Here is a 144,179-nt window from a genome sequence, read left to right on the forward strand (position 1 = left end):
AGAAGCAAGTGAGGGAGAGTCATGTGAGGTTACTTACCCTTACAATGGGGAACTTCTTATGATGAGAAGGGTCCTCAATAACCAACCTAGTGATACACAATCCCAAAGAGAGAACATCTTTCATACAAGATGTAACATTTCAAACAAGGCTTGTTCTCTCATAATGGATAGTGGATCTTGGTACAATTGTTGTAGCACTAGGATGGTTGAAAAGTTGGGCTTGACTACTACACCTCATCCCAAACCTTATCAACTTCATTGGCTTAATGATGATGGGGATATGGTAATCAACCAACAAGTGGAAGTAGAGTTTTCTATTGGGAATTATCAAGATAAAGTTAAATGTGATGTAGTTCCCATGGAAGCTTGTCATATTTTATTAGGGAGACCATGGCAATTTGACAAACAAACTCATCATGATGGTTTAACTAATAAAATAACTTTCACACATGAGGGTAAAAAGTTTGTGCTTCATCCTTTATCACCTTCACAAGTGAAGGAGGATCAAGTACAAATGAAGGCCAAACGTGATAAAGAAAAAGGAAAACAAAAAAAAGTTGAAAAAAAAAAGCTTCTAAAAATTGATGAAAAAGAGGATTCTAGAGAGACTAGTGTTCCTTCTCTAGAGATAGTTCAAGAAGAGAGTTTTAAAGCAAAACCTTTACACAAAATTTCTCTCTTTATTGAACCATCTTCTCATATCCTCATGTGTAGAGGAACACTAACTTGCACTGCCACATCTTCTTTGGAAACTTTTCTACCTCTTGAGGTAAAAAATCTTTTAAAAGAATTTGGTGATGTATTCCCTAGTGAAGGACCCATTGGACTTCCACCTTTTAGGGGAATAGAGCATCAAATAGATCTTGTGCCTGGGGCTAGTCTTCCAAATAGGCCAGCCTATAGGACTAACCCACAAGAAACCAAAGAGATAGAGAAGCAAGTACATGAGTTGTTGGAGAAGGGTTGGATTCAAAAGAGTCTAAGTCCTTGTGCTGTACCAGTAATTTTGGTGCCAAAAAAAGATGGAAAATGGAGGATGTGTTGTGATTGTAGAGCCATCAACAACATCACCATAAAATATAGGCACCCAATTCCTAGGCTTGATGACATGCTTGATGAATTGCATGGGTCATCCATATTTTCCAAAATAGATCTTAAAAGTGGATATCACCAAATTAGAATTAAGGAAGGTGATGAGTGGAAAACTGCTTTTAAGACTAAGTTTGGTCTATATGAATGGTTGGTTATGCCTTTTGGGCTTACCAATGCACCTAGCACATTCATGAGGCTAATGAATCATACCCTTAGGGATTGCATTGGTAGGTTTGTAGTTGTTTATTTTGATGATATTTTAATATATAGCAAGAGTCTAAGTGATCATGTGGATCACCTAAGACAAGTTTTACTTGTTCTTAGAGACAATCACTTGTTTGCCAATGTAGACAAGTGCACTTTTTGTGTGGATAATGTTATTTTCTTAGGGTTTGTGGTAAGCAAAAATGGAGTTCATGTGGACCCCGCGAAAATCAAAGCCATCCAAGAATGGCCTATTCCTACTAATGTTAGTGAAGTTAGGAGCTTCCATGGTTTGTGATGGAATCATGCCTAGGAAGGCAAGAGGTGACATATTGAAGGAGCCAAGAGGAGTTGGCTAGACATGAAGGTTTGGGCCAGTCAGGGCCCAATGGGCCTGATGGGCCTGGGAAGGCCCAAGTTGAACTTTTCATGGGCCATATTTTGTTATAGCTATTTTCATATGTTTTGTTTACATCATGTTAGTATAGGTATCATATATTTTGGTCTTGTATTTTGGACCACATAGAGTAGCATTTTAGGTTTTAGGCTTGTTGGGCCTAGTTTTGGGCATCATGGGCCTTTGGGCTTTTGGTACCCAATATTGGGCTCATTTTCATTCTTGTAATTTTTCCTTTCCATTGTAATTGTTTGACCAATGTAATTAGGTCATTAGAATAGGAAAATACAAGGAATACTAAAGTATGCTAATTAGGTTAAACTAGGTTTAATTTGGAAGCCATTTAAGTTACATTTGAGTCACATGTTTTGCACCATTGGTGGCTGAACATGTGTGATGAGGTTCCACTTGGAAATCCTCAAGAATTCCCTCAATGCTCCTCGGTTCCTTGGAAGATTGACAAGGAATGGAAGCTCCAAGAAGCACCAATGTGACTCTAGCTTCCGTCTAGCTAAGTCCGGAAGAAGGAAGAATTTCCTAGCTCTACAAGGAGAAGATCTCAAGTAGGGTAGAGTTAGGGAGAGTGACTTTCGGATAGGCAATTTCTATGGAAAGAAATCTCATCAATATATCATCCAAAAGTGTCTACACAATCCGGCCATAAAGGAATTTATAGTAGAAATTAGGTTAAGGGTTTAAGTTGGGTTCACCTAGAGTTAAGTAAAACCATGGTATGGTTAACTTAACTCTAGGCGCCAAAATTTGAATTCTAAATTCAAATTTTGGTGCCAACCGGCCACCCACTCCATGTGCTCTCATTTGGCATGTAATTAGGAGGCCATTTGAGTTGCATTTCGGATCACACCATGTGCATGTGTTGCACATGGCCGAAATGCACACCAAATGTGCTTCTAATTACATGCTAATGTAGATTAACATGTAACCTAATTAACTCTAAATTCACATGACCTCTAATGAAAATCCTACACTACAAGGCCGAAAATACAAGGCCCAAAAGAAATACAAGGCACTAAGGCCCAATCCTATTCTAACCCTAATCTAATGGGCTTGGGCTAAAGCCCAACAAAATAAAGTGATGGGCCTTTCTTGGGCTTGGGCCCACTCTTCATGCATCCTTCTTGCCATTGCTCTAGTAGTTGGGCCCTTAGCCCATGGGCCTCCTCCATCATCCCCTCCCTCTTGAAGAGGATTTGACCTCAAATCCAGAGTGTCCGCCTCTTGGGTAGCTAGTCCTGTAAACAAAGAAAGATCAGAAACATTGAAACTAGAACTAACACCATACTCAGAAGGGAGATCTAGAACATAGGCATTATTATTGATTTTCCTAAGGATTTGGAAGGGTCCATCTCCTCTAGGACTAAGCTTTGACTTTCTTTTGGAAGGAAACCTATCCTTCCTAAGGTGTAGCCAAACCCAGTCACCTTCCTTGAAGATAACTTCCTTCCTACCCTTATTATTGTATATTTGGTATTTTTCTGTTTAGGATTGAATATGATCTCTAACCCTCTCATGTAATTTCTTGACAAACTCAGCCCTAGATGTGCCTTCTTTATGAATAAAGGAAGCAACATCCGGAAGAGGTAATAAATCCAATGGAGTAAGAGGATTAAAGCCATAAACAATCTCAAATGGAGACATGTTAGTGGTCTTGTGAACCACCCTATTGTAGGCAAACTCCACATGAGGAAGATAGTCATCCCATGACTTCTTATTGCCTTTGAGGATTGCCCTCAACATAGTCCCTAGAGACCTATTTACTACCTCAGTTTGCCCATCAGTTTGGGGATGACATGTGGTAGAAAATAGCAGTTTAGTTCCAAGCCTTGCCCAAAGAGTTTTCCAAAAATGGCTTAAGAACTTAACATCTCTATCAGAGACTATAGTTTTGGGTAACCCATGGAGTCTCACAATCTCTTGAAAGAATAACTTAGCAATGTTACTTGCATCATCCACTTTGTGGCATGGAATAAAGTGTGCCATTTTGCTAAAACGGTCCACAACCACAAATATGGAATCCTTTCCTCTTTGGGTTCGCGGCAAACCAAGGATAAAATCCATGGAAATGTCTACCCAAGGAGAAGAGGATATAGGCAAGGGTGTGTATAGCCCATGAGGTTTAGTGGTAGACTTTGCTTGTAAACAAGCAATGCAACTACTACAAAACCGTTGGACATCTCTTTTCATATGAGGCCAAAAGAATTTCTCTCTCAAAAGAGAAAGAGTCTTCTCAATTCCAAAATGCCCCATGAGCCCACCCTCATGGCTCTCCCTAACCAAAAGTTTTCTAATAGATCCTTGGGGTATACAAAGTTTGTTTTCTTTAAAAAGAAACCCCTCAGAAATATAGTAACCTTGGTAAGGTTTTTGAATACATACAGAATAAAAGTTAGCAAAATCAAGGTCTTTCTCATACAACTCCTTGATGTCATCAAACCCTAGTATTTGAGAACCTAGGGTGTTCAATAAAACATGTCTTCTTGACAAAGCATCAGCTACTACATTAGTAGAGCCCTTTTTGTATTTGATGACATAAGGGAACTGTTCTAAATACTCAACCCATTTTGCATGCCTTTTATTTAATTTATGTTGTCCCTTCAAATATTTAAGTGATTCGTGATCACTATGTATGACAAATTCCTTGGTCACAAGATAATGTTCCCAAGTTTGAAGGGCACGAACTAAAGCATATAACTCCTTGTCATAGGTAGGGTAGTTCAAGGTAGCCCCATGAAGTTTTTCACTGAAATAAGCTATTGGGTGGCCACCTTGTAACAACACAGCTCCTATGCCAAGTCCTGAAGCATCACATTCTAGCTCAAAAGTTTTAGAAAAATCAGGCAGAGCTAGAACAGGTGCTTGAGTGAGCTTATGCTTTAGATCTTGGAAAGCTAAGTTATGTTTTTCCTTCCATTCAAAGACCACATCCTTCTTCACCAACTCATTGAGAGGTGAAGCTAATGTAGAGAAGTTAGGAACAAATCTCCTATAAAAGCTTGCCAATCCATGGAAACTCCTAACTTCACTTACATTAGTAGGAATAGGCCATTCTTGGATGGCTTTGATTTTTTCGGGGTCCACATGAACCCCATTTTTACTCACCACAAAACCTAAAAAAATAACATTATCTACACAAAAAGTGCACTTGTCTACATTGGCAAACAAGTGATTGTCTCTAAGAACAAGAAATACTTGTCTTAGGTGATCCACATGATCACTTAGACTTTGGCTATAGATGAGAATATCATCAAAATAAACAACTACAAACTTACCAATGCAATCCCTAAGGGCATGATTCATCAACCTCATGAATGTGCTAGGTGCATTAGTAAGCCCAAAAGGCATTACTAACCATTCATATAATCCAAACTTAGTCTTAAAAGCGGTTTTCCACTCATCACCTTCTTTGATTCTAATTTGGTGATATCCACTCTTAAGATCTACCTTGGAAAATATGGATGACCCATGCAATTCATCAAGCATGTCATCAAGCCTAGGAATTGGGTGCCTATATTTTATGGTGATATTGTTGATGGCTCTACAGTCACAACACATCCTCCATTTTCCATCTTTTTTTGGCACCAAAATGACAGGTACAGCACAAGGACTTAGACTCTTTTGAATCCAGCCCTTCTCCAACAACTCTTGTACTTGCTTCTCTATCTCTTTGGTTTCTTGTGGATTAGTCCTATAAGCTGGTCTATTTGGAAGACTAGCCCCAGGCACAAGATCTATTTGATGCTCTATTCCCCTAAAAGGTGGAAGTCCAACGGGACCTTCTTTGGGAAATATATCATCAAATTTATCTAAAAGATTTTTCACCTCAAGAGGTAGAGTAGTTTCCAAAGAAGATGTGGCAGTGCAAGTTAATGTTCCTCTACACATGAGGATATGAGATGATGATTCAAGAAAGAGAGAAGTTTTGTGTAAAGGTTTTGATTGAAAACTCTCCTCTTGAACTATCTCTAGAGAGGGAACATTAATCTCTTTAGAATCCTCTTTTTCATCAATCTTTAGAAGTTTTTTTTTTTCAACTTTTTTTGGTTTTCCTTTTTCTTGCTCACGTTTGGCCTTCATTTGTACTTGATCTTCTATCACTTGTGAAGGTGATAAAGGATGAAGCACAAACTTTTTACCCTTATGTGTGAAAGTTATTTTATTAGTTAGGCCATCATGATGAGTTTGTTTATCAAATTGCCATGGCCTACCTAATAAAATATGACAAGCCTCCATAGGAACTACATCACATTTAACTTTATCTTGATAGTTCCCTATAGAAAACTCTACTTCCACTTGTTGGTTGACCACCATATCCCCATCATCATTAAGCCAATGAAGTTGATAAGGTTTTGGGTGGGGTGTGGTAGTCAAACCCAACTTTTCAACCATCCTAGTGCTACAACAATTGCACCAAGACCCACTATCCACTATGAGAGAACAAGCCTTGTTTGAAATGTTACATCTTGTATGAAAGATGTTCTCTCTTTGGGATTGTGTATCACTAGGTTGGTTGTTGAGGACCCTTCTCATCATAAGAAGTTCCCCATTATAAGGATAAGTGACCTCACAGGTTTCTCCTTCACTTGCCTCTTCTTCATCCTCACTTGAAGATGAAGAAGTAGTAGCTTCATCTTGGCTACTATAAATGTCTTGGCCCCTTAAAATCATAACCTTCTTAGTAGGGCATTGAGAAGCAATATGGCCTCTCCCAAGACACTTAAAGCATTTTATGTCACTAGTCTTAGTGCTAGTGTGTGAAGTGTTTGTGTTTTTCTCTTTTGCCTTTTCCTTGCCCTTGTCTAGGTTTTTGGAGGGAAAAGTGTTTTTCTTTTCAAAATCATTTTTCTTGTCTTCCCTCTTGTAGTCAACCTTAGAATAAGATGATGAGTATGAGCTTTTAAATCCTTTTCTCAAATTTTGCTGTTCAACCTTGATGCAAAGTTGAACCAAATCATTTAAATCCCTATAAGGGAGAAGCTCCACTTTATCTCTTATTTCAAAAGTTAATCCACTTAAAAACCGAGCAATGGTAATGTTTTCTTCTTCCCTAATGCCAGCCCTCATTAAGTATAACTCCATCGTTTGTCTATACTCTTCCACATTCATATTTTTTTGATGGAGTCTTTGGAGCTTATTGATAAGCTCCCTAGTATAGTAAGAGGGAATATGTCTCCTCCTCAAGGCACTCCTTAATTCATTCCAATATTGAATTGGAGGGTCATTATGGAGACGCCTATCTCTTACTAAAGAAGTCCACCAATACATGGCGTGACCTTGAAAACTTAGGGTGGCTAAGGAGACTTTTCTTTCTTCATTCACTTGATGACAAGTGAAAATTTGTTCCACCTTCATTTCCCAATCTAGGTACCCCTCAACATCATCTTTTCCATGAAAATAAGGGAGATCTACCCTAGATTCCCTTGGCTTGGGGGTCCTATGCACTCTTCTAGGAGGTGGTTGATAATGATCTCCTAAAGCAAGACTATCATCATTCATTGACTCTCCTAGAGTTGAACTATGGTGGGAGCTATGTCTACTTCGGTGCTTGTGGTGTAATTTTTCTTCTTTCTCCTTTAATATTCGAATCTCTTCCTCTAAAGTAGCAAGTTGAGCCTCTCTTTCAAGTTTTTCTTTAAGTTTTTGCTTGGCTTCTTGCTTCTTCCAAAGCTTAAGTGATCTTAATTCATGTGTTACTTTTGACAAGTCATTGTAATCACTTGAATTACTATCACTTTGAGGAGTAGAAAACTCTTCCATTATAGGAGAAAGTGGCTTTTTGAGAAATGATTTTTGAAAATCAATTGTTTTTATGCAAGGTTAAGACTAAGTACTTAGAGGATTATGTATACAAATTGAACTTTGGAGGGAGGTGAGCTACTAAGAGCCACTTAAAAACCAAGCCTCTTCAAGTAAAAATTACTAATCCCCTTTGTAGTTAATCTCTACCAAATTCTTTTCAATGAAAATGATTTTTTTTTTGATGTTTTTGTGAACTATGATAAGCTAGACGTATGAAAACAAGTAAAACAAGGATTAAGCAACAAAAATTAAACTACCTAAACGTGTCCTAAGGTGAGAGCTTGAGAGATACCAAAGATCAATCAAGGACCACTCCCACCAAGTACTAACGAAAATTGTAAACTTAAGGAGAGATGGTTGTGTACCAAAGACACTCCCAAGACACTCCTTGTAAAGGCCAAATACAAAGTACTAACAACAAAGAACAAGTGGCTGAAATGAAGTATTAAAAACAGCCACAAAGAATTAGTGATGGATTAGTGACCAAATTTTGCAACAAAAAAAAATTCAAATTAGTAAGGTAAAATCGGTCACTAAAATCCGTCACTAATGCTTATACATTTTTTTTTTTTAAAATTCAAATACAATCTTCAATTGAATCTCCAAGAATTCTTCACGGAAATGCTAGTCCAGCCACTTCAAATTTCCAGCCACAAGTGTTTGGTGTTTGATAGCCAAATCCGAAAGCCTCCTTTTCCCTTTCCTCCTCCTTTTCTTAGTCCTCTTTTGATGACCCTTGTAGAACTAGCTTCTAAGGAGATAAACTAGGTCAAGCATAGGTCACATTTGAGTTCCATGATGAATACAAACAACACAAGTATGGAAGAGTTATAGGAAAGAAGATTAGAGTAGAAGAAGTGAATATAGATGACAAAAGACAAGATTAAACTAGGTCAAGGAAGGACAAACCTAAGAAAGGTTCTAGAGTAGATGCACAAAACCAAACACTCAAAAATAGGTGAGCTGAAAATTTCTTTTAATGAATCCAAAACAAGTAGAAACCGAGAAGAACAAATTGAGAAATTAAACTCCTTAATTTGGCTTTTGCTTTTCAAATTAGGTTTAACATTTTCTTTTTTTTTTTTTTTTAAATTCACTTTTGATTTTGAATTTTTCCTTTTTTTTTTTAAATCTTAGGAGTTGCCTTTTTCTTTTAATTCAAAAGAACCTCACAAATTCTCGGTCACACCTTAAATGAAGCACCAAAATCGGATTCAAATTGAAATTCAAATGCCACACAAATTAGGTCAAAATGTAATGAACATGTGACATGCTTTTGATGCTTGGTTGGTTTATGTAGCACATGCACGGTTTTGGCTCCAATTTTCAAATTCAAATTGCAATCCAAACACAATTTTCCAGCACACACCAATGAAACAAAATCAAACCTCACGGAATTAAAATTTTTGTGTAAGACATTTTCAAAAAATTTTGGAAGCCTAAAATTCTAAGAAAACTACTAATGATCTAGTAGTAGTTTATGAACTCAAAAATGAAACAAAATTCATGAGCTTATACCAAAGAAAAGAAATGGATCTCGGCCAAATCCAGAAAATTGTTTCAAGATGCAAATCAAAAATTAACAAGGATCAACAAGCATAGCTAAGATAGATGAACATATAAGAACTACACAAACCTACTAAACATGGATTTAAAAATAAAAGACTCAAGCATTTAATTGACCGAATAAGATGCAAAGAAGACTCAAACAAAATCAAAGGCTAATAGGCAGAAAATTCCTAATTAAACACAAGAAGAAATTAGCATGATTCATGAAAGCATATAACATAGGCGCATATGAATCATTCAAGCAATACAAACTAGATCCATCAAATTTTGAAACAAAAACTAGATCTAGGAAGGAATCAACTCAATAGTGACATGAACTCAAAAATTGAACAAGATGAACTCAAGATGAACACAAGAACAATTTGGAACCACGGATCAAAATTCAAGAAGATGAACTTATCTCTTGAAGACCGAAGCTCTTGATACCACTTGATGAGGTTCCACTTGGAAATCCTCAAGAATTCCCTCAATGCTCCTCGGTTCCTTGGAAGATTGACAAGGAATGGAAGCTCCAAGAAGCACCAATGTGACTCTAGCTTGCGTCTAGCTAAGTCCGGAAGAAGGAAGAATTTCCTAGCTCTACAAGGAGAAGATCTCAAGTAGGGTAGAGTTAGGGAGAGTGACTTTCGGATAGGCAATTTCTATGGAAAGAAATCTCATCAATATATCATCCAAAAGTGTCTACACAATCCGGCCATAAAGGAATTTATAGTAGAAATTAGGTTAAGGGTTTAAGTTGGGTTCACCTAGAGTTAAGTAAAACCATGGTATGGTTAACTTAACTCTAGGCGCCAAAATTTGAATTCTAAATTCAAATTTTGGTGCCAACCGGCCACCCACTCCATGTGCTCTCATTTGGCATGTAATTAGGAGGCCATTTGAGTTGCATTTCGGATCACACCATGTGCATGTGTTGCACATGGCCGAAATGCACACCAAATGTGCTTCTAATTACATGCTAATGTAGATTAACATGTAACCTAATTAACTCTAAATTCACATGACCTCTAATGAAAATCCTACACTACAAGGCCGAAAATACAAGGCCCAAAAGAAATACAAGGCACTAAGGCCCAATCCTATTCTAACCCTAATCTAATGGGCTTGGGCTAAAGCCCAACAAAATAAAGTGATGGGCCTTTCTTGGGCTTGGGCCCACTCTTCATGCATCCTTCTTGCCATTGCTCTAGTATTTGGGCCCTTAGCCCATGGGCCTCCTCCATCAATGTGACACTCAAATTAACCCTAAATGACTCTCAAATCAGACCTAAATGCACCTTGGTACCTAAATTTTCGGACTTACACATGTGCACCAAAGTTTGAATTCAAATTTCAAATTTGAATTCAAACTTTAGGCGCCAATTTGTGTAGCTTTGGTTTAGGTGCCTATGTGCTTCATTTCCGTGCATACTTAAGTCCTCCCTTCACTTTTTTGTATTCACTTTTGAGAATAATGAAATTTGAGAGCTTATTCAGCCAAATTTCTTCAAGAGTCACCGAATTTAGAGAGCTACACTTTTAGGAACCCTTTTAGGTTTCCTCCTCTTTGAAGTGAGCTTTCCCTTGAACCTTAAGCTTGGATGCTTCCATCCAAGGCTTAAGCCTTCTTCCAATCCATGAATCATCCTCCATCTAGTGTTCATCACGTTGGTTTCTATTTCCTTGAAGAAGATCCGTGCATAAGGAGAGCTAAGGAGAAGAACATTCATCACTCCTCCTTACCATTTCCATCATTTTGGCAAGCTTTTATAGAAGATTTGTTCCTAACTTCTCTACATTAGCTTCACCTCTCAATGAGTTGGTGAAGAAGGATGTGGCCTTTGAATGGACGGAAAAACATAATTTAGCTTTTCAAGAACTTAAACATAAACTTACTCAAGCACCCGTTCTAGCTTTGCCTGATTTTTCTAAAACTTTTGAGCTAGAATGTGATGCTTCAGGTCTTGGCATAGGAGCTGTGTTGTTACAAGGTGGTCACCCCATAGCTTATTTCAGTGAAAAACTTCATGGGGCTGCCTTGAACTACCCTACCTATGACAAGGAGTTATATGCTTTAGTTCGTGCCCTTCAAACTTGGGAACATTACCTTGTGACCAAGGAATTTGTTATCCATAGTGATCATGAATCACTTAAATACTTGAAGGGTCAACATAAATTAAATAAAAGGCATGCAAAATGGGTTGAGTACCTTGAGCAATTTCCTTATGTCATCAAATATAAAAAGGGCTCTACAAATGTAGTTGTTGATGCTTTGTCAAGAAGACATATTTTATTGAACACCCTAGGTTCTCAAATATTAGGGTTTGATGACATCAAGGAGTTGTATGAAAAAGACCTTGATTTTGCTAACTTTTATTCTTTATGTATTCAAAAACCTTATCAAGGGTACTATATTTCTGAGGGGTATCTTTTTAAAGAAAACAAACTTTGTATACCTCAAGGATCTATTAGGAAACTCTTGGTTAAGGAGAGCCATCAGGGTGGGCTCATGGGGCATTTTGGAATTGAGAAAACTCTTTCACTTTTGAGAGAGAAATTCTTTTGGCCTCATATGAAACGAGATGTCCAAAGGTTTTGTAGTAGTTGCATTACTTGTTTATGTAACGACCCACCCTAGGTCGTCACATTAATAACCAGCCAAAATAAAATAATATAAAATAAAGAAAATAGAGCAAAAGCCAGCTACGATAGAGTGAAAAAAAATTATTTCATAATATCAAACATAATTATATCAGAGTCATTCTTGGTAAAATTATACAGTAATCCAATAGTAACATCATGAAATATAAGTTAGACACCCTAGGTGCTGGTCAAGCTCTACGTCTAGCCACTTCTCAAAGCAGCTACCCCAAAAGACTCCTTGCTATCCCAAGGCCTCACACCTGATCTGCTCCCCCACATAGTGAGATCATCACAGTCCAAACCACATGGAAACACAAGGGTTAGCACATATAAAACCAACCATAGTATATCATAATAAAATATCATTAAACAAATATTTATCCACAGTATTTATCCAGACCAACAAGTCATTTTCCATTCTAAATATAGACCAACCCAAAATATAATGTATACACGTCCATGCCAATATATACATATTTTATGATAATAAAATAATCCATAACCAATGTATACAATCCATACCATATGTATACAGATTCCATATCCAAAACAAAGTCACACCACTGTATAATCCATGATGTAACCAACACATCCAAACCAAATGTTGGCCTCAACACCATCCAAACCAAGTGTTGATACGGTGAAACATGTCAGCAACCCATGTCCCACGCCTAACCTCTCATGGAAAATATACAGTTGGATTGCGTCGTCACGTAACCCTGGTGATCATGGCCACTTCATCCATCGGTATGACTCGGCCTTGCCCCCATACCGGTAGCAAATAGAATACTTAGAGGAGTACTTCAGAATCCACCTAACATCTGAAGTGGTTTATCATATAACCTTTGGAAAAGTTCCACATTGGAATCCTCACCATGGGATTCCCAAATTTCATATTTTTCCAAAGATTATATCCTGATCTCACCAAGAGATCTAATCCATACCATAACCTTACTCCTTTAAGTCCTATTTACTTTTCCAAACCACATACATAGCATATTCCATAATTAAACATAACCATAACCATGCCAATTTGTCAATATAATAATAATATAAATATCCAAAACAACCATCAATTGATCCAAATTATACTATATGAAATGAAAATCTCCACATAAAATAGCATATTAAAATTATACTATTCCTATCATGCTCATATATACTAGATTAATTTTATAAGCACTACCCTTACTTGGATAAACCTGAACTGAAACTCGGGCAGAACCTCCACCTCTCTCCTTAAGCAAGGGCCGAAACTCGGGCAGAATCTCCTCTTCTCTCCTCTTTTCTCTCCCCTAGCAGAACCTCCTCTACTGGATTCCTCTTTCTCTCTCCTCTTTTCTTTTCTCCTCCCCTCTTTTTCTTTCTCTCTCTCTCCTCTTTCTCTCTCTAGGATTCTCTTTTCTCAGTATATATTTTTTTTCACCCCCCTGGCCCCTATTTATAGGCAACCAGAGTCACCCGGAACGGCCCGTATTGAATTCGGAACGGCCCGTTCCGAATCTTTCAAATGTACGCAAATTTTTAAACTGGAACGGCCCGTTCCAAAATCGGAACGGCCGTTCCCAAAAAGCAGAACGGCCCGTTCTAAAATCAGAACGGCCCGTTCCGAGACTCATCCAGAACGGCCCGTTCTCCTTCCGGAACGACCCGTTCTCCCTCCAGAATGGCCCGTTCCAAAGTCAGAACGGCCCGTTCTCCTAGTTGGAACGGCCCGTTCTGGGCCCATTCTCACTAAAAAAATTTAGTATAATTTTTAAGCTTGGAACGGCCCGTTTTGCTTTTGGAACGGCCCGTTCCAAGTTACCAAAACACCCCTTAAATTTTTTTAAAATTGCGAAAATGCCATCAGTAATAAAATTACAAGAATACCCCTATACCTTTATAAAATTTACGAAAATGCCATTGATAATTAATAATAATAAAAAAAATGGGTATTACAATTCTCTCCAACAACAAAAATTTTCGTCCTCGAAAATTCACTTACTCTAAAAGAGATATGGGTATTGATCCTTCATCCTTTCCTCCAACTCCCAAGTAGCTTCATTAGTAATCTCATCCCAAATAACTTTCACCAAATTGATAGATTTACCTCGCAACTGTTTAACTTTCTTATCTGCCACTGAAACTGGCTGTTTCTCAAAAGTTAAATTCTCCTTAACTTGTACTGCCTCTGATTCCAATACATGATTTGGATCGTGAATATATTTCCTCAGTTGTGAAACATGGAACACATCATGCAGATTAGAAAGGAATGGAGGTAATGCAATCTGATATGCCACTGGTCCAATCCTCTTGAGAATTTGATACGGCCCAATAAACTTAGGATTCAACTTCTTAGCTTTGATAGCTCTTCCCACACCTGTGGTAGGAGTTACTTTCAAAAACACATGTTCTCCTTCTGAAAACTCCAAAAGTTTCCTCCTTTTTGTCTGCATAAGACTTTTGCCGACTCTGAGCAGCTCTCATTCTTTCCTGAATTTGTTTCACCTTTTCAGTAGTCTGTAAGATGATCTCTGGCCCCACCATCACTGATTCTCCCTCTTTAAACCAACACAAAGGTGTTCGACATTTCCTCCCATACAGAGCCTCAAATGGTGCCATTCCTATACTTGCATGAAAACTGTTATTATAAGTGAACTCGACCAAAGGCAACATCTCTTCCCAATTCCCTAGATGATCCAAAATACAAGCTCTCAACAAGTCCTCCAAAGATTGGATAGTCCTCTCAGACTGCCCATCAGTTTATGGGTGATAAGCAGAACTGAGCCTCAACTTAGTCCCTAACGCTTGATGCAAACTTTGCCAAAATCGGGATGTAAAACGAGGATCCCTATCAGAGATGATACTGGAGGGTACACCATGTAATCTAACAATCTCCTTAATATACAATTGAGTTAACTTTTCCAAGGACCACTTTATATTCATTGGAAGGAAATGAGCACACTTAGTTAATCTATCCACGATCACCCAAATAGAATCACAATTCTTAGCAGATCTTGGTAATCCAACAACAAAATCCATGGTTATACTATCCCATTTCCATTCTGGCACTTCCATCATTTGTAACAAACCTCCTGGTTTTTGATGTTCTACTTTAGCTTTTTGACACACAATGCAAGATGCAACATACTCAGCTATCTCCCTCTTCATACCATTCCACCAGAACATTTTCTTCAAATCTTGATACATTTTTGTCATACCCGGATGTACACTCAATTTACTTTTATGACCTTCCTCAAGTATCAACTTCTTCAACTCTTTATCTTGTGGAATACAAATTCTACCCTTGTACCTCAAGATTCCATCCATATCTTGTTCAAATCCTTCAGCTTTCTCAGAACCCAACAACTCTCTAACCTTATTCAATCTCATATCCTGAACTTGTTTTTGTTTCACCATCTCCAAGAAATCACTAGTAATGGTAGTCATACCACAACTAATAAAATCTGAGGCAATCACAACATTAAGATTCATATCCCTGAATTTCTCTACTAACTCCATCTCTTTAACCATCAGGTAAGACATATGAAGAGATTTTCTACTCAAAGCATCTGCCACCACATTTGCTTTACCTGGATGGTACATTAACTGAAAGTCATAATCTTTCAAAAACTCAATCCACCTCCTTTGCCTCATATTTAACTCTTTCTGATCAAACAAATATTTCAAACTCTTATGATCACTAAACACATCAAACTTTGCTCCATAGAGATAATGTCTCCAAATCTTCAAAGCAAAAACCACCGCAGCCAACTCTAGATCATGCGTAGGATAATTTCGTTCATGAGTCTTTAACTGCCTAGATGCATAAGCCACAACCTGTCTATCTTGCATAAGAACACATCCTAAACCTTGATGAGATGCATCACAATAAACCTCAAAAGATTTATTAGGATCTGGCAGAATCAACACTGGAGACGAAGTCAACTTTTCCTTTAACTCTTGAAAACTCCTTTCACACTCCTCCGTCCATATAAAAGAATGATCCTTCCTGGTCAGCTGTGTCAAAGGCATAACTATTTTAGAAAATCCTTCTATGAATCTTCTATAATAGCCAGCCAATCCCACAAAACCTCTAATTTCAGTAACTGATTTTGGACGCTCCCACCTCAAAATCGCTTCCACCTTAGTAGGATCAACTGCAATTCCTTGTGCAGAAATCACATGACCCAAGAACTTAACTTCAGATAACCAAAACTCACATTTTGACAACTTTGCAAATAATTGTTTCTCCTTCAATACCTGCAAAACTATCCTCAGATGTTCTCTATGTTCTTCCATAGATTTAGAATAAACCAGAATATCATCAATGAACACCACCACAAACTTATCCAGAAAGGGTCTGAAAATCCTGTTCATATAATCCATGAAAATAGCTGGAGCATTCGTCACTCCAAAAGGCATGACAACATACTCATAATGGCCATACCGAGTCCTGAAAGCAGTCTTTGGTATGTCCTCTTCCTTTACCCGAATTTGGTGATATCCAGATCTCAAATCAATCTTGGAGAAAATAGTAGCTCCCCTTAACTGATCCATCAAATCATCTATTCTTGGCAATGGATATTTATTCTTGATTGTCAATTTATTTAACTGCCTGTAATCCACACATAACCTCACACCACCATCCTTCTTTTTTACCAATAACACTGGTGCTCCCCACGGAGATACACTAGGTCTGATCATCTGCTTCTCCAAAAGTTCTTCAACCTGCTTCTTCATTTCAGATAACTCCGCTGGTGCCATTCTATAAGGAGAAATGGACACTGGTCCCGCCCCTGGTATAAGATCAATACTAAACTCTAACTCTCGCTTTGGTGGTAATCCCGGAACATCATCCGGAAAAACCTCTGGAAATTCTCTAACAACATCAATACTATTCAACAACTTTTCATTCTCTACACTAATAAAAGATAAGATCATAAACCCAAGAGCTCCATCCTTCAACAATCCATCTACCTGTCTATTAGAAATAAATCTCTCCTGTTCATCAGTAGGAAAGATTAATTTCTTCTCTGAACAATCTATCAAAATCCTATTGGCAGAAAGCCAATCCATCCCTAAAATCACATCCAAATCGGATAGAGGTAAACAAAATAAATTCACTTTATAACAACGCCCTTCCACCTCCACTGGACATCTCAAACAAACCTCAGAAGTCAAAACAGACCCTGAAGCTGGGGTAGAAACAACTAGATCCACACACAAAGAACTCACAACTAAATTTAACCTTGCCACGCATTCATAAGAAATAAAAGAATGTGAAGCACCAGAATCAAATAAAATAGAAATATCATTACCATCAGCTTTGCCCTTTCCTTTTACCAGCTCAGATGTCGTTTCAGCTTCAGCACCTGTTAAAGCAAAGACACGACCTGCTGCAGTAGGCTGATCCACTTTCTGGTTCTCTCTAGCTGGAATATTTTTGACAATGCAATCTTTAGCCATGTGACCCACCTTGCCACATTTAAAACACGTATAGTTCTTTGTAGAACAGTCCTTCATCATATGTGGGCCTCCACAGATATAACATCTAATACTCTGAACATCTCTTGTGGTAGTAGTCCCCATCGGTTTCTTATTAGCATTTCCAATTTGAAACTGAGATGGTCTCTTTTGAGGATGTTTCCCCCTCCCAAATCCAGATGATCCCTCTAGACCCTTTGCCACTCTATTTCCTCCTTCAAATCTCTCAACTGTTTTTGCCTTTTCAACTAGAACTGGGAATTCCACAATCCCCATAGGGACAATAGTCTTTTTCAGCTCAAATCTTAGACCCTCACTAAACTTCCTGCATCTCCAGGCTTCAGTGATAGCTTGAGAATAATACCTAGCCAAGTGTTCAAACTTGACCACATACTCTTGTACTGACATATTTCCTTGTTGCAATCTCAAAAATTCAGCTTCCTTAGCATATCTGGCGCTATCTGGAAAATATTTCTCTAGGAATACCTTTTTGAAATTTTCCCAATTTATCACCTCCCCTCTAGCTTCCATCATAGCTTGAGCACCTTTCCACCAGAAACTAGCCTCACCCACCAACATATAAACAGCATAAACTAGCTTCCTTTCCTCAGGACAATGCATCACCATAAAGATTTTCTCCATCTCTTCAATCCATTGATCAGCAATTTCAGGTCCATTAACACCTGTAAATTGAGGAGGATTCCCTTTTCTGAACTTTGACAAGCCCCTATATTCATCAGATACTTCAGTCCTAGCTGCTTCAGCTGCAGCCCGGTTGGTCTTCATCTGAGCCAACAAAGTATTCTGTTGTCCAATAGCAGCAGCAATTAGCTCCATAGCCTGAGCAATCTGCCGCTCATCTACACCTGAAGAAGGATGAGAATGGTTTCCCCTACCAACCATCCTAATAAAGATAAAAGATCAAGGAACCCATGAGTTTACACTAAAACACATAAGAAATTCCTTTCAAAAAAAAAATCTATTTCCACTCAACAGAAACATAATAAGACCATTTCCCACAAACCCTAAAGAGACTCGACCAGCTCTGATACCAAAATTGTAACGACCCACCCTAGGTCGTCACATTAATAACCAGCCAAAATAAAATAATATAAAATAAAGAAAATAGAGCAAAAGCCAGCTACGATAGAGTGAAAAAAAATTATTTCATAATATCAAACATAATTATATCAGAGTCATTCTTGGTAAAATTATACAGTAATCCAATAGTAACATCATGAAATATAAGTTAGACACCCTAGGTGCTGGTCAAGCTCTACGTCTAGCCACTTCTCAAAGCAGCTACCCCAAAAGACTCCTTGCTATCTCAAGGCCTCACACCTGATCTGCTCCCCCACATAGTGAGATCATCACAGTCCAAACCACATGGAAACACAAGGGTTAGCACATATAAAACCAACCATAGTATATCATAATAAAATATCATTAAACAAATATTTATCCACAGTATTTATCCAGACCAACAAGTCATTTTCCATTCTAAATATAGACCAACCCAAAATATAATGTATACACGTCCATGCCAATATATACATATTTTATGATAATAAAATAATCCATAACCAATGTATACAATCCATACCATATGTATACAGATTCCATATCCAAAACAAAGTCACACCACTGTATAATCCATGATGTAACCAACACATCCAAACCAAATGTTGGCCTCAACACCATCCAAACCAAGTGTTGATATGGTGAAACATGTCAGCAACCCATGTCCCACGCCTAACCTCTCATGGAAAATATACAGTTGGATTGCGTCGTCACGTAACCCTGGTGATCATGGCCACTTCATCCATCGGTATGACTCGGCCTTGCCCCCATACCGGTAGCAAATAGAATACTTAGAGGAGTACTTCAGAATCCACCTAACATCTGAAGTGGTTTATCATATAACCTTTGGAAAAGTTCCACATTGGAATCCTCACCATGGGATTCCCAAATTTCATATTTTTCCAAAGATTATATCCTGATCTCACCAAGAGATCTAATCCATACCATAACCTTACTCCTTTAAGTCCTATTTACTTTTCCAAACCACATACATAGCATATTCCATAATTAAACATAACCATAACCATGCCAATTTGTCAATATAATAATAATATAAATATCCAAAACAACCATCAATTGATCCAAATTATACTATATGAAATGAAAATCTCCACATAAAATAGCATATTAAAATTATACTATTCCTATCATGCTCATATATACTAGATTAATTTTATAAGCACTACCCTTACTTGGATAAACCTGAACTGAAACTCGGGCAGAACCTCCACCTCTCTCCTTAAGCAAGGGCCGAAACTCGGGCAGAATCTCCTCTTCTCTCCTCTTTTCTCTCCCCTAGCAGAACCTCCTCTACTGGATTCCTCTTTCTCTCTCCTCTTTTCTTTTCTCCTCCCCTCTTTTTCTTTCTCTCTCTCTCCTCTTTCTCTCTCTAGGATTCTCTTTTCTCAGTATATATTTTTTTTCACCCCCTGGCCCCTATTTATAGGCAACCAGAGTCACCCGGAACGGCCCGTATTGAATTCGGAACGGCCCGTTCCGAATCTTTCAAATGTACGCAAATTTTTAAACTGGAACGGCCCGTTCCAAAATCGGAACGGCCGTTCCCAAAAAGCAGAACGGCCCGTTCTAAAATCAGAACGGCCCGTTCCGAGACTCATCCAGAACGGCCCGTTCTCCTTCCGGAACGACCCGTTCTCCCTCCAGAATGGCCCGTTCCAAAGTCAGAACGGCCCGTTCTCCTAGTTGGAACGGCCCGTTCTGGGCCCGTTCTCACTAAAAAAATTTAGTATAATTTTTAAGCTTGGAACGGCCCGTTTTGCTTTTGGAACGGCCCGTTCCAAGTTACCAAAACACCCCTTAAATTTTTTTAAAATTGCGAAAATGCCATCAGTAATAAAATTACAAGAATACCCCTATACCTTTATAAAATTTACGAAAATGCCATTGATAATTAATAATAATAAAAAAATGGGTATTACAGTTTACAAGCAAAGTCTACCACCAAACCTCATGGGCTATACACCCCCTTGCCCATATCCTCTTCTCCTTGGGTAGACATTTCCATGGATTTTATCCTTGGATTGCCTAGAACCCAAAGAGGAAAGGATTCTATCTTTGTGGTTGTGGACCGTTTTAGCAAAATGGCACACTTTATTCCATGCCACAAGGTGGATGATGCAAGTCACATTGCTAAGTTATTCCTTCAAGAAATTGTGAGACTACATGGGTTACCCAAAACTATAGTCTTCGATAGAGATGTTAAGTTCCTTAGCCATTTTTGGAAAACCCTTTGGGCAAGATTAGGAACTAAACTTCTATTTTCTACCACATGTCATCCCCAAACTGATGGGCAAACTGAGGTAGTAAATAGGTCTCTAGGGACTATGTTGAGGGCCATTCTCAAAGGCAATAAAAAGTCATGGGATGACTATCTCCCTCATGTGGAGTTTGCCTATAATAGAGTGGTTCACAAGACCACTAACATGTCTCCTTTTGAGATTGTTTATGGCTTTAATTCTCTTACTCCTTTGGATTTATTACCCTTACCAGATGTTGTTTCCTTTATTCATAAAGAAGGCACGTCTAGGGATGAGTTTGTCAAGAAATTACATGAGAGGGTTAGAGATCATATTCAATCCCAAACAGAAAAATACCAAAAATATAATAATAAGGGTAGGAAAGAAGTTATCTTCAAGGAAGGTGACTTGGTTTGGCTACACCTTAGGAAGGATAGGTTTCCTTCCAAAAGAAAGTCAAAGCTTAGTCCTAGAGGGGATGGCCCTTTCCAAATCCTTAATAAAATCAATAATAATGCCTATGTCCTAGATCTCCCTTCTGAGTATGGTGTTAGTTCAAGTTTCAATGTTTCTGATCTATCTCTTTTTACAGGACTAGTTACCCAAGAGGAGGATGCTTTGGATTTGAGGACAAATCCTCTTCAAGAGGGAGGGGATGATGGAGGAGGCCCATGGGCTAAGGACCCAACTACTAGGGCTATGGCAAGGATGATGCATGAAGAGTGTGCCCAAGCCCAAGGAAGGCCCACCACTTTATTTTGTTGGGCTTTATCTCAAGCCCATTAGATTAGGGATGGTATAGGTTTGGGCCTTAGTGCCTTGTATTTTCTTTTGGGCCTTGTATTTCCGGCCTTGTAGCTTAGGATTTACATTTAGAGGTCATTGGAATTTAGGGTTAATTATGGTTGCATGTGAATTATCATTAGCATGTAATTATCTTTGCATTTGATAAGCATTTTCGGCCATGTGCACACATGCACATGGTGTGACCTAAATGTAACTCAAATGAGAAGCTAATCACATGCCAAATGATAAGCACATGGGAGGTTCCGGGTTTGGCTCCCAAAATTTGAATTTTGAATTCAAATTTTGGGCGCCTAAGGTTAAGTAACCATACCATGGTTTCACTTAACCTTAGGCTAACCCATGGAACACTTAAACCTAATTTTTTCCTATATATTCTATATGGCCGAGTCTTGTAGTCACTTTTGGATTAATTGAATGAGTTTTAACCATTTGAAACCTCTCCCTCCAAAAGTCTCTCAACCTACCTTTACCCTCCTTGAGCTCCTCTCTTTGTAGAGCTAGGTTGCTAATCTTCTTCCGGACTTAGCTTGTTCAAGTCTAGGTCACATTGATTCTTCTTGGAGTCTCCTTCCTTGTCATACTTCCAAGGAACCAAGAAGAATTTGAAGGTGTTCTTGAGGATTCACCAAGTGGAACCTCATCAGAACATCAAATAGATCTCATATCGGGGGCTAGTCTTCCTAATAGGCCCGCCTATAGAACTAACCCTCAAGAAACCAAAGAGATAGAATCTCAAGTTGATGACTTGTTGAAGAAGGGTTGGGTTCAAAAGAGCCTTAGCCCTTGTGTCGTCCCCGTTCTTTTGGTGCCAAAGAAAGATGGAAAATGGAGGATGTGCATAGATTGTAGAGCCATCAATAACATCACAATAAAGTATAGGCACCCAATCCCTAGGTTAGATGATATGTTGGACGAATTACATGGTGCCATCATATTTTCCAAGATTGACCTTAAAAGTGGTTATCACCAAATTCGAATCAAAGAGGGTGATGAGTGGAAAACCGCTTTTAAGACCAAATTTGGTTTATATGAGTGGTTAGTGATGCCATTTGGCCTCACTAATGCTCCTAGTACCTTCATGCGTCTAATGAATCATGTTCTTAGGGATTGCATAGGGAAATTTGTTATCGTCTACTTTGATGAAATTCTTGTATATAGCAAAACCTTAGATGAGCATCTTAGACATCTAAGGAAAGTTCTAATAATTCTTAGAGAAAACCACCTCTATGCCAACCTTGAAAAATTCACTTTTTGTCAAGAACAAGTAAATTTTTTGGGTTTCATAGTTGGCAAAGAAGGAGTACAAGTTGACTCTGAGAAAATAAAGGTTATCCAAGATTAGCCCACCCCAAAGAGTTTTGGAGAAGTTAGAAGTTTTCATGGCTTAGCTAGCTGCTATAGAAGGTTTGTAAAAGACTTCTCCACACTTGCATCCCCTTTTAATGAGCTTGTTAAGAAGGATTTACCATTCTTTTGAGGTGAAGCCCAAGAAAAAGCTTTCAAAACCCTAAAAGAGAAACTCACCAATGCACCCATCCTAGCTTTCCCAAACTTTGATCAAACCTTTGAGCTAGAATGTGATGCATCCGGTCTTGGAATAGGTGTTGTGTTACTTCAAGGGGCCACCCAATTGCTTACTTTAGTGAAAAACTCCATGGGGCCACCTTGAATTATCCCACCTATGACAAGGAACTCTATTCCCTTATAAGAGCTCTCCAAGTATGGGAGCACTACTTAGTGACTAAAGAATCTTTCATACACACCTATCATGAGTAACTCAAGTATCTTAGAGGGCAAGGGAAGTTGAATAAAAGGCATACAAAGTGGGTGGAATATCTTGAACAATTCCCCTACATCATCAAATATAAAAAGGGAAAAAGCAATGTGGTAGCCGACGCTCTTTCAAGGAGGCATACCTTGCTCTCCACCTTGGGAACACAAATACTTGGCTTTGATGATGTAAAGGAATTGTATGAACTTGATTTGGACTTCCAAGCCACTTATTCCAAATGTCTCCAAAATCCTTTTGATGGATTCTATCTCCTTGAGGGGTATCTTTTTAGAATAGGCAAACTTTGCATCCCTCAAGGATCCATTAGAAAACTTTTGGTCAAAGAAAGTCATGAAGGGGGTCTCATGGGTCATTTTATGGTTGATAAAACCCTAAGTTTCTTAAAAGAAAAATTTTATTGGCCACATTTGAGAATAGATGTCCAAAGGCATTGCTCCAAATGCATTACTTGTCTAAAAGCTAAGTGAAGAGTAATGCCTCGTGGACTCTATACCCCTTTTCCCATAGCTAGCTCCCCTTGGGTAGATATTAGTATGGACTTTGTGCTTGGGCTTCCAAGAACTCAAAGGGGATTTGACTTCATCTTTGTGGTAGCGGACCGTTTTAGCAAAATGGCTCATTTCATACCATGCCACAAAGTGGATGATGCTAGCTATATAGCTAAGTTGTTCTTTAGGGAAGTGATTCGCTTGCATGGTCTACCCAAGACAATTATGTCCGATAGGGATGCTAGGTTCCTTAGTCATTTTTGGAAAGTACTATGGGAAAACTAGGAATAAAGCTCCTCTATTCTACTACTTGTCATCCCCAAACCGATGGCCAAACCGAAGTAGTAAATAGGTCCCTATCCACTTTGTTAAGGGTACTCCTAAAGGGAAATAAAAAACTTGGGATGATTTTCTTCCCCACCTAGAATTTGCCTACAATAGAGTAGTCCATAAGACTACAAATATTTCACCTTTTGAGTTTGTATATGGCTTTAACCCCATAACTCCTCTTGATCTACTACCCCTTCCTAATACTCCTTTCTTGTTCCACAAAGAAGGCGTATCTAGGGCAGATTTTATTAAAAAATATCATGAAAAGATCAAGAGACAAATTGAAAAATGATGGAGTAGGCAAGTGAAGTGAAGATCTATGCTTTCTTTTTCCTTCTCCAATTGTTCACGGATCTTGCTTCTTGAGATGATTCCGAAATAAAGATGAATTAGAAAGTGAAAGAAGAATGTTTCCTAGACTAGGATGGAAACATCCAAGCAAGAGAAACAAAGAGGAAAGCTCACGGCCAAGCTAGGAGAGTAGATTTTCCTAATGCTAAGGCTAGAGCTTGGTGACTTTGGGAGAGAACTTTGGCTGAAGTGAATTCAGAAAATTCTCATATATATTCAAAGTGAATACAATAATGAAGGATTCAAACTTATATAGGCTCGGTTAGCAAGCAAAATGGCGCCAAGGTTAAAGCATCACATTTGGCGCCTGGATTTGAATTCTCCACTCTCATGTGCTTGGCCTTGAACCTAGGTGCTCTAATGCATCTAAATTTAATTTAGGAAGAATTTAGGGTTTATTTGAAGGTGCACATGTTCAGCCACAAGTGGCGCCAACCATGTGACTCAAATGCAACTTAAATGCCTTCCAAATTAAATCTAGTTTAGCCTAATTAACCTATTTAAGTAATCCTCCAATATTCCTATTCTAATTTCCTAAATACAATGGCCAAGCAAATACAATGGAAAGGAAAAATTACAAGAATGAAAATGAGCCCAATATTGGGTATCAAAAGCCCAAAGGCCCATGAAGCCCAAAAAGTCCTATACTAAGGTCCATAATACAAGACCAAACAAAATAAAATCCTACACTACTCAATATGCAATAAATGTGGTCAATCATGTAAAGACCAAGTGAAGAGAACCCTAGGCCCACCAAGCCCATTGGGCCCACTAGGCTCTGAAATAGACAGTCAAATCCTCAATTAGTTGCCTTGCCATAGCTCTAGTGGTTAGACCTTTGGTCCATGCTCTTCAATCATCCCATCCCTCTTGAAAAGGATTCGTCCTTGAATCTAAGGAGTCATCCTCATCATCACTAGCCCTTACAAAAGGTAGTAAATCACTAACATTAAAAGTTGGACTCACACCATAATCAGAGGGTAAATCAAGCCTAAAAGCGTTATCATTGATACGTTGTAGGACTTGAAAGGGTCCATCTCCTCGGGGACTAAGTTTAGACTTCCTTTGGTTTGGAAAACGTTCTTTTCGAAGATGAAGCCAAACCCAATCACCTTCCTCGAAGATCATTAGTCTCTTGCCTTTGTTATTTGACTTAACATATTTCTCAGTTTGCATTTGTATATAAGTCTTAATCCTTTCATGCAATTTTTTAATAAAATCAGCCCTTGAAGCACCTTCCTTGTGTATAAAGTGATTAACATTATGAAGAGGTATCAAGTCCATTGGGGTTAAAGGATTAAACCCATAAATAGCCTCAAAAGGAGAAATATTGGTAGTTTTATGGACTACCCTATTATAGGCAAACTCAATGTGGGGTAAATACTCATCCCAAGATTTGTGATTTCCCTATAAGACAGCCCTAAGCATAGTAGATAGAGACCTATTAACTACCTCAGTTTGTCCATCAGTTTGAGGATGGCAAGTAGTAAAAAAAAGGAGTTTAGTTCCTAATCTTGACCATAAGACACGCCAAAAGTGACTTAGGAACTTAGTATCTCTATCAGATACTATGAACTTAGTATCATCTATTTTGTGGCATGGAATAAAATGGGCCATTTTGCTAAAGCGGTCCACTACCACAAAAATAGAATTCATGCCCCTTTGGGTTCTAGGCAAACCTAGCACAAAATCCATGCTAATATCTACCCAAGGGGATGAAGCAACAAGCAAAGGTGTATATGTTCCATGAGGCATAACTTTAGACTTGGCTTGTAAACAAGCCAAACATCTAAGGCAATGCTTTTGAACATCTTTTCGCATATAGGGCCAAGAAAATTTTTCTTTAAGCAACTTAAGAGTTTTATCAACTCCAAAGTTCCTCATAAGTCCACCTTCATGACTCTCTTTTATCAATAGTTTCCTTATGGAACCTCGGGGTATGCACAATTTTCCCTCTTTATGTAAATACCCCTCAACCATATAAAAACTATTGAAAGCTTTTTGTTGGCATTTTGCATAAATATCACCAAAATCAAGATCTTTCTCATACAATTCCGTAATATTATTAAATCCAAGAATCTGAGTTCCCAAAGACACAAGCAAAGTATGCCTTCATGACAAAGCATCAGCCACAACATTAGCTTTGCCCTTCTTGAATTTAATAATATATAGAAATTGCTCAAGAAATTCTAACCATTTGGCACGCCTCTTATTTAACTTACCTTGACCTCTTAAATACTTGAGTGACTCATGGTCACTATGGATCACAAACTCTTTGAACACTAGATAGTGTTCCCAAGTTTGCAAAGCCCTAACCAATGCATACAACTTTTTGTCATAGGTTGGGTAATTGAGAGAGGCACCTTTTAGTTTTTCACTAAAATATGCAATGGGGTGTCCTCCTTGCAATAACACAACTCCTATACCAATTCCAGATGCATCACATTCTAGCTCAAAAGTCTTTTCAAAAGTTGAAATGCATGGTCATGTTTATTGGTCCATTCAAAAGGTACATCTTTTTTTACAAGTTCATTCAAGGGTGACGCAATAGTAGAGAAGTTAGGCACAAATCTTCTATAAAAGCTTGCAAGCCCATGAAAACTCCTAACTTCACTAACATTACTTGGTTTTGGCCACTCTTATATAGCCTTGATTTTCTCAGGATCCACTCGAACCCCTTCTTTACTAACAATGAATCCTAAGAAAACTACATGGTCCACACAAAAAGTACATTTTTCAACATTTTCAAACAAGTGGTTTTTCCTAGGAATCATCAAAACTTCTCTAATATGTCCTACATGATCATCTTGAGATCTACTATAGATTAAGATGTCATCAAAATAAACAACCACAAATTTTCCTATACATTCTCTCGACATGATTATAAGCCTCATGAATGTACTTGGTGCATTGGTTAAGCCAAAAGGCATAACAAGCCACTCATATAATCCAAATTTAGTCTTAAAAGCAGTTTTCCATTCATCACCCTCTTTGATCCTTATTTGGTGATACCCACTTTTAAGATCTATTTTGGAAAATATATTAGCACCATGTAATTCATCAAGCATATCATCAAGTCTAGGGATTGGGTGCTTTTACTTGATTGTGATGTTGTTAATAGCCCTACAATCACAACACATTCTCCATTTTTCATCTTTCTTAGGGACTAACAACACAGGTACAGCACAGGGACTCAAAATTTGTTGTACCCAACCCTTATCCAATAATTCTTGGACTTGGTTCTCTTTTTCCTTGGTTTCTTGTGGATTTTTCCTATAAGCATGCCTATTGGGTAGGCTTGCTCCAAGCACAAAATCAATTTGATGTTCTATACCCCTAAAAGGTGGAAGGCCTTTTGGACCTTCACTAGGGAATACATCATCAAATTCCTTTAGTAATTGTGAGACACCAAGTGGTAGAGAACTAGGTTCAAGATTTAAATTATGACATTTAAGCATACTCCTACAAAGAAGAATATAAGAAGGTTTTTCAACAAGAAGTGTTTGTTTCAAATTATTTTCTTGTTGAATTCTTTCTAATGGAAGAGGAATTTCTTCTTTCTTCTTCTTTGATGACTTATGCTTCTTTTATTTTTTCTTCAACTTTTTTTTTTCTTCTTTTCTTTTTAATTTCATTTGAACTTGATCCTATATCACTTGTGAAGGAGATAAAGAATGAAGTACAAATTTCTTTTCTTTATGAGTGAAAGTTATTTCATTGGTGAAGCCATTATGCATGGTTTTCTTGTCAAATTGCCATGGCCTTCCCAACAAAATATGGCAAGCCTCTATTGAAACTATGTCACATACCACATGCTTTTCATAGTTACCAATGGAAAACTTGACTTTCACTTGTTTATCCACAATAATATCCTTATCTTCATTTAACCAATGAAGTTTATAAGGTTTGGGATGGGGAATTGGAGTTAAATCTAGCTTCTCAACCAACCGTATGCTACAACAATTGCAACATGATCCACTATCCACAATGAGAGAACAAGCTTTATCTGAAATTTTACACCTTGTTTGAAAAATGTTCTCTCTTTGTGAGATATGGGATTCATTAGGTTGACTTCCTAGAAGCTTTCTAATCATTAACAATTGACCATTATAAGGATAAGCTCTTTCAACTTGATGGTCCTCATCACTAGATTCACTTTCACTTGTAGTAGTAGAACTAGATTCATCATGACTACTATAAATGTCTTGCCCTCTTAAAATCATAATTTTCTTGTTGGGGCATTGAGAAGCTATGTGACCTCTTCCAAGACATTTAAAGCATTTGATATCACTAGACTTACTACTAGAGGTGATATTATTTTTATTTTTCTCTTTTTTTTTTCTTGACCTTTGCAAATATTTTTAGAAGAGTCATATTTAGAAAATTGACCCTCCCTCTTGTAATCTTTCTTGACATAAGAACTAGAGTGAGTTTTATCTTTCTTAAAAGAATTTTTTCTCAAATGTTGTTGTTCCACCCTTATACAAAGTTGGACCAAATCATCAAGGTCCCTATAAGGGAGTAACTCAACTCTATCCCTTATGTCAAAATTAAGACCACTTAAAAATCTTGCAATGGGTGGGTTCCTTCTTCTCATAGCACTCCTTAAATCATTCCAATACTTAATGGGTGGGTCATTATGGAGTCGTCTCTCTCTAACCAAGGTTGTCCACCAATACATAGCTTGTCCTTGGAAAGATAAGGTGGCCGAGGGAACCTTTCTTTCTTCCCCTACTTGGTGACAAGTGAAGATTTGCTCCACTTTCATTTCTCAATCCAAGTAGGCATCCACATCCTCTTTGCCATGGAAGGAAGGGAGATCAATTCGTGATTCCCTAACCTTTGGCTCTCTAATGATTCTCCTAGGAATAGGTTGATAATATTCATCTACATTCAAACTTCCTACTTCCTCATGGCTTGTGGAACTATTAGAACCCTTTTGACTCTTCTTTTTTTGTTTTATTTTTCTAAAAGTTTATCCTCTTGTTACTTAACCTTTTTTATTTCTTCTTCAAGGACCGCAAGTTGTACTTCTCTTTCAATTCTTTCCTTTTCTTTTGTAAGTAATTCTTGATTCCTCCAAAGTTTTAGTGATTCTACCTTCTTAACAATTTGGGAAAAACTTTTTTGGACATTCCAAATCACTACCACTTTGAGAAGGATTACTCATGGTTAAGTAATAAGAGTTTTATATGCTATGCAAAAGAAAAATGTTTTTGGAATTTTCTAGGAACAAGAATAGCACTTGAAGGTCTAAGTGTACAAATTGCACTATCAAGGGAGGTGAGTGTAGACCCCTAAAATTGTCCGGGTCGGAAATAAAGCTCAAAGACTCTCAAAGACCGAAGGAAAGTCAGCCGGAAGGACTCCTGGAAGACCCTAGGATGACTCTTTGTAGGTCTAGAAGTCTTAGAATAGCTTAAAATAAGGGTGTGCAAGGATTGGAGCTCAATACACCCTCCGAGAGGTTCAGTACGGCCGTACTGAGCCATTTGAACTGCAATACGGCCGTACTGAACTCAACACGGCCGTACTGAAGTTTTTGAACTTCAGTACGGCCGTACCAAATTCAATACGGCCGTACTGTAGTTCAAAAACCCAGTACGGGCCGTATTGACCCCCCAGGCCGTATTGCGCCTCAATCCTATAATTAGGACGTCATTGGCACGTCCTTCCACACTTTTTACTGATTCCTCAACCCTCCTGCTGAGTATTCTTGGGTTTTTGAGCTCTTCTCTGCCCTAGATATCTCTCCGAGAGTCGATCCGACGAAGTTCTTGAGTCACGAGCCATTAGCTTGAGATTCGAACAAGTCAAAGGGAAATCTCTTTGATTTCCATAGTGAAAATTTTGTCTTTAGGGGAAAGGAGCGAGCGGACGTGTAGTGGGAAGGAGCGCCAAAAAGCCTCCTAACGTTGTTCATATATATATAAAAGCCCGCTTCGGAGGTTTCTTTCTAAATCCTTTCTTTTACTGCCTTTATTGATTTTTGATTGTTGCATTACATGTTTAGAGCTTTCATCATGTAAATATTTTATCTATAATCGTTTCTAATAAAAAGGGGTAATTTAGTAACTTTATACTATTATTTATGAAATAATTCGTCATAGGGAACCCAAAAGGGGCGTTGTGGGGTGCTAACACCTTCCTCGCACGTAACCGACTCCCTTACCCGACTCTGGTTGTAATGGCCAAAGTTGATTTACGAAAATCAATTGCCTTATATCTTTTTCCAATGTTTTGAGTAAAATATTGGTGGCGACTCCAAGAACCCTTCTTTTTACGAAAATCGCTAATCCATGGAGGGTCCCGTTTGGGATTAACATAGATTGGTGAGAATCATTTAATAAGTATTGTTAGTCCGATGAGGTCTCAGTTTGAGAATAAGTTGCCCTAACAATCCAACATTTTCCAAAACTTTAAAAAGAGTCCAACCATCATCGCGAATGCCAACGTCCGTTTCGGCGGGTGGCGACAGATGGCGACTCCGCTGGGGAAGCCTCGAGAGTCAGTCCCATTTAGTGATGGATTGTTTCTAAAATAATAGTTTAAAATTACTTTATTACCCCTCACTTGTATGATAACATGTTTTACATAGTTGGCTTTAATAAATGTTGGATGTTTAAATTTACGCAATTGTTTGAAATACAAACTGCACACGAACCTTTGCACACAACAGTTCCCTCTATACCCGGGGGCATGAGTGGAAAGCCATAGGGAGTGGATGTTAGTACGGACGGTTGTCGAATGGGTCTATAGGTGCCCGTAGACCGTTGTCGGAAAGCATCACTCAAGGTGATAACCATGAACTCAAGTCCGACAGTGCGTTGGAACTTTCCATCGACTTACGACGAGAGGGATTGGGTCCCTATAATGGGGGCACCTTGGGGGCCTCAGACCAGTGAGAACAGTTAGAACCTCCTTGAATATGCACTTTTCTGCAGGATACCCCTACCTCGTGATTCGCTCGTGACTGTTCGTGGATGAGTGAATTGTTTATGTATAGGTCTATGTGACATTGTTTGTGCATTAATAATAAACCTCGTGATAAGGTCTAAGAATAAACTCCATGCAAAAAAAAAAAAAAAAAAAGTCATGACATGAGAGGAAAGACCATGTGTGAAAATATAATAAAAGTAAGGAGCATGTGCATCATTACCAAAAAGACATCATGCATCCTCATAATCATTCATTTTGGGCTCACCAATACCCCCTTTGACGTAAGCGAAAGAGACCCATGACTATTGAGATTCTCCGTTGGGGAGAAATCATAAGTCAAGGAGGGTGGTAAACCTCCGTCTTAAAAAGGCAGCGCCTTAAAGATGGAAGATTATCAAGCTCACGTCAAGAGTGTATTCATTCCATAAATAAACTAATTAGGTTAAGCATTCATTTTAGAAAGTGGCTGGTCATCTCTCTGTCCTCACGCGCGCGCAGAAACGCAAGAAAATGGAAGCGTTGGAGGAACAAAATAGGAAGCTTACAGCCGAGCTCTCGCAGCTCAAGGAGCAAATGGCGCAAATGATGGAACTCATGCGTCACCGAAACGAACACGGGGCTCAACACAGTGACCATGAATCCCATCATGAGGAGGAACAAGAGCAAGAGCCTCCGCAAGCTGTACCCCCTAGGGCGGGGATTACAATTAAAGAGCCCGAGATTTCAAAGGAGCAATTCCACGCTCTCGAGTACCGGCTGAGGGCTATGGAAGGGCATGACTTCGATATCAAAGATGCCACCGACATGTGCTTAGTAAGGGACATCCAATTCCCTCCCAAATTCAAAGTGCCCGATTTCCCAAAGTATGTGGGATCGACTTGCCCCAAAAGTCATCTCACTATGTATTGTCGAAAGATGGCTGCATATGCCACTAATGAAAAGCTCTTAATCCATTGCTTCCAAGAGAGCTTAGCTGACATCGCACTCAACTGGTATATGCAGCTGGATGGGAATCAGGTGCGTACATGGAAACAGTTGGCTGACGCGTTTCTCAAGCGCTACAAGTATAACATCGACCTAACACCCGATAGGTCCGATCTTCAAGCCTTGAGTAAGAAAAATGATGAATCCTTTAAGGTGTACGCCCAACGATGGAGGGAGTTGGCGGCACAAATAGAGCCCCCGCTGTCGGATAAGGAGACGGTGTCCCTATTTATAAACTCGTTGACCGGTCCCTATTATGACAAGATGATAGGGAACACGACAACGCTCTTCTCGGACGTCATCACCATTGGAGAAAGAGTGGAACAAGGGCTGAAAAGTGGGAAGCTAGCTGGGCCTTCCCAATCATTTGAAGCTAAGAAGACTTATGGGAAGAAGAAAGAAGGAGGAGTCAACGCCATAACTATTTCTTCATCTTCCTCCGCTTCGAAGTCAGGAAAGTCGCAGTACAACCCTGTGAAGAAGTTTGATAAACTTCCGACCACATATAGCGACCTCCTGCCGAAGCTAGTACAAGCTCATCTTCTAGCTTACATTCCACCAAGGAAAATTGATCCACCTTACCCCGATTGGTACAATCCGCAAGACAAATGTCTATACCATTCGGGGGCACTGGGGCATTCAACGGAGAACTGTAGAGCTCTCAAATATAAGGTCCAAGACCTTATCGATGCTAGGTGGGTCACTTTTGATTCGACAGGACCCGACGTGAGCAAGAATCCTCTGCCGAAGCAGGAATAGAGAGAAGAGCAAGCCACGATAGGGCCCCTCCACATTTTTCTTTTCTTTTAGGGACTCATGATCAGTACCCGAGATCATGAGATCCTTTTCATATGAATAAGGGTTTTTTGTACAGTTTTTTACATATCAATAAAGAGGCATTTTTCACATATCATTCTCTCATTTGTTCTTTTCTCTCTTTCTCTCATTAACATTAATAATTCTAAACCAAAAACAGAACCGATAAAATAATTATGTCTGTGATTGTTCGCTCCGACCGGGATCCGAAAGTCGAGGATGAATGGGTTGAGTTGGACAGTGATGAGGAGACCATCTCTCCGGATCTACAAAGACTGCTAGATCAAGAAGCTCGCCTACTCCAACCGTATCAAGAGAAGTTGGAGACCGTGAATTTGGGGCAGGGCCAAGAGATAAAAGAGGTCAACATCGGGACCCATATCAGTGATGAAATAAGGGAGCAGTTGATCCAATTGCTAAGGGAATATAAGGACGTATTTGCATGGTCGTATCATGATATGCCCGGTTTGGACTCTAATATCGTCGAGCACAAGTTACCGTTGAAAGAAGGGTTTCGACCCGTCAAACAAAAGCTCCGACGAATCAAGCCCGAGTGGTCTTTAAAGATCAAGGAGGAGAATCAGTTTGTCGACGCTCTTGCCACACTCTCGTCGATGTTCGCCTTGGATAAGGAGCATGAAATGCCCATCATCAATATCCGGCGGCACGATAAGCAAGCATTCTGCCTTTTGATAGATGAAGCTGTTGATAATTGTCCATGGTTCCATGATATCAAGCAATATTTAACAAAAGGGGAATATCCTGATGCGGCCAACGACAATGACAAGAAGCATATCCGAAGAAGGGCCATGGGATTTCTGCTAGTCGGTGAAACCCTCTACAAGAAAAATTATGACTCGGTCTTGTTGAGATGTATAGACCAAGTCGAAGCTCAAAATATGATTAAAGAAGTACATGAGGGGGTTTTCGGTACCCATATCCCCGGGCCTGCAATGGCTAAAAAGATCCTCAGGGCGGGATACTATTGGTCGACCATGGAAAGGGATTGTTACCAGTACGTGCGAAAATGCCATAAATGTCAAGCATACGCCGACAACATTCATGTCCCACCGACTCCACTCAATGTATTGGCTTCACCTTGGCCATTCGCAACGTGGGGCATGGATGTTATTGGGCCCATCGAGCCGAAAGCATCCAATGGACATAGATTCATCCTTGTGGCCATCGACTACTTCACCAAATGGGTAGAAGCGGCATCGTATGCTCATGTGACCCGAAAGGTGGTAACATCCTTCATCAGGAAGAACATTATATGCAGATACGGTATTCCCGATAAAATCATCACTGATAATGGGTCTAATTTGAATAACAAAATGGTGGAAGAACTGTGTCAAGAATTCAAGATCCAACACCACAACTCTTCCCCATATCGGCCAAAGATGAATGGGGCAGTCGAGGCAGCCAATAAAAACATCAAGAAAATAGTACAAAAGATGGTTGTCTCATTTAAAGACTGGCATGAGATGTTACCCTTCGCTCTTCATGGTTATAGGACTTCAGTACGTACATCTACAGGAGCTACTCCATTCTCCCTCGTCTATGGAATGGAGGCAGTTCTGCCTGTCGAAGTCGAGATACCTGCTCTAAGGGTAATCATGGAAGCGAAACTTTCCGAAGCAGAATGGGTTCAAAGCCGATACGACCAGTTGAATCTTATCGAAGAGAAACGGCTGAACGCCATATGCCATGGTCAAGCTTATCAGAGGAAGATCAAAAGAGCTTTTGACAAGAAAGTCCACCCTCAAGTCTACCATGAGGGAGAGTTGGTGATGAAGAAGTTGCTACCGGCTTAAAAGGACAAAATCGAAAAGTGGGCCCCGAATTACGAAGGGCCATACGTGGTGAAGCGAGCCTTCTCAGGAGGAGCATTGATCCTCACGGACATGGATAGAGAAGAACTTCGATACCCAGTCAACGCTGACGTGGTAAAGAAGTACTATGCTTGAAGACATTGCTTGCATAGGCCCGCTAGGATGAAAACCCGAAAAGGGCGTCCTAGGCAAAAGTTAGGGCAAAATAAAAAGCCCGCCAGTACAAGGGTACTAGGCAAAACAAAGGCGAATTTATCCCCGCTAGGATACGTCCTAGGCAAAAATTAGGGGCAAAAGAATAATACACAAAAACAAAGCAAGCAACGATTACTTGAACCGAAAACCGAGAGGCGGTTCAAGTGATTATCTTCTAGAAGCAAGCGTCTTGCAGTGTCTACACTCCTGGCTCAGGCATCTCACCCGAAGCAATTAGGGGAACGTAAGAGCGACAATTACAGATATAATTGTTAAGCCCAATGTATATAGCCTACCCTGACCAGCCATTCTTCAGAAATTCCCTCTGTATATCTTTCTGTAAAAACATTTGTGAATATCAATAAAATATCTATTCATTTCTCTTCTCTCTTGACCATGTGATTATGCCTCTAAATTGGTGTTTCTTTAAAATTGTACGAAATCCCTTTAATAATCGGTCAATAAAGAAAGTTGGAGGGGTTCCTATAAAATCCGTAATCTCCTGCGTAAGAGGCTCACAGAAATCCTCCCTCACGTCGATGACAGAAATTCCTCCAAAAAGAGGAGGATAGAGAGAGTCATTCATTTTTCTAAAAACATTAACAAAATAATTAAACTTGCATTTTGCGCATCACACACATTAGTTGCACATTCAAAGACCTTATCATGAGGCAGTCGCATAAAATAGAAAAATAGGAAAAATTTCTTGTGTATGACAGCGGCCAACAGAAAAAACCAAAAATCGACAAAAAAAGGCAAAATTCAGAAAATCAAACAGTCATAAAGAATAACTGAGCCTGGAGAGGCTTGCCGAAATAATACTCCCCAGAGACATCTTAGCTTGCACTCTTGGGCTGAATTCCCAGTGAAAGCTATCAGAGCAAGATCAGCAAGATTCCTCAACGGAAGCATGATCGTCCAAAACAAAGCATCCGAGTCGAAGGACTCAGACTTCCTCAGTGGAAGATGGCTTTCCAACTCAAGCGACGAGTGAAGCTAAGCCTGCAGAGGCTTTCTAAATAATACTCTGGGATACATAAGATCTTCAATCCCCATTCGCCTACTCAGAGGCACTCCTTCAGAAAGGGAAAATCAGAAAAAATGACAGAATCCCCCAGCGGATAACGGCCTACGCAGAGGCAACAAAACCAGAAAATCAAAAAAGAGTCATCCGAACAAGGATAACCGGGATACTCCACAAACGTCGAAAGGACGTCAGCCAATCATAAGGCACTGCTCACCTCAGAAAGAGCATCTTTGTGTCTACATCCCCAAGGAATTAGAAATTCCCCAGTGGGCACCGACTACGCAATGGAAAGTTGGGACACAAGAACCTATGAGTAACTGCACATCCCCTAGACGGATCCCTGCGTTATCCAGCCCTCAGCGGCACCAAAATCGAAAACAACTGTCGAAGCAGCATCGTGGACTGTGCAGACAAAATCATCACAAATCCCTGGAGAGGGCAAACTCACGCTACCAAAGTGACCAGAAGCACGGAGGTGTGCAACCCTGGAGAGGGCAAACTCACGCTACTGAGGTTGTCAGAAACACCGAAGTATGCACGAGCCTGGAGAGGCGACGACTAATACTCAGCTACCCCGTCGTTAGAAACACGGAGGTATGCAGCTGCCGAGGTTGTCAGAAACACCAAGGTATGCAACGAGCCTGGAGAGGCGACGACTAATACTCAGCTACCGACGTCGTCAGAAACACGGAGGTATGCAGCTAACGAGGTTGTCAGAAACACCAAGGTATGCACGAGCCTGGAGAGGCGACGACTAATACTCAGCTACCCCGTCGTCAGAAACACGGAGGTACGCAGCTGCCAACATCGTCAGAAACATGGAGGCATGCACACCCTGGAGAGGGCAAACTCACGCTACCGAGGTTGTCAGAAACACCAAGGTATGCACGAGCCTGGAGAGGCGACGACTAATACTCAGCTACCCCGTTGTCAGAAACACGGAGGTATGCAGCTGCCAACATCGTCAGAAACATGGAGGCATGCAGATCCCTGGAGAGGGCAAACTCACGCTACCAAAGTGACCAGAAGCACGGAGGTATGCCACCCTGGGGAGGGCAAACCGCAGACCCTGGAGAGGGCAAACTCACGCTATTGAGGTTGTCAGAAACACCGAAGTATGCAACGAGCCTGGAGAGGCGACGACTAATACTCAGCTACCGACGTCGTCAGAAACACGGAGGTATGCAGCTACCGAGGTTGTCAGAAACACCAAGGTATGCAACGAGCCTGGAGAGGCGACGACTAATAGTCAGCTACCCCGTCGTTAGAAACACGGAGGTATGCAGCTGCCAACGTCGTCAGAAACACAGAGGCATGCAGACCCTGGAGAGGGCAAACTCACGCTACCGAGGTTGTCAGAAACACCAAAGTACGCACGAGCCTGGAGAGGCGACGACTAATACTCAACCTGGAGAGGCTACTCGACAGTTTTCCCACCTGAAGACACTACAAGTTGGAAGGGTGGCTTACTCCCCGGACAATTGGGTCAACTCCTTTACTTGTCAACCGGTACACCAAAAAGTCGTTCGACTAAGTAAAGGGGGGGCAGCTGTAGACCCCTAAAATTGTCCGGGTCGGAAATAAAGCTCAAAGACTCTCAAAGACCGTAGGAAAGTCAGCCGGAAGGACTCCTGGAAGACCCTAGGATGATTCTTTGTAGGTCTAGAAGTCTTAGAATAGCTTAAAATAAGGGTGTGCAAGGATTGGAGCTCAATACACCCTCCCAGAGGTTCAGTACGGCCGTACTGAGCCATTTGAACTGCAATACGGCCGTACTGAACTCAATACGGCCGTACTGAAGTTTTTGAACTTCAGTACGGCCGTACCAAATTCAATACGGCCGTACTGTAGTTCAAAAACCCAGTACGGGCCGTATTGACCCCCCAAGCCGTATTGCGCCTCAATCCTATAAATAGGACGTCATTGGCACGTCCTTCCACACTTTTTACTGATTCCTCAACCCTCTTGCTGAGTATTCTTGGGTTTTTGAGCTCTTCTCTGCCCTAGATATCTCTCCGGGAGTCGATCCGACGAAGTTCTTGAGTCACGAGCCATTAGCTTGAGATTCGAACAAGTCGAAGGGAAATCTCTTTGATTTCCATAGTGAAAATTTTGTCTTTAGGGGAAAGGAGCGAGCGGACGTGTAGTGGGAAGGAGCGCCAAAAAGCCTCCTAACGTTGTTCATATATATATAAAAGCCCGCTTCGGAGGTTTCTTTCTAAATCCTTTCTTTTACTGCCTTTATTGATTTTTGATTGTTGCATTACATGTTTAGAGCTTTCATCATGTAAATATTTTATCTATAATCGTTTCTAATAAAAAGGGGTAATTTAGTAACTTTATACTATTATTTATGAAATAATTCGTCATAGGGAACCCAAAAGGGGCGTTGTGGGGTGCTAACACCTTCCTCGCACGTAACTGACTCCCTTACCCGACTCTGGTTGTAATGGCCAAAGTTGATTTACGAAAATCAATTGCCTTATATCTTTTTCCAATGTTTTGAGTAAAATATTGGTGGCGACTCCAAGAACCCTTGTTTTTACGAAAACCGCTAATCCATGGAGGGTCCCGTTTGGGATTAACATAGATTGGTGAGAATCATTTAATAAGTATTGTTAGTCCGATGAGGTCTCAGTTTGAGAATAAGTCGCCCTAACAATCCAACATTTTCCAAAACTTTAAAAAGAGTCCAACCATCGTCGCGAATGCCAACGTCCGTTTCGGCGGGGTGGCGACAGTGAGCTACTAAGATCCACTTATTAACCAAGCCTTTTCAAGTGGAAATCACTAAACCTCCTTATGGTAATCTCAATTCCACAAAACTTTTCACAACTTTTGATGCTTTATGATTTTCACAATTTTTTTTTTGAATTTAATCTAAACGTGAACAATTAAAAGCTACACAAACTATTTGAAAGCGATTAGTACAACAATCAAAACAATTATACAGTAGCTAAGAACAAAGATTAACAAGCTAGTCGGATTCCTAAGTGGAAGCTTGAAATCATATGAAATTTTCAAGCCACTTCCACTATATCTAAATGTGAGTGGTTTATAGAGATTTAGATATACCTGACTAGCTTCTTAATACTCCCTCCAAGCTATTACAATTTGAATGAAACCAAAGAAAATTGCAAAGAAAATTAAACTAGACTAGAAAGAATTTAGTGACGGAATTGGCAACAGTTTTAGTGACGGATTTTTCCAACAACAATTTTGTACTCTAATCCATCACTCCTCTTGAAGTCCTCTCTCCTCCTTGCAACCTGCACAATGTTAAACACAAAATGGAAGAAACAATGGATGCTCACAATGATTAGGAAAGTTCACTCTTGTGAATGGAGATTTAGAAGTTTTAGGTCACAAATTTGGTCCAATTTTGAGTCCTTAGGTCTTAGAATTAGCAATACTCCTCTCCTAATCTTGTTGAGTCAATGTTTGGTTCTCTTGCAAGGATTTGAGGCCACTTCCAGCACGGATCAGTTTTGAAAGAAAACTTGAACAAGCAACAAAAACACAATTAGAACAAGCTTATACCAAAAAAATCAAAGAATATGGTGTATTTAGACAAGGCTCAAAGATATCCAAAAATTCAAATATGAAAATTAAGACTCTCAAGAAAGGCTAGCACTCAAAAAGAATGTCTTAGAAAGGCACTAGAATGGATTAAGAAAGCCAAAAGAAATTTAGAAGACAACACAAAGAGAACTAGTAGTTGCTTGATTTCAAACAAGTGCCTTTCTAAGACATTCAAGTTAAAAATCAATATATTGAGAGGGTGCCATCAAAGAACTAGTGTGATCCAAAAGTGACTAAGTCAGCTTGGAACGACTGTTCTGGCCCATAAACTTACACATAAAATGGCCCCTTGGAATGGGTCATTCCCAATTAGGGTTATAGGCCAATTTTATGGCTTGGAATGACCCATTCTGGTTTGGGAACGATTGTTCCACGTGTAAGTCAGCTTTTGAGTTTCTAAGCTTTTTTTGGAGTCGTTCCGATCTGTTTCGGTGCCCTATTAGGCCCTCAAGGGCTCTTCATGTTGTCCTAGTAGCCTTTTTCCCTTAGTAATGGTAGTCTGGACGAAATCTGGTGTCTACAAACTTGTTGATCACTCATAATTTTCATTAATTATAAAAAATTACTTTTTAATTTACAATAGAGTCAATTATTAACACATGATTTTCAATGGTTTTGTACCAAAATATTTGGTGCTATTTAGAACTACTATTTTTAAAATACGACACATTATCAAGTGAATTATTTTGAAAAAGTGCTAAAAACAATTTTTAATAGTCTCTTATATAAACATGAAAAGTGACTAAGGTAGACAAAAGTATGAAAGCTTTTCAAGAGGAGGTAAAAGAGCATCAAGAAAAGGTTGGTGTAGAGGTATTTCTAGTTGTAGACACCTACTTTCATTTGGGTCGTGTAAACAAGGAAATGGGTCTTTAATACACAATCGGATTAAGAATTCCAACCATTGAAGTTAAAAATCAATATATTGAGAGGGTGCCATCAAAGAACTAGTGTGATCCAATAGTTAACGAGTTCTATGGGATCTTTGGGTTTGGTTAAGCTATATCTAGGTGCATGGTAAGACCATGCAACCTAGGTGCCCTCCACTTGGGCCTAAGCCTTGCCAAGTCCAAAAATAAATCCAATGCCACCAGAAAAACATGTCTAGGCCTAGTTTCCAACCTTAATAAAGTACCCTAGCTATAAAATAGAATCTTATAATCTAAGACACCCCATAATACAAGGTAAAATGGGCAATACAAGTAAAAATAAATCCTATGACTAAGATACCCTATAATACAAGGGTAAAATGGGAAATACAAGTAAAAATAAATCCTATGACTAAGACACCCCAAAACACAAGGGTAAAATAGGAAATACAAGAAAAATAAATCTTGTCTAAGGCACCAAAAATGCAAGGGTAAAAATGGAAAAACAACTTCAAGTAAAATAATCCCTATACTATTGAGGCTTAGGAGAGTAATTAGTACTCTATGATCATGAGGAGAGTGTCTCTTGGTGTGTGGTGTGTGAGCTCCCTCCTTGTCTTCTACCCTCCTAGCCATGGACCTAGTGATGGGGCCCACATATGTCTTCAAGGATGGTCCTCCATCAAAATTTTTCTTAAAAAAAGGCTTGCTTCGGAGGTTCTAATTTCTTCTCTTCTATTTATTGTTTTATTTATTCTTTTTTAAATCTTTTATTTATTATTTTGTTTATTATTTTGTTTATTTTTCTTATATGCAATAAATAAATAAATAATCATGTAGATAATAGGTGTTTTTATCTTGTAAATAACATACAATATAAATTATAGTTTGCATAATAAAAGGGGTAAATATTTAATTATGTTTATTATTATTTTAAATTTATCATAGGTACCGAATTAAGACGTGTGGGGTGCCTAATACCTTCCACATGTGTAACCGACCCCCCAAACTAATTTTGGTTATGAGGTCATTATTAATTTTTGAAAATCCTTTTCTTTTTTCCAATGTTTTGTGTAAAATATTAGTGACAAATCCTTCGAACATTTTCAAAAATCATTGGTGAAGGATTACTCCAATTCTTGAGCATTCAAAAACTAATGAGATTTTCAAAATGAAGTCCAAAACATTTGTAAACAAGATTGGAAATTTTCGGATTCCGACAAGTTTTATATAATATTCCTGCAATACAATTTTCTACCCAAAAGTTAGGACTATCATCATTACGGAGATTTATATCAAAATTTTACCTGCACATAACTAACACTAAGATCTTTTCTTGAGTACCTCGATCTAAGTTTCGTAGCATATATTGATTTTAATCTTTTACAATCCTCATGATCATTTATGATGTAGAAATATCTTTGATCTATTACATTTCCTTAAATTTCTCAACAACCTTAACTTGTGTAAAAAATCATAGGAATTATATATGTGAAAGATGAAAGTTGTAACATAATTAAAATTAAAAGCATCGATAATGAAATAAGTTTCTATACATACAAATTCATAAACATCATTTGCAACAACACTTGTGTCGGTCTATCTGTCAACAAATCATTAACAACCTAAAGCACCAATATTAGGTACTTAAATGCTTCAATAAAAGCTATGATCAACACAAGCCCATAAAAAATAGAACTAGTAATTATAAATTCAATAATACCAAGGAATTAAGTGAAAGGGAGTCACCGTAATACCTTGTAAATACAATAAGGTGTGTTGAAACACATTTATCTATTGTTGTTTCAAAATAATTGTTTTGCGTATTGATACAGTTTTTATGACATAGGACCGTCTTGAAAACAGGTAAAGAAAAATAAAGGAACTTGACCCTAGCCGCGACCTGCTGGTAGAACCAAAGTTATCAAAATAAAGAAGTGTGACCCTAAGCGCGACCTGCTGGTAGAACCAATACTATCAAGTTCTTATCTAAGAACAAAGGAAAAATCTCTCACAGTGAGAAACTCAAAATATAATTAATATTCAAATCTGATTTGGATGCTTACAATATGCTCTTATTTATAGGCTAGATAAACAACCTATCACTTACATGTAGTAATTTTCCACTAAGCTCCATTGGACGTTAAAATCCCACTAGTTCCCACTAACATTTATTTTCCACTAGAAAGCCTAATGATACTCAAAACTGACCTAGACAATATAAAAAGTCATATGAACTTATTTAATAAAAATAAAATACAAAAATTACAATAAAAATAACAAAAGAGACTTAAATAACTTTTAAGCCCAAAAACTAAGTAAACCATCTAAATAAAATCTAGCTCACTGTAACATCTCTAGTAATTGATATTGGGTTAATTGGGCTCTTAAATTTATTATTTATAACTCTTTTTGATCCTCTTCTAGTTATTGGATCTTCCATCAATTAAAAATCTTATTTTAAAATATTAGACCTTGGTAGGTTCCTATCACATATTTATCAAAAATAACTACTTTTCAATAATTATTTTGCAACTCATGTTAAATTTTCTTTTTCTATCTTATCCACTAGACTTGATGACTAATTAATTAAGAAGACAAAAATAAAATCATTTTTTTAAAGAAAGAGATAAATAGTATAATATAAAAAATAATTTCATGTTAAATAAAAAATTATATTTATTATTATGTCATAAAGGCTAAGTCATTTGTCTCATGAGAAATTTCTTGAAATACAAAAGTGAAATCTATCTATTGTCGTACTTAATCTAAGAAACATTATGAAATGCCTTTTAACTTAAAAAAATATTATTATTTGTATAAGTGTTACTCTCACCATTCGAAATATTGATAAAAATTTTAATTTCTTTAATCATATTATATTAAACAAGAAGTTAAAATGTCTTATGTTAAATATTGGTCTAGAGTTTAATCTTGCCAATTTCTTTAAATCAAGAGCCATTGTCCATCATATATCATGTTGAAACTCCACAATAAAAAGGTGTTGTGCAAAAATTATTAGTGTATTTTAGTTGTAAATAAAGTTCTTATTTCCCAATTTCATGAAAACTTTTCCTTATGTTGAGCCAAATAGCTCCAACCAGCAAACAACTTCCTCCACTGCTACTTATGTACCTAATTAATGATTTGACTTCTTTACTGGTTTAATTTCCACTAGTACAAAAGAGGTATTTCACTTCGGTTATTTTGAGCTTTTTACGTCAGAAAAAATATCGACGTAAATGCGGGAGACATAAAACTACGTGGGGATCATAAAATTGACGTAAATTTACGTCAGATATTACCAAGGTCCAACGTAAAAAAGTAGTAAAAAATAAATAAAATAAAATAACAAGTGCAAGCACATGGCCCATTCTACTTGCAGAACGTCCCGTTCTCCAAGCAGAACGGCCCGTTCTCATTCAAAACGGCTCGTTCTCCATGCAGAACGGGCCATTTTGAATGAGTACGGACCATTTTGCTTGGAGAACAGGCCGTTCTGCTTCATAGAACAACCCAAAAGAAAAGGCCAACGGCCGATACAAATAGAACAACCAAAAAATTGAATAGAACAGATAGCCACAATAGCAATGCGAAGCAAAAAGGTGTTAATGAAACCCTGATTCATACCTGATGAGCTGCAATAGTGTGCGAATGATTTAGTAAGAAAGGAGAGGGAGAGGGTTTACAGAGAAAAAAAATGAAAAGTGATGAACAGTGAATGCGCGCGGTGTGCCTCGCACTCTCTTATTCAATTTCGCGTCTTTTTTTTTACGTCAGACCTGGTAGGGTCCGACGTAAAATGTCAAATCTACGTCAGACACAACATACATCCGACATAGATTTGACATTTTACGTCAGACCCTACCAGGTCCGACGTAAAAAAGTTCAAAAAAATTATAAAAATGCCACCGCATTTTTTTACGTCGAATTTCAGTATTTCTGACGTAAAAGGGGTGACGTAGTAACCTTATTTTGCACTAGTGTTCTAAAGGTATTGTTGTTTACTAGTGCAAATTTACAATTGAGCTCTTTTAAAACACATATTTCTTGTTGCAAGACCTTGTTGCACACCTATGAATTGTAAGGCTAAATTTCACAAAAGCTTAGGAGAACCATAAGTTAACCCCGTGATTCATAGTAGATTCATATCTAACTCGCACAACAACATAAATTCTATGTAGTCAATTATATAAATTCCTAGTATTACCCACATTTCACTATTAGCTAGGTAATTGTTCAAATGCTAAGATACATAAAAGTGCCCCACCCACAACATCCCACTATGAGACAGTTTGGTCTATTATGACTGCACCAAACACTTTAGAAATATATTACCATTCAATCTAACATCTTGCATCTTTTCATTTTCAATAAGGTTTTAAATTGTGTATTACGTCACAATATTTTTGTTGAAGTAATACTGTAATATCGATAACTAATTACATCACATTACAATTGCAAAGTGATTTAACTTCTACCAGAACAGAGCTAAGAAAAATCTGAATTCAGCAAAATCATCATATCCCACATGAAGGTAAAAATGGGCTTAAATACCCTTACAGTCTATGAGACCTTGGAGGAACAAACTGAAAAAAACATGGCCCAGTGCTGGATCAATACTTCAAACATTAATTAATAATCCATTAAATAATCTTTGACCCAAGGTATCATTCTAGGCCTGGGTGTCGTATTCCTATCAATGGCCCCCAGTTGACTCAGCACCTTCTCCTCAAGGTTGCTACGTGGCATGAGTTGGTTGGCTCCTTGAGAGAAGTCACGGATGGTGGATGACTTTGTGTTTCTTTGAATGCCATCCAAAGGTGAATCATGAACAAGAGTTGGAATGGGCATGCCAGCCGTGTGCACTAAATCTGCACGTATCTCGGGATTCCTCGAATCAATGCCTAATGTTGTGTCAGCCGTTGATGAGTGCACACGCTCAGGTTTCATAATTAAAGTGGATGGGAATGCCTTGGGAGAATGAAAGGGCATTCTTGAGAGTTCTTGTGAGCGCCTCTGGTTCGTGGAAAATGGAACGGTGTCAAGTGTTGTTTCCTCCGCATCCGAGCACGCTGAGAGGGGATCACGGATCGTGTTGATCAAAGATGATGGCGGTGGTCAGAATTGAGAGATCGGGTCTTCTCCGATGAAAGGCCGTAATTTAGACACATGGAAGACCAGATGAACGCGGGAGCCTTCTGGTAATTCCAAGGTGTACACAACCATACCGACACGGTTGTGGATCCTGTACGGCCCATAGAATAGCTTCGACAATTTCTGGCTAGAACGACGATGGACTGACGTTTGACAATATGTTTGAAGGCGCACCCAAACCCAGTCGTCGTCTACAAAATGGGTGTATTTTCGATGTTTAACTGCCTCTATTTTCATCTGTTGTCGTGCACGGTGAAGATGGTATTTCACCACTAATAAAATGGTTTTGTGATCTTGCAGGATGGAGGACACTGAAGAAACATTGGTAGCGCGGCCAGTGAGTAAATCAATGGTAATAGGTGGGGTGTGACCATAGAGGACGTGAAAAGGAGATGTGTCTAAGCTGGAATGCTTACTGGTGTTGTACCAGAATTCCGCAATGTGAATGAACCGAAACCATGAGCGAGGAGTATCACTCACAAAGCAACGTAGGAATCATTCCAGGGTGCGATTCAAGACCTCAGTTTGACCGTCCGTTTGTGGGTGGTAAGACGAGCTATACTTAAGTGTTGTTCCTTGTGCTTTAAATATCTCGCGCCAAAACTGACTCAAAAATATTGGGTCTCTGTCTGAGATGATGACTTTAGGTGGACCATGCAATCTGAAGATCTCCTGCATAAAATGTTGAGCTAGTTGCTGTAGACCCCTAAAATTGTCCGGGTCGGAAATAAGACTCGAAGACTCTCGAAGACCAAAGGAAAGTCAGCCGGAAGGACTCCTGGAAGACCCTGGAAGACCCTAGGATGATTATTCGTAGGTTTAGAAGTCTTAGAGTAGCTTAAAATAAAGATGTGGAAGGATTGAAGCCCAATACGGCCTCCCAGAAGTTCAGTACGGCCGTACTGGGCAATTTGAACTACAATACGACCGTACTGAAGCCAATACGGCCATACTGTAGTTTTTGAACTTCAATACGGCCGTACTGAGACCAATACGGCCGTACTGAAGTTTTTGAACTTCAGTACGGCCGTACTGAATTCAATACGGCCGTACTGTAGTTCAAAACTTCAGTACGGGCCGTATTGATGTCAGAGGCCGTACTGCGCCTCACCCCTATATATAGGATGTCATTTGGACGCCATTCCACACTTTTCCACACTTCTTGGACTCTCTTCTTGAGTATTCTGGGGTTTTTGAGCAGTGTTCTGCCCTAGAATTCTCTCCGAGAGCCGATCTGACGAAGTTCTTGAGTTCTGAGCATTTAGCTTGAGAATTCGAACTAGTCGAAGGGAAATCTTTTTGATTTCCATAGTAAAGATTAATTTTTAGGGAAGGAGCGAGCGAGCGCGTAGTGGGAGGGAGTGCCAAAAAGCCTCCTAACATTTCAATATATAAAAGCACGCTTCAAAGGTTTCTTTTCCAAATCCATTCTTTTACCGCTTTCTGATTGTTGCATTGCATATTTAGAATTTTCATCATGTAAATATTCCGCTTATAATCGTTTCTAATAAATAGGGGTAATTTAGTAATTTTACACTGTTATTTATGAAATAATCCGTCATAGGGAACCCGAAAGGGGCATTGTGGGGTGCTAACACCTTCCCCGCACGTAACCGACTCCCTTACCCAACTCTGGTTGTAATGGCCAAGGTTGATTTGCGAAAATCAATTGTCTTATCCCTTTTTCCAATGTTTTGAGTAAAACATTGGTGGCGACTCCAAGAACCCTTCTTTTTGCGAAAACCACTAATCCATGGAGGGTCCCGCTTGGGATTAACATGGATTGGTGAATCATTTAATAAAATTGTTATTTCAACGAGGTCTCAGTTTGAGAATAAGTCGTTCTAACAATCCATCATTTTCCAAACTATAAAAAATGAGTCCAACCATCGTCGCGAATGCCAAGGTCCGTTTCGGCGGGTGGCGACAGATGGCGACTCCACTGGGGAAGCCTCGAGAGTCAGTCTCATTTAGTGATGGATTATTTCTAAAATAATAGTTTAAAATCACTTCGTTACCCCTCACTTGTATGATAACATGCTTTATCTATTTGGCTTTAATAACTGTTGTATGTTTAAATTTTCGCAATTGTTTGAAATAAAAACTGCACACAAACCTTTGCACAGAACAGTTCCCTCTATACCCGGGGGCATGAGTGGAAAGCCATAGGAAGTGGATGTTAGTACGGCTGGTTGTCGAATGGGTCTATAGGTGCCCGTAGACCGTTGTCGGAAAGCATCACTCAAGGTGAAAACCATGAACTCGAGTCCGACAGTGCGTTGGAGCTTTCCATCGACTTACGACGAGAGGAATTGGGTCCCTATAATGGGGGCACCTTGGGGGCCTCAGACCAGTGAGAACAGTTAGAACCTCCTTGAATATGCACTTTTCTGCAGGATACCCCTACCTCGTGATTCGCTCGTGACTGTTCGTGGATGAGTGAATTGTTTGTGCATTGTTTATGTGACATTGTTTGAGCATACATTGCATTATTTAAACATACAATATTCCCTTTTAAAATAAGAATAAATAGGAATAAGAATCTTCCATTACATGGTGTTAACATCTACCTTCATCACATTCATATAGGTAGTTTCCCTTTTCACCCAAAAAATACAAAAAACAAAATACTCAAAGAAAAATAAAGAAAAAATATATTTATCCAAACCAAGCAATATCATGCATCATCTTAGGGACATCCTGAAAACATGATAATGCTTAGTTGAATAAACACAATGCATGCATATTCAACGTCATCATCTCATATCATGCATTCTTATCAAAGATCATGGAAGGATCTAGGTTTGCATTTCATACATCCCTCCTAGTAATTCATTAATAAACATTAATAAAAAAGAAAGAATTAATCAATGCGTATGTTCAGAATGGATCGCACGCCATTTGTTATTAAGTGTAAGCCAACAACCGCGCCAAGCGAACGCACATCAACTTCGTTGTTGGTAATCAAGACGAATAAAGGGGAAGGTCCGACACCGTTAAGGATCACTGCTCCAAGACCTTTTCCCTACGAATCGAATAAGGCTGTGCCATGGATATACGACATCCATTCTTCTGCCGACAGCGATATCTCTAACATCGCTGGACTTGGGGGCATGACTAGGAGTGGCAGGATCTACACTCCCGAAGATCTTCATGATAAAGCTCCCAAGAATAAAGGAAAAGAAAAAGAAAAAGAAAAAAACCAAGGAAAATAAAGAATCCGAGGAGGAGACTAACGAGCTGTTAAAATATATTCGACAGAGCGAGTACTCCATCGTGGATCAACTTCATAAGACGCCATCAAAGATTACTCTGTTGTCGTTGATCCTATGCTCCGAACCGCATCGACAAGCTCTGTTGAAAGTCTTGAACGAGGCATATGTGTCGCACACTATCTCCCAAGACAAATTTGAGGGGATTGTTAGTCACATCACGACTAATGATCACCTCACTTTCACCGATGAAGAAATCCCCACTGAGGGACCGAACCACAACAAGCCCTTGCACATCTCTGTAAAGTGCAAGGAATATCACATCGCTAAAGTCTTGGTGGATAATGGATCTTCCTTGAATGTGATGCCAAAAAGAACGTTCGATCAAATGGCAATCAAGGGAGTCCAAATGCGCCCGAGCAACATGATCGTCCGAGCTTTCGACGGTTCTAAAAGAGAAGTGGTGGGAGAAGTCAATCTTCCAATCCAAATTGGACCCACCATCTTCAACGTCGAATTTCAAGTGATGGACATTACTCCCGCGTACAGCTGTCTCCTCGGCCGACCTTGGATTCATGATGCGAAAGCTGTTCCCTCTACGCTCCACCAGAAAGTCAAATTCATAGTAGGTGACAAGTTGGTGACCGTACAAGCTGAAGATGACATACTCATCAGCAAGCCATCTTCCATACCTTATGTGGATGCAGCAGAGGAAGCTCTAGAGACCGCCTTCCAAGCATTGGAGATTGCCAATGTTGAAACGTTTCCTCGAGAAATGAAGAAGGTAGCCCATATGCTCACCAAGAATGGATACTTGCCCGGACAAGGACTTGGCAAGGATTCCCAAGGGATTCCCGAGCTACCCATCATCAAAGATAATCCGGGGAAACAAGGGTTAGGATACAACCCTAATAAAGATCAAAGGACGAAGAGGAACCAAGATCCTTCTCGACGTTCTTTAAGCCAGATCTTTAGGAAGGCCGGTTCACAAGCGTCAAGGCCGGTCGTCGTCATCAAGTGCTCTTCTCCTTCCGATAGGGATGTATAGACCTGATGACTATTAGAGATTACTCCTCGGGGACAACCCGACCCCCGAGCCTCGATAGGGCACATGTTTCCACTATAATTATAATAAAATCATTCTTCATTAATTCTTACTGCTTCTTTTCTTGCTTATAATAAAATTCTAAACCAGATTACTTTAACCCTGTTTGAATAAGCATGAATGAGGTTAAAATTGTCTTAATAACAATAAACCCGCATCATTTTTATGTGGAAGTGTGTGTGACAACTTGGAGCACCATTCCTTGGCCTCGACAAGTGCCATCATGGATAAAAAAAAGAAATCCTTTAAAAACAAAAATCATAAAAACAAAAAAAGCTCGGCAGGAAACCCAAAAAGGGGGCTGCGCAAAAATAAGAGCAAAAGACCCGCTAGGAATCCCACGAAAGGGTGACCTAGGCAAAAGTTAGGGTTGCAAAAAAAGAACAAAAACAAAGGTCCGCTGAGACGCCACAAAAGGGTGTTTTAGGCAAAAAATAAGGACAATCAAAAAACAAAAGAAATCCATGATGGTACCATGAGCTGAATTCAAAAAGAAAGGTTCAAGGGAAGCTATCTAAGTTGTCAAATCACAACATCAATAAACAAGACTTTCTTAACTTCATAAGTGTTTAATCAAACAAGCCTAAACACATGAGCCTACCTTGGCCAGCCATTCTTACAAAAACCATTTTCAAAATAATAATAATCCCCTCTAAAACACAAACTTTTGAACAAAAAATATCTTTCCTTTCTTTTCTCTCTTGTCCCAAACGATTTTAGAATAATCTAGTGGAAACATGGAGATATAGTGGTCAATAGGAGGGTTGACACGTTTTCTAAAGGAAGGAAAGGATCACTTGGTTGATGACACCAATCTCGATATAACACGCATCATTCCTCGGTTACATAAATCGGCAGCGCACAGCCCGTCTAGAGGAATGGCAAAATCCAAGCAAAGAAACGCATCGGTTAATTCTTTTGAAAAAATAAATCAAATAGAATTAGGTGCATCATACCGCATACATGCATACAGATGATAGGTGTACTGGAAGATCACTTATTCTCTGTTTATTGAAAAAACAAACAAAAAAAAAATAAAAAAACAAAAAAACAAAAAAACAAAAAATATAAACTTCAGAAATAACAATGCGCCCGTACCATGTTCAGTACACCCGTACTAAAATCAGGGTTATGAACAAATTTTCAACTCAATACGGGCGTACCGAAATGAATACGGCAGCATTGGCCATAACGTCCACACCAATACGGGCGTATTGAATTCAATACGGCCCGTATTGGCCCATTCTCATTCATCGCAACATCTTCATTCCTCTGCATACTTCATCTGTGAGTGTGTTTGAGATCCCTCCAACAGAAAAAGCCGAAATCAACGAAAAAAGGCAAAATTCAGAAAATCCAACAAATATACAGAATAACTGAGCCTGGAGAGGCTTGCCGAAATAATACTCCTTCATCATACAGAATAATTGAGCCTGGAGAGGCTTGCCGAAATAATACTCCCCAATCATACAGAATAACTGAGCCTGGAGAGGCTTGCCGAAATAATACTCCCTCATCATACAGAATAATTGAGCCTGGAGAGGCTTGCCGAAATAATACTCCCCAATCATACAGAATAACTGAGCCTGGAGAGGCTTGCCGAAATAATACTCCCCAATCGTACAGAATAACTGAGCCTGGGGAGGCTTGCCGAAATAATACTCCCCAGAGACATCTCAGCTTGCACTCTTGGGCCGAACCCCCAGTAAGAGCTATCAAAGCAAGATCAGCAAAATTCCCCAATGGAAGCATGATCATCCAAACAGAATATCCGAGTCAAAGGACTCTGACTTCCTCAGTGGAAGATAACTTTCCAACTCAAGCGAAGAGTGAAGCTAAGCCTGCAGAGGCTTTCTAAATAATACTCTGGGATACATAAAATCCTCAATTCACATTCGCCTACTCAGAGGCATTCTTTCAGAGAAAATCCAAAAAGATCAATACCCATTCCCCAAGCGAAATTTGGTATTCTACCACATACCGAACGTCAAGATAATCCGCCTAACAGAAGAGGCCAGTCAAAACCAATACGACAGAATCCCCCAGTGGATAACAGCCTACACAGAGGCAATAAAACCAGAAAATCAAAAAGAGTCACCCGAATAAGGATAACCGGGATACTCCACCAACGTCGAAAGGACGTCAGCCAATCATAAGGCATCGCTCACCTCAGGAAGAGCATCTTTGTGTCTGCATCCCCACGGAAACAGAATTTCCCAATGGGCACCAACTACACAATGAAAAGTTGGGACACAAGAACCTATGAGTAACTGCACATCCCCTAGACGGATCCCTGCGTTATCCAGCCCTCAGCGGCATCAAAATAAAAAACAACCGTCGAAGCAGCATCGTGGACTGTGGAGACAAAATCATACGACAGAATCCCCTAGTGGATAACAGCCTACGCAGAGGCAATAAAACCAGAAAATCAAAAAGAGTCACCCGAATAAGGATAACCGAGATACTCCACCACCGTCGAAAGGACGTCAGCCAACCATAAGGCACCGCTCACATCAGAAAGAGCATCTTTGTGTCTGCAGCCCCAAGGAATCAGAAATTCCCCAGTGGGCACCAACTACGCAATGGAAAGTTGGGACACAAGAACCTATGAGTAACTGCACATCCCCTAGACGGATCCCTGCGTTATCCAGCCCTCAGTGGCACAAAAATCAAAAACAATCGTCGAAGCAGCATCGTGGACTGTGGAGACAAAATCATCACAAATCCCTGGAGAGGAGATACTCACGCTACCCCATCGTCACAAACACGGAGGTATGCAGCTTCTGGCTCGGGCGGCGAGCGAAGCTAAGCCTGGAGAGGCGGTACTCACGCTACCCCGTCGTCACAAACACGGAGGTATGCAGCTTCCGGCTTGGGTGTCGAGCGAAGCTAAGCCTGGAGAGGCGAAACTCACATTGCCACCGTCGTCACAAACACGGAGGTATGCAGCTTCCGGCTCGGGTGTCGAGAGAAGCTAAGCCTGGAGAGGCGAAACTCACACTGCCACCGTCGTCACAAACACAGAGGTATGCAGCTTCCGGCTCGGGTGTCGAGCGAAGCTAAGCCTGGAGAGGCGAAACTCACACTGCCACCGTCGTCACAAACACGGAGGTATGCAGCTTCCGGCTCGGGTGTCGAGCGAAGCTAAGCCTGGAGAGGCGGTACTCACGCTACCCCGTCGTCACAAACACGGAGGTATGCAGCTTCTGGCTCGGGTGTCGAGCGAAGCTAAGCCTGGAGAGGCAGTACTCACGCTACCCCCGTCGTCACAAACACGGAGGTATGCATGAGCCTGGAGAGGCGACGACTAATACTCAACCTGGAGAGGCTACTCAACAATTTTCCACCGGAAGACACTACAAGTCTGAAGGATGGCCTACTCCCCGGACAATTGGGTCAACTCCTTTACTTGTCAACCGGTACACCAAAAAGCCGTTTGACTAAGTAAAGGGGGGGCAGCTGTAGACCCCTAAAATTGTCCGGGTCGGAAATAAGACTCGAAGACTCTCGAAGACCAAAGGAAAGTCAGCCGGAAGGACTCCTGGAAGACCCTGGAAGACCTTAGGATGATTATTCGTAGGTTTAGAAGTCTTAGAGTAGCTTAAAATAAAGATGTGGAAGGATTGAAGCCCAATACGGCCTCCCAGAAGTTCACTACGGCCGTACTGGACAATTTGAACTACAATACGACCGTACTGAAGCCAATACAGCCATACTGAAGTTTTTGAACTTCAATACGGCCGTACTGAGACCAATACGGTCGTACTGAAGCTTTTGAACTTCAGTACGGCCGTACTGAATTCAATACGGCCGTACTGTAGTTCAAAACTTCAGTACGGGCCGTATTGATGTCAGAGGCCGTACTGCGCCTCACCCCTATATATAGGACGTCATTTGGACGTCATTCCACACTTTTCCACACTTCTTGGACTCTCTTTTTGAGTATTCTTGGGTTTTTGAGCAGTGTTCTGCCCTAGAATTCTCTCCGAGAGCCGATTCGACGAAGTTCTTGAGTTCTGAGCATTTAGCTTGAGAATTCGAACTAGTCGAAGGGAAATCTTTTTGATTTCCATAGTAAAGATTAATTTTTCGGGAAGGAGCGAGCGAGCGTGTAGTGGGAGGGAGCGCCAAAAAGCCTCCTAACATTTGAATATATAAAAGCACGCTTCAAAGGTTTCTTTTCCAAATCCATTCTTTTACCGCTTTCTGATTGTTGCATTGCATATTTAGAATTTTCATCATGTAAATATTCCGCTTATAATCGTTTCTAATAAATAGGGGTAATTTAGTAATTTTACACTGTTATTTATGAAATAATCCGTCATAGGGAACCCGAAAGGGGCGTTGTGGGGTGCTAACACCTTCCCCGCACGTAACCGACTCCCTTACCCAACTCTGGTTGTAATGGCCAAGGTTGATTTGCGAAAATCAATTATCTTATCCCTTTTTCCAATGTTTTGAGTAAAACATTGGTGGCGACTCCAAGAACCCTTCTTTTTGCGAAAACCACTAATCCATGGAGGGTCCCGCTTGGGATTAACATGGATTGGTGAATCATTTAATAAAATTGTTAGTTCAACGAGGTCTCAGTTTGAGAATAAGTCGTTCTAACAATCCATCATTTTCCAAACTATAAAAAACGAGTCCAACCATCGTCGCGAATGCCAAGGTCCGTTTCGGCGGGTGGCGACAGTTGCTAGGCAGTGAAGCTCATAGGAAGGGCCATAAAATGGCTATACTTGCTCAAACGGTCACATACCACCCAGATCACGGTGTAACCATATGAACTTGGTAAGGAGGTAATGAAATCCATGGTTACCTCTTCCCATACCTTACTGGGAGTATGTAGTGGTTGTAGAAGTCCCTGAGGTTTTTGAGTTTCGTATTTATTTTGTTGACAGACAGAACATCTCCTGACGAACTGATGAACTTCTGTAGCCATTGAGGGCCAGTAATATGAGGCAGCAATGTGGCTAAGACTGGGCTTACTACCAGAGTGACCAACTATTGGAGTGGTATGGTATTCTGCCATTAATTGCTGACGGAATTTGAAGACATTGGGCACAAAAAGCTTGTTTTGGAAATACAAAAGCCCATCACGAAAACTGTATTTGTTGCCCAGGTTAGTATCATTAATGAATCAAAGAACTGTTTCTTGCCCTGCTGGATTGGATGTAAAGTAATTTTTCCATTGTTGGAGAAATGTTGGAACAGGTGATGACAGAACAAGTAAAATAGTGTCCAGATCATCGTCAGGACATGACAAAGCGTCAGCCACCGTATTGTGACGTCCAGCTCGATAAACAATTCAAAAATTGAATCCCAGAAATTTTGTCAACCATTTCTGTTAGGCTGGTGTCTGGATGGATTGGGACAACAAATGTTGCAGACTTTGTTGACCGGTAAGAATCACAAATTCTTGTCCAATTAAGTATTGTCTCCATTTCTTGACAGCTTTTGTGATCGCATACATCTCCCTCACGTAAACTGACTCATGTTGCATTTTGGTGCATAACTTTTTACTGAAAAATGCCAAAGGATGAGAGTCCTAGGTCAACACGGCTACCACAGCGACCCCTGAAGCATCGGTCTCGAGCACGAAGGGTTTGGAGAAATCTGGCAATTGTAGGATCAGTGCTGTAGTGATGTATTTTTTTAATTTTGTAAACGCCTGTTGTTCCTGACTAATCCATGTAAAAACTGTACCTTTCAATAACTCGGTGAGTGGAGCGGCGATCCTAGCATAGTGGCGAACAAATCACCGGTAAAACCCGATGATACCTAAGAAGCCACGCAGGCCAGTCAACGAGAGTGGAACGAGCCAGTCCATGATGGCCTTGACCTTGTCTGGATCAGGTTGCAGGCCAGACTCGGTAATGGTATAACCGAGATAGGCCACACACGCCACTCCAAAGACACTCTTAGAACGCTTGGCATAAAATTTGTTAACAAATAATAAATCTAAAATTGAACGTAGATATTGCAAGTGTGCATTAAATGACTAACTATAGACGAAAATATCATAAAAAAAAACCAACACAAATTTGTGTAAAAATGGTCTAAGTAGGTCATTCATTGTAGACTGAAAAGTTGATAGGACATTAGAGAGTCCAAAAGGCATGACTAGGAACGCATAATGCCCATCAAAAGTTTTGAATGTTGTTTTCTCAATATCAGAAAGATTAAGAAGGATTTGATGATACCCTGAACATAGATCAATCTTAGAAAATATCTTAGCAGACCCAAGTTCATCCAATAGCTCATCAATGGTGGGTATAGGGAATTTGTCTTTGATAGTGATGACATTTAAAGCTCTATAGTCAACACAAAATCGCTATGAACCATCTTTTTTTTCAACTAACAAAACTAGGGATGAAAAGGGACTATGACTAGGTTATATGATACCTTCTTGTAGCATTTCTTTAATCATCTGGGTCATGGCTTCTTTTTGGTGGTGGGGGTAACGGTAAGGCTTAACATTGACGGGGTTGGAATTAGGATGTAAATGGATGTGGTGATCATGAAGACGGGAGGGTGGAATTCCAGTAGGTGTTTGGAAAACTTGATCATAATCCTGTAATAATTGAGTTAGCTCAGGTTGCAGAGGTTGGATGGGTACGTTGAAGGTAGGAAAGGATATGGTAGTGGGAACTTGTTGTAAGGTTAGAAGGTGGTAATTAGAAATTGAATCCTATTGGAGCAATTAACAGAATTGGTGAAATGTTGCTTGGGTGGGTAATTGGGAGTCACCAGCAATTGTCACCTTTTCCCCTTGGTGATGAAACGTAAAAGTAGGAATGGAGAAATTGGCCTGCACCAGGCCTAACTTTTGTAACCAAGCCAATTCGAGGACCATGTCCGCACCCTCAATCGGTAGCACAAATAATGGAACCTCAAAAGAATGTGTTTGAAACTGAATTGGAACGTCTTGACAAACTATAGTGCATGAAAGATAATCACCATTGCCAACCATGACCTTGAAGGGACGTGTAGGAACTGGGTTAAGATTAAGATACTGTACCATGCGAGGTTGGATGATATTATGTGAACTGCCTGTGTCAACCAAAATAATAACACGTTGCCTGTAAATAGTTCCTTGAAATTTTAAAGTCTGGGTAGATGGTTGACCGGTTAGGGCAAATGTGGATAAATGAAAATGTGAGCCCATGGTGCCATCAGAGGCCAAATCTGCTGTTGGAGTGTCAATATCCAATGGAAAAACCTCGGGATCCTCGTCACATAATAAAAGTAAGAATTTGGGAATGGTACATCGGTGGCTTGGCATGAATTTCTCATCACAGTTATAACAAAGCCTCAAGGCTCTGCGTTCTTGCATTTGTTGCGGGGATAAATTTTTATGGGAAGTTTAGGTGGATTTGTGGAAGTAGGGTGGGTAGGATCTGGTGGTGCGGTTAACTTAACAGAGTTGGATGATTGGGTAGGATGAGAGGTAGTGGAAGTGGCGAGGTTTGGACGAAAGAATTTAGGCTTAGTATCAGATAATTTCTCCTCGACCAATTTAGCATGCCAATAGCTTGTGTCAGAGTGCCAAGTTTGAGGATCTTGAGCTCATGTTCAATGGGGGGCTTAAACCCGATAGAAAACAATTCAAAAAAATTTCATGAGATAATCCAACAATTTTATTACACAATTTTTCAAAACAAGCTTGGTATTCACCCACAGAACCAGATTGTTTGAGTTTGAACAAGGTACCCTGTGTAACGTAGTTAGTAGACTGGAATGGGGCGTTCCCAGATTGGAACAAGCCGTTCCAAACTACTAAAACAAGGGTGATTTAGTAGCTCAAAATGGGTCGTTCCCAGACTGGAATGGGTCGTTCCAAACTACTAAATAGGCGTAAGAATCTTGGACTAGAACGGGCCGTTCCAAAATGGTCATTGTGAGTTAAATTCAACTCCAGAATGGGCCGTTCTGGTTTGATAAAGGGTCATTCTAGACGTGCTAGAACGGGTCGTTCTAGTTTCTGAACGGGCTGTTCTGCATGTGAATTTTACACGTGATGAAGGAGCCTAGAACGGGCCGTTCCGGATTCGAAATGGGCCGCTCTGGCCGTGTCAGATTTTCTATAAATAGGACTTGTGGGCAGTTGAGGAGAAATGGAGTTTTTAGAGAGAAGTTCTAGAGAGAAGGGCTCTAGACTAAAAGGCTTACCTTTGAAGGATTGAAGTTCAAGAGTCAAGCTTTGGAGGATATTTCTTCTTCTTCTTCTTCTTCTCAGATTCTTGGCTTTTCGAGCTAATCTTCAGGTAAGGGAAGCTAGATTGTAGATTTTTTTGGTGATGCTTTTATGGTGAAAATGAGATGTAAATGAGATGCATGTTGTAGTTAAGTTGTGAAGTTGTTTACATGTTTATTGTTGAATTATTAATAAGTCGAGAGGTATAAGTTGAAGTAGTTTATAAGTTGTAAAGTTGTATTAGGATGTATGTTGAAAATTTGCTATGTTGTTTAAAGTTGTTAAAGTTGAGATTGATGACTATAGTTGTTTATTGCTGTAAAGTTGTTAAGTTGCCTATTGTTGTAGAGTTGCATAAGTTGCTTATTTCTGTAAAGTTGTTATGATGTCTATTGCTGTAAAGTTGTTAAGATGCCTATCGCTATAAAGTTGTTAAGATGCCTATTGCTATAAAGTTGTGATGATGAGTTTTTGATCACTAGGACTAGGGGAGATGTTTTCGAAGTTGCTCATCCCATTATGTGGATTGAGATACTTGTGGTGCTCTAAGAGCCCAATTTGCTGAAAAACACTCCTTGGGAAGTTGTCCCTTGGAGTGGACTTTGTGTTGTTCTCCTCTAGGACTTAGTTGATCCCGTGTGTGGGCAAGGTCGAGGCACACATGTATAAAGCGACCACGGTATAGGAGCAAGGTCGAGCTATATCGATTATAAAGCGACCACGGTATAGGGGCAAGGTCAAGCTTACCGATTATAAAGAGACCACGGTACAGGGGCAAGGTTGAGCTATACCGATTATAAAGCGACCACGATATAGGGGCAAGGTCGAGCTATACCGATTATAAAGCGACCACGGTATAGGGGCAAGGTCGAGCTATACTGATTACAAAGCGACCACGGTATAGGGGTCAGATCAACCTATACCGATTACAAGTGGCCAATTTGAGTAAAGTACGAAGTCGGGAACTTAGTTCCTAACCAAGTACTATACTTCCTTGTTTAAGTGGAAAAGTCTGAGAAACCATTATTGTGTTGTGGATTGATATCCAAATTTGCTGTGTTGTCAGTTCGGTAGGACCTAGCCACTTAGACTACTTACCATGTTGTAGGAGATCTCCGAGTCTAAATGCGTGACGACGCATAAGTTGTTAATGAGTTGATTTATTGTTGATATGAGTAGTACATACGTTGTTGTGTTGTTAAGTTGTAATTGTGTTGTATGTTGACCTTGTTGACGATGATGATAGTGCTGTTATGTTGTAAGTTGCTTATTTGTATACAAGTTGATGATGATGCTAGCATCACTAGACTATCTGTGTTGAAGTTGCTTTTAATATATGTGTTGGTTGTTGTTATGAAGAATATGGTGACTATTCCAATGGTTTGTAAAGTAGTTACATTGAAGTGTTGATATGTGGAATCAAGTTCAAATGATGTTTAGATGTATAGTTGTTATGTTACATATTAAATTATTATGAGTTGTTTATTTTTTCTAGCTTACCCTTGCATGTCTCCATGTGGTTTGGACTGCGATGATCATACGTGGTATGAGAGCAGGGTAAGGATAGGCTGGGAGATAGTTGCTAGAGGCCACAGGAGGTGCCTGAAGATGAATATTTTTTTTAGGCTACCTTATAGTAGCATATTTTCTTATATATAACTAGTTGTTTGTTGCTTGATTAGCAACTTGTGTTGTAAATATTTATTATACTATTTTAGTATGTATTCGAGTAGTGTGTAGTGTTGGTTCGTAGTGTGACGGCCACGGCGGGTCGTTACACTTTTATGGTATCAGAGTCGTTCAAGTCTAGTGGACACTCTGTGGGGGTGGTCCCTTTATTAGTGTTTATGCTCACTTGATTAAGTCTTTTAGTGATTTGGTCCAGCCAATATTAAGGTGTCAACAATGGTCCAAAAATGTCACAAGTCCAACTCCAAATGCTTAGGTAATGGTCCAAGTCCACAAGTCTAGCAACAAGTCCTTTTTGGTCCAATATTTTTTTTTTTTTTGATACTATTGTTCACGTCAATTTCTTTTTGATGTTCCTTGGGTCCAATTTTTTTTTTAATATTCAGCCCATTTGTTGCTTAGGTTTTGCACTTGTGGGTGGTAAATTTAGGTCAAATTTTAGAAGAGAGAGAGAATGACAAGTGGCGTGATTTTAGAGGTGTTTAGGGTATCTTTTGAGTGGAAATTGTTTTGTGCTAACTAGTACAAGTTGTTTTGCACAAAATTTTCAGCACACCACTTAGATTCTTTTAGGGTTTCTTTAGGCATAGAAAATTGATCAAATCAAGTGAGAATGCAAGGGAGAGTGGGCGGTTATGCATGTGCAAGAAAATGTTTACACATGGAAATCACAAAATCACATAGAACATGCTAGGACTAGGTAGCATGCATGAATGACTCCTAAAGAGAAAGCTATATGTCACGCCCACTATGTCATGCAATATGGCATATTTTTTTTTTGTTCATGTAATCATGCAAAGTGTTTGGCACATACATGGAATTTTTGTAGACAAAATATAGGAAACAAAAATGACAAAACTTTAGGTGGATTCAAAAATTAAAAGCATGTTCATAGCATGTTCTTCATGTTCATGTGTGTCGCCACCGGCCCGAAACGGGCTTTCGGCACTCGCGAAGGATGGTTGGACTCTTTTATTTGTTTGAAAATATGGATTGCTAGAATGACTTATTCTCAACTGAGACCTTGTCAAACGAGCAATTTTATTAAAAGGCTCACCAATCCATGTTAATCCCAAGCGGGACCCTCCATGGATTAGCGGTTTTCATAAAAAGGAAGGGTTCATGGAGTCGCCACCAATGTTTTACTCAAAACATTGGAAAAAGAAGTTTAAGGCAATCGATTCAAAAATCGACTTCGGCCATTACAACCAGAGTCGGGTAAGGGAGTCGGTTACGCGTGGGGAAGGTGTTAGCACCCCACAACGCCCCTTTCGGGTTCCCTATGACAGATTATTTCTAAAAATAATAGTACAAAATTACTAAATTACCCCTATTTATTCTAAGCAATTATAAATTAACTATCTACATGATGACAGTTAAATATGTACACACAGAAAGCGGTAAAAGAAGGGATTTTTAGAAAAGAAACCTCTTGAAGCGTGCTTTTTATATATCAAGTAAAACTGGAAAGCTTTTTGGCGTTCCCTCGCTCTACAAGCCCGCTCACTCCTTCCTAAAAATAATTTTTGACTTGGAAATCCGATGGATTTCCCTTCGACTAAGTTCGAATCTCCAAGCTAAATGCTCGGAATTCCAGAACTTTGTCGGATCGACTCCCAGAGAGATTTCTAGGGCAGAACACTGCTCAAAAACCCCAGAATACTCAAGGAGAGGGTTAAAACTGTGTGAAAAAGTGTAGAATGACGTGAAATTGACGTCATATTTATAGGAATGAGGCGCAGTACGGCCCCTGGGGTCAATACGGGCGTATTGAAGTTTTTGAACTTCAATACGGCCGTATTGAATTCAGTACGGCCGTATTGAAGTTCAAAGACTTCAATACGGGCGTACTGAGTTCGCCGCGGCCGTATTGCAGTTCAAAATACTCAATACGGCCGTAGTGAACCTCTGGGAGGCCGTATTGAGCTTCATTCCTCCCACTTTTCTTATTTTTGCTATCCTAAGACCTCTAGACCTACAGAGAACCCTCCTAGGGCCTTCCAGGAGTCCTTCTGGCTGATCTTCCTTTAGTCTTTGAGAGCCTTCTAGCTTTATTTCCGACCCGGACAATTTTAGGGGTCTACAGCTGCCCCCCCTTTACTTAGTCGGACGGCCTTTTGGTGTACCGGCTGACAAGTAAAGGAGTTGATCCAATTGTCCAGGTGATGTGCCGACCTTCTGACTTGTAATGTCTTCCGGTGGAAAATTGTTGAGTAGCCTCTCCAGGTGAGTGCATACCTCGGCGCTTCTGACATCCTCGGTAGCTGAGTTTACCCTCTCCAGGTTGAGTATTAGTCGTCGCCTCTCCAGGCTCATTGCATACCTCGGTGCTCTGGACATCTGGGTAGCTGAGTATTACCTCTCCAGGCTTATGCATACCTCGGTGCTCTGGACATCTGGGTAGCTGAGTATTACCTCTCCAGGCTTGTGCATACCTCGGTGCTCTGGACATCTGGGTAGCTGAGTATTACCTCTCCAGGCTTGTGCATACCTCGGTGCTCTGGACATCTGGGTAGCTGAGTATTACCTCTCCAGGCTTGTGCATACCTCGGTGCTCTGGACATCTGGGTAGCTGAGTATTACCTCTCCAGGCTTGTGCATACCTCGGTGCTCTGGACATCTGGGTAGCTGAGTATTACCTCTCCAGGCTTGTGCATACCTCGGTGCTCTGGACATCTGGGTAGCTGAGTATTACCTCTCCAGGTTTGTGCATACCTCGGTGCTCTGGACATCTGGGTAGCTGAGTATTACCTCTCCAGGCTTGTGCATACCTCGGTGTTCTGGACATCTGGGTAGCTAAGTATTGCCTCTTAGGCTTTGAGATGATTTTGTCTTCATAGTCCACGATGCTGCTTCGACAGTTGTTTTTTGATTTTTGTGCCACTGAGGGCTGGATAACGCAGGGATCCGTCTAGGGGATGTGCAGTTACTCATAGGTTCTTGTGTCCCAACTTGCATTGCTTAGTTGGTACCCATGGAGAATTTCTGACTCCTTGAGGTGTAGACACAGATGCTCTCTCTCTGAGTTGAGCGATGCCTTATGTTTGGCTGTCGTCCTTTTGACGTTGTGGAGTATCCCGGTTATCCTTATTCGGGTGACTTTTTTGGATTTTTCGGATTTTGTTGCCTCTGTGTAGGCTATTATCCGCTAGGGGATTTTGTCATTTGGTTGTAATTGGCCTCTTCTGTTAGGCGTATCAGCTTGACGTTCAATGATTGGCTGAGAGCCGGATTCCACTTGGGGAATGATTATTGATCTTTTGGATTTTTGATTTTCCTTTTTTGAAGGAGTGCCTCTTGTGTAGGCGACTGGGGATTTGAAGTTCTTATGTATCCCAGAGTATTATTTAGAAAGCCTCTTCAGGCTTAGCTTCACTCTTCGTTTGAGTTGGAAAGCTACCTTCCACTGAGGAAGTTTAAGTCCTTTCGACTTGGATATTCTGTTTAGATGATCAAGCCTCCCTTGGGGAATTTTGCTGATCTTGGTTTGATAGCTTTCATTGGGGAATTTGGCCCGTGAGTGGAAGTTGAGATATCTCTGGGGAGTATTATTTCTGCGAGCCTCTCCAGGCTCAATTATTCTGAGAGAGTATTATTTCGGCGAGCCTCTCCAGGCTCAATTATTCTGTGGGAGTATTGTTTCGGCAAGCCTCTCCAGGCTCAGTTATTCTGCATGAGTTTTGTTTTTTGTTCAGCCCGAGAATGCGAGCTGAGACGTCTTTTGGAGAGTATTATTTCGGCAAGCCTCTCCAGGCTTAATTATTTTGTGGGAGTATTTTTTCAGCAAGCCTCTCCAGGCTCAATTATTCTGTAAGAGTATTATTTCGGCGAGCCTATCCTGGCTCAATTATTCTGTATGATGCTGTTGATTTTCTGAATTTCTTCATTTTGTTTGCTGCTGTCATACACAAGCAATTTTTCCTATTTTTTCTATTTTATGCGACTGCCTCATGATGAGGTCTTTGAATGTGCAATTAATGTGCGTGATGCACAAATGCAAGTTTTATTATTTAATGTTTTGTTGTTTTTTAGAAAAAATGAATGGCTCCCCCTATCCTCTTCTTCTTGGAGGAATTTTGTCATCGACGTGGGGGAGGATTTCTGTTATTGCCAATACGGCCGTTATTCATTTCAGTATGCCCGTATTGAATTGAAAATTTGTTCATAACCCTAATTTTGGTACGGGCGTACTGAACATGATATGGGCGTATTGTTTTTCTGAAGTTTATATTTTTTTGTTTTTTTTGTTTTTTTTTTTTTTGTTTTTTTTTTGTTTTTTTTTTGTTTTTTTTTTTTTTAATAAACAGAGAATAAGTGATCTTCCATTACACCTATCATCTGTATGCATGTATGCAGTATGATGCACCTAATTCTATTTGATTCTTTTTTCAAAAGAATTAACCGATGCATTTCTCTGCTTGGATTTTGCCATTCCTCCAGACGGACTGTGCGCTGCCGACTTTCTGTAACCGAGGAATGATGCATGTTATATTGAGATTTTGGTGTCATCAACCAAATGATTTTCCTTTCCTTTAGAAGATGCGTCAACCCTCCTATTAACTACTATATCTCCATGTTTCCACTAGATTATTCAAAAATCGTTTGGGACAAGAGAGAAAAGAAGGAAAGGATATATTTTTTTCGAAAGTTTGTGTTTTAGAGGGGATTATTTATTTTTTGAAAAATGGATTTTGTAAGAATGGCTTGGCCAATGGTAGGCTTAAGTGTTTAGGCTTGTTTGATTAAACACTTATGAAGTTAAGCACGTCTTGGTTATTAACATTTGTGATTTGACAACTTGGATAGCTTTTCTTGAGCCCCTTTGTTGAATTCAGTTGGAGGTACCATCATGGATTTATTCTGTTTTTCGATTGCCCTAACTTTTGCCTAAAACACCCATTTGTGGAGTTTTAGCGGGCTTTTGTTTTTGTTCATTATTTTGTAACCCTAATTTTTGCCTAGGTCACCCTTTTGTGGGATTCCTAGCGGGTCTTTTGCTCTTATTTTTGCGCAGCCCCCTTTTTGGGTTTCCTGCCGAGCTTTTTGTTTTTTAGGATTTTTGTCCTGAATGGATTTCTTTTTATCCATGACGGCACTTATTGAAGCCAAGAAAAGGTGCTCCAAGTTGTTACACACTTCCACATAAAAAGATGCGGGTTTATTTTTATTAAGACGATTTTAACCTCATTCATGCTTATTCAAACAGGGTTAAAAATAATGTGGTCTAGAGATTTATTGCAAGCAAGAAAAGAAGCAATAAGAAATAATGAAGAATGATTTTATTATAATCATAGTGGAAACATGTGCCCTATCGAGGCTCGGGGGTCGGGCTGTCCCCGAGGAGTAATCTCTAATAGTCATCGAGTTTATAGATCCCTATCGGAAGAAGAAAAACACTTGATGACGACAGTCGGCCTTGATATTTGTGAACCAGCCTTCCTAAAGATCTGGCTTAAAGAACGTCGGGAAGGATCTTGATTCCTCTTCGTTCTTTGATCATTAACAGGGTTGTATCCTAACCCTTGTTTCCCCGGATTGTCCTTGATAATGGGTAGCTCCGGGATTCCTTGGGAGTCCTTGCCTAATCCTTGTCCTGGCAAGTATCCGTTCTTAGTGAGCATATGGGCTACCTTCTTCATTTCTCGGGGAAACGTCTCAACATTGGCAATTTCCAATGCTTGGAAGGCGGTTTCCAAAGCTTCCTCTGCTGCATCCACATAAGGTATGGTGGATGGCTTGCTGATGAGTATGTCATCTTCAGCTTGTACAGTCACCAGTTTGTCACCCATTATGAACTTGACTTTCTGGTGGAGCGTAGAGGGTACAGCTTTCGCATCATGAATCCAAGGTCGGCCAAGGAGACAGCTGTATGCAGGAGTAATGTCCATCACTTGGAATTCGACATTAAAGATAGTGGGCCCAATTTGGATTGGAAGACTGATTTCTCCCACCACTTCTCTTTTAGAGCCGTCGAAAGCTCGAACGATCATGTTGCTCGGGCGCATTTGGACTCCCTTGATTGTCATTTGGTCGAACGTTCTCTTTGGCATTACGTTCAAGGAAGATCCATTATCCACCAAGACCTTTGCGATGTGATACTCCTTGCACTTTACAGAGATGTGCAAGGGCTTGTTATGATTCGGTCCCCCAGCGGGGATTTCTTCATCGGTGAAGGTGAGGTGATCACTAGCCGTGATGTGACTAACAATCCCCTCAAACTTGTCTTGGGAGATGGTATGCGACACATATGCCTCGTTCAAGACTTTCGACAGAGCTTGCCGATGCGGTTCAGAGCTTAGGATCAACGACAACAGCGTAATCTTTGCTGGCGTCCTATGAAGTTGATCCACGATGGAGTACTCGCTCTGTCGGATAAACTTTAACAGCTCGTCTGTCTCCTCCTCGGATTCTTTTTCCTCGGTTTTCTTTTCTTCTTTTTCTTTATTCTTGGGAGCTTTATCATGAAGATCATCGGGAGTGTAGATCCTGCCACTCCTAGTCATGCCCCCAAGTCCAGCGATGTTAGAGATATCGCTGTCGGCAGAAAGGTGGATGTCGTATATCCATGGCACAGCCTTATTTGATTCGTAGGGAAAAGGCCTTGGAGCGATGATCCTTAACGGTGTCGGACCTTCCCCTTTATTCGTCTTGATTACCAACAACGGAGTTGATGTGCGCTCGCTTGGCGCGGTTGTTGGCTTACACTTAATAACAAATGGCGTGCGATCCATCTTGAACATACGCATCGATTATTTCTTTCTTTTTATTAATGTTTATTAATGAATTACTAGGAGGGATGTATGAAATGAATGACTCCTAGATCCCTCCATGATCTATATGCATGATATGAGATGATGACGATGAATATGCATGCATTGTGTTTATTCAACTAAGCATTATCATGTTTTTAGGATGTCCCTAAGATGATGCATGATATTGCTTGGTTTGGATAAATAACCCTTTTTTCCTTTTTTTGGGTATTTTGTTTTTTGTATTTTTTTGGGTGAAAAGGGAAACTACCTACATGAATGTGATGAAGGTAGATGTTAACACCATGCAATGGAAGATTCTTATTCCTATTTATTTTTATTTTAAAAGAATAGGAATGTTGTATGTTTAAAGAAATGCAATGTATGCTCAAACAATTTCACATAAACAATGCACAAACAATTCACTCATCCACGAACAGTCACGAGCGAATCACGAGGTAGGGGTATCCTGCAGAAAAGTGCATATTCAAGGTGGTTCTAACTGTTCTCACCGGTCTGAGGCCCCCAAGGTGCCCCCATTATAGGGACCCAATTCCTCTCGTCGTAAGCCGATGGAAAGCTCCAACGCACTGTCGGACTCGAGTTCATGGTTATCACCTTGAGTGATGCTTTCCGACAACGGTCTACGGGCACCTATAGACCCATTCGACAACCGGCCGTACTAACATCCACTCCCTATGGTTAATCACTCATGCCCCCGGGTATAGAGGGAACTGTTGTGTGCAAAGGTTTGTGTGCAGTTTTTATTTCAAACAATTGCGTAAATTTAAAAATACAACAGTTATTAAAGCCAAATAGATAAACATGTTATCATACAAGTGAGGGGTAATAAAGTAATTTTAACTATTATTTGTTAAAAATAATCTGTCACTAAATGGGACTGACTCTCGAGAATTCCCCAGTGGAGTCGCCATCTGTCGCCACCGGCCCGAAACGGGCTTTCGGCACTCGCGAAGGATGGTTGGACTCTTTTATTTGTTTGAAAATATGGATTGCTAGAATGACTTATTCTCAAACTGAGACCTTGTCAAACGAGCAATTTTATTAAAAGGCTCACCAATCCATGTTAATCCCAAGCGGGACCCTCCATGGATTAGCGGTTTTCATAAAAAGGAAGGGTTCATGGAGTCGCCACCAATGTTTTACTCAAAACATTGGAAAAAGAAGTTTAAGGCAATCGATTCAAAAATCGACTTCGGCCATTACAACCAGAGTCGGGTAAGGGAGTCGGTTACGCGTGGGGAAGGTGTTAGCACCCCACAACGCCCCTTTCGGGTTCCCTATGACAGATTATTTCTAAAAATAATAGTACAAAATTACTAAATTACCCCTATTTATTCTAAGCAATTATAAATTAACTATCTACATGATGACAGTTAAATATGTACACACAGAAAGCGGTAAAAGAAGGGATTTTTAGAAAAGAAACCTCTTGAAGCGTGCTTTTTATATATCAAGTAAAACTGGGAAGCTTTTTGGCGTTCCCTCGCTCTACAAGCCCGCTCACTCCTTCCTAAAAATAATTTTTGACTTGGAAATCCGATGGATTTCCCTTCGACTAAGTTCGAATCTCCAAGCTAAATGCTCGGAATTCCAGAACTTCGTCGGATCGACTCCCAGAGAGATTTCTAGGGCAGAACACTGCTCAAAAACCCCAGAATACTCAAGGAGAGGGTTAAAACTGTGTGAAAAAGTGTAGAATGACGTCAAATTGACGTCATATTTATAGGAATGAGGCGCAGTACGGCCCCTGGGGTCAATACGGGCGTATTGAAGTTTTTGAACTTCAATACGGCCGTATTGAATTCAGTACGGCCGTATTGAAGTTCAAAGACTTCAATACGGGCGTACTGAGTTCGCCGCGGCCGTATTGCAGTTCAAAATACTCAATACGGCCGTAGTGAACCTCTGGGAGGCCGTATTGAGCTTCATTCCTCCCACTTTTCTTATTTTTGCTATCCTAAGACCTCTAGACCTACAGAGAACCCTCCTAGGGCCTTCCAGGAGTCCTTCTGGCTGATCTTCCTTTAGTCTTTGAGAGCCTTCTAGCTTTATTTCCGACCCGGACAATTTTAGGGGTCTACAATGTGAGACTCAAGAAAAATGAAAAGCATGGCAACACCTAATAATGGAAACCTAAAATGGCAAGGAAGGCTCACAAGGAACAAGGTGTGAACCCAAAAACTATTCGGCCACACAAAGAAAACAAGGAGGAGAAAAAATGACCGAATAGAAAAGACACACAAGAAGACAAGAAGGACTAGATTTTACCCTTGATGAACCTTGGCTCTTGATACCACTTGATGGCTTCCTCCTTCCATGGATGATGTAGAGTATGAAGGGGAAGACCTTGCCCTTGATCTAGTTCACCAAAGGGAAGACACAAAGGAAGATTTAGGGTGGAAAAAGGGAAGGTAGGCGTGAAGGTGTTTAGGGTGGTGGTGTATGGTTGCTCAAGTTGGCTCACTCCAAGTGTAGGTGGAGGCCAATCTAGGGTTTCACTCTCCAAGGGTGGAGAATGAAGGTGGCTAGCCGAAACTAACCTAGGGACTAAGGATAGGATTTGAGGCAAGAAAATGCTCTCTCAAATTCATATAATCCAAAGTATTTACAAGTGGTGGGGTGTTGGGTATTTATAGGAGGGGAGGCATCAAGGGTTGCATTTGGAGCAATGCATGGCCGAAATTCACAAGGCAAATGCACTCCAAATGAAATGCCAAATGAACCCTAGATGCTACTTGGTGGCCAAGGATGGAATCTAAGGGGTTAGATTGGCTATTTCTAGGTGCATGATAAGTCCATGCAACCTTTGCCCTCCACTTGGGCCTAAGCCTTTCTAACACCAAAAATAGGTCCATTGCTCACCAAAAATGCGTCACCTCCTCATGTAACACCCTAGCCCAAAATTAAAACCCTAATCATCTAAAGCACCCCATAATACAAGGGTAAAATGGGAAATACAAAGAAAATAAATCCTATGACTAAAATACCCCAAAATACATGGGTAAAATTGGAATAAAGCAATAAATTCTATACTACTCAAATTGGCCATAGCCATGAACCATGTGATGGGTCTCACATGAAGTGAAGTACCAAGGATGGTCCTCCATCAAGCCGTCGGAGAAAACGGAGAACCTTAGCCACTGCAGAGAGAACCTTGTGTTTCGTCTTGCGGAGGTGTTCCCATGACTTTGCTCTGTTTTGTTCTTTGTTTGAGACTCTTCTGGCCTTTTCTTCTTCTTTGTTCTTTGTTCTCTGTTTTCCCTAAACCCTAAACATTAATAGTATGTTTGGGTTGGAGTTGAACTCCCAGAAACTAGGGCTTATTTTATACTGTTTTGGGACTTGATGATGATGAGAATCTCTCAGCTAATCAATTAAATGCTTCATAGTTTTTGCATCATTTGTCTATCTCTATTAAAGTATGAGAATTTGGGGTGTTACATGTAGGTAACTGTGTTCTGCTCCTGGCGGTTATATTCACTGTCCTTGTGTTGACTAATCATATCAACCGCATATTGTCTTCTTCTCTGCTGACTTTATTGCTATCCATTTCTCTTTTCTGCTTCTAAGAAGTCAAGTTCTTTTGTTTCTTTTGTTTCTTTTTTTTTTCTTTCTTTTTTTTCTTCTCCATGCTTCTATAAATATTGTTTATATTGTGCAAGGATGCCTTGATCTTCCTGTGTTTTCTCTGCTTTGCTTGGTGTGGTTTTGTGTTATATGTTAATTTGAATCTTGGAGTATAGATGTGATTTATTGACCTTGTTGCCTCCTGTTTGTGTCTACTTTTTTCCTTTTTTTTTTTTGATAATTCTTTGGGAAGGAACTCATGTTTATAAATATAATTATAACTGGCACATGCATGTCAACTATTGCAACTCCTTCGTACTGAGTTTAATTTATACTGATAAAGAAAAACTGACGCATGTGTGTTTCCCTGCACTTGTCAAACTATTTTTCAATCCTTTCTTGGCGTGTGAATGTGAATATTTGTTGGAGCTTGTCAATTATAAATGTATCTCTGTATATCTGACTGAGCTAATGCTCATCTCGTTTTAAGGTTTTCTTACTTTCTAGTTTCTTCAATTTGCCAGCCAAACAAGAATGTAGTTTTGTTCTTTAATTGCAAGTTACAAGTTTGCTTTTGATTATTTCTTTTGTAAAGGGATTCTTCAGAGCTGGTTTAAATCTGTTTTACCATGTTGGTTCGTTTAAATCACTCAGTAATAGTGAGATTATCATGTTTCAATCATGGAGTTATTAACAAAATATGTATTGCTTGTGTGGGTTTATTAGTCAATCACATAATCGTAATTATTATCATGCACAACAACCCAATGACTGGTTTAAAAATTTTATGATTGACTAGTTATCAGGATAACAAATTAATTTACCAATGCATATCGGTGCCCTTATATTTATAATTAATGGATTGTTACATCATAAAGCTGTTACTTTTATAAGTATTTGATTTGATTTGGGATTGCAATTGTAACCAACCAGGCTTTCCAAGGCCTTTTGATTTGATGGATTGAGTCGTAGTATGTTCTGACCAATTCGTATTATATCTTTCTTTCGTAGGAATTTCATTCTGTGTTTTACAGTTTCACAATTCACAGTGATACTCTTTCTCTCACAAGTTAAGAAGGTTTTTTTTAGTTCTTAAGCTTTTTTATCAGTGTAATTTTGTGAAGGAGCTGTTACTCTAATGCTAACCAAAGAAAATCTAGTTTCACAATTTTGACTGCTACAACTCAATATACACTCAAAATACTATACCTATGTCAGACTGTTAGGACAAAAATGCCTTCAATTTTAAGTCCAGATTTGTCCATGATAAGCCGAATTAGTTCTTCCCTCTTACTCATTTTCAAATTTATTGGCATAGTGATATGCTAGAGACATAAAACCAATATTGTGCTCTCAGTAAAATCATTTGGTCTCAATAATTTCTTATTTGTGGTTATTGAGAGATCTAATAGTTTGATAACCAAAAAATCGGGTTCTCTTTACTAATAATAATAGTTTGATGCAGCACTTGGATTTTGAACCAGTTCAAACTGAACGGCCAGGGGAGTTAATTGCTTACTACAAAATTGCAAGTAAGAGTTTTCTTCGTGTTTTGCAAGGGGGAGGGGTTAAGTCATTTTGAAATTAGAAGAGGGGATGCGAAGGGGATTCAACATGTAGCATCGACTTTGCCATTCTAAAACATCTTCCATCCTTGTAATGATAGTAAGAAAGAAATAATTTAGTCCTTAAGACATACCAGAAAAGAGACTTGAATATATCTTCCAATGGAGTGGCCGTCCTTGGTAAGAAGTCATCCTGATCAAGGTAAAGAATGGTCAACTACAAAGTAAAAGTTTCAATGGCATCAAATATGATAAAGAAAGACTAGATTTGTAATGCAGCTTATGCTTAAAGCAACTAGGATAAAATTCTATATTATCATAACATATGTAGCAAGTTTAAGCAATATACAACTTATAAGAATAAATCATCTAATAATTGATTATAAAACAGTCTTCATCAAAATATTTGACCTGTATTTAGAAGACTAATATTCATGCAAGATCTCCATATAACTATTTCTCTCTTAACACTTAAATGGGTTCATTCATCTCTATCACTAAAAGCTGTTACTATGGATGTGGTGGCTTTCAATATAGAGACACCAACAAACACATAGCCTTCCAACACATGAAGTTAGCTGAACTGTTAAACTATCAAACTTGAAGATGTAAGTTATCATTCACAAAAAAATAAAAATTTATGTACAGGAATCTGTAGCTGTGAGTCTGAGATAAACTGACAACATATTATCCAAAAGATAAAAATGCAAGTTAGGGATTGTAATTAGAGGTTACTCGCTCCAATTCTGAATATAAACAACAAAAAAATAATTCACACTAAGAAAGTGAATTAATATTGTCTAATTGCACTAATCCTATTTTAAAAAAAATATCCTAATTTCTTAAACTACCCTTCCTTGAAACTTGATATTAAGAATAAAAAGGATCACTAAAAATACTACTTCAATTAAATGAAGGGGTATTTTGGAGATGGTAGTATTAAATAGAGTAAATTTAGTTAAGATTTATTTATGTTTGAGAAACAAACATGTTTTTTGTTGCTTATATTCAAAACTGGAGGGAGTATTGAATTTGGATTGAAACACTATATTCATTTTTCTTCCATTTACCTTGTTTATTATAAATCTGTAGCAGTTGTATCCATTCAAGTCAAAAATTCACCACATTCAAATTTTCACTACTCATTGCAGAATGTTACATCAAAAACAGGTAATGCAAAACAAACTACCTTCTATTAACAATGTTAGATTTTTTCCTGCATGGCTGCCACTGGTTGGAGTTTGGTTTATAGAAAGGGTTGGATACTTGAGCGAGTGTAGACTTAGTCTGGTGTAATTTATATATGCTTTAGGTGTTCTAGATTTGGTAAGGAATTAGTCAAGGATTTACACAGGATTTTTTGGCCATCATCAATGTAAAAAAAATAATAAAAGATTTGATAACTTGCCTGCAACACAACAGAGTTGACTGATAACTCTCTCTTCCATCTCCTTAATTTTCCAATTTTTGTTGTATTATTTTTGTACAAATAACAGACAAATATAATTTATCCTCAAGAATAAATTAACAAGACATAGTGAAAAAAAAATTATTATAGTTTTTCACATCCTTATCTGTTTATGCCATTGTCACCTTTATCTTTTGTCCTTTTTCATATTATGAAAGTATCATTGCAGGCTGTTTTGTTTTATATTTTGTATATTTATGAAATTCAACAAATATAGGAGTATGTAGTAACAATCTAAAAAAAAGACATGAGAAGAAGATTTGTATCTAAGGTTAGGGACAGAAGAAGCAGGGCTTTTTGTGGGAAAAGTGAATTAGGAGGTGTGCGTCCTTGTTGTCGACCCTTTTTGCTTCTTCCTTCTAACATTATTCTGCGTTGCCAAAATCCCAAATATGATCCACGTAGTACCTTCAGAGTCAAACATGCTTTTGCTTCCTTCACCCTACTTCGTTTTATCACCATCATGCTATGCATGCAGCATGCATATGCTTTCACTATTATTATTATTATTATACATCACCCTACATGTAGTAACAGACTTACTTTACTGTTTGCCGCTAAAGTAAACGCCTACTTTAAACCAAGAAATAAAATAAATCAATGTACTAGAATAGGATCTGAGGTGTAATTTCTTTTTCTGGATGAAGAAAGAAACAAATGTGTAAGCATGCATAGTAAGTTAAACATGTATAGTAATTGTAATTAGATAACAATATGATACTACTTTACATTGTCTTGACATGGTCCATTTTTCTTATTTCTTGTATGGAAAAATAAGTTAAAATTTAATAGTTATGCCCTGACAATATATAAACACAGCTAATTACATATCATCAATTAGTATGATTTTATTATAATTATTTATTATATAAGAGTCAATACTTAATAATTAATGATTGAAAATAAGAATATAAAACTAGACATAATGTAATTTGTGATTAAGTTAAAGAAAAGTAGAATATGTAAGTATAGAGTAGTAGAGTGGAGGAATAGGAATAGCATAGAGGGGGAGGAGAAGTGTTCTCCTAAAGCAGTGACTTTGGTCATAACATATTCTTGAATCTTCTTTGCAGAACCCATGACATAAACATAGAATTTGGCCACGTATATGTTTTGAATAGTATTACATTTAAAAATATTGTTAATTTCTTTTAATGCTTATTATGATGTAACTAATATATGATGTATATATGTTGCAGCTTTTTGAAGATGCTACACCATTGGAAGAAACCAAATTGGAAGACATTCAGATTCATTGGGGAAATTTCTTTTTAGAAAAATTTAGAAATAGATCATGTTGAAAGGTTTAGTATTACATGTAAAATTTAGAAATAGGTGAATGTGGCTTTAGCATTAGGCGGCTAAGTACATGTCTAATGTAGTATGACCTAATTTTTTTGAGCTTCTCTTCTCTTTGTAAGAAAATACTCCTTTTTGGATCTCATATAGGTCTGTCTTGATTTTTGAGTATATGGCTTCTTTAGTATTATTTATTATATAATGATAATGATGTAATTGAGTCATTCTTATAATGATAAGGATCTCATATTGGCCACTTTTGGTTTATGTTGGATTTTGATGTGGCTTCTCTCACATTGGATAATTGGATTAGTTTTATTAAATTAGTTTTTACATATTTATAATTTAGACAATTTTATTTTAAAAATTAACCTGATTAAAAAAAATATAATCTACAACGGTTCTACAAAAAAACCGACTTAGATGTGTGTTAATCTAAGTCGGTTTTTGAGAAAAAACCGACTTAGATTTACACATACATCTAAGTCGGTTTTTGTCGAAAACTGACTTAGATCAACACATACATCTACGACTGTTTTATGAAAACTGACTTAGATGAACACATACATCTAAGTCAGTTTTTACATAACCGACTTAAATATGTTCATTCATCTACGTCGCCTTCATCTAAGTCGATTTTAAAACCGATGTAGATATGACAAAATAACCGACTTAGAATACAATCTTTCTAGTAGTGATGATAGAGCATTCCAAGTGAAGAATACCTTGGGCTTGACAAGCCCACTACTCTTCAAAAGTTCCAACTCTTCCTGTATTCTTCTAGCCATAGCTCTGGTCACTAGGCCCTTGGCCCATGGTCTATCAGGATATCAGGTTTATTCCGGCCTAGTGGGTTCCCCTTAGCTGAGGATTAGGTTGACGAATCTTCACTAAGATCTATCTGGTACTATTGGATTAATTCTTAGATAGTTACCATCTTGAAATTTATTCAGGATGGTACAATTTCTTGGAATTAATCCAATAGTATAAGATATATCTTAATGAAGATCCGTCAACCTAATCCTCAACTAAAGGGGGACCCACCAGGTTGGAATAAACTCAATATCCTAAGATGACCAATTTACTATGAAGGGGGTCAGAATAAATCTGCCTTAGAGCGATATATCTGGGACAAAATCTTATCTTTAATAACCAAATATTACAATAATAAAGCCACCTTAGGAAATTTGATACTTTTGGGGCCTATTAGACTCACGAGTGAGTAACTATAAATTTCAAAACCCTAAACCCAAGAAGGCAGATTAATCTCTTGAATGTTTTAACTTTAGTGGTTCGCCTAAAATAAACCCTAGACGTCCTTCAGACCAGAACAGTAATAATTGTCATTTATGTGGTAAATCTAAACACTTATAGAAGGATTACCCAAAAAGTAATGATGGAAACCTTAGGAGAGACTTGATTGATGTCATTTCTCCTTCAAGCTTCTTGGATGAATCTTTAACTTCATGGACTCCTTCAAGCTCTTTCAATGGCTTTTAGTTAGAAGCCATTTCTAACACATAAGGAAAGGTAGGATCTCCCTTATGTGATGCCACACTCTTGAAGAGTGATAAGTCTCTCAAATTTTCACCACGCTCAAGAAAGGATCAGAGAAAAGAAAGAATTTCAAAGAGAGAATTTGGAGAGGAATTTCATCCAAATCATATATAAGACTTAAAACTATCACAAAATGGGTATAAAGGTACAATATACAGAGTTTAGTTGGCTTATGGTGTAAGCTAGATTAACCATGGTTAAATTTAACCATGATTTTTATCTTGTACTTAAGCTAACTAACTCTAGTTAAATGTCTACAAGTCGAGTTAGTTTTCTAGAAGCTTATGGAGCAAGCTAAGCTAATCCTAGTTTAAGAATAACCTAGTTTAGCTTAAGTTAACTCCAACTACCTAGCCTAATCATTATAACTACTAGACTAAGGATTACTTTAACATGTTGAGATGTAACTATCAAAGCCATGTGACTTAATTTGTAGCTTGGATGGTAAGTTCAACATGATTTGGACGTCCAAACCACTTGCAGGAGAAAGTGGACATCGAAACCTATTGGGCATAAAAAGGATTTGGACCATCCAAGTCCAAATAAGTCTAATAGGATTTTGCTAGTTACACCTTTCCTAATCTACTAATTACACCCTGAAGTAATACAAGGACAAAATTACCTACACTACTTGATCCAAAATACAAGGCCAAAAATATCCTACTACAATTACTACTAAAATGAATTACAAGTAAGAAAAATGTATAACAATAATAGGAGTCCTTTAAGGTATGATAGGTCTTTAAAGGTAGGGTACCTTACAAAATAAGGGTAAGTACCCTACAATTCTTCAAACCAACCTTTTTAACCTTTACCCTTCTTGGGCTTATCTCTTCCAAACAGATTCTTGAGAAGTAGGTTTCCATCACATAAAGCTTAGTTCATAAAGATAGGTAATCTTAATGCTTATGTATGTTCTGAATCAAATTTAATTGACATTCCCCATAATACACGGTGGATTAATTTTGGATGTATGACTCATGTTTTTAATACAATATAGGGATTCATTACAATCCAAACTATAAGCCCAAATGAAAAGTTCATCTTCATGAGGAGTAGATTGAATGTTCTAATGGAAGCAATCGGTTATTGTTTAATCATTGACACTCGACACCATTTATATTTATTGAAAACTCTTTATATACCTAGTTTATTTAGGAATTTGGTTTAATTATCCAAACTTGATGTTATTGGATACTCTTTTAATTTTGGTAATGAAAGTTTTAGTTTATTCTTTGAGATGCTTTATATGAATTGAATTTAGATGGTTTGTATGTTGAAACCCTTTTAAATCTACATCATAAAATTTGCACTAATTGTCTAGTAAATGAGTGTTCTACTTCCTTGTGACATAAACATTTGGGTCACATGTCTTAAAGAATGAAATTCTTTCAAATCTAGATTTTACATATCTAAATATTTGTGTGGATTGTATTAAAGGAAACAAAAAAAAATTTGATGAAACTAGCTTGGAGATGTTTGGAGAATCTCTTCAACTAGCTTTTAGTGCTTCCAATATTCTTCCATGGCTTCTCAAAATATCAAAACAAAATGCAAATGATGGAAAAGGAAAGAAAAGAGGTGCGCCACTTCCAATCGAAAAATAAACAAGTAGTTGAACTTGTCACAAGGAGGAAACCCTTGATAAAAGTTCTTAAGGATAAGTATCTTCAAGAGAGAGAACTAAGACTTTTAAAGGAGAAAACTCAAAATATATTTCTCACAAATGCCAAAAGTTATTCAAATTACATAAGGAATACCTATATATAGGACTTGGTAGCTTGTGGTGCAAGCTGTGCTAACTTAGGTTAAAAATAACCTAGGTTAGGTTAACTTGAACTCAAGACTACTAACTCTAGTCTAGCTAAACTAATTCGGCCAAGTGGACTACATATTCCACATTCTTATATTTAGAATGATGATTGAGAGCTTATCATTTTGCAAGGTAAGGAAAACGTGACTCATGTCACTATCCTAGATCTAAAAGAGTCAATGGGAGGTTTTCATGTGGCATGGTGTGTTTGGTATGACTAGACAAGGCCATGTGACATGTTGGATCTTTTGAATTGAGTAGAAACATCTTGTCCCTACCATGTTTGGATGTCTAAGCCACTTGCATAAGCAAGAGGACTTACTCATGGTCCAAAGGAAATATGTTCTTGGGCCATTCAAGCCCAACAAAACCAAATAACCATTTCTAATTGCACCCTACTTGATGGAATCATGCCAACGCCATAAACACCAAGAGGTGATACTTTGAAGGACCCAAGAGGAATGGGTTGATTTTGAAGACCTTTCATATGATTGTATATAGTAGTTCATTGTATAGGTTCATTTTACCTTTATATTTGTGGGGCACTTTCTTTCTTTCATTATGAGATATTCCTTTTAGATTTTAGGGCATGTTACTTGGAGACTTTGGCTCCATTTGACCTTGTATTAAGGGTCATCCATTTTTTGTATTTTCAGTAGTAGAAGTAGGGTGACAAATAGTAATGTGTGTAGGTGCAACTAGTAATTGGGCCAGGATTGAGCCTAGGCCAAATTTTACATATTGGGCTTGTTTTTCTCCATATTTTCTAAGGAATTGATTTAGCTAGGTCTCACCACCATTGGGTGAACCTAACTAAACCAATTCCAAGATTTTTGGATTAAAGGACTAGTTGGAAACAAGCAAGCCTAGCCCGCCCATGCTTCTCATTTGGCCAAATTAGTAACTTACCTTGCACACTTGCAAAGCTTCTACTGCAAGCTTCTAACTTAGCCTGCTTCCCAAGCTTCTGAGTTAGAAGCTTGTGTTAAGTCAGACAAAGAGCATTCGCAATTTCCACTGAGGTTTTGAATATGACAAATATAATACATATTGTTATTCCTAACATGTACATTAGTGTTTCAGATGGATAACAATAAGTTCAGGAAAAAATGAAGGAGAAAGTATGATCAAGCATAATCGAATTGAATAACACATCAGACGATAAAAAATCTAGTATCAAGACTAAGGTTGATCCATGCCTAAATTAAATACAACATAAAACGAATCTATCAGCTGAAGCCTGAGGGATCAAACATAAGACCAAAATAGGCATCATATGAGACTAAGTCAAGAACGGGACGAAAGTTGGCCAAACATCAACATGGATTTGCAAGATCATCAGATGAAGCCTAACGAACAAGTAGACAAAGTCATCACTCTCATGACCAGATGTAAAGGGTAGTCAAGACCAGACGAAAAATCAAAACTAAATTATGTATCCAAACGCAGTCGGAAAATAATGAAGCATGTTTGAAGTCCATTAATCACATTGAGTGAAATCATACAAGAAACACAGAAAGGACATCAAACCTGAATACAGAAAGAAGAAAAATAGGCAAGCATGGATTCACAAGTCAAAGATGCATGTGTTAGAAAAAGGACACCTACTTTTCAGAGAAAGACAACACCTCAACAACTAAACTGATGAGAAAAGTATAAATATGCCTAGATCATGATTGAAGTCAGACATTGAAATAATCAACTACATAGAAGGACTTCATGTAAACAAACAGACATTTAATGCAAGATCAAATGCATTAAATGAAAACATTTACATAGCCATGAAAAAAAATCTTCATCTATAACGACACGAAGCTCCGCTCCAATGGGAAAATTTGAATTCAAACAACGGGCAGATTTATCAACAGGTTATAAGTATCAAGGCAAATAAGAAGAAGAAGAAGAAGAGAACTGAGAAGTAGAGAAAACGTGCAATAAGAAAAAGAAAGCAAAAAAGCATAAGCTACATTTTTTCTCAAAGCATTTGTTGTATATTTGTTTAAAAACTAAGATAGCTTATCTTAGTGAGTGTTGCTAATATTCTATCCTCTCTACGAGAGTAAACAAAACACTCAGACACTTATTCCTGTAAAACTAAGGTTACACACTGTCGCCACCGGCCCGAAACGGGCTTTCGGCATTCGCGAAGGATGGTTGGACTCGTTGATTTGTTTGAAAAATGTGGATTGCTAGAATGACTTATTCTCAAACTGAGACCTCGTCAAACGAGCAATTTTATTAAAAGGCTCACTAATCCATATTAATCCCAAGCGGGACCCTCCATGGATCAGTGGTTTTCATAAAAGGAGGGTTCGTGGAGTCGCCACCAATGTTTTACTCAAAACATTGGAAAAAGGGATAAGGCAATTGATTTAAAAATCAACTTTGGCCACTACAACCAGAGTTGGGTAAGGGAGTCGGTTACGCGTGGGGAAGGTGTTAGCACCCCACGGCGCCCCTTTCGGGTTCCCTATGACAGATTATTTTTTAAAAGAACAGTATAAAATTACTAAATTACCCCTATTTATTCTAAACAATTATAAATTGACTATCTACATGATGACAGTTTAAATATGCACACAGAAAGCAGTAAAAGGAAGGATTGAAAGGAAACCTCTTGAAGCGTGCTTTTTATAAAAAATGAACTGGGAAGCGTTTTGGCGTTCCCACGCTCTACAAGCCCGCTCCTCGCTCTCCTAGAACAAAATTTTAACTAAGGGAATCAAAAAGATTTCCCCTCGACTTGGTTCGATCCTCAAGCAAAATGGCTCGGGGCTCAAGAACTTCGTCGGATCAACTCCCAGAGAGTTTTCTAGGGCAGAACACTGCTCAAAAACCCCAAAATACTCAAGGAGGGAGTCAAAACTGAGTGAAAAAGTGTGGTTGGACGTCCAAATGACGTCATATTTATAGGGAATAGGCGCAATACGGCCTACAGGGCCAATACGGCCGTATTGAAATTTTTGAACTTCAATACGGTCGTATTGGAGTTCAATACGGTCGTATTGAAAGTCAGAAATTTCAATACGCCCATATTGAGTTCGCAGCGGTCGTATTGAAGTGTCAATACGGTCGTACTGACTTCAGTACGGCCGTATTGAAGCTTCAATACGGCCGTATTAAGTTCAGTACGGCCGTATTGGGCTTTTTCCCTCCACTTCCTTATTTTTAGCTATTCTAAGACCTCTAGACCTACAGAGAACCCTCCTAGGGCTTTCCAGGAGTCCTTCTGGCTGATTATCCTTCAGTCTTCGAGAGTCTTCAAGCTTTATTTCCGACCCGGACAATTTTAGGGGTCTACAGCTGCCCCCCCTTTACTTAGTCGGACGGCCTTTTGGTGTATCGGCTGACAAGTAAAGGAGTTGACCCAATTGTCCGGGTATTGTGCCGACCTTCTGACTTGTAGCGTCTTCCGGTGGAAAAATGTTGAGTAGCCTCTCCAGGTGGGTGCATACCTCGGCGCTTTTGACATCCTCGGTAGCTGAGTTTACCTTCTCCAAGGTCAACTTCACTCGACGCTCGAGCCGAAAGTTGGACATCAACGCGCCTCTGATGACGCTGATGGTTGAGTACCGCCTCTCCAGGCTTAGTCTCGCTCTTTGTTCGAGCCGGAAACCAAGCACCTTTGCGACGACGGTGAGCAGTGTGAGTTTTGCCTCTCCAGGCCTAGTCTCGCTCTTTGTTCGAGCCGGAAACCAAGCACCTTTGTGACGACGGTGAGCAGTGTGAGTTTTGCCTCTCCAGGCCTAGTCTCGCTCTTTGTTCGAGCCGGAAACCAAGCACCTTTGTGACGACGGTGAGCAGTGTGAGTTTTGCCTCTCCAGGCCTTGCTTTGCTTGTTGCCCAAGCTGGAAGCTGTAAGTACCGTCTCTCCAGGCTTAGCTTCACTCTTTGTTTGAGCCGGAAGCTAAGTACCTTTGTGACAACGGTAAGCGGTGAGTACCCCTTTTCCAGAGATAGCTTCGCTCATTGCCCGAGCCGGAAGCTGCATACCTCCGTGTTTGTGACGACGGGGGTAGCGTGAATATCTCCTTTCCAGGGATTCGTGATGATTTTGTCTCCACAGTCCACGATGCTGCTTCGACGGTTGTTTTTTGATTTTGTGCCACTAGGGGCTGGATAACGCAGGGATCCGTCTAGGGGATGTGCAGTTACTCATAGGTTCTTGTGTCCCAACTTTCCATTGCGTAGTCGGTTCCCACTGGGGAATTTCTGATTCCTTTGGGTGCAGACACAAAGATGCTCTTTCTGATGTGAGCGGTGCCTTATGATTGGCTGACGTCCTTTCGACGTTGGTGGAGTATCCCGGTTATCCTTGTTCGGGTGTCTCTTTTGGTTTTCTGATTTTGCTGCCTCTGTGTAGGCTGTTATCCGCTGGGGATTCTGGATGTTGATTTTGTCTCCACAGTCCACGATGCTGCTTCGACGATTGTTTTTGATTTTTGTGCCACTGAGGGCTGGATAACGCAGGGATCCGTCTAGGGGATGTGCAATCATTCACAGGTCCCTGTGCCCCAACTTGCATTGCATTGTTGGTACCCTTGGGGAATTTCTGACTCCTTGGGGTATAGACACAGATGCTCTCTCTCTGAGTTGAGCGATGCCTTATGATTGGCTGACGTCCTTTCGACGTTGGTGGAGTATCCCGGTTTATCCTTATTCGGGTATCTCTTTTTGATTTTCTGGATTTTGTTGCCTCTGTGTAGGCTGTTATCCGCCAGGGGATTTTGTCATTGGTTGTGATTGGCCTCTTCTGTTAGGCAGATCATCTTGATGTTCAATGATAGGCTGAGAGCCGGATTCCACTTGGGGAATGATTATTGATCTTTTTATGATTTTTCCTTTTGAAGGAGTGCCTCTTATGTAAGCGACTGAGGAATTGGGGTTCAGTGTTCGGCTGAGTGCCGGATTCCGCTTGGGGAATATTTATTGATATTTTTTGATTTTTCTTCTTTTGCAGGGATGCCTCTGAGTAGGCGATTGGGGAATGAGGGATCTTATGTATCCCAGAGTATTATTTAGGAAGCCTCTGCAGGCTTAGCCTCACTCAGCGCTTTGAGTCGGAGAGCTATCTTCCACTGAGGAAGTGTTAAGTCCTTTGACTTGTATATACTGTTTGGATGATCGCACTTCCATTGGGGATTGCGTCGATTTTGCTTTGATAGCTCTCGCTGGGGGATTTGGCCCGTGAGTGTAAGCTTGAGATATCTCTGGGGAATCGAGCCTTTCTAGGCCCAACTATTCTGAAGGAAGAGTATTGTTTCTGCGAGCCTCTCCAGGCTCAATTATTCTGAGGGAGTATTTTTTCTGCGAGCCTCTCCAGGCTTTAGTTATGATGAAAGAGTATTATTTCGGCTAGCCTCTCCAGGCTCAGTTATTCTGTAAGAGTATTATTTCAGCAAGCCTCTCCAGGCTCAATTATTCTGTGATGTGGAGTATTATTTTGGCGAGCCTCTCCAGGCTCAATTATTCTGAAGGGAGTATTCTTTCTGCGAGCCTCTCCAGGCTCGATTATTCTGAAGGAGTATTATTTCTACGAGCCTCTCCAGGCTCAATTATTCTGTCTGATCGGGAGAGTATTATTTTGGCGAGCCTCTCCAGGCTCAGTTATTCTTAAAGAGTATTATTTCGGCAAGCCTCTCCAGGCTCAGTTATTCTGAGAGTATTTTTTCGGCAAGCCTCTCCAGGCTCAGTTATTCTGAGAGTATTCTTTCGGCAAGCCTCTCCAGGCTCAGTTATTCTGAGAGTATTCTTTCGGCAAGCCTCTCCAGGCTCAGTTATTCTGAGAGTATTCTTTCGGCAAGCCTCTCCAGGCTCAGTTATTCTGTATGACGCTGTTGATTTTCTGAATCTTTGCATTTTGTTTGCTGCTGTCATACACAAGCAATTTTCTATTTTTCTATTTTTGTGTGGTTGCCTCATGACGAGGTCTTTGAAAATTTCTTTATGGCCAATACGGCCGCATCCATTTCAGTGTGCCCGTATTTGAATTGAAAATTTGTTCATAACCCTAATTTTGGTATGGGCGTACTGAACATGATACGGGCGTATTGTTTTTCTGAAGTTTATATATATATATATTTTTTTTTTTTTTTTTTTTTTTTTTTTTGTTTTTTCAATAAACAGAGAATAAGTGATCTTCCAGTACACCTATCATCTGTATGCATGTATGCAGTATGATGCACCTAATTCTATTTGATTCATTTTTCAAAAGAATTAACCGATGCGTTTTTGGATTTTGCCATTCCTCTTAGACGGGCTGTGCGCTGCCGACTTCTATAACCGAGGAATGATGCGTATTATATTTGAGATTTGGTGTCATCAACCAAATGATCCTTCCCTTTCTTTAGAAGATGTGTCAACCCTCCTATTGACCACTATATCTCCATGTTTCCACTAGATTATTCAAAAATCGTTGGGACAAGAGAGAAAAGAAGGAAATGATATATTTTCAAAAGTTTGTGTTTTAGAGGGGATTATTTTATTTTTGAAAAATGGTTTTTGTAAGAATGGCTGGCCATGGTAGGCTTATGTGTTTAGGCTTGTTCGATTAAACACTTATGAGGTTAAGCACATCTTTGTTATTAATGATTTGTGCTTTGACAACTTGGATAGCTTTTCTTGAGCTCCTTGTTGAATTCAATTGATGGTACCATCATGGATTTATTTTGTTTTTTCCTTTTTTGATGGCTCTTACTTTTGCCTAAAACACCCATTTGTGATGTCTTAGCGGGCTTTTGTTTTTGTTCATTATTTTGTAACCCTAATTTTTGCCTAGGTCACCCTTTTGTGGGATTCCTAGCGGGTCTTTTGGTCTTATTTTGTAACCCTAACTTTTGCCTAGGTCACCCTTTTGTGGGATTCCTAGCGGGTCTTTTGCTCTTTAGGATTTCTTTATCCATGATGGCACTTATTGAGGCCAAGAAAAGGTGCTCCAAATTGACACACACACTTCCACATAAAAATGATGTGGGTTTATTATTATTAAGATGATTTTAACCTCATTCATGTTTATTCAAACAGGGTTAAAATAATGTGGTCTAGAATTTTATTGCAAGCGAGAAAAGAAGCAATAAAGAATTAATGAAGAATGATTTTATTATAATCGCAGCGGAAACATGTGCCCTATCGAGGCTCGGGGGTCGGGCTGTCCCCGAGGAGTGATCTCTAATAGTCACTGAATTTACACATCCCTATTAGAAGGAGAAAAATATTTTGACGACGACGACCGGCCTTGACGCTTGTGAACCGGCCTTCCTAAAGATCTGGCTTAAAGAACGTCGAGAAGGATCTTGATTCCTCTTCGTTCTTTGATCTTTGTTAGGGTTGTATCCTAACCCTTGTTTCCCCGGATTTATCCTTGATAATGGGTAGCTCCGGGATTCTTTGGGAGTCCTTGCCTAATCCTTGTCCTGGCAAGTATCCGTTCTTGGTGAGCATGGAGGCTACCTTCTTCATTTCTCGGGGAAACGTTTCGACATTGGCGATTTCCAATGCTTGGAAGGCGGTTTCTAAAGCTTCCTCTGCTGCATCCACATAAAGTATGTTGGATGGCTTGCTGATGAGTATGTCATCTTTAGCTTGTTCGGTCACCAGCTTGTCACCCACAATGAATTTGACTTTCTGGTGGAGCGTAGAAGGTACAGCTTTCGCATCATGAATCCAAGGTCGGCCGAGGAGACAACTGTATGCGGGAGTAATGTCCATCACTTGGAATTCGACATTAAAGATAGTGGGTCCAATTTGGATTGGAAGATTGATCTCTCCCACCACTTCTCTTTTAGAACCATCGAAGGCTCGAACGATCATGTTGCTCGGGCGCATTTGGACTCCCTTGATTGCCAATTGCTTGAGCGTTCTTTTTGGCATCACATTCAAGGAAGATCCATTATCTACCAAGACTTTAGCGATGTGATACTCCTTGCAAGGGCTTGTTGTGGTTTGATCCCTCGGCGGGGATTTCTTCATCGATGAAGGTGAGGTGATCATTAGCCTTGATGTGACTAACAATCCCCTCAAACTCGTCTTGGGAGATAGTGTGCGACACGTATGCCTCGTTCAAGACTTTCAACAGATCTTGTCGATGCAGTTCGGAGCTTCGGATCAACGACGACAGCGTAATCTTTGCTAGCGTCTTATGAAGTTGATCCTCGATGGAGTACTCGCTCTATCGGATATACTTTAACAGCTCGTCTGTCTCCTCCTCAGATTCTTTTTCCTCGGTTTTCTTTTCTTCTTTTTCTTTATTCTTGGTTTTATCATGAAGATCTTTGGGAGTGTAGATCCTGCCACTCCTAGTCATGCCCCCAAGTCCAACGATGTTGGAGATATCGCTGTCGGCAGAAGAGTGGATGTCGTATATCCACGGCACAGCCTTATTTGATTTGTAAGGGAAAGGCCTTGGAACTGTGATCCTTAATGGTGTCGGACCTTCCCCTTTATTCGTCTTGATTACCAACAACGGAGTTGATGTGCGCTCACTTGGCGCGGTTGTTGACGAACGGCGTGCGATCCATTTTTGAACATACGCATCGATTTAATCCTTTCTTTTTATTTATGTTTATTAATGAATTACTAGGAGGGATGTATGAAATGCAAACCTAGATCCCTCCATGATCTTTGATAAGAATGCATGATATGAAATGGTGATGTTGAATATGCATGCATAGTGTTTATTTAACTAAGCATTATCATGTTTTCGGGATATTCCTAAAATGATGCATGATATTGCTTGGTTTGGATAAATAACCCCTTTTTCTTTTTTGGGTATTTTTATTTTATATATTTTTTGTATTTTTGGGTGAAAAGGGAAACTACCTATATGAATGTGATGAAGGTAGATGTTAACACCGTATAATGGAAGATTCTTATTCCTATTTATTCTTATTTTAAAAAGAATAGGAATGTTGTATGTTTAAAGAAATGCAATGTATGCTCAAACAATTTCACATAAACAATGCACAAACAATTCACTCATCCACGAACAGTCACGAGCGAATCACGAGGTAGGGGTCTCCTGCAGAAAAGTGCATATTCAAGGAGGATCTAACTGTTCTCACTTGGTCAAAGGCCCCCAAGGTGCCCCCATTATAGGGACCCAATTCCTCTCGTCGTAGGTCGATGGAAAGTTCCAACGCACCGTCGGACTCAAGTTCATGGTTATCACCTTGAGTGATGTTTTCCGACAACGGTCTACGGGCACCTATAGACCCATTCGACAACCGGCCGTACTAACATCCACTCCCTATGGTTAATCACTCATGCCCCCGGGTATAGAGGGAACTGTTGTGTGCAAAGGTTTGTGTGCAGTTTTTATCTCAAACATTTGCGGAATTTAAACATACAACAGTTATTTTAAAGCCATATAATAAATCATGTTATCATACAAGCAAGGGGTAATAAAGTAATTTTAACTATTATTTTAAAAATAATCTGTCACTAAATGGGACTGACTCTCGAGGCTTCCCCAGCGGAGTCGCCATCTGTCGCCACCGGCCCGAAACGGGCTTTCGGCATTCGCGAAGGATGGTTGGACTCGTTGATTTGTTTGAAAAATGTGGATTGCTAGAATGACTTATTCTCAAACTGAGACCTCGTCAAACGAGCAATTTTATTAAAAGGCTCACTAATCCATATTAATCCCAAGCGGGACCCTCCATGGATCAGTGGTTTTCATAAAAGGAGGGTTCGTGGAGTCGCCACCAATGTTTTACTCAAAACATTGGAAAAAGGGATAAGGCAATTGATTTAAAAATCAACTTTGGCCACTACAACCAGAGTTGGGTAAGGGAGTCGGTTACGCGTGGGGAAGGTGTTAGCACCCCACGGCGCCCCTTTCGGGTTCCCTATGACAGATTATTTTTTAAAAGAACAGTATAAAATTACTAAATTACCCCTATTTATTCTAAACAATTATAAATTGACTATCTACATGATGACAGTTTAAATATGCACACAGAAAGCAGTAAAAGGAAGGATTGAAAGGAAACCTCTTGAAGCGTGCTTTTTATAAAAAATGAACTGGGAAGCGTTTTGGCGTTCCCACGCTCTACAAGCCCGCTCCTCGCTCTCCTAGAACAAAATTTTAACTAAGGGAATCAAAAAGATTTCCCCTCGACTTGGTTCGATCCTCAAGCAAAATGGCTCGGGGCTCAAGAACTTCGTCGGATCAACTCCCAGAGAGTTTTCTAGGGCAGAACACTGCTCAAAAACCCCAAAATACTCAAGGAGGGAGTCAAAACTGAGTGAAAAAGTGTGGTTGGACGTCCAAATGACGTCATATTTATAGGGAATAGGCGCAATACGGCCTACAGGGCCAATACGGCCGTATTGAAATTTTTGAACTTCAATACGGTCGTATTGGAGTTCAATACGGTCGTATTGAAAGTCAGAAATTTCAATACGCCCATATTGAGTTCGCAGCGGTCGTATTGAAGTGTCAATACGGTCGTACTGACTTCAGTACGGCCGTATTGAAGCTTCAATACGGCCGTATTAAGTTCAGTACGGCCGTATTGGGCTTTTTCCCTCCACTTCCTTATTTTTAGCTATTCTAAGACCTCTAGACCTACAGAGAACCCTCCTAGGGCTTTCCAGGAGTCCTTCTGGCTGATTATCCTTCAGTCTTCGAGAGTCTTCAAGCTTTATTTCCGACCCGGACAATTTTAGGGGTCTACACACACCTTACTGAGTGTAAAATCTATCCTATCCTCTCCGTGAGAGTTGCAAACACACTCAACACCTTCATTTACTGTAAAGCCTGAAGAGGCTGGTTGAAAGAATACTTGTGAACCAGAAGTGGTTTGAGAATACTAGCGCTAGTGAGTGAAGCTAGCATGCCAGAAGTGGTCAAGAATACTTGGAGAACCAGAAGTGGTTAAGAATACTAGCGTCGACAAGTGACGTTGACGAGCCAGAAGTGGTTGAGAATACTTATAATCCTCTGTGATTAGTGGAACCCTTCTATTGAAGGAGACTGGACGTAGCTCAGATTGAGTGAACTAGTATAAAGATCTGTGCATACCTTTTTCTATATCTCAAACATTACTTGTTTAAAAACTTCATCTTTCATCTACTTTCATTTCAACAAACTGTTAGATGAAAAAACATTTGTCATTTATTTTTGAAGAAAAAATTCTTTTTGGACGATAAATCCTTTCATAAGGAAAACATATTTACTCAACTTGTTTCTTGAAGTAGACGATCAATTTTATTGGACGCAAAAAGCCTTCTAGTCAGACAAGCCTGCACAAGTTTTTAATAGTGCTTGAATATTCTTTTTATTAAAAGAAAAAAGAGTATATTTACAAAAAAAATTTGAAAAATCCTCCTTCGAACACACACACACATTCAACCCCCCTTCTGTGTGTATTTTCGCTAACTTCAATTGGTATCAAAGCTTGACCCCTTGGGTTAAGCATCTAACACTATAGGGGAAATGATCATGGAAAACGAAGGACAAGCCATAAATTGTCCACCTCTCTTTAGAGGGACAAAATATGACTATTGGAAACAAAGAATGATTGCATTCTTTGATGCATGTCATATAGACATTTGGGACGTTGTGGAATAAGGAAACTACATCTCTCGAAATGAAGCTGGTGATGAGATACCCAAGACACAATGGAATAAAGAGCAGAAGCAAAGATTCGTACTAAACTCAAAAGCACGCAATGCGCTCATGTGTGCCCTGTCTGAGAAAGAATACACTAAAGTTCACAACTTAAGAAGTGCAAAACAGATGTGGGATACACTAACCCTGACCTACGAGGGATCCCTGGAGGTAAAACACAATAAGCTAAGCTTGTTGGGACGTAAGTATGAACTCTTCGAGATGGAAGAAAGTGAATCTATCCAAACCATGTTTAGGAGATTTCAAACAATTGTAAATGAACTCTCATTTTTAGGAAGAACTTATGACAATTTTGATCATATTGACAAATTACTTCGAAGTTTACCTAGGAAGTGGAAACCACAAGTCACAGCCTTGATAGCGTCCAATGACTTAGAAAAGCTCTCACTGAAGGAACTCATTGGACTACTCAAAGTCCACGAGCTGGAGCTACAACAAAACGATGCTGGGAGGAAACAGAAATCCATTGCACTGAATGTACAAAAGACAAAATCCACTCCAACATCCTCAAGAGCCATAAAGGCAGAAGAGACGTTTGAAGAAAGCCACAATGAAGGTACCTACGATACAGACGACGAGATATCCTTCTTATTAAGGAAGATCCACTCAATGATGAAAAAGAAGGGAGGAATACGATGGAGAAAATATAGAAAAACTTGTGCAGGAAAGGAAAAAGATAAAAAGAAGTTGATCTCCTACAAGAAGAAGAAGGAAATGATGGCCACCTGGGAGGACCTTGATATCACGTCATCTGAAGATGATGTAGAAGCAAACATCTGTCTTATGGCAGATGCAAACTCATCATCAGAATTTGATGATGAAGAGATAACTAAATCTGACTTCAAAACTCTTTAGCATGCATATAATCAACTTTTGTCTGATTCTGCTAAAATCTCTACAGCCTATAAGGAACAAAAGAAAAAGATTTCTGAGTTACTAGAAGAAAATCTACTTCTAAAAAATGAGAATGCAAAACTATCAAAAGAATCCAAAAAATACCTTTCAACTTCAGAAGAAGTGAACAAACTTAACAAAGAAATTGACCTATTAAAATTAGACTTGTCAAAATTCACTCTAGGAGCTAAAAATCTTGAACATTTTTTAAAATATTCTAAGAGTGGAAATAATAGGTCTGGAATAGGATATGTTGAATCTGAATCAGAGATTAAAAAAAGAACACATGCATATTCTTCTCATAGGAATCATGGACATTCTACGTCCACATGCCGTCACATGCACAAAAAGTGGTATTCCAAAACCTCAAGAGCTAACACTCATGGACCCAAATCCATTTAGGTACCAAAGACTGAAATAATGTCTGTTGCAGATTTATTTAACAAGAACAAGAAATGTCTAGTCATGGTACCTGGACAGTGACTGCTCGCGACATATGATGGGTGAAAGGTCTATGTTCCTAGACCTCAAGACCAAGAAAGGAGGGCAAGTCACATTTGGAGGATGACAAAAAGGACATATCATGGGGATAAGTAAAATAGGTATCAACTCTCTATCACCATTGATAATGTTTTGTATGTTAAAGGATTAACACATAATCTACTCAACATAAGTCAATTGTGTGATAGTGGTTATGAGGTATCTTTCAACAAAAATAAATGTATTATTAGTCAATCTGATTCATCCATATTATTTATAGCTAACAGATGCAACAACTTCTATAAAATAATGCTTAACAAATTAGAAAATCAAAATGTTGATTATCTAGTTTCATATGAAAACTAGTGGATCTGGCACAAGAAGCTTGGTCATGCAAGTTTAAGATTAATTTCAAAACTGAAAAAGCATAACCTCGTAAGAGGTCTACCAAGTCTTGTACACCAGACGAATAGATTATGTGAAGCATGTCAAAAGGGGAAACAAATCAAAAGCTCATTTCAAAGTAAAAATCATGTTTCCACCTCTAGACCTCTTGAACTACTTCTCATAGACTTATTCGGACCCACTAGGACAGAATCTGTCAGTGGTAAACGATATGGACTAGTCATTGTGGATGACTACACTAGATGGACATGGGTGTTGTTCATAACTCACAAGGATGAGTCTTTCAAGGTATTTCATGTATTCTGTAAAAGGGTCCAAAATGAAAAGGGAATATCAATTGTTTCTATCAGAAGTGATCATGGGGGTGAATTTGAAAATGAATAGTTTCAATAATTTTGTGAAGAAAATGGAATTAAACACAATTTCTCAACACCGATAACTCCATAGCAAAATGAGGTTGTAGAAAGAAAGAATCGTTCTTTACAAGGAACGACAAAAACTTTACTAAACGATTTTTCCACCCACAAACATTTCTGGGCAAAAGCAGTTAATACTTCCTAGTATATTCAAAATAGAATATATATTAGGTCCTTGCTGAAAAATACTCCTTATGAATTTTGGAAGGGACGAGCACCCAACATATCATGATTTCATCGGTTTGGTTGCAAATGCTTTGTTCTAAACACCAAAGAAAGCTTAGGCAAATTTGACTCAAAAATCGACGAGGGTATTCTACTCGGATACTATGAAAGGTCAAGAGCCTATAAGGTGTTCAACAACAGAACCAAAACTGTTGAAGAAGCCATTCATGTTAAATTTGATGAAAACAAGCCTGATAAAGAAATATCAGAGTTAGGCAATTTCTTCAAGAACATGCAGGTGAACAATGATTAGACAAAGAAAGTTGAGTTTGAAGAAATAGCGACTCAACAAGATGAAAGAGAGGAAAGAGAACCAGTCAATTGCAACTGGCAGATCAAAGCTCATCACCCACAAGAACAAATCATTGGAGAAGCAAAGGATGCAGTAAGAACTAGAAGTTTGTTCAAAACATAAGCACAAATTGCACTGCTATCCCAAGTTGAACCAAGAACCACAGACGAAGCTCTGTTAGACGAAAGCTAGGTTTAGGCCATGCAGGAAGAACTAAGCCAATTCTAGAAAAATGATGTATGGAAACTTGTTCTAATGCCAGAAGACAGATCAATCATAGGTACAAAATGGGTATACAAGAATAAATTAGACGAATCAGGAAACGTGGTAAGAAACAAAGCAAGGTTAGTTGCAAAAGGATATTCTCAGCAGGAAGGTACAAACCTTACTGAAACCTTTGCACCTGTTGCTAGAATAGAGGCCATTAGAATCTTACTTGCTTTTGTTGCATGTACTGGCATGAAATTATACTAGATGGATGTTAAAAGTGCATTTTTAAATGGAACAATCTCGGAAGAGGTTTACGTGAGTCAACCTCCTAGTTTTGAAAATGACCTACTATCATCTCATGTTTTCAAACTAAACAAAGCTTTGTATGGATTAAAACATGCACCACGTGCGTGGTATGAAAAATTAAGCTCTTTTCTAACAAATAATAATTTTATAAGGGGCAAAATTGACAGCACCTTGTTTAGAAAAGAAATAAAGGATGATTTCATAATAGTTCAAATCTATGTAGACGACATAATATTTGGTGCTACTAATGAAAATCTTTGCCAAGAGTTTTCCAAGCTTATGCAGGATGAATTTGAAATGAGCATGATGGGAGAATTGAAGTCCTTTCTAGGACTTCAAATCGTCCAGTCAGACAAAGGAATCAAAATTCATCAGATAAAATATACAAAAGAATTATTGCAAAATTTTAAGATGGAAGATGCAAAACCAATGAAGACACTGATGCATCCTTCAACTACTCTTGGTCGGGACAAAGAATCACCAAACGTTGATAGCACGATGTACTGAGGAATGTTTGGTTCTCTCTTGTACCTTACAGCGTCAAGACCAGACATCATGTTCAACGTCTACGTCTGTGCTAGGTTTCAAGTACAACCTAAGGAGGTACACTTACAAGCTGTTAAAAGAATCTTAAGATACCTTAAAGGAACTGCTAACCTAGGCATTAGCTTCTATAGAAGCCAAAATTTTTCCCTTCTAGGATATTGTGATGCAAATTATGTAGGAGATAAATGGGAGAGAAAAAGCACTAGCGGAGGATGTCATTTCCTTGGTCCCTGCTTGGTTTCATGGACTAGCAAGAGGCAAAGCACGATTGCCTTATCAACTTGCGAAGCTGAGTATGTTTTCGCAGGACAGTGTCTTACGCAACTGCTTTGGATCAAACATCGGCTGGAAGATTACGACATTTATGAATGTAGTATTCCTATACTCTATGATAACACTGCTGCAATTAACATTTCTAAAAATCCTGTTTTGCAATCTAGGACTAAACATATAGACATTAAACATCATTTCATTAGAGATCATGTGCAAAAAGGAACGTTTGAACTGATTTATGTTAAGACTGAAGAACAACTAGCTGATATCTTCACCAAACTCCTTCAAGAAGATAGATATGTCTGGCTGCGAGATAGTGATGGAGACCTCCTTTCCATGGATGATTTTGATGTCTTGAAGAAGGTAACCTTGCCCAAGGATCTATGCTCACCAAAGGACAAGAAATGGATGGAGACATTTAGGGTGAAGGGGAAGTGATTTTGGGCGTGAAGTGGGAGAGATGGTTTAGGCATTTTGATGGAAGCTCAAGGATGGTTGGCTGACTCCAAGGTGAAGATTGAGGCCACTCTAGGTTTTCCACTCTCCAAGGGTGGAGATAGGAGAAGGCTAGCCGAAGTTAATGATAGAAGTGAGTAGAAAAAGAGATGAACAAGCTCCTCCTAAGCTCCTCCTAGGCATGGATCATCTTCAAGGACATATCACCGAATGGATTGGCTCTTGAATGAAGAAGAAACACGAAAGTAATTAGGTCTAGCCTTGGATGGAAGCATCCAAGCTCAAGCATCAATGGATTCTCACTTCAAAAGGTAGGAAAGAAGGAAACTACCCTAGGGTTTTGAGGTGAAAGGTTGGAGACTTTTGAGAGAAGAAACTCGGCCAAGGGCTCACAAATTTCATATATGATCAAAAGTAGTACAAATGGTTAAGGAGGTAGCATATATAGCATCCGAAAATGGCTCACACTTGGCGCCAATGTACTAGCCTAATGTGGCGCCAAGTTTTTGAATTCAAATTTGAATTTGAATTCAAAAACTTAACTCACATGCAAGGTCCGGTCACATGGGTGTTTAGTGTCCATTTAGGTTGAATTTGATTAGCATTTAGGGTTGAATTTGTGACACACTTGTTCAGCCAAGGTGGCGCAAACAATGTGACTCCAAATTCAACTTAAATGCAAGTCAAATTTAACCTAATGTTACCTAATCCTTAATTTTAATAATTCCTCCTTAAAACCTAATCTAATGACCTAAATACAATGGTCAAGAAAATACAATGAAAAGGAAAAATTACAAGAAGAAGAATGAGCCCAATATTGGGTATCAAAAACCTAAAACCCAAGAAGCCCAAAATTAAGCCCAAGACACCTAAATCCTAATCTATGGTCAAAATACAAGACCAACATCAAAGTAAATTCCTATACTAATAAAATACAATAGAACATTGTGTTTAATCAATGAAGGCCCAAGTGAGAAGCACCCTAGGCCCACCAAGCCCATTGGGCCCACTAAGCTTTGAAGCAGTCAAATCTTCAAGTAGTCTCCTGGCCATAGCTCTAGTGGTTGGGCCTTTAGCCCATGCTCTTCCATCATTCCCTCCCTCTTGAGAAGGATTCGTCCTCGAATCTGAAGACTCTTCCTCATCATCACTAGCACCTACAAAAGGTTTAAGATCACTAACATTAAAAGTAGTGCTGACTCCATAATCAGAGGGTAAATCAAGTCTATAAGCGTTGTCATTGATACGCTGTAAGACCTGAAAGGGGCCATCTCCTCTAGGACTGAGTTTGGACTTCCTTTGATTTGGAAAACGTTCTTTTCTTAAATGAAGCCAAACCCAATCTCCTTCCTCGAAGATCATAGGTTTCTTGCCTTTATTTCCTTGCTTAGCATACTTCTCATTTTGATTTTGAATATGAGTTTTAATCCTTTCATGAAGTTTCTTAACAAATTCAGCCCTTGAAGCCCCTTCCTTATGAATGAAATGTTCAACATTAGGAAGAGGTATCAAGTCCAAAGGAGTTAAAGGATTAAACCCATATACAGCCTCAAAAGGAGAAATATTGGTAGTTTTGTGAACTACCCTATTGTAGGCAAATTCAATATGAGGTAAAAACTCATCCCAAGATTTGTGATTACCCTTTAGGACTACCCTAAGCATAGTTGACAGAGATCTATTCACTACCTCAGTTTGGCCATCTGTTTGAGGATGACAAGTAGTTGAAAAGAGGAGTTTGGTTCCTAGTCTTGACCACAAGACACGCCAAAAGTGGCTTAGGAACTTTGTATCTCTATCTGAAACTATAGTCCTAGGAAACCCATGGAGTTTAACCACATCTCTAAAGAAAAGTTTTGCAATGTTGCTTGCATCATCTACTTTGTGGCATGGAATAAAATGAGCCATTTTACTAAAACGGTCCACTACCACAAAGATAGAATCCATTCCCCTTGGAGTTCTAGGCAAACCTAGCACAAAATCCATGCTAATATCTACCCAAGGAGAAGAAGCAACAGGCAAAGGTGTGTATGTACCATGAGGCATTACTTTAGACTTAGCTTGTAAACAAGCCAAACATCTAAAACAATGCCTTTGGACATCTTTTCGCATATGGGGCCAATAAAATTTTTCTTTTAGCAAACTAAGGGTTTTCTCAACACCAAAGTGCCCCATAAGCCCACCTTCATGACTCTCTTTAATTAATAATTTCCTAATGGATCCTTGGGGTATGCATAACCTTCCTTCTTTATACAAGTACCCCTCAACCATATAGAAACCATCAAAAGCTTTTTGTTGACATTTTTTATAATTATCACCAAACTCAAGATCTTCCTCATACAACTCCCTAATATTATCAAATCCAAGAATTTGAGTACCTAGAGACACAAGCAAAGTATATCTTCTAGATAAAGCATCAGCTACAACATTTGATTTTCCTTTCTTGAATTTAATGATATATGGAAATTGTTCAAGGAACTCTAACCATTTGGCATGCCTCTTATTTAACTTACCTTGACCTCTTAAATACTTAAGTGACTCATGGTCACTATGAATGACAAACTCTTTGGACACAAGGTAGTGTTCCCAAGTTTGTAAGGCTCTAACCAATGCATACAACTCCTTGTCATAGGTAGGGTAATTGAGGGAGGCACCTTTTAGTTTTTCACTAAAATATGCAATGGGGTGTCCTCCTTGCAATAACATAGCTCCTATGCCAACTCCTGATGCATCACATTCTAGCTCAAAAGTCTTTTCAAAATTTGGTAGAGCTAAAATGGGTGCATTAGTAAGTTGATCCTTAAGAAGTTGAAATGCTTGGTCATGCTTTAAAGTCCAATCAAATAAACTATGTTTTTTGACTAGCTCATTCAAGGGTGAAGCAATGCTAGAGAAGTTAGGTATGAATCTTCTATAAAAACTTGCTAGTCCATGAAAACTCCTAACTTCACTAACATTTTTAGGCTTGGGCCACTCTTGAATGGCTTTGATTTTCTCGGGGTCCACTTGAACCCCATTTTTACTTACAATGAACCCTAGGAAAACCACATGATCCACACAAAAAGTACATTTTTCAAGATTTGCAAATAATTGGTTTTCCCTAAGGATCATCATAACTTCTCTAAGATGTCCTAAGTGATCATCTTGAGACCTACTATAGATTAAGATGTCATCAAAATAAACAACAACAAATTTTCCTATACACTCTCTTAAGACATGATTCATAAGCCTCATGAATGTACTTGGTGCATTAGTTAAACCAAAAGGCATAACTAGCCACTCATACAATCCAAATTTGGTCTTAAAAGTAGTTTTCCACTCATCACCCTCTTTGATTCTTATTTGGTGATAACCACTCTTAAGATCAATTTTAGAAAATATAGATGCACCATATAATTCATCAAGCATATCATCAAGTCTAGGGATTGGGTGCCTGTACTTGATTGTGATGTTGTTAATGGCCCTACTATCACAACACATTCTCCATTTTCCATCTTTTTTTGGCACCAACAACACAGGCACAGCACAAGGACTCAAACTCTTTTGTACCCACCCCTTATTTAATAACTCTTGAACTTGGTTCTCTATCTCCTTAGTTTCTTGAGGATTTGTCCTATAAGCTGGTCTATTGGGTAGACTAACCCCAGGCACAAAATCAATTTGATGTTCTATACCCCTAAAAGGAGGAAGGCCCTTTGGACCATCACTAGGGAATATATCATCAAATTCTTTTAATAAATGAGAAACTTGAGAAGGTAAAGAACTAAGCTCAATGCTTAAATTATGACATTGAAGCATACCTCTACAAAGAAGAATATAAGAAGGCTTTTCAACAATTAAAGTTTGTTTTAAAGGTTCTTGTTGAATTCCTTCTTTAAGAAGAGATTTCTCTTCCTCCCTCTTCTTTGATGATTTATGCTTCTTTTATTTTTTCTCTTTTTTTATTCAATTTCAATTTTTTTTTCTTCTTCTCTTTTCATTTTCATTTGTACTTGATCCTCTATCACTTGTGAAGGAGACAAAGGATGAAGTATAAATTTCTTCTCTTTATGAGTGAAAGTGATTTCATTGGTAAGGCCATTGTGCATGGTTTGCTTGTCAAATTTCCATGGCCTTCCCAACAAAATATGGCAAGCCTCCATTGGAACTATGTCACAAACCACTTGATCTTCATAGTTACCAATAGAGAACTTGACTTTCACTTGTTTATCAACATTGATATCCCTGTAGACCCCTAAAATTGTCCGGGTAGGAAATAAAGCTTGAAGACTCTTGAGGACTGAAGGAAAGTCAGCCAGAAGGACTCATGGAAGGCCCTAGGAGGATTCTCTGTAGGTCTAGAGGTCTTGTAATAGCTCAAAATAAGGAAGTGGAGGGAATGAAGCCCAATACGGCCTCCCAAAAGTTCAGTACGGCCGTATTGAACATTTTGAACTACAATACGGCCGCACTGAACTCAATACGGCCGTATTGAGGTTTCTTGAACTTCAATACGGCCGCACTGAACTCAATACGGTTGTATTGAGGTTTCTTGAACTTCAATACGGCCGCACTGAACTCAATACGGCTGTATTGAGGTTTCTTGAACTTCCATACGGCCGTACTGAATTCAAAACGACCGTATTGTAGTTCAAAACTTCAATACGGGCCGTATTGACTCCAGGGCCCGTATTGCGCCTGTTCCCTATAAATAAGACGTCATTTGGACGTCATTCCACACTTTTACACTGAGTTTTAACCCTCTTCTTGAGTATTCTGGGTTTTTTTGAGCAGTGCTCTGCCTAGAAATCACTCGGAGAGTTGATCCGACAAAGTTCTCGAGTTCTGAGCTTTTTGCTTGAGTCTCGAACTGAGTCGAAGGGAAATCCTCCGGATTTCCATAGTTAAAATTTTCTAGGAGGGAGCGAGCGGGCTTGTAGAGCGAGGGAACGCCAAAAAGCTTCCCAGTTTTACTTGAATATAAAAGCACGCTTCAAAGGTTTCTTCTTAAGACCTTCCTTTTACTGCTTTCTGTGTGTATATTTAACTGTCATCATGTAGATAGTTAAGTTATAATTGTTTAGAATAAATAGGGGTAATTTAGTAATTTCGCACTATTATTTTTAGAAATAATCTGTCATAGGGAACCCGAAAGGGGCGCTGTGGGGTGCTAACACCTTCCCCACGCGTAACCGACTCCCTTACCCGACTCTGGTTGTCATGGCCGAAGTCGATTTTTGAATCGATTGCCTTAAACTTCTTTTTCCAATGTTTTGAGTAAAACATTGGTGGCGACTCCATGAACCCTTCCTTTTTATGAAAACCGCTAATCCATGGAGGGTCCCGCTTGGGATTAACATGGATTGGTGAGCCTTTTAATAAAATTGCTCGACAAGGTCTCAGTTTGAGAATAAGTCATTCTAGCAATCCATATTTTTAAACAAATAAAAGAGTCCAACCATCCTTCGCGAATGCCGAAAGCCCGTTTCGGGCCGGTTGCGACAGATGGCGACTCCACTGGGGAAGCCTCGAGAGTCAGTCTCATTTAGTGACAGATTATTTTTAATAAATAATAGTTAAAATTACTTCATTACCCCTTGTTTGTATGATAACATGCTTTATTTATTTGGCTTTAATAACTGTTGTATGTTTAAATTTTCGCAAATGTTTGAAATAAAAACTGCACACAAACCTTTGCACACAACAGTTCCCTCTATACCCGAGGGCATGAGTGGAAAGCCATAGGGAGTGGATGTTAGTACGACCGGTTGTCGAATGGGTCTATAGGTGCCCCTAGACCGTTGTCGGAAAGCATCACTCAAGGTGATAACCATGAACTCGAGTCCGACAGTGCGTTGGAACTTTCCATCGACTTACGACAAGAGGAATTGGGTCCCTATAATGGGGGCACCTTGGGGGCCTCAGACCGGTGAGAACAGTTAGATCCACCTTGAATATGCACTTTTCTGCAGGATACCCCTACCTCGTGATTCGCTCGTGACTGTTCGTGGATGAGTGAATTGTTTGTGTATAGGTTTATGTGATATTGTTTGTGCATTAGTAATAAACCTCGTGATAAGGTCTAAAGAATAATCCCCATGCATGAAAATACCATGACATGAGAAAAAAGACCATGTGTGGAAATATAATAAAAGTGAGGAGCATGTGCATCATTACCAATAAGACATCATGCATCCTCATAAACCATGCATTTTAGGTTCACCAATACCCTTTGACATGAGTAAAAGAGACCCATAATTATCGAGATTCTCCGTTGAGGAGAGATCATAAGTCAAGGAGGGTAGTAACACTCTGTTTTAAAAAGGCAGCGCCTTAAAAATGGAGGGTTATCAAGCTCATGTCAAGAGCGTATTCATCCCATAAATAAACTAATTAAACATTCATTTTAGAAAGTGGCTGGTCATCTCTCTGTCCTCACGCGCGCGCAGAAAATCAAGAAGATGGACGCGTTGGAGGAACAAAATAAGAAGCTTACAGCCGAGCTCTCACAGCTCAAGGAGCAAATGGCGCAAATGATGGAACTCATGCGTCACCACAACATACAAGGGGCTGAGCACAGTGATCATGAGTCCCATCATGTTGGAGGAAGAGTGGAACAAGAGCTGAAAAGTGGGAAGCTAGCTAAACCTTCCCAATCATTTAAAGCTAAGAAGACCTTTGGGAAGAAGAAGGAGAGAGGAGTCAGTGCCATAACCATTTCCTCATCTTCCTCCACTTCGAAGTCAGGAAGATCGCAATTCACCCCTGTGAAGAAGTTTGATAAACTTCCGACCACCTACAGCGATCTCCTGCCGAAGCTAGTAGAAGCCAAACTTCTAGCTTATGTTCCACCAAGAAAGATCGACCCACCTTACCCCGATTGGTACAAGCCACAGGACAAATGTTTATACCATTCGGGGGCACCAGGACATTCAACGGAGAACTGTTTAGCTCTCAAACACAAGGTCCAAAGCCTTATTGATGCTGGATGGGTCACTTTCGATTCGACAGCGCCCAACGTGAGCAAGAATCCTCGGCCAAAGCAGGAATAGAGAGAAGAACAAGCCACGATAGGGCCCCTTCATATTTCTCTTTTAGGGACTCATGATCAGTACCCGAGATCATGAGAACCTTTTCATGTAAATAAGGGTTTTACATTTTTTTTTAATACATATCAATAAAGAGGCATTTTTCACACATCACTCTCTCTTTTGTTCTTTTCTCTCTTTCCTCATTAACATTAATAATTCTAAACCTAAACAGAACCAATAAAATAATTATGTCCGTAATTGTTCGCTCTGACCGGGATCCGAAAGTTGAGGATGAATGGGTTGAGTCGGATAGCGATGAGGAGGCCATCTCTCCGGATCTGCAAAGAATGCTAGAACGAGAAGCTCGCCTACTCCAACTCGTCAAGAGAAATTGGAGACTGTGAATTTGGGGCATGGCCGAGAGATATAAGAGGTCAACATTGGGACCCATATCAGTGATGAAATAAGGACACATGTTTCCGCTATGATTATAATAAAATCATTCTTCATTGCTTCTTTTCTTGCTTATAATAAAATTCTAAACCACATTATTTTTAACCCTGTTTGAATAAACATGAATGAGGTTAAAATCATCTTAATAATAATAAACCCGCATCATTTTTTATGTGGAAGTGTGTGTGACAACTTGGAGCACCTTCCCTTGGCCTCGACAAGTGCCATCATGGATAAAAATAAATCCTTTAAAATAAAAGAAGCTCGGCAGAAAACCCAAAAAGGGGGATGCGCAAAAATAAGAGCAAAGAACCCGCTAGGAATCCCACGAAAGGGTGACCTAGGCAAAAATTAGGGTTACAAAATAAACAAAAAACAAAAGTCCGCTAAAACACCACAAAAGGGTGTTTCAGGCAAAAATAAGGACAATAAAAAAAAAAAAACAAAAAAAAAAACAAAAATAAAATCCATGATGGTACCATGAACCGAATTCAAAAAGAAAGGTTCAAGGGAAGCTATCCAAGTTGTCGAATCACAACACGACTTTTTAACTTCATAAGTGTTTAATCAAACAAGCCTAAACACATAAGCCTACCTTGGCCATCCATTCTTACAAAAACCATTTTTGAAAAATAAATCCCCTCTAAAACACAAACTTCAGAATAAAAGTATCTTTCCCTTCTTTTCTCTCTTGTCCCAAATGATTTTAGAATAATCTAGTGGAAGCATGGAGAAATAAATCATCACTGATAATGGATCTAATTTGAACAACAAAATGGTGGAAGAACTGTGCCAAGAATTCAAGATCCAACACCATAACTCTTCCCCATATCGGCCAAAGATGAATGGGGCAGTCGAGGCGACCAATAAAAACATCAAGAAAATAGTGCAAAAGATGGTTGTCTCATTTAAAGACTGGCACGAGATGTTACCCTTCGCTCCTCATGGCTATAGGACTTCAGTACGTACATCTACAGGAGCTACTCCATTCTCCCTCGTTTATGGGATGGAGGCAGTTCTACCCGTCGAAGTCGAGATATCTTCTCTAAGGGTAATCATGGAAACAAAACTTTCCGAGGTAGAATGGGTTCAAAGCCGATACGACCAGTTGAACCTTATCAAAAAGAAACGGCTGAACGCCATATGCCATGGTCAAGCCTATCAGAGGAAGATCAAAAAGGCTTTTGACAGGAAAGTCCACCCTCGAGTCTACCATGAGGGAGAGTTGGTAATGAAGAAATTGCTACCAACTCAAAAGGACAAAATCGGAAAGTGTGCCCCAAATCACGGAGGACCATACGTGGTAAAACGAGCCTTCTCAGGAGGAGCATTGATCCTCACAGACATGGATGGAGAAGAACTTCGATACCCAGTCAACGCTGACGTGGTAAAGAAGTACTACGCTTGAAGACGTTGCTTGCATAGGCCCGCTAGGATGAAAACCCAAAAAGGGCGTCCTAGGCAAAAGTTAGGGCAAAATAAAAAGCCCGCCAGTACAAGGGTACTAGGCAAAACAAAGGTGAATTTATCCCCGCTAGGATACGTCCTAGGCAAAAATTAGGGGCAAAAGAATAAGATACAAAAACAAAGCAAGCAACGATCACTTGAATCGAAAACCGAAAGGCGGTTCAAGTGATTATCTTCTAGAAGCAAGCGTCTTGCAGCATCTACACTCCTGGCTCAGGCATCTCACCCGAAGCAACTAGGGGAACGGGAAGAGCGACAATTACAGATATGATTGTTTAAGCCAAAAATGTATAGCCTACCTTAGCCAGCCATTCTTCAGAAATTCCTTCTGTATATCTTTCTGTAAAAACACTTGTGAATATCAATAAAATATCTATTCACTTTCTCTTCTCTCTTAACCATGTGATTATGCCTCTAAAATTGGTATTTCATAAAAATTGTACGAAATTCCTTTAATAATCAGTCAATAAAGAAAATTGGAGGGGTTCCTATAAAATCCATAATCTCCTGCATAAAAGGCTCACAAAAATATTCCCTCTCGTCGATGACAGAAATTCCTCCAAGAAAAGGAGGTTAGGGAGAGCCATTCATTTTTCTAAAAAATATTAAATAATAAAACTTGCATTTGTGCATCACACACACATTAGTTGCACATTCAAAGACCTTATCATGAGGCAATCGCATAAAATAAAAATAGAAAAATTGCTTGTGTATGACAGCAGTCAACAAAAGCCGAAAAACGACAAAAAAGGCAAAAATACAGAAAAAGTCAAAATTCGACAAAAAAGACAAAGATTCCGCATCATACAGAATAATTGAGCCTGGAGAGGCTCGCCGAAATAATACTCCCACAGAATAATTGAGCCTGGAGAGGCTTGCCGAAATAATACTCTCTCAGAATAATTGAGCCTGGAGAGGCTTGCCGAAACAATACTCCCTCACAGAATAACTGAGCCTGGAGAGGCTCGCCGAAATAATACTCAATAAATTGTACAGAATAACTGAGCCTGGAGAGGATCGCAGAAATAATACTCCCCAGAGAAACCTCAGCTTAAGCTCATGGAACAAATCCCCAGCGAGAGCTATCAAAGCAAAATCGTCAAAATCCCCAATGGAAGCGCGATCATCCAAGCAAAATATTCAGTCAAAGGACTTGAAACTTCCTCAGTGGAAGATAGCTCTCTGACTGAAGCGCTGAGTGAGGCTAAGCCTGCAGAGGCTTCCTAAATAATACTCTGGGATACATAAGATCCCCAAATCCCCAGTCGCCTACTCAAGAGGCACCCCTACAAAAGGAGAAAAATAAAAAAAAATCAATAACCATTCCCCAAGCGGAATCCGGCACTCAGCCGAACACCAAACATCAAGATAATTCGCCTACTCAGAGGCACTCCTTCAAAAAGAGGAAAAATCGAAAGATCAATAATCATTCCCCAAGCGGAATTCGGCATTCAGCCAATCATTGAACGTCAAGATGATCCGCCTAACAGAAGAGGCTAATCACAACAAAACGACAAAATCCCCCAGCAGATGATAGCCTACATAGAGGCAACAAAGCCAGAAAAATAAAAAGAGACACCCGAATAAGGATAACCGGGATACTCCACCATCGTCGAAAGGACGTCAGCCAATCATAAGGCATCGCTCACATCAGAAAGAGCATCTTCGTGTCTACACCCCAAGGAAACAGAAATTCCTCAATGGGTACCAACTACGCAATGGAAAGTTGGGACACAAGAACCTATGAGTAACTACACATCCCCTAGACGGATCCCTGCGTTATCCAGCCCTCAGCGGCACCAAAATCAAAATCAAACCATCGAAGCAGCATCGTGGACTGTGGAGACAAAATCATCTCAAAGCCTAAGAGGCAATACTCAGCTACCCAGTTGTCGAGAGCACCGAGGTATGCACAAGCCTGGAGAGGCGGTACTCAGCTACCCAGTTGTCGAGAGCACCGAGGTATGCACAAGCCTGGAGAGGCGGTACTCAGCTACCCAGTTGTCGAGAGCACCGAGGTATGCACAAGCCTAAGAGGCAATACTCAGCTACCCAGTTGTCGAGAGCACCGAGGTATGCACAAGCCTGGAGAGGCGGTACTCAGCTACCCAGTTGTCGAGAGCACCGAGGTATGCACAAGCCTGGAGAGGCGGTACTCAGCTACCCAGTTGTCGAGAGCACCGAGGTATGCACAAGCCTAAGAGGCAATACTCAGCTACCCAGTTGTCGAGAGCACCGAGGTATGCACAAGCCTGGAGAGGCGGTACTCAGCTACCCAGTTGTCGAGAGCACCGAGGTATGCACAAGCCTGGAGAGGCGCTACTCAGCTACCCAGTTGTCGAGAGCACCGAGGTATGCACAAGCCTAAGAGGCAATACTCAGCTACCCAGTTGTCGAGAGCACCGAGGTATGCACAAGCCTGGAGAGGCGGTACTCAGCTACCCAGTTGTCGAGAGCACCGAGGTATGCACAAGCCTGGAGAGGCGGTACTCAGCTACCCAGTTGTCGAGAGCACCGAGGTATGCACAAGCCTGGAGAGGCGGTACTCAGCTACCCAGTTGTCGAGAGCACCGAGGTATGCACAAGCCTGAAGAGGCGGTACTCAGCTACCCAGTTGTCGAGAGCACCGAGGTATGCACAAGCCTGGAGAGGCGGTACTCAGCTACCCAGTTGTCGAGAGCACCGAGGTATGCACAAGCCTAAGAGGCAATACTCAGCTACCCAGTTGTCGAGAGCACCGAGGTATGCACAAGCCTGGAGAGGCGGTACTCAGCTACCCAGTTGTCGAGAGCACCGAGGTATGCACAAGCCTGGATAGGCGGTACTCAGCTACCCAGTTGTCGAGAGCACCGAGGTATGCACAAGCCTGGAGAGGCGGTACTTAGCTACCCAGTTGTCGAGAGCACCGAGGTATGCACAAGCCTGGAGAGGCGGTACTCAGCTACCCAGTTGTCGAGAGCACCGAGGTATGCACAAGCCTGGAGAGGCGGTACTCAGCTACCCAGTTGTCGAGAGCACCGAGGTATGCAATGAGCCTGGAGAGGCGACGACTAATACTCAACCTGGAGAGGCTACTCAACAATTTTCCACCGGAAGACACTACAAGTCGGAAGGATGGCTTATTCCCCGGACAATTGGGTCAACTCCTTTACTTGTCAATCGATACACCAAAAAGACCATTTGACTAAGTAAAGGGGGGGCAGCTGTAGACCCCTAAAATTGTCCGGGTAGGAAATAAAGCTTGAAGACTCTTGAGGACTGAAGGAAAGTCAGCCAGAAGGACTCATGGAAGGCCCTAGGAGGATTCTCTGTAGGTCTAGAGGTCTTGTAATAGCTCAAAATAAGGAAGTGGAGGGAATGAAGCCCAATACGGCCTCCCAAAAGTTCAGTACGGCCGTATTGAACATTTTGAACTACAATACGGCCGCACTGAACTCAATACGGCCGTATTGAGGTTTCTTGAACTTCAATACGGCCGCACTGAACTCAATACGGCTGTATTGACGTTTCTTGAACTTCAATACAGCCGCACTGAACTCAATACGGCTGTATTGAGGTTTCTTGAACTTCAATACGGCCGTACTGAATTCAATACGGCCGTATTGTAGTTCAAAACTTCAATACGGGCCGTATTGACTCCAGGGCCCGTATTGCGCCTGTTCCCTATAAATAGGACGTCATTCCACACTTTTACACTGAGTTTTAACCCTCTTCTTGAGTATTCTGGGTTTTTTTGAGTAGTGCTCTGCCTAGAAATCACTCGGAGAGTTGATCCGACAAAGTTCTCGAGTTCTGAACTTTTTGCTTGAGTCTCGAACTGAGTTGAAGGGAAATCCTCCGGATTTCCATAGTTAAAATTTTCTAGGAGGGAGCGAGCGGGCTTGTAGAGCGAGGGAACGCCAAAAAGCTTCCCAGTTTTACTTGAATATAAAAGCACGCTTCAAAGGTTTCTTCTTAAGACCTTCCTTTTACTACTTTCTGTGTGTATATTTAACTGTCATCATGTAGATAGTTAAGTTATAATTGTTTAGAATAAATAGGGGTAATTTAGTAATTTCGCACTATTATTTTTAGAAATAATCTGTCATAGGGAACCCGAAAGGGGCGCTGTGGGGTGCTAACACCTTCCCCACGCGTAACCGACTCCCTTACCCGACTCTGGTTGTCATGGCCGAAGTCGATTTTTGAATCGATTGCCTTAAACTTCTTTTTCCAATGTTTTGAGTAAAACATTGGTGGCGACTCCATGAACCCTTCCTTTTTATGAAAACCGCTAATCCATGGAGGGTCCCGCTTGGGATTAACATGGATTGGTGAGCCTTTTAATAAAATTGCTCGACAAGGTCTCAGTTTGAGAATAAGTCATTCTAGCAATCCATATTTTTAAACAAATAAAAGAGTCCAACCATCCTTCGCGAATGCCGAAAGCCCGTTTCGGGCCGGTGGCAACAATCCCCATCTTCATTAATCCAATGAAGTTGATATGGTTTCGGATGGGAAATAATAGTAAGACCAAGCTTCTCCACCAACCTTGTACTACAACAATTGCAACATGACCCACTATCCACAATGAGAGAACAAGCATTATCAAAAATTTTACACCTTGTGTGAAAAATATTCTCTCTTTGTGAAAGGTGAGACTCATGAGGTTGGCTTCCTAGAAGTCTTCTAATCATAAGAAGTTGACCATCACAAGGATATGCACTTTCAATTGGATGGTCTTCCTCACTTGATTCACTATCACTTGAAGTAGCGGAACTAGATTCATCAACACTACTATAAACATCTTGCCCTCTCAAAATCATTACCTTTTTAGTTGGGCACTGAGAAGCTATGTGGCCTCTCCCAAGACATTTAAAGCATTTGATGTCACTAGTCTTACTACTAGAAGTGACAACATTTTTATTTTTCTCTTTTTCATTTTCTTTTTCTTTTTCAAGACCTTTGCCAAATTTCTTAGAGGAATCATATTGACCCTCCCTCTTGTAGTCTTTCTTAATATAAGAGCTAGATTGAGTTTTGCCTTTAAAAGAGCTTTTTCTCAAGTTTTGTTGTTCCACCCTTATACAAAGTTGGACCAAATCATCAAGGTCCCTATAAGGGAGTAACTCAACCTTATCTCTTATGTCAAAATTGAGACCACTTAGAAATCTAGCAATGGTCAATCTTTCTTCCTCCCTTATCCCAGCCCTCATGAGATACAACTCCATCTTTTGCCTATACTCCTCAACACTCATATTTTTTTGTTAGAGTCTTTGGAGCTTATCCATAAGCTCCCTACTATAATAAGAAGGAATGTGCCTTCTTCTCATAGCACTCCTCAATTCATTCCAATAAGTGATGGGAGGATCATTGTGAAGTCTTCTCTCTCTTTCCAAGGATGTCCACCAATACATGGCTTGTCCTTGAAAGGCTAGGGTGGCTATAGGAACTCTTCTTTCCTCACCTACTTGATGACAAGTGAAGATTTGCTCCACTTTCATCTCCCAATCCAAGTAGGCGTCCACATTTTCTTTTCCATGAAAGTAAGGGAGATCAACCCTTGATTCCCTCACTTTTGGTTCCTTAATGACTCTCCTAGGTCTAGGTTGGTAGAAAGCATCCATGTTCAAACTACCATCATATTCTTGGCTTTGAGAGTCATTGGAACTCTTAGTGGAACTCTTTGAAGAACTTTTTTGACTTTTGTTTTTATGTATTTTTTATAAAAGTTTTGCTTCTTGTTGCTTAATCTTTTGAATTTCTTTCTCTAAAGCAAGAAGTTGTACTTCTCTTTCAATCTTTTCTTTTTGTTTTTGAAGTACCTCCTCATGCTTCCAAAGTTTTAGTGCTTCAACCTCCTTGACAATTCTTTTAAAACTTTTAGGAGATTCAAAGTCACTACTACTTTGAGAATGATGACTCATGATTAAGCAATAAGAATTTATATGTTATGCAAAAAGATATAAAATGTTTTTGGGATTTTCTAGGAATGAAAATAGCACTTGGAAGTCTAAGTGTACAAATTGTACTATCAAGGGAGGTGAGCTACAAAGAGCCACTTAATAACCAAGCCTTTTCAAGTGAAAATCACTAAACTCCTTTGTGGTACTTCCAATTCCCCAAAACTTTTCACAAAAATTTTGAATTCTTTTTCACAATTGGTTTGTTTTGAAAGCTAAGCTAAACGTGAACAATTAAGAACTACACAATTCTAGACGTTTCAAGGCAGCAAAATAAGGCAATTAAAAGACAAGGAACTTAAAGGAAGCAAGATAAGTAACTAGTCGGGTTCCCTAAGTGGAAGCTTGAAACATATAAAATTTCCAAGCCACTTCCACTAGTACTACACGTGAGTAGGCTACCAAGGAGTTAGATATACCTGACCAGCTTCTTAATACTCCATCCAAGCTTTAAAAATTGGTTTAAAATACAAGAGATTATGGCAAAAATGTAAACTAGCCTAGAAAGCAATTAAAAGGTGGTTTTAGTGACTAATTAGTGACGCATTTTTTATGTTCAAATTTCCTACACTTATTCAAGTGTTTAATCCGCCACTAATCCTTCAAATATGATGCTCCTGGACCTGCAAAAGAAACACAACAAAGAGGTTAATGGTGGCTGCCTCACAAGGTGAAAGGAATGGTCACTCAAGTGAAGGAAGTTTAGGAAAAGCTAGGTCACTAAATTAGGTCAAATTTTTTTTGTAGTCTTAGTGTCCAAACTTTTCCTACTCTTTGTTGAGCAATGCTTGATCCTTGAGCAAGGATTTGAGGCCACTTCCAGCACAGGTAATTTAATGAAAGAAAACTAGACAAGCAATAAAACACAATTTGGAAAGCTTATACCAAAAGTAAAGAGTAATAAGTGTATATGACAAAACACAAAGAGGTTCAACAAGTAAAACTGAAAATTAAGACTCCAAATAAAAGCTAGCACTCAGTTAGGAAGGTTCCTAGATAGGTACTAGAGTAGATGAACAAAACAAAAAAAATTTGAAAGCAATTGGATAAGTATAGAACAAATAGTAGTCAAAACAAAAACAAGGAATCAAGTGAATTTTATCCAAGAACACCTCACGGCTTTTTCAATTTAAATTGTCTTATATATATATTTTTTTAATTCTTTCTTTTTCCAGTCTCAAATTAAGACTCCAGAGAAGGTGTTTGCCTTTTGTTTCAAATCTTTCTATGATTCCAAGCTATAAAAACCGAGACTACAAAAATTAGGTCAAAATCCAATTGAAAATGAGAAACTAGTGCACTAGTCTTAGGTTTTTTTTTTGTATTGAATTCTTTTTGCACACTTTTCTTTTGAACTTTAGAACTTTTCTTTTGTTTTAGGCTCTGTTTTATCTCTGTTTTCAGCCTCTAATTTTTTTTTAAAATTGAATCCACAAGAAAGAGTGCACTAGAAGTAGAATTATGCACTTGAAATTTTGAGTCACAAAAATTTTTATAAGATTTTTTTAATGGAAAGTGATTTGAAAACTCAAGTACACAATGGAAACCTAACTCTAAAGAAACTTGCTAGGACTAATAGAAAATTATGAACACAATAAGGTAAAATAAAAATCACATATAGGTAGGCACAAATTAGAGCAAACCGAGAGCAACATGTAGACACAAAATTCAAAATAAAACTAGGTTAAACATGCTATTCAAGGAATTTGCAACATGTAAGGACTACACATAAACTTCTAAGACAAAACAAAGATTCAAAAACAAAATCTAATGCATATGCATGAGGTCTAATCACGGACACATACAAGGAATGGAGAGACTCAAAAATAAAATCAAAATAGCACAAGCAAAAAATTCCTAACAAGTTGATTGTGGAAGAAAATAAAGAACAATCAACAATGGATCTATGAACAAAATATGAATTAAAACGTTTAGATCCACAAAGAAACTCAAGCAAGAAAAATACAAGAACACAAGACACAAACACGGACACAAAAATTTGAAGAACTTATCTCCTTGAAGAAACCTTGCTCTGATACCAAAATTGATAGAAGTGAGTAGAAGAAGGGATGAACAAGCTCCTCCTAAGCTCCTCCTAGGCACGTATCATCTTCAAGGACATATCACCGAATGGATTGGCTCTTGAATGAAGAAGAAACACGGAAGTAATTAGGTCTATCCTTGGATGGAAGCATCCAAGCTCAAGCATCAATGGATTCTCACTTCAAAAGGTAGGAAAGAAGGAAACTATCCTAGGGTTTTGAGGTGAGAGGTTGGAGACTTTTGAGAGAAGAAACTCGGCCAAGGGCTCACAAATTTCATATATGATCAAAAGTAGTACAAATGGTTAAGGAGGTAGCATATATAGCATCCGGAAATGGCTCACACTTGGCGCCAATGTTCTAGCCTAATGTGGCGCCAAGTTTTTGAATTCAAATTTGAATTTGAATTCAAAAACTTAACTCACATGCAAGGTCCGGTCACATGGGTGTTTAGTGTCCATTTAGGTTGAATTTGATTAGCATTTAGGGTTGAATTTGTGTCACACTTGTTCAGCCAAGGTGGCGCAAACAATGTGACTCCAAATTCAACTTAAATGCAAGTCAAATTTAACCTAATGTTGCCTAATCCTTAATTTTAATAATTCCTCCTTAAAACCTAATCTAATGACCTAAATACAATGGTCAAGAAAATACAATGAAAAGGAAAAATTACAAGAAGAAGAATGAGCCCAATATTAGGTATCAAAAGCCTAAAACCTAAGAAGCCCAAAATTAAGCCCAAGACACCTAAATCCTAATCTATGGTCAAAATACAAGACCAACATCAAAGTAAATTCCTATACTCAGAAAATACAATAGAACATGGTGTTTAATCAATAAAGGCCCAAGTGAGAAGCACCCTAGGCCCACCAAGCCCATTGGAGTTTGGAACGGCCCGTTCTGTTATTAGAACGGCCCGTTCCACACAAGCCTCTTTAGGTGTTTTTAGTTATATTGGAACGGCCCGTTCTGATATTGGAACGGCCCGTTCCGGGGTTCAGAACGGCCCGTTCCGATTTTGGAACGGCGGGTTCTAACTTTGTAACGGGCCGTTCCGATTTTGGAACAGCCCGTTCCGGGCTACTAAAAACACCATATTTAGCCTTTAGGCCTTCTGATGTCCTGTCTTGTTATTTGCCTGCTTCAGAAGCTCTTTTCCTTCATAATGGAAGTCCATTTCTTTGTTTGTGTGCCCCCCGGACGAAATTGGGTGTCTACAGTACTTATCCAATTTCTTTCAAAAAAAATTTGTGTTGTTAATCTACTCTAGTACCTATCTAGGAACCTTTCTAATTGAGTGCTAGCTTTCTTTGGAGTCTTAATTTTTAGTTTTATTTGTTGAACCTCTTTGAGTCTTGTCATACACATATTACTTTTCACTTTGGTATAAGTTTTTCAAATTGTGCTTTTGTTGCTTGTCTTGTTTTCTTTTATTAAAATTTCTGTGCTGGAAGTGGCCTCAAATACTTGCTTAAGGATCAAGCATTGACTCAACAAAGAGTAGGAAAAGTGTTGGACATTAAGACTACAAATTTGACCTAATTTAGTGACCAAACTTTTCCTAAACTTCCTTCACTTGAGTGACCATTCCTTTCACCTTGTGAGCAGCCTCAATTAATCAATTTTGTTGTGTTCATTGTGCAGGTCCAGGAACAGCTTAAGCCAAGGATTGGTGGCGGATTAAAACACTTAAACAAGTGTTAGAAAATTGGACAACAAAATCCGTCACTAACTTGGTCACTAAAGCCGCCATTTATTACTTTCTAGGCTAGTTTAAATTTTTGCAATCTCTCTTGTATTTTAAACCAATTTGTAAAGCTTGGAGGGAGTATTAAGAAGCTGGTCAAGTATATCTAACTCCTTGGTAGCCTACTCACGTGTAGTACTAGTGGAAGTGGCTTGGAATTTTCATATGTTTCAAGCTTACACTTAGGGTTATCCGACTAGTTGATTATCCTTGCTTCCTTTAAGTTGTTTCATCTTAATTGTGTTTACTTTTATTGTCTTGAAACGTCTAGTATTGTGTAGCTTTTAATTGTTCACGTTTAGATAAGTTTCAAAAACAAACAAATTGTGAAAAGCATACAAAAAATTTTGTGAAAATTTGTGGGGAATTGTAGACCCCTAAAATTGTCCGGGTCGGAAATAAGACTCGAAGACTCTCAAAGATCGAAAGAAAGTCAGCCAGAAGGACTCCTAGAAGACCATAGGATGGCTATCTGTAGGTTTAGAGGTCTTAAAGTACCTAAAAATAAGGAAGTGGGAGGTTTGGAGCTCAATACGGCCTCCTTGGAGTTCAGTACGGCCGTACTGCACATTTTGTACTACAATACGGCCGTACTGAAACCAATACGGCCGTATTGAAGTACAAAAACTCAATACGGGCCGTTTTGACCCCAGGGGCCGTACTGCGCCTCATCCCTATAAATAGGACGTCATTTGGACGTCATTGGACACTTTCACACACAGTTTTGACTCCCTCCTTGAGTATTCTGGGGTTTTTGAGCAGTGTTCTGCCCTAGAAATCTCTCTGGGAGTCGATCCGACGAAGTTCTGGAATTCCGAGCATTTAGCTTGGAGATTCGAACTAGTCGATAGTAAAAAATTATTTTGGAGGAAGGAACGAGCGGGCTTGTAGAGAGAGGGAGCGCCAAAAAGCCTCCTAGATTTCATTGATATATATAAAAGCACGCTTCAAAGGTTTCCTTTCCAAATCCTTTCTTTTATCGCTTTCCTTTATTGCTTTCTGATTGCTGCATTACATGTTTAAAGTTTTCAAAATGTAGATATCTCGTTTATAATCGTTTACAATAAATAGGGGTAATTTAGTAATTTCACACTCTTATTTATGAAATAATCCGTCATAGGGAACCCGAAAGGGGCGCTGTGGGGTGCTAACACCTCCCTCACTGTCGCCACCGGCCCGAAACGGGCTTTCGGCATTCGCGAAGGATGGTTGGACTCTTTTATTTGTTTAAAAATATGGATTGCTAGAATGACTTATTCTCAAACTGAGACCTCGTCAAACGAGCAATTTTATTAAAAGGCTCACCAATCCATGTTAATCCCAAGCGGGACCCTCCATGGATTAGCGGTTTTCATAAAAAGGAAGGGTTCATGGAGTCGCCACCAATGTTTTACTCAAAACATTGGAAAAAGAAGTTTAAGGCAATCGATTCAAAAATCGACTTCGGCCATGACAACCAGAGTCGGGTAAGGGAGTCGGTTACGCGTGGGGAAGGTGTTAGCACCCCACAGCGCCCCTTTCGGGTTCCCTATGACAGATTATTTCTAAAAATAATAGTGCGAAATTACTAAATTACCCCTATTTATTCTAAGCAATTATAAATTAACTATCTACATGATGACAGTTAAATATACACACAGAAAGCAGTAAAAGGAAGAACTTTAAGAAGAAACCTTTGAAGCGTGCTTTTATATTCAAGTAAAACTGGGAAGCTTTTTGGCGTTCCCTCGCTCTACAAGCCCGCTCGCTCCCTCCTAGAAAATTTTAACTATGGTAATCCGAAGGATTTCCCTTCGACTAAGTTCGAATCTCCAAGCTAAATGCTCGGAATTCCAGAACTTCATCGGATCGACTCCCAGAGAGATTTCTAGTGCAGAACACTGCTCAAAAACCCCAGAATACTCAAGGAGGGAGTCAAAACTGTGTGGAAAAGTGTAGAATGACGTCCAATTGACGTCATATTTATAGGGATGAGGCGCAATACGGCCTCTGGGGGTCAATACGGTCCGTATTGAAGTTTTGAACTACAATACGGCCGTATTGAATTTAATACGGCCGTATTGAAGTTCAAAAAACCTCAATACGGCCGTATTGAAGTTCAGTGCAGCCGTATTGAAGTTCAGTGCAGCCGTATTGAATTCAATGCAGCCGTATTGAAGTTCAGAAACTTCAATACGGCCGTATTGAGTTCAGTGCGGCCGTATTGTAGTTTAAAATGTTCAATACGGCCGTACTGAACTTTTGGGAGGCCGTATTGGGCTTCATTCCCTCCACTTTCTTATTTTTTGCTACTCTAAGACCTCTAAACCTACGAATAATCATCCTAGGGTCTTCCAGGGTCTTCCAGGAGTCCTTCCGGCTGACTTTCCTTTGGTCTTCGAGAGTCTTCGAGTCTTATTTCCGACCCGGACAATTTTAGGGGTCTACAGCTGCCCCCCCTTTACTTAGTCAAACGGCCTTTTTGTGTACCGGTTGATAAGTAAAGGAGTTGACCCAATTGTCCGGGTGATGTGCCAACCTTCTGACTTGTAGCGTCTTCCGGTGGAAAATTGTTGAGTAGCCTCTCCAGGTTGTTGCATACCTCGGCGCTTCTGACAACCTCGGTAGCTAAGTTTACCCTCTCCAGGGTCAACTTCACTCGACGCCCGAGCTGGAAGTTGAACACCAACGTGCCTCTGACGACGCTGATGGTTGAGTACTGTCTCTCCAGAACTTGAGTACCGTGTCTCCAGACTTTGAGTACTGTCTCTCCAGACCTTGAGTACCGTCTCTCCAGACTTTGAGTACCGTCTCTCCAGACTTTGAGTACCGTCTCTCCAGACTTTGAGTACCGTCTCTCCAGACTTTGAGTACCGTCTCTCCAGACTTTGAGTACCGTCTCTCCAGACTCTGAGTATCGTCTCTCCAGACTCTGAGTACCGTCTCTCCAGACTCTGAGTACCGTCTCTCCAGACTTTCTTTGAGTACCGTCTCTCTAGACTTTCTTTGAGTACCGTCTCTCCAGACTTTGTTTGAGTACCGTCTCTCCAGACTTTGTTTGAGTACCGTCTCTCCAGACTTTGTTTGAGTACCGTCTCTCCAGACTTTTTTTGAGTACCGTCTCTCCAGACTTTCTTTGAGTACCGTCTCTCCAGACTTTCTTTGAGTACCGTCTCTCCAGACTTTCTTTGAGTACCGTCTCTCCAGACTTTCTTTGAGTACCGTCTCTCCAGACTTTGTTTGAGTACCGTCTCTCCAGACTTTGTTTGAGTACCGTCTCTCCAGACTTTCTTTGAGTACCGTCTCTCCAGACTTTCTTTGAGTACCGTCTCTCCAGACTTTCTTTGAGTACCGTCTCTCCAGACTTTGTTTGAGTACCGTCTCTCCAGACTTTGTTTGAGTACCGTCTCTCCAGACTTTGTTTGAGTACCGTCTCTCCAGACTTTGTTTGAGTACCGTCTCTCCAGACTTTGTTTGAGTACCGTCTCTCCAGACTTTCTTTGAGTACCGTCTCTCCAGACTTTCTTTGAGTACCGTCTCTCCAGACTTTGTTTGAGTACCGTCTCTCCAGACTTTCTTTGAGTACCGTCTCTCCAGACTTTGCTTTGGTTGTCTCTGACGACCTAGGCAACTGAGTTTGCCCTCTCCAGGGTCTGCGTCCATGTCTTCTGATCACTTCGGCAATGCGAGTTTACCCTCTCCAGGGATCTGAGATGATTTTTTTGTCTCCACAGTCCACTATGCTGCTTCGACGTTTTTCTGATTTTGTGCCACTGAGGGCTGGATAACGCAGGGATCCGTCTAGGGGATGTGCAGTCATTCATAGGTTCTTGTGCCCCAACTTGCATTTGCATAGTTGGTACCCATGGGAGATTTCTGACTCCTTGGGGTGTAGACACAGATGCTCTTCTTGAATTGAGCGATGCCTTATGTTTGGCTGACGTCCTTTGACGTTGGTGGAGTATCCCGGTTATCCTTATTCGGGTATCTCTTTTGGATTTTCTGATTTTTGCTGCCTCTGTGTAGGCTGTTATCCACTGGGGGATTCTGTCGTTCAATTCTTGATTGGCCTTTTCTGTTAGGCAAATCATCTTGATGTTCGGTGTTTGGCTGGATGCCGAATTCCGCTTGGGGAATACTTATTGATATTTTTTATTTTTCTCCTTTTGTAGGGGTGCCTCTTGAGTAGGCGACTGGGGATTTGGGGATCTTATGTATCCCAGAGTATTATTTAGGAAGCCTCTGCAGGCTTAGCCTCACTCAGCGCTTGAGTCAGAGAGCTATCTTCCACTGAGGAAGTTTCAAGTCCTTTGACTGAATATTTTGCTTTGGATGATCGCGCTTCCATTGGGGATTTTGACGATCTTGCTTTGATAGCTCTCGCTGGGGATTTGTTCCATGAGCTTAAGCTGAGGTTTCTCTGGGGAGTATTATTTCTGCGAGCCTCTCCAGGCTCATTTATTCTGTACAGTTGGGGAGTATTATTTCAGCAAGCCTCTCCAGGCTCAATTATTCTGAGAGAGTATTGTTTCGGCAAGCCTCTCCAGGCTCAGTTATTCTGAGAGAGTATTATTTCGGCAAGCCTCTCCAGGCTCAGTTATTCTGTACGAGTATTATTTTGGCAAGCCTCTCCAGGCTCAGTTATTCTTAGAGAGTATTATTTCGGCAAGCCTCTCCAGGCTCAATTATTCTGTACGAGTATTATTTCGGCAAGCCTCTCCAGGCTCAGTTATTCTGAGAGTATTATTTCGGCAAGCCTCTCCAGGCTCAGTTATTCTGTGAGTATTATTTCGGCAAGCCTCTCCAGGCTCAGTTATTCTGTACGAGTATTATTTCGGCAAGCCTCTCCAGGCTCAGTTATTCTGAGAGTATTATTTCGGCAAGCCTCTCCAGGCTCAGTTATTCTGTATGATTTTTTGGATTTTCTGTATTTTTCCTTTTTTGTCGATTTTGGCTTTTTCTGTGTTTTTGCCTTTTTTTGTTGATTTCGGTTTTTTCTGTATTTTTTGTTGATTTTGGCTTTTTATGTATTTTTGCCTTTTTTCGTTTTCGGCTTTTGTTGATTGTTGTCATACACAAGCAATTTTTCCTATTTTTCTATTTTATGTAATTGCCTCATGAAGAGGTCTTTGAAAATTTCTTTGTGGCCAATACGGCCATATCCATTTCAGTACGCCCGTATTGAGTTGAAAATTTGTTCATAACCCTATTTTTAGTACGGGTGTACTGAACATGGTACGGGCGCATTGTTTTTTTTGAAGTTTATATTTTTTTGTTTTTTTTTCAATAAACAGAGAATAAATGATCTTCCATTACACCTATCATCTGTATGCATGTATGCAGTACGATGCACCTAATTCTATTTGATTCACTTTTCAAAAGAATTAACCGATGCGTTTCTCTGTTTGGATTTTTGCCATTCCTCTAGACGGGCTGTGTGGTGCCGATTTCTGTAACCGAGGAATGATGCATGTTATATTGAGATTTGGTGTCATCAACCAAATGATTTTCCTTTCCTTTAGAAGATGTGTCAACCCTCCTATTGACTACTATATCTCCATGTTTCCACTAGATTATCTTAAAATCGTTTGGGACAAGAGAGAAAAGAAAGGAAAGGTATATATTTTTCGAAAGTTTGTGTTTTAGAGGGGTTTTTATTTTCATTTTGAAAAATGGTTTTTGTAAGAATGGCTGGCCAAGGTAGGCTTATTGTGTTTAGGCTTGTTTGATTAAACACTTATGAAGTTAAGCACGTCTTGGTTATTATCATTTGTGATTTGATAACTTGGATAGCTTTTCTTGAGCCCCTTTGTTGAATTCAGTTGGTGGTACCATCATGGATTTATTCTGTTTTTTTGATTGCCCTAACTTTTGCCTAAAACACCCATTTGTGGAGTTTTAGCGGGCTTTTGTTTTTATTCATTTATTTTGTAACCCTAATTTTTTCCTAGGTCACCCTTTTGTGGGATTCCTAGCGGGTCTTTTGCTCTTATTTTTGCGCAGCCCCCTTTTTGGGTTTCCTGCCGAGCTTCTTTTATATTTTTAGGATTTCTTTTTATCCATGATGGCACTTATTGAAGCCAAGAAAAGGTGCTCCAAGTTGTCGTGCACACTTCCACACAAAATGATGTGGGTTTATTTTTATTAAGACGATTTTAACCTCATTTATGTTTATTCAAACAGGGTTAAATAATGCGGTCTAGAATTTTATTGTAAGCAAGAAAAGAAGCAATAAGAAATAATGAAGAATGATTTTATTATAATCATAGTGGAAACATGTGCCCTATCGAGGCTCGGGGGTCGGGCTGTCCCCGAGGAGTAATCTCTAATAGTCATCAGGTCTATACATCCCTATTGGAAGGAGAAGAGCACTTGATGACGACGACCGGCCTTGACGCTTGTGAACCGGCCTTCCTTAAGATCTGGCTTAAAGAACGTCGAGAAGGATCTTGATTCCTCTTCGTTCTTTGATCTTTAACAGGGTTGTATCCTAACCCTTGTTTCCCCGGATTATCCTTGATGATGGGTAGCTCCGGAATTCCTTGGGAGTCCTTGCCAAGTCCTTGTCCCGGCAAGTATCCATTCTTGGTGAGCATATGGGCTACCTTCTTCATTTCTCGGGGAAATGTCTCAACATTGGCGATCTCCAATGCTTGGAAGGCGGTTTCTAAAGCTTCCTCTGTTGCATCCACATAAGGTATGTTGGATGGCTTGCTGATGAGTATGTCATCTTCAGCTTGAACAGTCACCAGTTTGTCACCCACTATGAACTTGATTTTCTGGTGGAGCGTAGAGGGAACAGCTTTCGCATCATGAATCCAAGGTCGGCCGAGGAGACAGTTATATGCGGGAGAAATGTCCATCACTTGAAATTCGACGTTGAAGATGGTGGGTCCAATTTGGATTGGAAGATTGACTTCTCCCACCACTTCTCTTTTAGATCCGTCGAAAGCTCGAACGATCATGTTGCTCGGGCGCATTTGGACTCCCTTGATTGCCACTTGATCGAGCGTTCTTTTTGGCATCACGTTCAAGGAAGATCCATTATCTACCAAGACTTTAGCGATGTGATACTCCTTGCACTTTACAAAGATGTGCAAGGGCTTGTTATGATTCGGTCCCCCAGCGGGGATTTCTTCATCGGTGAAAGTGAGGTGATCATTAGCCGTGATGTGACTAACAATCCCCTCAAATTTGTCTTGGGAGATACTGTGCGACACGTATGCCTCGTTCAAGACTTTCAACAGAGCTTGCTGATGCGGTTCGGAGCATAGGATCAACGACAACAGAGTAATCTTTGCTGACGTCTTATGAAGTTGATCCATGATGGAGTACTCGCTCTGTCGGATATATTTTAACAGCTCGTCTGTCTCCTCCTCGGATTCTTTTTCCTCGGTTTTCTTTTCTTCTTTTTCTTTATTCTTGGGGGCTTTATCATGAAGATCTTCGGGAGTGTAGATCCTGCCACTCCTAGTCATGCCCCCAAGTCTAGCGATGTTAGAGATATCGCTGTAGGCAGAAGAATGGATGTCGTATATCCACGGCACAGCCTTATTTGATTCGTAGGGGAAAGGTCTTGGAGCAGTGATCCTTAATGGTGTTGGACCTTCCCCTTTATTCGTCTTGATTACCAACAACGGAGTTGATGTGCGCTCGCTTGGCGCGGTTGTTGGCTTACACTTAATAACAAATGGCGTGCGATCCATCTTGAACATACGCATCGATTATTTCTTTCTTTTTATTAATGTTTATTAATGATTTATTGGGAGGGATGTATGAAATGCAAACCTAGATCCCTCCATGATCTTTGATAAGAATGCATGACATGAGATGATGACGTTGAATATGCATGCATTGTGTTTATTCAACTAAGCATTATCATGTTTTCGGGATGTTCCTAAGATGATGCATGATATTGCTTGGTTTGGATAAATAACCCTTTTTTTTTGTGGGTATTTTTATTTATTATTATATATATATATATATATATATATATTTTTTTTTTTTTGTATTTTTGGGTGAAAAGGGAAACTACCTATATGAATGTGATGAAGGTAGATGTTAACACCATGTAATGGAAGATTCTTATTCCTATTTATTCTTATTTTAAAAGAATAGGAATGTTGTATGTTTAAAGAAATGCAATGTATACTCATACAATGTCACATAATCAATGCACAAACAATTCACTCATCCGCGAACAGTCACGAGCGAATCACGAGGTAGGGGTATCCTGCAGAAAAGTGCATATTCAAGGTGGTTCTAACTGTTCTCACTGGTCTGAGGCCCCCAAGGTGCCCCCATTATAGGGACCCAATTCCTCTCGTCGTAAGTCGATGGAAAGTTCCAACGCACTGTCGGACTTGAGTTCATGGTTATCACCTTGAGTGATGTTTTCCGACAACGGTCTACGGGCACCTATAGACCCATTCGACAACCGGCCGTACTAACATCCACTCCCTATGGCTTACCACTCATGCCCCCGGGTATAGAGGGAACTGTTGTGTGCAAAGGTTTGTGTACAGTTTGTATTTCAAACAATTGCGGAAAATTAAACAAACAACAGTTATTAAAGCCAAATAGATAAACATATTATCATACAAGCGAGGGGTAATGAAGTAATTTTAAACTATTATTTTAGAAATAATCTGTCACTAAATGGGACTGACTCTCGAGGCTTCCCCAGTGGAGTCGCCATTTGTCGCCACCGGCCCGAAACGGGCTTTCGGCATTCGCGAAGGATGGTTGGACTCTTTTATTTGTTTAAAAATATGGATTGCTAGAATGACTTATTCTCAAACTGAGACCTCGTCAAACGAGCAATTTTATTAGAAGGCTCACCAATCCATGTTAATCCCAAGCGGGACCCTCCATGGATTAGCGGTTTTCATAAAAAGGAAGGGTTCATGGAGTCGCCACCAATGTTTTACTCAAAACATTGGAAAAAGAAGTTTAAGGCAATCGATTCAAAAATTGACTTCGGCCATGACAACCAGAGTCGGGTAAGGGAGTCGGTTACGCGTGGGGAAGGTGTTAGCACCCCACAGCGCCCCTTTCGGGTTCCCTATGACAGATTATTTCTAAAAATAATAGTGCGAAATTACTAAATTACCCCTATTTATTCTAAGCAATTATAAATTAACTATCTACATGATGACAGTTAAATATACACACAGAAAGCAGTAAAAGGAAGAACTTTAAGAAGAAACCTTTGAAGCGTGCTTTTATATTCAAGTAAAACTGGGAAGCTTTTTGGCGTTCCCTCGCTCTACAAGCCCGCTCGCTCCCTCCTAGAAAATTTTAACTATGGTAATCCGAAGGATTTCCCTTCGACTAAGTTCGAATCTCCAAGCTAAATGCTCGGAATTCCAGAACTTCATCGGATCGTATTGAAGTTTTGAAAAAGAGATATTTATCCAAACCAAGCAATATCATGCATCATCTTAGGAGCATCCCGAAAACATGATAATGCTTAGTTGAATAAACACAATGCATGCATATTCAATGCCATCATCTCATATCATGCATTCTTATCAAAGATCATGGAGGGATCTAGGTTTGCATTTCATACATCCCTCCTAGTAATTCATTAATAAACATTAATAAAAAGAAAGAATTAATCGATGCGTATGTTCAAAGAATGGATCGCACGCCGTTCGTTATCAAGTGTAAGCCAACAACCACGCCAAGCGAGCACACGACAACTCCATTGTTGGTAATCAAAACAAACAAAGGGGAAGGTCCGACACCGTTAAGGATCATTGCTCCAAGGCCTTTTCCCTATGAATCAAATAAGGCTGTGCCATGGATATACGACATCCATTCTTCTGCCGACAGCGATATTTCCAACATCGCTGGACTTGGGGGCATGACTAGGAGTGGCAGGATCTACACTCCCGAGGATCTTCATAACAAAGCTCCCAAGAGTAAAGAAAAAGAAAAAGATAAAACCGAGGAAAAAGAATCCGAGGAGGAGACAGACGAGCTGTTAAAGTTTATCCGACAGAGCGAGTACTCCATCGTGGATCAACTTCATAAGACGCCAGCAAAGATTACGCTGTTGTCTTTGATCCTAAGTTCCGAACCGCATCGGCAAGCTCTGTTGAAAGTCTTGAACGAGGCATATGTATCGCATACTATCTCCCAAGACAAGTTTGAGGGGATCGTTAGTCACATCACGGCTAATGATCACCTCACTTTCACCGATGAAGAGATCCCCGCTGAGGGACCAAATCACAACAAGCCCTTGCACATCTCTGTAAAGTGCAAGGAATATCACATCGCAAAAGTCTTGGTGGATAATGGATCTTCCTTGAATGTGATGCCTAAAAGAACTCTTGATCAAGTGGCAATCAAGGGAGTCCAAATGCGCCCGAGCAACATGATCGTTCGAGCCTTCGATGGTTCTAAAAGAGAAGTGTTGGGAGAGATCAATCTTCCAATCCAAATTGGACCCACTATCTTTAATGTCGAATTCCAAGTGATGGACATTACTCCCGCATACAGCTGTCTCCTCGGCCGACCTTGGATTCATGATGCAAGAGCTGTTCCTTCTACGCTCCACCAGAAAGTCAAGTTCATAGTGGGTGACAAGCTGGTGACTGTACAAGCTGAAGATGACATACTCATCAGTAAGCCATCCACCATACCTTACGTGGATGCAGCAGAGGAAGCTTTAGAAACCGCCTTCCAAGCATTGGAGATTGCCAATGTTGAAACGTTTCCCCGAGAAATGAAGAAGGTAGCCCATATGCTCACCAAGAACGGATACTTGCCGGGACAAGGACTTGGCAAGGATTCCCAAGGAATTCCCGAGCTACCCACTATCAAGGATAATCCGGGGAAACAAGGGTTAGGATACAACCCTAATAAAGATCAAAGGACGAAGAGGAACCAAGATCCTTCTCGACGTTCTTTAAGCCAGATCTTTAGGAAGGCCGGTTCACAAGCGTCAAGGCCGGTCGTCGTCATCAAGTGCTCTTCTCCTTCCGATAGGGATGTATAGACCTGATGACTATTAGAGATTACTCCTCGGGGACAGCCCGACCCCCGAGCCTCGATAGGGCACATGTTTCCATTATGATTATAATAAAATCATTCTTTATTCTTTCTCATTGCTTCTTTTCTTGATTATAATAAAATTCTAGACCACATTATTTTAACCCTGTTTGAATAAGCATGAATGAGGTTAAAATTGTCTTAATAACAATAAACCCGCATCATTTTTATGTGGAAGTGTGCATGACAACTTAGAGCACCTTTCCTTGGCCTCGACAAGTGCCATCATGGACAAAAAAAGAAATCCTAAAAACAAAAAGCTCGGCAGGAAACCCAAAAAGGGGGGCTGCGCAAAAATAAGAGCAAAGAACCCGCTAGGAATCCCACAAAAGGGTGACCTAGGCAAAAATTAGGGTTGCAAAAATAAATAAAAAACAAAGGTCCGCTAAGACGCCACAAAGGGGTGTTTTAGGCAAAAATAAGGACAAATCAAAAAAGCAAAAGAAATCCATGATGGTACCATGAGCCAAATTCAAAAAAGAAAGGCTCAAGGGAAGCTATCCAAGTTGTCAAATCACAACATCAATAAACAAGACTTTTTTAACTTCATAAGTGTTTAATCAAACAAGCCTAAACACATAAGCCTACCTTGGCCAGCCATTCTTACAAAAACCATTTTTCAAAATAAAAATAAAACCACTCTAAAACACAAACTTTCGAAAAATATACCTTTCCTTTCTTTTCTCTCTTGTCCCAAACGATTTTAGGATAATCTAGTGGAAACATGGAGATATAGTGGTCAATAGGAGGGTTGACATATCTTCTAAAGGAAGGGAAGAATCACTTGGTTGATAACACCAAATCTCAATATAATACGCATCATTCCTCGGTTATAGAAGACGGCAGCGCACAGTCCGTCTTGAGGAATGGCAGAATCCAAACAAAAACGCATCGGTTAATTCTTTTGAAAGATAAATCAAATAGAATTAGGTGCATCATACCGCATACATGCATACAGATGATAGGTGTAATGGAAGATCACTTATTCTCTGTTTATTCAAAAAAAAAAAATCAAATCAAATCAAATCAAATCAAACTTCAGAAACAACAAATGCGCCCGTATCATGTTCAGTACACCCGTACTAAAAATAGGGTTATGAACAAATTTTCAACTCAATACGGGCGTACTGAAATGGATATGGCCGTATTAGCCACAAAGAAATTTTCAAAGACCTCTTCATGAGGCAATTGCATAAAATAGAAAAATAGGAAAAATTGCTTGTGTATGGCAGCGGTCAACAAGAAAAAGCCAAAAAATGACAAAAAAAGGCAAAAATACAGAAAAAGTCAAAATTCGACAAAAAAGGCAAAGATTCCGCATCGTACAGAATAAGTGAGCCTGGAGAGGCTTGCCGAAACAATACTCATACAGAATAACTGAGCCTGGAGAGGCTTTCCGAAATAATACTCGTACAGAATAACTGAGCCTGGAGAGGCTTGCCGAAATAATACTCATACAAAATAACTAAGCCTGGAGAGGCTTGCCGAAATAATACTCCCCAAGGGACATCTCAGCTTGCGCTCTTGGGCTGAACAGAAAATACAGCATTGTACAGAATAATTGAGCCTAGAGAGGCTTGCCGAAATAATACTCCCTCATCAGAATAACTGAGCCTGAAGAGGCTTGCCAAAATAATACTCCCTCATCAGAATAATTGAGCCTGGAGAGGCTTGCCGAAATAATACTCTCTCATCATAACAGAATAATTGAGCCTGGAGAGGCTTGCCGAAATAATACTCTCTCATCATACAGAATAACTGAGCCTGGAGAGGCTCGCCGAAATAATACTCTCTCATCATAACCGAGCCTGGAGAGGCTTGCTGAAATAATACTCTCCAAAATAACTGAGCCTGGAGAGGCTTGCCGAAATAATACTCCCCAGAGATATCTCAGCTTCCACTCACGGGCCAAATTCCCCAGTGAAAGCTATCAAAGCAAGATCAGCAAGATTCCCCAAGGAGGGTTTGATCGTCCAAACAAAATATCCAAGTCAAAGGACTTAAACTTCCTCAGTGGAAGATAGCTTTCCAACTCAAACGAAGAGTGAAGCTAAGCCTGAAGAGGCTTTCTAAATAATACTCTGGGATACATAAGAACTTCAAATCCCCAGTCGCCTACACAAGAGGCACTCCTTCAAAAAGGAAAATCCAAAAAAGAGATCAATAACAATTCCTCAAGCGGAATTTGGCTTTTCAGCCAATCATTAATATCAAGATGATATGCCTAACAGAAGAGGCTAATCAAAATCAACGACAAAATCCCTCAGCGGGTAACAGCCTACACAGAGGCAACAAAATCAGAAAAAATAAAAAAAAAAAGTCACCCGAATAAGGATAACCGGGATACTCCACCAACGTCGAAAGGACGTCAGCCAATCATAAGGCACCGCTCATCTCAGAAAGAGCATCTTTGTGTCTGCACCCCAAGGAATCAGAAATTCTCCATTGGGTACCAACTACGCAATGGAAAGTTGGGACACAAGAACCTATGAGTAACTGCACATCCCATAGACGGATCCCTGCGTTATCCAGCCCTCAGCGGCACAAAATCAAAAAAACTGTCGAAGCAGCATCGTGGACTGTGGAGACAAAATCAACTCAAATCCCTGGAGAGGGAAAACTCACGCTACCCAGATGTCCAGAGCACCGAGGTATGCACAAAGCCTGGAGAGGCGATACTCAGCTACCCAGATGTCCAGAGCACCGAGGTATGCACAAGCCTGGAGAGGCAATACTCAGCTACCCAGATGTCCAGAGCACCGAGGTATGCACAAAGCCTGGAGAGGCGATACTCAGCTACCCAGATGTCCAGAGCACCGAGGTATGCACAAGCCTGGAGAGGCGATACTCAGCTACCCAGATGTCCAGAGCACCGAGGTATGCACAAGCCTGGAGAGGCGATACTCAGCTACCCAGATGTCCAGAGCACCGAGGTATGCACAAGCCTGGAGAGGCGATACTCAGCTACCCAGATGTCCAGAGCACCGAGGTATGCACAAGCCTGGAGAGGCGGTACTCAGCTACCCAGATGTCCAGAGCACCGAGGTATGCAACGAGCCTGGAGAGGCGACGACTAATACTCAACCTGGAGAGGCTACTCAACAATTTTCCACCGGAAGACACTACAAGTCGGAAGGATGGCTCATTCCCCGGACAATCGGGTCAACTCCTTTACTTGTCAATCGTTACACGAAAAGGCCGTTTGACTAAGTAAAGGGGGGGCAGCTGTAGACCCCTAAAATTGTCCGGGTCGGAAATAAGACTCGAAGACTCTCAAAGATCGAAAGAAAGTCAGCCAGAAGGACTCCTAGAAGACCATAGGATGGCTATCTGTAGGTTTAGAGGTCTTAGAGTACCTAAAAATAAGGAAGTGGGAGGTTTGGAGCTCAATACGGCTTCCTTGGAGTTCAGTACGGCCGTACTGCACATTTTGTACTACAATACGGCCGTACTGAAACCAATACGGCCGTATTGAAGTTTCTGTATTTCAATACGGCCGTACTGAATTCAATACGGCCGTATTGAAGTACAAAAACTCAATACGGGCCGTATTGACCCCAGGGGCCGTACTGCGCCTCATCCCTATAAATAGGACGTCATTTGGACGTCATTGGACACTTTCACACACAGTTTTGACTCCCTCCTTGAGTATTCTGGGGTTTTTGAGCAGTGTTCTGCCCTAGAAATCTCTCTGGGAGTCGATCCGACGAAGTTCTGGAATTCCGAGTATTTAGCTTGGAGATTCAAACTAGTCGATAGTAAAAAATTATTTTGGAGGAAGGAACGAGCGGGCTTGTAGAGAGAGGGAGCGCCAAAAAGCCTCATAGATTTCATTGATATATATAAAAGCACGCTTCAAAGGTTTCCTTTCCAAATCCTTTCTTTTATCGCTTTCCTTTATTGCTTTCTGATTGCTGCATTACATGTTTAAAGTTTTCATAATGTAGATATCTCGTTTATAATCGTTTACAATAAATAGGGATAATTTAGTAATTTTACACTGTTATTTATGAAATAATCCGTCATAGGGAACCCGAAAGGGGCGCTGTGGGGTGCTAACACCTTCCTCACGCGTAACCGACTCCCTTACCCAACTCTGGTTGTAATGACCAAGGTTGATTTGTGAAAACCTATTGCCTTATATCTTTTTCCAATGTTTTGAGTAAAACATTGGTGGCGACTCCAAGAACCCTTTTACGAAAACCGCTAATCCATGGAGGGTCCCGCTTGGGATTAACATGGATTGGTGAATCATTTAATAAAATTGTTAGTTCGACAAGGTCTCAGATTGAGAATAAGTCGTTCTAACAATCCACCACTTTTCAAAAACTAAAACGAGTCATGACCATCGTCGCGAATGCCAAGGTCCGTTTCGGCAGGTGGCGACAGGAATCAAAGATTCCACAAAGTAGTTTAGTGATTTCCACTTGAAAAGGCTTGGTTATTAAGTGGCTCTTAGTAGCTCACCTCCCTTGATAGTGCAACTTGTACACTTAGACTTCCAAGTGCTATTTTTGTTCCTAGAAAATACCAAAAACATTTTATATCTTTTGCATAGCATATAAAAATTCTTATTGCTTAATCATGAGTCATATTTCTCAAAGTAGTAGTGACTTTGAATCTCCTAAAAGTTTTAAAAGAATTGTCAAGGAGGTTGAAACACTAAAACTTTGGAAGCAACAAGAGGTACTTCAAAAAGAAAAGGAAAAGATTGAAAGAGAAGTACAACTTATTGCTCTTGAGGAAGAGATAAACAAGATTAAGCAAAGATAAGAGAAACTTTTGAAAAAAATCCATAAAAACAAAATTCAAAAAAATTCTTCAAGTTCAACCAAGAGTTCCAATGACTCCCCTAGCCAAAATGAGGATAGTCTAAATCTTGATGCATATTACCAACCCCATCCTAGAAAAGTCATTAAGGAACCTAAAGTGAGGGAATCAAGGGTTGATCTCCCTTACTTTCATGGGAAAGCAAATGTGGATGCCTACTTAGATTGGGAGATAAAAGTGGAGCAAATCTTCACTTGTCATCAAGTAGGTGAGGAAAGAAAAGTTCCCTTGGCCACCTTAGCTTTCCAAGGACAAGCTATGTATTGGTGGACATCCTTGGAGAGAGAGAGAAGACTTCACAATGACCCTCCAATCACTTATTGGAATGAATTGAGGAGTGCTATGAGAAGAAGGCACATTCCTTCTTATTATAGTAGGGAGCTTATGGATAAGCTTCAAAGACTCCAACAAAAGAACATGAGTGTGGAGGAGTATAGATAGAAAATGGAGTTATATCTCATGAGGGCTGGGATCAGGGAAGAAGAATGATTGACCATTGCTAGATTTTTGAGTGGTCTTAATTTTGATATAAGAGATAGGGTTGAGTTACTCCCTTATAGGGACCTTGATGATTTGGTCCAACTTTGTATAAGGGTGGAACAACAAAATTTAAGAAAAAGTTCTTTCAAAGGCAAAACTCAATCTATCTCTTATATCAAAAAGGATTATAAGAGGGAGGGTCAATATGATTCCTCTAAGAAATTTAGCAAGGGTCAAGAAAAAGAAAAAGAAAATGAAAAAGAGAAAAATAAAAATGTTGTCACTTCTAGTAGTAAGACTAGTGACATCAAATGCTTTAAATGTCTTGGGAGAGGCCACATAGCTTCTCAATGCCCCACTAAAAAGGTCATGATTTTAAGAGGGCAAGACATTTATAGTAGTGTTGATGAATCTATTTCCACTACTTCAAGTGATAATAAAACAAGTGAGGAAGACCATCCAATTGAAAGAACATATCCTTATGATGGTCAACTTCTAATGATTAGAAGGCTTCTAGGAAGCCAACCTCATGAGTCTCACCTTTCACAAAGAGAGAATATTTTCCACACAAGGTGTAAAATTTTTGATAAAGCTTGTTCTCTCATTGTGGATAGTGGGTCTTGTTGCAATTGTTGTAGCACAAGGTTTGTGGAGAAGCTTGATCTTACTCCTATTCCCCATCCGAAACCATATCAACTTCATTGGATTAATCAAGATGGGGATATCAATGTAGATAAACAAGTGAAAGTCAAGTTCTCTATTGGTAACGATGAAGATCAAGTGGTTTGTGACATAGTTCCAATGGAAGCTTGCCATATTTTGTTGGGAAGGCCATGGCAATTTCACAAGAAAATCATGCATAATGGCCTTACCAATGAAATTACTTTCACCCATAAAGAAAAGAAGTTTGTACTTCATCCTTTGTCTCCTTCACAAGTGATAGAGGATCAAGTACAAATGAAAATGAAAAGAGAAGAAGAAAAAAAAACGATAAAAAAAAAAAAAGAAAAGAAGCATAAAACTTCAAAGAAGAAGAAGGAAGAGAAACCTCTTCCAATAGAAGGAATTCAAAAAGAAACTTTAAAACAAACCCTATTTGTTGAAAAGCCTTCTTACCTTCTTCTTTGTAGAGATATGCTTAATTGTCATAATTTAAGCATTGAACCTAGTTCTTTACCTCTTGAAGTTTCTCAAATATTAAAATAATTTGATGATATATTCCCTAGTGATGGTCCAAAGGGCCTTCCTCCTTTTAGGGGTATAGAACATCAAATTGATTTTGTGCCTGGGGCTAGTCTACCCAATAGACCAGCCTATAGGACAAATCCCCAAGAAACTAAGGAGATAGAGAACAAAGTTCAAGAATTATTGGATAAGGGGTGGGTGCAAAAGAGTTTGAGTCCCTGTGCTGTGCCTGTATTGTTACTGCCCAAGAAAGATGGAAAATGGAGAATGTGTAGTGATTGTAGGGCCATTAACAATATCACAATCAAGTACAGGCACCCAATCCCTAGATTTGATGATATACTTGATGAATTACATGGTGCTACTATATTTTCTAAAATTGATCTTAAAAGTGGTTATCACCAAATAAGAATCAAAGAGGATGATGAGTAGAAGACTGCTTTTAAGACCAAATTTGGATTGTATGAGTGGCTAGTTATGCCTTTTGGTTTAACTAATGCACCAAGTACATTCATGAGGCTTATGAATCATGACTTGAGAGAATGTATAGGGAAATTTGTTGTTGTTTATTTTGATGACATTTTAATCTATAGTAGGTCTCAAGGTGATCACTTAGGACATCTTAGAGAAGTTTTGATGATCCTTAGGGAAAACCACTTATTTGCAAATATTGAAAAATGTACTTTTTGTGTGGATCATGTGGTTTTCCTAGGGTTCATTGTAAGCAAAGATGGGGTTCGTGTGGACCCCGAGAAAATCAAAGCCATTCAAGAGTGGCCCAAACCAAGGAATGTTAGTGAAGTTAGGAGTTTTCATGGACTTGCAAGTTTTTATAGAAGATTTGTTCCTAACTTCTCTAGCATTGCTTCACCATTGAATGAGCTTGTCAAAAAAGATGTTTTATTTGAATGGACTTCAAAGCATGACCAAGCATTTCAACTTCTTAAAGACCAACTTACAAATGCACCCATACTAGCTTTGCCAAATTTTGAAAAGACTTTTGAGCTAGAATGTGATGCATCTGGAGTTGGCATAGGGGCTGTGTTATTGCAAGGAGGACACCCCATTGCATACTTTAGTGAAAAACTAAAAGGTGCCTCCCTCAATTACCCCACCTATGATAAGGAGTTATATGCCTTGGTTAGGGCTTTACAAACTTGGGAACACTATTTAGTGTCCAAATAGTTTGTCATCCATAGTGACCATGAGTCACTTAAATATTTAAGAGGTCAAGGTAAGTTAAATAAGAGGCATGCCAAATGGCTAGAGTTCCTTGAACAATTTCCATATATTATTAAATTCAAGAAAGGAAAATCAAATATTGTAGCTGATGCTTTATCTAGAAGGCATACTTTGCTTATGTCTCTAGGGACTCAAATTCTTGGATTTGATAATATTAGGGAGTTGTATGAGGAAGATCTTGATTTTGGTGATAATTATAAAAAATGTCAACAAAAAGCTTTTGATGGTTTCTATATGGCTGAGGGTTATTTGTACAAAGAAGGAAGGTTATGTATACCCCAAGGATCCATTAGGAAACTATTAATTAAAGAGAGTCATGAAGGTAGGCTTATGGGGCACTTTGGTGTTGATAAAACCCTTAGTTTGCTAAAAGAAAAATTTTATTGGCCCCATATGCGAAAGGATGTCCAAAGGCATTGTTTTAGATGTTTGGCTTGTTTACAAGCCAAGTCTAAAGTGATGCCTTATGGTATATACACACCTTTGCCTATTTCTTCTTCCCCTTGAGTAGATATTAGCATGGATTTTGTGCTAGGTTTACCTAGAACCCAAAGGGGAATGGATTCTATCTTCGTGGTTGTGGACCGTTTCAATAAAATGGCTCATTTTATTCCATGCCACAAAGTAGATGATGCAAGCAACATTGCAAAACTCTTCTTTAGAGATGTGGTTAAACTCCATGGACTTCCTAGGACAATAGTTTCAGATAGAGATATGATGTATTGAAAAACCGCAAGTGTACGGTTGTCGTCAAGTAATAAATATCGAATCACAGGGACTACGTGTTTGACCTAGAATTACTAGTATTTTAATTTGAATTTTAAAACAGATAGAATGTTTGTTTTGAGATGATAAGATCAGATTCGCTGGTAAAAGAGATAGTAATGAAATTAATGAATAAGATAAAACTTTAAGATAAGATAAGGAGATTTCCGGGAATCTAGGGTTCGCACAAAGAGTTCCAACAATATTGAATTATTATTTTCATTAATTAATTCTATTCCATCTTGAAGGTAGTCTTAACCTAATTTAATCCTTGCACCTTCTCAGGCTACGAGGACGTGTTTAATTAAAATTAATCCCTACTCTCGTGGTAATTACGTTCAATTAAACCCATTAAGATCTTTGTTAATCTATTGCTCCTCGAAAGCTTAAATCAACTCTCGTGATTTAACACTCAAGTCTGTTCCTTTAGGTTCCGATAATTAGGTTCTCCTCTCAGTTCATCCCTAATTATCTATGATTATGAAAATTAAGATTGATTGTTTATCATAATTATAATCAAGTTCTCCTCTCAGTTCATCCTTAATTAATGTTATTATGAAAACAATAATGTTAAAGTTCATATATAAAATATAAAAGAACAAATCAAGAATTGGAATAAAATTAAGAAACTGAATAATGCATTAATAAAGAGGTTCTCAGAGGCTAAGCCCTGATCCCAGAAAAAGGGAAACTACTCACAGGAGTTCATAGTAGTTCTCCAAGAAAAGAAGAATAAAAGAAAAGCAAACCTTAGAGTCGATGGCACAGGCGCCCAACCTTCTCCAAGTGTCAAAAACTAAAAAAAAACTGTCTCCGAAAACAAAAGTCCTGTTCTAGGCTAACCTCATCTAATTTATAACCTAAAAGGGTAAAAAGGTAAAACTACCAAGATAAAAATTACAAAAATAAAAATAAAACATAAAACTTAAAAAGCTGGGACGCGAAGTGAATCACGGCCGTGACTGAGAATCACGACCGTGATCTTCTCTGGAGCACATCTATGAAGGGTTAGTGGCGTTCACGGGTGTGATTGGGAGTCACGGCCGTGATTTTCTCTGGTGAATCACGGGCGTGATTTAGAATCACGGCCGTGATTTTCCCTGTAGCTCAGCATTTCCTCTTTAATTCTTAAATCTTGATCCTGCTCAGAGAAAACACAACACATACCAAGAAAAGCATAAAATAGGAAAATGATATAAAAATTTATTAAAAACATGAAAGATATGCATGATTATGCTATGAATTCTTGTGAATTAAAGTGCTAAAATACGAGTAAAATACACAACATCAAATAACCCCAAACTTGAACTTTTGTTTGTCCTCAAACAATAATTAGCACTTTGAAAAAAAAAAAAAATCATCAAGAATTAACTGAGCATTTAAAATCTTCACTCTTAGTCTCACAAGGTCCAATTAGAATCTTAATCTTTCATTACTAGCGCCAACTCTTAGTTTCTAAGAGTTTCATGATGTCAAATCTTGTAAAGCTCATTAGTCAAACGAAGATAATTTAACAGAAATAATTTTTCAATGCTTGTGACACAAATAGGGGTAATATTTTTATTTTTGTTTTTGTCTCACCTAAAACATTTCCCCAGTAGCCAATCAGTGTAGAGAGGATGATAATTTCAAGAACACGTAGCCTCAAAGGGGGTCTAGCTATTTTACTAAACAATTCCCCAGTAGCTAATTAATTCCCTTAGTTTTCTAAGGTTAAGAATATTCTCCCTCTAACCTATGACCTCAAAGGGGTGCTAGGTGATTTTTTTTTTTTTTTTTTTTTTATTACCCCCCAAAAGCTTTTAAGCACGAATTAAAAAGAATTTATCTTCAAGAGACTATTTTTATAATTCTCGATCATTTCAAGCCTCAATACTAAGAACCAAGTGCTAGCCACAAAACCAGCTAATTTTTCAACCTTTTGTTCTGAGACTTCAAGATTCAATTCATCACATTCAGTGTTTTCAAAGACGAACAATTTCATTAAAAATATTTACTTTTCAAACACAAATTCAAGCTGGGATTAACTGAATATGTATATATGCATGATTTTTTTTTTATTTTTTATTTTTATTTTTATTTTTATTTTTTTTTACTTTGCATGAATGAATGAAATGCGTACATCCTCCTAACCCCAAACTTAAAGATTTGCTTGTCCCGAAGCAAAGAGCTAATGAATGCATGATAGATTATTTTGACAAAATTATAAAATGCATGAATATGCAACCAACCCACAACAGAAAGGAATGCTTGTCCCTAAGCATCAGAGTAAAATAAGGAATAAGAAAGATCTCACTGTGGTGGAAAATCATCTGGATACCGTTGAATGTGCCATTGATACATTTGATCAACCATGTAATTATAATGCTGCTGGCGTTCATCCATTTGTTTCAGCCGGTTATCCATTGATTGAATAGCTGCCAGGATAGCAGCATTGTCCACCTCAGGTCCAGGATGTAGAGGGGGTTGTTCAGGAGCTGCTTCCTCATCTGCAGGAGCCGCTTCCTCAGCTGCTGGAGGTAGGTCCTCTAATGGCTCTAGTGGAAACTGCCGTGTAGCCCGGTTCTTCACGGTGTATGTTGGATTTGGTAACTGGTGGTGCACTCCCGACTGGGTTACTACAAAGTAGTATTTATCATCTTCATCTTTCGCAATGCAGTTCATAGAAGAGCAGGTAGCAAAATTAATAGTACGGCTTCCAGGGAGTGATTCTAACTGGTCCAGCCAAGCGTGATAGCCAAGGTGTTTGGCTATAGTGGTAATGAGGCCGCCATTCACAATCGCACCGTGGCTGGTATTGGAAATACTCTGGAACTGTCGTGCCAAATGACTGCCAGAATCAATAGGCTCCTCTCTGTTCTCCATCATAGCCCATAAAAGTAAAAGGTCGCTCAAACGAACCTTTCCTTCAGAATCACCTCGGGCCAAAACAGTAGAGGCAATAAAGCGGTGCATAATACGGATGGCGGGATGGCGGAAAGCAGAGGAATTACATTTTCCAGCGACCCATTTACTTGTACCTGTCAAACTATACCAAAAAGAACCAGGGTTGAAAGAACTTGGGGTTCTCGTGCTCCCTCCAGTGGGAAATCCAAAAATATTATTGAACTGAGCCAGGGTTAATTCGTGTTCTTGGTTAAACATACGGAAAGAAATCAAACCTTCAGAACAATTTGGCCTAGATAATATTTCCGTGTGGAGAGAGCTCAAGAACTCAAGAACTAGTCGAGGATAAACAACATCATTATGCATGGTAGCAAAGGTTGTCCACCCAATGTTAGTTAACATGAAATTGATATCAGCACGTAAACCCAACTTACGAATAAATGGGAAGTCGAGATACCTGGTAGGATGGATAGTGCGGAAGCGTAATACCTCGTTCCGCTCACGCTGTTCATCGTTCCGATAGAACCTCGGAGGAAGGTGCGGAATTTCACTTGCTTCTTCCTCGTAACTGTGGGTATCGGAAGCGGTGGAGGACGAACCAACGGTACGGGTGTGCTTGAGAGCCATGGATGAACGGAAGGAGTGAATGTGGGAGGAAGAGGGAAGAAGAGGAAGAAGAAGTGAGAAGCTAGGGTTTGGGAGAGAAGAAAAGAGAGAATGGGCAGAGTTCGTAAGTTTGAGAGAAGTGAGAATGTAAAAGGAGGGGGAAAAGTATATAAGGGAAAGGGGAATTTCAAAAATCACGGGTTGTATCTGTTGAGCCTCAGCAGGGAATCACGGGCGTGATTGGAAATCACGGCCGTGATTCTCTTTGTGAGTTTTCAAAAATTCAAACAGAGGAGATCACGCCCGTGATTTATAATCACGGTCGTGATTCTCTCTGGAGTTTTCCAAAAAATTTTCCAGAGAAGATCATGCCCGTGATTTAGAGTCACGGTCGTGATTCTCTCTGGAGTTTTCCAAAAAATTTTCCAGAGAAGATCACGCCCGTGATTTAGAATCACGGTCGTGATTCTCTCTAGAACTCTGAAATTTTTTATTTTTTTTATTTTATTTTTTTTTTCATGATGCTTGAGTAGGTTCCTGAAGAACCATAGAGTATAATTTTTCTAAGTGTTCCCCATGGAAATATAACTTCAATCTCTGTGCATTGACCTTGAATATGTCGCCTTTATCGTTTCTGATTTCTACAGCTCCATAGGGATATACTTTTTGAACTGTAAAAGGCCCTGACCATCTTGACTTCAATTTTCCAGGAAACAATCTGAGTCTGGAATTAAATAATAGCACCGAGTCCCCTTGCTTGAATTCTCTTCTATGTATATGCTTGTCATGCCACCTCTTTGTTCTTTCTTTGTAAATCTTAGCATTTTCATATGAGTCTAATCTGATTTCATCAAGCTCATTGAGTTCCAATTTCCTTTTTTCTCCAGCATCCTTTAGGTCATAGTTGAAGTATTTTATTGCCCACAAAGCCTTGTGTTCTAGCTCTACAGGAAGATGGCAAGATTTGCCATAAATCAGCCTAAATGGAGACATGCCAATAGGTGTTTTGTAAGCAGTCCTGTAGGCCCAAAGAGCTTCATCTAATCTTAAAGACCAGTCCTTTCTTGTTGTAGATACAGTCTTCTCAAGAATCTTTTTGATTTCTCTGTTGGATATTTCTACCTGTCCACTTGTTTGAGGGTGATAAGGTGTACCAACCTTGTGAGTGACTCCATACTTTTTTAAGAGAGATTCAAACTTTCTTTCAATAAAATGTGAGCCTCCATCACTGATCACAGCTCTTGGGACCCCAAATCTTGGAAATATAATTCTTTTGAAGAGTTTAATGACAGTATTTGAATCACTCGTTTGAGCGGGAATCGCTTCTACCCACTTGGACACATAATCAACTGCAACTAATATGAACTTGTAACCTTTAGAACTTGGGAATGGTCCCATGTAATCTACTCCCCATACATCAAAAATTTCTACTTCTAAAATCCCATTTAATGGCATTTCATGTTTCCTGGATATATTCCCTGATCTTTGGCATTGGTCACAAGAATTTACCATCTTCCAAGTATCCTTAAATAAGTTTGGCCAGTAAAAACCAGATTGTAGAATTTTAGCTGCAGTTTTTGACGTACTAGCATGCCCTCCATATGCGGAAGAATGACATGAGTGAATGATGTGAGGAGCTGCTTCTTCTGAGATACACCTTCTGTAGATACCATCTCTACACCTCTTATATAGGTAAGGTTCATCCCAAATAAAGCTGTTAAGGTCACTAAAGAATTTATTCTTTTGTTGATAATTAAAGTCTTCAGGAAGGACTCCACATGCTAAGTAATTCGCATAATCTGCATACCAGGGACTGTTTTTCACAACAACTGCTAAAAGCTTTTCGTCTAGGAAGCTGTCATTAATAGGGAGTTCCTCCTTTGTTGCTTGGTCTTGTGGAAGTCGAGAGAGATGATCAGCTACTACATTTTCTACTCCCTTTCTGTCCACAATCTCTAAATCAAATTCTTGTAAAAGGAGAATCCATCTGAGGAGCCTAGGTTTAGCATCCTTTTTATTAAAAAGATACTTTAGGGCAGAGTGATCTGTGTAAACAATAACCTTAGACCCCACAAGATAAGATCTGAACTTTTCAAAAGCATAGACGACTGCTAACAATTCTTTTTCTGTTGTTGCATAATTGGCTTGGGCTTCATCAAGAGTCTTGCTGGCATAGTATATAGCATGAACCTTCTTGTCCTTTCTTTGTCCCAATACAGCTCCTATAGCATAGTCACTTGCATCACACATGATTTCAAAAGGAAGGCTCCAGTCAGGAGTTTGCAGAATAGGAGCTGTAGTGAGAGCTTCTTTCAACCTGTAGAATGCATTCTTACAAGAAACATCAAAGTTAAAAGGTACCTCTTTCACAAGTAGATTAGATAATGGTTTAGAGATTTTTGAAAAATCTTTAATAAACCTTCGGTAGAAACCGGCATGCCCTAAGAAACTTCTAACACCTTTAACATCAATTGGAAGAGGCAATTTATCAATTACTTCTATTTTTGCTCTATCTACCTCAATTCCTCTCCCAGATATTAGGTGTCCTAAGACAATTCCTTCTTGTACCATAAAATGACATTTTTCCCAATTTAAGACTAAATTCACTTCAGAGCAACGCTGCAATACTTTAGTTAGATTTAATAGACAGTCATCAAAGGAAATACCATAAACTGAAAAGTCATCCATGAAAACTTCCATCTCTTTTTCTAATAAATCACTAAAGATTGCAGTCATACATCTTTGAAAGGTAGCAGGTGCATTACATAGGCCAAAAGGCATTCTCCTATAAGCAAAAGTACCATAGGGACATGTAAAAGTAGTTTTCTCTTGGTCTAATGGATGAATAGGGATTTGATGAAAACCGGAGTATCCGTCCAAATAACAAAAGTATGAATGCATTGCTAACCTTTCAAGCATTTGATCAATAAAAGGTAAGGGAAAGTGATCCTTTCTAGTGGCATTATTTAATTTTCTATAATCAACACACATACGCCACCCAGTCACAGTTCTTGTGGGAATTAATTCATTATTATCATTTTTGACTACTGTCATCCCACCTTTCTTAGGAACTGTCGCCACCGGCCCCAAACGGGCCTCGGCGGTCGCGAAGACGGTCGAGCTCGCTTTTATTTTAGTTTTGAAAATGTATTGGATTATTAGAACGACTTGTTCTCAAACTGAGACCTTGTCGATCTTATCCAATTTATTTATTAAATGTCTCACCAATCCATATTAATCCCAAGCAGGACCCTTCATGGATTAGTAGTTTTCGCAAAAGGAGGGTTCGTGGAGTCGCCACCAATGTTTTACTCAAAACATTGGAAAAAGGGATAAGGCAATTGATTTTATAAATCAACTTTGGCCATTACAACCAGAGTTGGGTAAGGGAGTCGGTTACGCGTGGGGAAGGTGTTAGCACCCCACAGCGCCCCTTTCGGGTTCCCTATGACAGATTATTTTCTAAAATAACAGCGTAAAATTACTAAATTACCCCTATTTATTCTAAACGATTATAAATTAACTATCTACATGATGACAGTTTAAATATGCACACAGAAAGCAGTAAAAGGAAGGATTTAAGAAGAAACCTTTGAAGCGTGCTTTTATATATTTCGTAAAACTGGGAAGCTTTTTGGCGTTCCCTCGCTCTACAAGCCCGCTCGCTCCCTCCTATAAAATTTTGACTATGGAAATCCGGAGGATTTCCCTTCGACTAGGTTCGAATCTCCAAGCTAAGTGCTCGGAATTCCAGAACTTCGTCGGATCGACTCCCGGAGAGATTTCTAGGGCAGAACACTGCTCAAAAACCCCAGAATACTCAAGGAGGGAGTCAAAACTGAGTGTGAAAAAGTGGAATGACGTCCAATTGACGTCATATTTATAGGGAATAGGCGCAATACGGGCTACAGAATCAATACGGCCGTATTGAAATTTTTGTACTTCAATACGGTCGTATTGAAGTTCAATACGGCCGTATTGAAATTCAGAAATTTCAATGCGCCCGTATTGAGTTCACTGCGGCTGTATTGAAGCTTCAATACGGCCGTATTGATTTCAGTACGGCCGTATTGAAGTTTCAGAAACTTCAATACGCCGTATTGAGTTCACTGCGGCCGTGTTGAAGCTTCAATACGGCCGTATTACGTTTAGTACGGCCGTATTGGGCTTCATTCCCTCCACTTCCTTATTTTAAGCTACTCTAAGACCTCTAAATCTACAGATAGCCATCCTATGGTCTTCTAGGAGTCCTTCTGGCTGACTTTCCTTCGATCTTTGAGGGTCTTCGAGTTTTATTTCCGACCCGGACAATTTTAGGGGTCTACAGCTGCCCCCCCTTTACTTAGTCGGACGACCTTTTGGTGTACCGGCTGACAAGTAAAGGAGTTGACCCAATTGTCCGGGTGATGTGCCGACCTTCTGACTTGTAATGTCTTCCGGTGGAAAATTGTTGAGTAGCCTCTCCAGGTGGGAGCATACCTCGGCGCTTCTGACATCCTCGGTAGCTGAGTTTACCCTCTACAGGGTCAACTTCACTCGACGCCCGAGCCGGAAGTTGGACATCAACGCACCTCTGATGACGCTGATGGTTGAGTACCGTCTCTCCAGACCTAGCCTCACTCGACGCCCGAGCCGGAAGCTAGACACCAGTGTGTTAACATCACCCTGATGATTGAGTACCGCCTCTCCAGGCTCTGCCGCTTAACATTTGGCAGTTGAGTTTGCCCTCTCCAGGGTCTGCGTCTTAACATCGGCAGGTGAGTTTACCCTCTCCAGGGACTGCGTCTTAACATCGGCAGCTGAGTTTACCCTCTCCAGGGACTGCGTCTTAACATCGGCAGCTGAGTTTGCCCTCTCCAGGGACTGCGTCTTAACATCGGCAGCTGAGTTTGCCCTCTCCAGGGACTGCGTCTTAACATCGGCAGCTGAGTTTGCCCTCTCCAGGGACTGCGTCTTAACATCGGCAGCTGAGTTCGCCCTCTCCAGGGACTGCGTCTTAACATCGGCAGCTGAGTTTACCCTCTCCAGGGACTGCGTCCGTGTCTTCTGATCACTTCGGCAATGCGAGTTTACCCTCTCCAGGGTTTTGAGATGATTTTTGTCTCCACAGTCCACTATGCTGCTTCGACAGTTTTTTCTGATTTTGTGCCGCTGAGGGCTGGATAACGCAGGGATCCGTCTAGGGGATGTGCAGTCATTCATAGGTTCCTGTGCCTCAACTTGCATTGCATTGTTGGTTCCCATGGGGAATTTCTGAATCCTTGGGGTGTAGACACAGATGCTCTCTCTTTGAGTTGAGCGATGCCTTATGTTTGGCTGACGTCCTTTAACGTTGGTGGAGTATCCCGGTTGTCCTTATTCGGGTGACTCTTTTCAATTTTCTGATTTTGTAGCCTCTGTGTAGGCTATTATCCACTAGGGAATTCTGTCATTCATTTCTTGACTGGCCTCTTCTGTTAGGCAGATAATCTTGATGTTCGGTGCTTGGCTGGATGCCGCATTCCGCTTGGGGAATATTTATTGAGATTTTTTTTTTTATTTTTTCTCCTTTTGTAGGGATGCCTCTTGAGTAGGCGATTGGGGATTTGGGGATCTTATTGTATCCCAGAGTATTATTTAGGAAGCCTCTACAGGCTTAGCCTCGCTCAGCACTTTGAGTCGGAGAGCTATCTTCCACTGAGGAAGTGTTAAGTCCTTTGACTTGTATATACTGTTTGGATGATCGCACTTCCATTGGGGATTGCGTCGATTTTGCTTTGATAGCTCTCGCTGGGGATTTTTCCGTGAGCTTGAGCTGAGGTTTCTCTGGGGAGTATTATTTCTGCGAGCCTCTCCAGGCTCAATTATTCTGTTTACTGAGGAGTATTGTTTCGGCAAGCCTCTCCAGGCTCAGTTATTTTGTAGGAGTATTATTTCGGCAAGCCTCTCCAGGCTCAATTATTCTGTGGGAGTATTGTTTCGGCAAGCCTCTCCAGGCTCAGTTGTTTTGAGAGTATTTTTTTGGCAAGCCTCTCCAGGCTCAGTTATTCTGAGGGAGTATGATGCTGTTGATTTTCTGAATCTTCGCATTTTGCTTGCTGCTGTCATACACAAGCAATTTTCTATTTTTCTATTTTATGCGGTTGCTTCATGATAAGGTCTTTGAATGTGCAACTAATGTGTGTGATGCACGAAATGCAAGCTTTATTATTTGTTTATTATATATACATATTTTTTTTAGAAAGATGAATGGCTCTCCCTATCCTCTTCTTCTATTTAGAGGAACTTCTGTCATTGACGCGAGGGAATATTTTCATGAGCCTTTGAATGCAGGAGTTTAAAGATTTTATAGGAACCCCTCCAGTTTTCTTTTATTGACCGATTATTAAGAGTTTCGTACAATTTTTAGAAACATCAATTTAAAGGCATAATCACAAGGTCAAGAGAGAAAAGAAACAAATGGATATTTTATTGATATTCAAATGTTTGTACAGAAAGATTTACAAAGGGATTTTCTGAAGAATGGCTGGCCAGGGTAGGCTGTACATTTTTTGGCTTAAACAATTACATCTGTGATTGCTGCCCTTCCCGTTCCCTAGTTGCTTCGGGTGAGATGCCTGAGCCAGGAGTGTAGATGCTGCAAGACGCTTGCTTCTAGAAGATTATCACTTGAAATGCCTTTTCGGTTTTCGATTCAAGTGATCGTTGCTTGCTTCACTTTTTGCATCTTATTCTTTTGCCCCTAATTTTTGCCTAGGACATGTCCTAGCGGGGATAATTTTGCCTTTGTTTTGCCTAGTACCCTTGTACTGGCGGGCTTTTCGTTTTGCCCTAACTTTTGCCTAGGATGCCCTTTTTGGGTTTTCATCCTAGCGGGCTGATGCAAGCAACGTCTTCAAGCATAATATTTCTTTACCACGTCAGCATTGACTGGGTATCGAAGTTCTTCTCCGTCCATGTCTGTGAGAATCAATGCTCCTCCGGAGAAGGCTCGCTTCACCACGTATGGTCCTTCGTAATTTGGGGCCCACTTTCCGATTTTGTCCTTTTGAGCTGGTAGCAATTTCTTCATCACCAGCTCTCCCTCATGGTAGATTCGAGGATGGACTTTCTTGTCAAAAGCCTTTTTGATCTTCCTTTGGTAGGCTTGACCATGGCATATGGCGTTCAGTCGTTTTTCTTCGATAAGGTTCAATTGGTTGTATCGACTTTGAACCCATTCTGCCTCGGAAAGTTTTGCTTCCATGATTACTCTCAGAGACGGTATCTCGACTTCAACCGGCAGAACTGCCTCCATTCCATAAACGAGGGAGAATGGAGTAGCTCCTGTGGATGTACGTACTGAAGTCCTATAACCATGGAGAGCGAAGGGTAGCATCTCATGCCAGTCTTTGAATGAGACAACCATCTTTTGTACTATCTTCTTGATATTCTTATTGGCTGCCTCGACTGCCCCATTCATCTTTGGTCGATATGGGGAAGAGTTGTGGTGCTGAATTTTGAACTCTTTGCACAGTTCTTCCACCATCTTATTGTTCAAATTGGATCCATTATCAGTGATGATTTTGTCGGGAATACCGTATCTGCATATGATATTCTTTCTGATGAAGGATGTTACCACCTTTCGGGTCACATGAGCATACGATGCCGCTTCTACCCATTTGGTGAAATAGTCAATGGCCACAAGGATGAACCTATGTCCATTGGATGCCTTTGGCTCGATGGGTCCAATAACATCCATGCCCCACATTGCGAATGGCCATGGTGAAGCCAACACATTGAGTGGCGTCGGTGGGACATGAATGTTGTCGGCGTATGCTTGACACTTGTGGCATTTCCGGACGTATTGGTAACAATCCCTTTCAATGGTCGACCAATAATATCCTGCTCTGAGGATTTTCTTAGCCATTGCAGGCCCGAGAATATGGGTACCGAAAACCCCCTCATGTATTTCTTTGATTACATTTTGAGCTTCGACTTGGTCTATGCACCTCAACAAGACCGAGTCATAATTCTTTTTGTAGAGGGTTTCTCCAATCAACAGAAATCCCATGGCCCTTCTTCGGATATGCTTTTTATCATTATCGCTAGCCATATCAGGATATTCCCCTTTTGACAGATATTGTTTGATGTCATGGAACCATGGATGATCGCCAACAGCTTCATCTATCAGTAGGCAGAACGCTTGCTTATCGTGCCGCCGGATATTGATGATGGGCATTTCATGCTCCTTATCCAAGGCGAACATCGATGATAGTGTGGCAAGGGCGTCAACGAACTGATTTTCCTCCCTTGGGATATATTCAAAGACGACATTTTGAAAGAATTGTATCAGGTCTTTGATATGCTCAACATATGGTATCAGCTTAGGATTTCGGACTTCCCATTCACCTCGCAGTTGGTGGATGACTAAAGCCGAATCTCCAAATACTTTGAGCTTTAGGATACCATTGT

The 144,179-nt window shown here is 39.8% G+C and overlaps 2 protein-coding genes, 1 long non-coding RNA gene and 1 pseudogene across 6 annotated transcripts; 3 read left to right on the forward strand and 1 right to left on the reverse strand.

Moving 5' to 3' along the window:
- The first annotated feature begins 45,111 nt into the window (after positions 1-45,111).
- LOC145959026 (uncharacterized) lies at positions 45,112-52,868 on the forward strand. Of its 4 annotated transcripts, none has more exons than XM_083076922.1 (2): positions 45,112-45,879; positions 45,978-52,868. In XM_083076922.1, the coding sequence occupies exon 2, from the start codon at positions 48,831-48,833 to the stop codon at positions 49,935-49,937; it is 1,107 nt and encodes a 368-aa protein (XP_082933048.1). In that variant the 5' UTR covers positions 45,112-45,879; positions 45,978-48,830; the 3' UTR covers positions 49,938-52,868. The 4 variants fall into 4 exon arrangements, with proteins under 4 accessions (XP_082933048.1, XP_082933046.1, XP_082933047.1 ...); XM_083076920.1 differs by having other exon boundaries at positions 45,114-46,673; positions 46,772-52,868; XM_083076921.1 differs by having other exon boundaries at positions 45,115-46,223; positions 46,312-52,868.
- Positions 52,869-54,690: 1,822 nt separating this feature from the next.
- Positions 54,691-57,330, reverse strand: LOC145958636 (uncharacterized). The gene is made up of 4 exons (XM_083076143.1): positions 56,758-57,330; positions 56,400-56,568; positions 55,757-55,955; positions 54,691-55,099 (listed from the first exon to the last, which is right to left on the reverse strand). The coding sequence occupies exons 1-4, from the start codon at positions 57,328-57,330 to the stop codon at positions 54,691-54,693; spliced, it is 1,350 nt and encodes a 449-aa protein (XP_082932269.1).
- A 12,389-nt stretch (positions 57,331-69,719) lies between these two features.
- LOC145959027 (uncharacterized) lies at positions 69,720-74,723 on the forward strand. The gene is made up of 4 exons (XR_014434633.1): positions 69,720-69,827; positions 71,686-71,752; positions 72,878-72,955; positions 74,453-74,723. It is a non-coding gene; the product is annotated as an uncharacterized LOC145959027 (long non-coding RNA).
- Positions 74,724-93,292: 18,569 nt separating this feature from the next.
- On the forward strand, positions 93,293-94,039 carry LOC145958637 (secreted RxLR effector protein 161 pseudogene; annotated as a pseudogene).
- The last annotated feature ends 50,140 nt before the right edge of the window (positions 94,040-144,179 follow it).

This window comes from Cajanus cajan, chromosome 6 (assembly GCF_000230855.2).
Source record: "Cajanus cajan strain Asha chromosome 6, NIPB_CcT2T_4, whole genome shotgun sequence".
Lineage (NCBI taxonomy): Eukaryota > Viridiplantae > Streptophyta > Magnoliopsida > Fabales > Fabaceae > Cajanus > Cajanus cajan.

Bases quoted from the DNA above. Each gene is read 5' to 3' on its own strand.
- LOC145958636 (XM_083076143.1), bottom strand. From the start codon at position 57,330: ATGCAAGAACGCAGAGCCTTGAGGCTTTGTTATAACTGTGATGAGAAA. The intron at 55,956-56,399 runs GTATCATATAAC...GTTCAATTTTAG, and splicing joins TAAAGAAATGCTACAAGAAG to ATTTATTATTTGTTAACAAA. The intron at 55,100-55,756 runs GTGATTTGTTCG...CAACAAATACAG, and splicing joins GGTATCATCGGGTTTTACCG to TTTTCGTGATGGGCTTTTGT.
- LOC145959026 (XM_083076922.1), top strand. From the start codon at position 48,831: ATGATAAAGCTCCCAAGAATAAAGGAAAAGAAAAAGAAAAAGAAAAAA.